Consider the following 137699-nt stretch of genomic DNA (forward strand, 5'->3'; position numbering starts at 1 on the left):
TATATTATCATGGAAAAATAGTTTTATAAGAAAATACTTCATATTTTTCAAGATTGATACAAACTAGAAAACTTGTAAAAACTTTAGTGTTTTCTTCTAGTTTGTGCTCAACTATTCAATGATGATTACTATCAAAAGATAGCCTTCACCAAGGTTTTTCAAAAGTATTTTTAAAATATTTTTCAAAACCAATATCCAACCATGTTCCTTGGGCTCAATGCACATGACTTGTACATTAGCTTTCCCAATGATTGGAAAACACATCACTATGTGTTTTGATGAACTTAAAACTCACAAGAATGCACTAAATCAACATCTTGAGTTTTGTTCATCATCCTAACATCTCACTTGTATTTGATGTGTACTAAACCACATACAAGTCACCTTATAGTTCTTAGTGAGATGTAAACTTTGGTTTTGCCCTAATCTAAGGGTCATGTATATCTATCTAGGCATTTTTGAGGTTATGAACATCCACCAATGATGTTATTTGTTAATAAATGTCATTTGTCCTTAAATTGCAAGGAATTAAAATAATGCATGATATGTTATGACATACATCAAAAAGAAATAATTTTCAAAAGAAAATTTCCTATAACTATATGATGTATGTATGACATGACATGGTATTTTTGTATTTTTCATAACAAGACATGAATGCAAAAAATAAATATGATGTCATGGCATATGATGGGCAAACAAAGCATGGCAAATTAGCATAAACGAAATACCTAGATTATCTATCTAAGTATCCTTAACCCTTAGCCAAATTAAAATTTAACCCTAGATTGCCCACTATTTCCCAAGAAAATGTCAAAATTCAATTTTGACATTTCTTTTGATTTTCCTAATTTTGTTCAAATTTAAATTAAACATATTCCTCAAATTTTGACACAAATTACTCTTTTAAAGAGTAACAAATAAGGCTTAGACTTGTCTTTATCTTCCCAATAAAATGCCAACATCCCAAATTGACATTTCTTTAGACTTGATTTCTTGTGCCAATTAAAATTATATCCAAAAACTCAAATTTTTGGCACATCTTACTCTTTTTAAGAGTAAGCTATTAATCCTTATCATTTTCAAAGGTTAACAATAACCTTGAAAATGCTCTTAGAGTGCCAACTTTATCATGATTGGGTTAACTACCCTTTCAATTAGAGTTGACACTCTCTAACCCATCTATGGGGTAGAGAAAATGCTCCTAGGAACCCAAAACCTATTGGTGCTCCTTAGATGCTCTAGGTATTCACTAGGGATAACTTCCCTAGATACCTTCCTAGTAACCTTGTTAGGCTTCTTAGAAGCCTTGGTCACCTTTTCTAGGTCAACCCTAGGGGTTTCTTCCCTTGTGACCTTTTTAGTGACTTTGTTAGACTTCTTAGAAGTCTTAGTCACATTAGTTGTAAAAATACTCTTAGGAATAACCTTCCTAGTATTTTTGGCTTGACCATTTGACCTAGGGTTGGTTCCATAACTGTATGGAACCCTATGGTAAGAAATTACATCCTTCTTAGCCTTAGGTTTGTATCTCAAACCTCTATGGTCATTGGATGACTTTTGTACTCCTAGACCTAGGCTATGCTCATTTTGCCCTTTTAGGATATTTTCCATCCTTTTTAGGGTCTTTTCTAATTTATCAAGTCTTGACCTCAAGACTTGATTTTCTATCATTAAGTCCTTAGTTTTTGATTTTTCATTAATTCCATGAGCATTTCTATTTCTAGGCTTATAACTAAAATCCTTAGAGTTATTGCCTAAATTCTTATCTACCTTCCTAAACCTAAGCGTGGTAGTTTTAGCATGTAGTGCCACATATTTTTCTTTAAAGCTCTCATGCTTTCTATTCTTATGGTAAATAGCATTAAAATGATAAAAATTAGAACTAGCATGCTTTTTACCATTATTCAAGGGAGTAGACTCAATAAATGATACCTTTCTTTTTACCTTGGAGGCTCCCCCTTGAGTTGTGCTTCCTCCATGAGCCTTGACCACTTTCTTCCCCTTAGGACATTGGCTCCTATAATGTCCCTTTTGATTGCAAGAGAAGCACACAATGTGCTCCTTGCTCTTCTTTGTTGTAAAGACAGTCTCCTTGAGCTTCTCCTTGCCCTTTGGTGCCACTTGGCTCTTTTTCTTGGCCAATTTAGTGCATTTGCTCTTATAATGCCCATGCTCCCTACACTCAAAATATATGATATGATTTTTATTTTTATTTGAAACATTTATACCTTCATGTGTAGGGATGACATCTTCTCCTTTTGATCCGGAGGTAGAGGCTTCCTCTTGATCCGATAATGATGCTCCTCCAATAGATTCGACTCGACTTGTGGAGGTGGAAGCTTCTTCATCCTCTTCTTCTCTTGATCCGGATGTGGAGACTTCTCCTTCTTCTTGATCCGGTGTCATCGAAAATTACTCCCCCTCAATCCTAGAGGTGGAGGCTTCTTCATCTTCGTCTTGTGTATGGAACAAGGAGTATGCCCTCTCCTTGCCCTCTTCATTGCATTCCTTTGAAGATGAAGCTTCTTGGACTTCTTCTTCAGAATATGAGCATCTCTCACCTTCGGAATTCTCCTCCTCTTGGTCTTGCTACAATGAGTCACCCTCTTTAGATTTTTCTTGGATTGGTACAATAGAGGGGGTCTCATGAATCTTAGCTAATTTGCTCCATAGCTCTTTGGCATCTTCAAAATCTCCAACTTGCTCCAAGATGTTGCTTGGCAATAAATTGACCAAAAGCTTGGTCACTTTGTCATTGACCTCACATCTTTGGATTTGGTCTTGGCTCCACTTGCTCCTCTTAAGAATTTTACCCTTGGAATTTGTTGAAGCTTCAAATCCTTCCATTAGAGAAAATCATTGCTCTATCTCCATCATCAAGAAATTCTCGATCCTTGATTTCCAAAGATCGAAGCTTGTTGAAATAAATGATGGAGGCACCCTTGTATCAAATCCAAGTCCGTCTTGGAATTCCATTGAAGTTGAGCTTGATAAAATCTTTGACTTGAAGAATTTTGCTCCAACTTCTTCACCCTCTAGTTCTTTTCCCTTTCCGGCGATGATTCCGGTGAAGAGCAACCTCACTCTGATACCACTTGTTGGTACCGATTATGTAGCTAGAGGGGGGTGAATAGTTCGGCGCGATCTCGTGCTTGTCGTTGCTTGTTTCTTGCGATGATGTGCAGCGGAAAATACAAAGAAACAAATACAACAATGCTAACTCAAGGATTTACTTGGTATCCACCTCACAAGAGGTGATTAGTCCAAGGATCCACACACTCACGCACCCTCCACTAATAAAACACTCCTTTTCGGTAACTACCGAAGGCAGAGAAGCCCTACAATACTCTCAATACAACAAGAAAGTGAGGGAAGACAAATACAATAAATATCTTACAAGATATGCAGTGAAAACCCTAAGCCTAGCTTCTTCCTCTTGTTGTAGTCACGCCTCTTGACTTGGAAGTCTCTCCAAGATCCTTCAAGAACTAGCGGTGAGAGTGGAACACGCTGTGGAGAAGCTACTGTGAAGATCTGGAGTGAACAGTGCAAATTCTGCCGAAGGAATCGCACGCCAATGGCTTTATCCAGCGACAACGGTCGGATCCCGATCGATTGGATTGCTCCCAATCGATCGGGGAGGCTTTGGATCGATCAGTTGATCGATCCAGATCACCTCTGTGCTCTTGGGAATCGCCTGGATCAATCGGTCAATCGATCCAGGTCCCATCACGCGAAAACACCCTCCCAATCAATCCACTGATCGATTGGAGGCTCTGGAACGATCGGTCGATCGATCCAGAGCTGTTTTGTTCACGCGATGCTTCTCCCCAATCGATCCACTGATCGATTGGGAAGAGGTTTGTCGCGAGGACTCACCCAATCGATCGGCCGATCGATTGGGCATGTGTCAATCGATCGGCTGATCGATCCAGCTCCTTATTTTTTCCCACAAACAAGTCCAAAGTCCCCTAAACCAACATCCGGTCAACCATGACTCATTGATCCATCATGTCTCGCATCCGGTCACCCTTGACCTGCTAGGACTCGATCACCAAGTGTCTGGTCAATCCCTTTGACCCACTTGAACTTTTCCTTCTCATGCTAAGTATCCAGTCAATCCCTTTAACCTACCTGGTCTTTCTAACTCGTGCCAAGTATCCGGTCAATTCCTTTGACCTACTTGGACTTTCCAACACCAGATGTCCGATCATCCTTGATCTATCTAGATTTTCTCGTGCCTGGCTTCACTCACCAGGGCTTTCCCAATTGCCTGGCTTCACTCACCAGGACTTTCACCTGGCTTCACTCACAGTCACTAGGATTTTTTTCTGCCTAGCTTAACTCACTAGGACTTTCACCTGGCTTCACTCACCAGGATTTCCTTCTGCCTAGCTTCACTCACTAGGACTTTCTTCTACCTAGCTTCAATCACTAGGACTTTCACCTGGCTTCACTCACCAGGATTTTCCAGTCAAGTATCCAGTCAACCTTGACCTACTTGACTCTCCTTCACAATCTCACCACATGAACAATTGCGCCTACAATCTTCATGTATTGTCTACATGTATTGTCAAACATCGAAAGTCAAACATCAAGACTCGAGCTTGACTCAATTCAAGCTCAGTCAACCAGGTCAATCTTGATCTAGGGATATTGCACCAACAAGACATTCATTGAATTTCGAAATTCAATGATACATTTAATTCAATTTTCGAATTTGAAATGAGGAGTTACAAGTGTGTGGTCCTTAATGGAGTGTAAATGCTCATTAAGACTGTTGGTGTGGGAAGCATCCGACGATCAAACCGTTGTTTTGATAATGGTAAAGGAATTCAAAGTTAAGGTTATGTTGTTATCTAACAAGGTTCATGGAGCTTGTAGGAAAGTCCTAAGTGATACTTAGGCAAAAGTCTTAGCTACGGTTAGGCAGGTGGAAAACCCTAGGGGGTGGTATCCCTAGGTCATAGGGGGCGGTAACCCTATGCGGAAAGTCTTGGCGGTTCGAGGGCTTCAGGCAAAAGTCCTAGGGGGTGGTAACCCTAGGTGGAAAGTTCTGGTGTCGCGAACCAAGTGGAAGACTGGACGAGCCGGGAAGCGGGAGTCCAGCAGAAAGTCCGAAATCATCGAGCGCTGAGCAAAAGTCCAGTCGATCTGGAGGATCGTACTAGCAACAGGTAAATCTCCTGAGTGGAGTAAGTGAGGACACGTTTCCCGCAGAGGGAACAGTAGGCGTCGGGTCGACCTAGGGTTTTCAGTTGGAAATCTGAAGTCAGACCCGGACAGTCCGAAGACTGTTAGAACATTTTATTAACATGCTTAATATCTGTGCTAACTTGGTTTTGCAGGATGTGTTTGTAGTTAGAGACTAACATGTTTTGTAGGGCCAAAAACTAGAGATTAGCCTCAGATGAACAGTGTCCGAGGCGCCTCCATGGGGCTTGGAGGGGCCTCGGGTGCAAGCCGAAGCCAACTATCCAGAGGAGCCGGAGGCGCCTCGGATGAAGCTGGAGGCGCCTTGGACCAAGGCTTGAAGGCGCCTTGAGGAGGCTTAGAGGCGCCTTAAGCCAGATAAGGTGTGACCAGGTTGTGCTAATCCACCCGTGTGACTCGGCGGCCTAGAGGCACCTTGAACAGGCTTGGAGGCGCCTCCAGCACAGTATAAAAGAAGGGTTTGAGGCAGCACTCTATACAACTCAATCCAAGCAATCCTTCTGCGACAAACTGCTAATGACACGATCCTGAAGTGCTGCGACAACCTCCCGACGACCCGGAACTTCTTTTTTCTTCATCTCTTGTTGTCGGTATACGTTTTAGTACATTTAATTGTAACAATTATTGTACTATTATCGATTCTATAGTTGTTGTCCACCGAAAGCGGTCAACGACCGCGGGCCTTGGAGTAGGAGTCGCTCAAGACTCCGAACCAAGTAAATCTTGGTGTGTTTTTCTCTTTATTTCATTTCTGTTGCTTAACTACTCGAACGATTTACGAAAGTTTTACGATTCCGAAACGCGAAATAGCCACGAGCGTTATTCACCCCCCCTCTAGCGCTTCTCGATCCAACAATTAGTATCAGAGCGGGGTCGTGTTGATCTGGTGCAACCACCAATCACGCAATTTTTCGTGGTATTTTTTGATTTTACGGAGTCAATTAGAATCTAGCTTAATAGCTACATTCTAATTCTTTTACGAATCGATTTTTGCTCGAAGTTGGTGCAACACCACTCGAGCTCGTAATCTTAACCTTATTTCCCATACTGCTAATCCAAGACCTAGTCTTGGGACATCTCTTCTTTTTCCTTTTGTTTTGCATACTGTCAATGGCCCAACAAGAGGGTTTCAGCACTGTTCATCCCCGCTCTTCATCGGAGAAGATTTCGGGTACTGGAAGGAACGAATGGAGAGCTTCCTCAAAATCCAGTTCGAGACGTGGATGATCGTCAAGACTGGATTGAAACTACCAACCGACGAAGATGGCAAGACTACACCCTGCGAAAATTGAGAACCATCCCTAATCAAGAAGGTGGAAGCCGATGCCAGAGTGACCTGCACCCTCCAATGTGGCATGACCAAAGAGGAGCTCAACAGAGTTGGTCCATTTTCAACCGCAAAGGAGCTGTGGGAGAAACTGATAGAACTGCACGAGGGCACCTCAGACACCAAAGTAAGTAAACGTGACTTATTGTTTAATAAACTATGTAATCTAAAGATGCAGGAAGGTGAGACAGCAAGTTCACTCCACGCACGTATACAAGACATTCTCAACTCCCTCCACGGAATCGGGCAAAAGGTCAAAAATAGGGATATCATCAAGTATGCTCTTAATTCTTTTCCAAGGAGTACATTATGGGCATCAATGGTAGATGCCTACAAAGTCTCCAAAGATTTATCTTGTATAAAATTAGACGAACTATTTTCTGAGTTTGAACTACACGAGCAGACTAATGCACAGCTAATCGAGAAAGGTGTAACTTTGCTTGCAGGTACCAGTAGAACTCGCGAACCAAACTCACGACGAAGAACTGAACCAGAGTCGGAAGAAGAACCCAACTCAGACGATGACGATGACGAACTGACAATCGAGCTCGTGAACCTCGTGAAGAAGCTCTACAAGAAGAAGAAGGGCTTCAACAAAAAAGACCTAAAGAAGGCAGTACAATCCAAGGAGATTCAACCCGGTTCAAGAGCGAAGTTCGAGGTGATCTACTACGGGTGCAACCAAAAGGGGCACATCAAGGCCAACTGCCCTAATCAGAAGGATGCAAAGAAGCGAAGGAAGAAGGCCCTCAAGGTGACATGGGACGAATCGTCCTCAGAAGATACCGATGACGAACTCGATCAGACGAGTCTCCTCGCGCTGATGGCCCGGGACCAGATAGATGTGTCCAAGAGCGAAAGCGAGTCGGAAGTAGAATCAGAAAGAAGCCACGGATCTATATCTGTTTCTAAAGGGTCAGACCCCGCTGTAAGTATTCCTCGACTAAATAACTTAGTTAACTATTTATTACGCAAATTAGCAAAATCGAATATTAGGGTCAAGTCACTTCTAAAGGAAGTAGCAGTCCTTAAAAAAGTGACTAACTCCAAGACCTTGCCTGACCCAGTTCAGACTGGAAGTTCGACTCAAGTCCAAAAACTTGAGGAAGAAAATTCTAGTCTGAAAACTCAGGTCAAGGATTTGGAGAAAACTTTAGAACGGTTTTCTTTGGGCTCCAAGAACCTTGACCTAATTCTTGGGACACAAAGAGCCGTTTACAACAAAACTGGGCTAGGATATAAAACCAAAAAGAAATATAGATCTTATCTATCCTTAGTAAACTGACCAAATAGTAAATCAGTCCAAGCATGGGTACCCAAGTCCAACCTGATCAATCAAGCTGGACTTGGTCAATATTGGATCCCCAAGGATCAAATACATTACCTCGATAGACCATATCGAGGCTATGATCTAGGGGGAGCTAGTAGAAAAACTATATTAATAAAAAGAATTTGATTAAATTTAAAATTAAAATTAAAATTCAATTTTAAATTCAAAATAAATCAAAAATCAAATTCAAATTAAATTCAAATTAAAAATTCAGATTAATTCAAAATTTAAATCAAATGTATAAATTAAAATCTTAAAAATCCAAGGGAAGGCTCCAGAATAGCTGGCACCTCCAAAACTTAATCCACCCGACAAGGGTAACTAAGAGTAGACTAGTCGGTAGGGTAATTAAGATTAGAATAAAAAGGGCTAAGTTTAACTTGACTCACGGTACTGGTGAAGTATTGGATGATAGTACGTTGGGGAAACTTAGTCATCGCATGTCTAGGAAGATATGACTTCGACCTGGTGCATTTGGCTAAGTGGAACTGGCCGAAGTTACCCTTTATGGATCCTAACTAGTTAGACCAAGGTTTTGTACTAAGTTCAATGGGTAGGACTATTTGAAAAACCTCGAAGGCATGGTTACTTTAATGATGTTCAGGTGACTCACCATAGCCCAGAAGTTTATCCAAATAATGTCTATTTGTTTAACCCAAAGCTAAACCTGAATCTAACACAAAGTTAAAATAAAACCCTAAAATTGAACCTAATTCATCTCACAATATTATAGGATTCCCTGATTGAAAATTTAGATCGGGTGAGATGACTAAGGATAAATTAAATTATTAAAACTAAATTAAAATTAAGTTAATACTAAATTGAATTAACATTTTGTTAAATTTAACTGGTTTTCAAAAAATTTAATTAATACTTTTTCAAAAAATTAATTTTATATTTTTCAAAATTTAATTAACTTAAACACTTTTCAAAAATTTAATTAATTTAATACTTTTTCAAAAATTTAATTAATGAAATATTTTTCAAAATTCAATTAATTTAATATTCTTTCAAAATTTAATTAACTTAAACACTTTTCAAAAATTTAATTAATTTAATACTTTTTCAAAAATTTAATTAATTTAATACTTTTTCAAAATTCAATTAACTTAAACTCTTTTCAAAACCTTAATTAACTTAATACTTTTTCAAAATTCAATTAATTTAACATTATTTTAAAATTTAATTAACTTAAACACTTTTCAAAAATTTAATTAATTTAATACTTTTTAAAAAATTTAATTAATACTTTTCAAAATTTAATTAACTTAAAAACTTTTCAAAACCTTAATTAATTTAATACTTTTTCAAAAATTTAATTAATACTTTTTCAAAATTTAATTAACCTAAACACTTTTCAAAACCTTAATTAACTTAATACTTTTCAAAATTCAATTAATTTAATATTCTTTCAAAATTTAATTAACTTAAACACTTTTTAAAAATTTAATTAATTTAATACTTTTTCAAAAATTTAATTAATACTTTTTCAAAATTTAATTAACTTAAACACTTTTCAAAACCTTAATTAACTTAATACTTTTTCAAAATTCAATTAATTTGATATTCTTTCAAAAATTAATAACTTTTCAAAACTTAATTAATCTTTTTTAAAATTTTAATTAACTTAAATAATTCCTTCAAAATTTAAAAGCATAAATCAAATTAATAATTTTTAACTTGATAAACCTGTTCACAATTAAATCAATCTAAAGATTTTTAACTTTTTCAACATAATAATTAAAAAAAAATAATACACGTGGCACCTCTCAGAGGCGCCTCCCACACAAGGGAGGCGCCCTAAACAGCGACGGGAAAAGTCCCGCCGACTTCACTCAAGGCGCCTCGGATCATCTCCGAGGCGCCTCCAACATCACTTATAAGGCGCCTTAACCAACATTTAAGGCACCTTCAACCCGCGATATTGCCACGAACAGAAAGCTTTCTGTTCGTTTTCTGTCGAAGCCTAACACGAGTTTCCCGTGCGATTTCTCACCACCCAAGAGGCCTTCAACCCAACTTCCTCCTCTACTCCTAGCAATGCCTCCTAGGTATACTTTAATCCACCTTACTCATCTACTACATGATTTTAGTACTAGTTTTTACTATTTTCTTGTATATTGTCAAATAGAGGAAACGTCGCATTGTTGATCCTACACCGGCTAGGGCCCCTTCTACGGATCCTAGATTCCCCTCAGAGCAGCATAGGGTAGACTTTTCTAGGTTTACATTTGAGTCTATTAAACCTAGGTATGTAGGAAGGACATTTTTTACTCAGTTCTGTCACCCCGCAGTCCAGATGATAGATTACTATCAATTAGGGAAACTTGTTTACTGCAACAATACAGTAAACCAGGATTTGTGTGCACAGTTCTATCACAACCTCGAAAAGGTTGATGATAGTACGTACTCCACCAGAGTTGGTGGAACAGACATCCAGTTCACTCCCTCCCTGATTCGCACTAGCTTAGAGCTTAGGGAGTCTTCATGTACATTCCTATGCTACCCGAGTAGGGATCTACCATTCGGTGATCCCTATTCCCATATCACCTTAGACACCATTTACATGCATTTTTTGGGGAGGAGAGACCATTTGGCCTAACTGAGTTTAGGTCGACTCTGTTGGTGCAACCTTAGGTCAAGGTTGACCTGGGTGACCCGACTCGAGTTGACCTGACTCGAGGTATATTTTGATGTTTGACAAGAATAGAGAAGTTATATTTTGATGTTTGACAAGAATAGGAACTTGGGGGATTGTGGGTGCAACCTTTGGTCAAGGTCGACCTGGTTGACCCGACTTGAGTTGACCTGATTTGGGAAAAGTCCAAGTATGGAGGCTTGGCACGGAAAAGTCCAAGCAAGGAGCTTGGCACGGGAAAAGTCCAAGTATAGAGACTTGGCACGGAAAAGTCCAAGCAGGGAGCTTGGCACGGGAAAAGTCCAAGTATGGAAGCTTGGCATGGGAGGTCAGAGAGGGCTCGGTAGCTCGTTCTCCGGATTAGGTCAGAGAGGGCTCGGTAGCTCGTTCTCTGGACCGGACGTGGAAGTCGGAGAGGGCTCGGTAGCTCGTTCTCCGGACTAGGTCAGAGAGGGCTTAGTAGCTCGTTCTCTAGACCGGGCGTGGAAGTCGGAGAGGGCTCGGTAGCTCGTTCTCCGGACTAGGTCAGAGAGGGCTCGGTAGCTCGTTCTCTGGACCGGACGTGGAAGTCGGAGAGGGCTCGGTAGCTCATTCTCTGGACTAGGTCAGAGATGGCTCGGTAGCTCGTTCTCTGGACCAGGAAGACGTTAGGGTTTAGGGCTGGGAAGCTCTAAAACCAACAGAGGCATTGGATCGGTCTGTTGACTGATCCAGTGATATTTTGGCTGTCTGAATCGGTCTGTCGACCGATCTAGTGATACCGATCAGTAACCACACAGTAGCTCTCTGTGGGTTATCTGATCGGTCTGGTGACCGATCAGTAAGAAGAGAACAATAGGGGATCAATAGGGGGATCGGTCTGTGGACCGATCCACCTATGGCCTGATCGGTCCACAGACCGATCAGGGCTCGGCAACCCCTCATTGTGAAGAGTTGGGATCGGTCTGGGAACCGATCAGACTAGGGCCTGATCGGTCCACAGACCGATCAGGGATTTCCTGGACCGATCAGGCTATGGCCTGATCGGTCCAGGCCTAGCCGTTGAGATACAACTGCTAGATTTCTGTCTTCTTCTTCGCAGGTTGAAGTTATATAACGAGGTGGAGGGCCTCTACAGAACTTCTTCTTCTTCCTCCTTGTGATCTGAGCTTTGTTGAGCTCTCTACTGCTGAAGCTTCGTGTGAGCTTCCCTCGGCTGGGTCTCCAATAACAGTTGCTGCTGTGGTTGGCATCCGTGAAGTTGCTGCTTCATCAACAGTCGACGAGAAGGCAAGCAAACAAGTGTTTTTACATTCATATTGTTCTTGGCTTCTTGCTGTATTTCTTGTACTATGATCTTGTTGTTGCAAGAGAGATTGTGGCGAGGTTTCTCCACCCAGAAGGAGTTTTTATTAGCCGGTTTTCCGGGGTCTCATCCACCGACGGATTGATAGGATTCGTCCACCTTACGGACACGCCGAGGGGTAGGAGTATCATCTCCGAACCTCGTTATATCGTCGCGTTTGAGGTTTGATATTCTTCGTTTCGTTTCTATTTTTGTTTCCGCTGCGCTAACTCAAATTGTAGGAAGAAACAAGAATTTGGGGTCGGCTATTCACACCCTCCTCTCTAGCCGCATCCGAAGGTCCTAACAAGTGGTATCAGAGCGAGGTCGCTCTTCATCGGATTAACACCCGGGGGAGCACGAGCTAGAAAATGGATCAACTTAGAGAAGACGTCACAATTCCACCCTTCTACGATCGCGACGACTTCGCGTATTGGAAGGTAAGAATGAAGTATTTTCTTATGACTAACCTAGTAAATTGGAATTGTGTACAAGTAGGTTTTATCCCTCCGATGGATAAAGAAGGAGAACCTCTCGAGAAGAAGAAGTGGACGAAGGAACAAATCCACCAATCCATAATCAACGACAAGGTAATGAAAATCTTTGAATTTTCATTACCTAATGATATCTTGTGTAAGATAGGTAGATACAACAATGACAAGGAGTTGTGGAACAACTTGACTAAGTTCCATGAGGAGAGCTCCAATTCAAGTCATGAAGAGGAGTCAAGTGAGTCAAGTAGCTCACATCATGGAGGTATGGAATTATAAGTTGAGGGCTACTCAACATCTAAGGAAGAAGAGGAGGAGAGTTCTTCTTCAAGACTGGAGCAAGAAGAAGGAGCCTCTACCTCCAGAAGGGATGAAGGAGAGAGCTTATATCCATCCTCTACCCTAGGTAACTCAAGCAACTTAATTTCAAGTAAATTACATATAATGTGCTTTGAGTGTAGGGAATATGGGCATTACAAAAGTAAATGTCCAAAGAGGATTAGGAAGACTCCACCGGCACCAAAAGTCAAGGAAGCCGGAGTCCCGATACGCAAGGGCAAGGAGCACGTGGTATGCTTCCAATGCAAGCAAAGGGGACATTATAGGAGTCAATGTCCAAGGGGGAGGCAACCTCACAAGGACAAGAGACCAAGCACATCTATAGGGGGAGCTAAGGCAAACCCTAAGGTATCCTTTAAGGTACATTCTTGCAATTCTAATAAGACACATACTAGTAGTTTTATTGCAATTGTCAATAGTGATAAGCATGATAACCATAGAAACCGATACATGTCCTTAGGTGCCAAACATTTTAGCCTAGATAAGGACAATGCTAGAAATGCCAACCCTAGAGTTAACTCATCTAAGGTTAAGGAAAACCTAGATAGGAATCCCAAAACAACTAGACATATGCCTAGGAATACCTCAAAGAAAAATGGAAAATTAAAGCTTGAGGTATTAAAGAAGGAAAATCAAGTCTTGAGGTCAAGACTTGACACTTTAGAAAAGGCTCTTAAGAATTTGGAGAAGTTAACTCTAGGGTCTAAGGGTCAAAAATCAAAGCCCAAGGGCATGAGAGGTTTGGGTCACAAACCTAAGTCTCAAGTGGTCAAGCCCGCTTATCATAATGTTCCATTCGATTATAGAACAAGACCTAGGGCTAAGAAGATCATCGCCAAGGTCACAAGGGGAGTCACCCCTAGAGTTGATCTTGATGAGTTCCAAATGACCAAGGCTTTAAAGCCTAGGAGGGTCATTAGGAGGGTTGCTAGGGAAGTCATCCCTAGTGAATATTTAGTGAACCCAATGAACTCAAATAGGTATTGGGTTCCTAGGAGCGTGATCCCTTCACGCTAGATGGTTTAGGGTGTGCCAACCTTAATTGGATAGGTAGTTAACCTACTCATGGCAAAATGTGGCATTTTAGGAATTTTCAAGGTGTAATCAAGTCTTGAAAATGAAATTAAAAATTATTCCTAAGGTGATTAGGATGTGCCAACCACATTTGAGGAGTTTCCTAGGATCAATCTAATTGGCACATAGTGATCTAAAAATCTTTAGTATATGATTTTAGGTCTATTACACTTAGGAATATAGAATTTATGGTAAAATGATCAAAATTATCAAAAATGGCAACTAAGGATAGAATTAGGTATTTTCTATACCTTTATATGTTATTTGCCATACATTGTTTGTCATATGCCATGTCATGACATCATATTTATTTTATTATCATTTGAAATGTCATGATAATGCTTAGGTTAGTTATATTTCATGCCTTATTTAAGTTTCATATTTTATGTCATACTTTATGTCATGACATTGGCACATATTTCCACTTATGATATTATTTTATGGCATGTCATCATCTCTTGCATTTATGATCAATTAATTTGATTTAAGGATAGAAACACAATTTGATATGGAGATCAAATTGTTGTTTAGAAAATGCATGAGAACTTAGCTTAAGATGACCTAAACCCATATCTCACATCAAAATTAACTTGGATGTGTTTGATACACCTTAGATGTGTGTGAGATATTAGGATTATGAGTTAGGATCAAGGTGCATAGTTCTTGTACCTAGATGAGCCTAATTCGAATTTGAGGATCATAGGGAAAACTTGTGTACAAGTCATGTACATTTAGCCCTAAGATTGTGGTCCTAAATTGAATGGTTTAAGATCATTTCAAAATTGATTTGAAAAACCTTGATGAAGCTTTTTTAGTGATAGCATTCATCATTGAGCAAGTTGATACAAAGATGGATTAACCTTGAGCTATTTCAAAGTATTTTAAACTTTGTATCAAGATTAAAAAATGGGAGTTATTTTCATAGAAAACTATTTTTCCATGATAATATATGTTATGAGGAATGTATCCTAAAAATTTTACAATTTTTGGAATTTTCTGTAATTTTTTAGGGGTTTTTGAATTTCGGGAGAAAAATCAGAAATCCTTATCAGAGAGTTGTGGACCGATCAGAGAAAATCCTGATCAGTTCAGGGAAGTCTGGATCGGTCACTGGACCGATCCAGGGCAGTGTGGATCGGTCTGGTGACCGATCCAGTGAAGTCCTGATCGGTCTGGTGACCGATCAGAGCGTGCCAAAATGCTGATTTTCGACTGTTGTCTGAAATTTCAGCTGTGGAAGTTGGTGTTTTAGATTTCTAAAGGGTTGAAACTCTCCAAGACATTGTTGGTGCAATGGTCAAGGAGGAGTTGACCTTTAGGGGGAGTTTTACCTATTGGTCAAGGGGGAGTTGACTTTTAGGGGGAGTTTTTACTCGTCAAGATTTCTGAGGATGAGTGATATGGGATTATCACTAAGTTGATTGTTGATTTTAGTATCAAGGGGGAAATTAAGGGTTTCAATGAAAGGTATGGGACTTTCATTAGGAAGAAACTCTTGACCTTGATTCACCCCTTTTGATGTGTGTCAAAAAGGGGGAGAATGTCTAGAGAATGTTCAAGGAAGAACATTGGAGTTTGGGGAGAATGTTCAGAGAATGTTCGAGGAAGAACATTGGAGAACTATTGGAAAACCTAAGTTAGGTTATCGGGTTAACCTAACTTGATTATAGTTTTTGTCAAACATCAAAAAGGGGGAGATTGTTGGTGCAACCTTAGGTCAAGGTTGACCTGGGTGACCCGACTCGAGTTGACCTGACTCGAGGTATATTTTGATGTTTGACAAGAATAGAGAAGTTATATTTTGATGTTTGACAAGAATAGGAACTTGGGGGATTGTGGGTGCAACCTTTGGTCAAGGTTGACCTGGTTGACCCGACTTGAGTTGACCTGATTCGGGAAAAGTCCAAGTATGGAGGCTTGGCACGGAAAAGTCCAAGCAGGGAGTTTGGCACGGGAAAAGTCCAAGTATGGAGACTTGGCACGGAAAAGTCCAAGCAGGGAGCTTGGCACGGGAAAAGTCCAAGTATGGAAGCTTGGCATGGGAGGTCAGAGAGGGCTCGGTAGCTCGTTCTCCGGATTAGGTCAGAGAGGGCTCGGTAGCTCGTTCTCTGGACCGGACGTGGAAGTCGGAGAGGGCTCGGTAGCTCGTTCTCTGGACTAGGTCAGAGAGGGCTCGGTAGCTCGTTCTCTGGACCGGACGTGGAAGTCGGAGAGGGCTCGGTAGCTCGTTCTCCGGACTAGGTCAGAGAGGGCTCGGTAGCTCGTTCTCTGGACCAGGAAGACGTTAGGGTTTAGGGCTTGGAAGCTCTAAAACCAGCGAGCATTGGATCGATGCTTGACCGTCGGTGATACTGGTATGGATCGGTGTCGGCCGATCCAGGATGTCTATAGTTATCGATCGGTCTCGTGACCGATCGGTAACTCCTGATAGCTCTCGTGGGTTATCGATCGATGCGGTGACCGATCGATGAAGAAGAATAATAGGGATCAATAGGGGATCGGTCTGTGGACCGATCACTTGAGTCCTGATCGGTCCACAGGGCTCGGCAACCCCTCACTGTGAAGAGTTGGGATCGGTCTGGGAACCGATCAGACTAGGGCCTGATCGGTCCACAGACTGATCAGGGATTTCCTGGACCGATCAGGCTATGGCCTGATCGGTCCAGGCCTAGCCGTTGAGATACAACTACTAGATTTCTGTCTTCTTCTTCGCAGGTTGAAGTTATATAACGAGGTGGAGGGCCTCTACAGAACTTCTTCTTCTTCCTCCTTGCGATCTGAGCTTTGTTGAGCTCTCTACTGCTGAAGCTTCGTGTGAGCTTCCCTCGGCTGGGTCTCCAACAACAGTTGCTGCTGTGGTTGGCATCCGTGAAGTTGCTGCTTCATCAACAGTCGACGAGAATGCAAGCAAACTAGTGTTTTTACATTCATATTGTTCTTGGCTTCTTGCTGTATTTCTTGTACTCTGATCTTGCTGTTGCAAGAGAGATTGTGGCGAGGTTTCTCCACCCAGAAGGAGTTTTTATTAGCCGGTTTTCCGGAGTCTCATCCACCGACGGATTGATAGGATTCGTCCACCTTACGGACACGCCGAGGAGTAGGAGTATCATCTCCGAACCTCGTTATATCGTCGCGTTTGAGGTTTGATATTCTTCGTTTCGTTTCTATCTTTTATTTCCGCTGCGCTAACTCAAATTGTAGGAAGAAACGAGAATTTGGGGTCGGCTATTCACACCCCCCCTCTCTAGCCACATCCGAAGGTCCTAACAGACTGTTCTTAGGATTCAGGACTACATTATGTACAGAGTTCTGACAGCATGCATTTTGCCGATCACATCTCGAGACGTCTCGAAGATGCAACCGTCCCACTCATTCTTTCTGTATGCCCTGAGTCAGCGCCTAGATATAAATATATTGCACTGCATATGTTCTATAACATTATACATGCATCTAGTACAGTCACATCTGGAGTAGTCCACATGCCCTACTGTCATATCTTGACTCAGATCTTCTCCACCTCTAGGATAGACACGGCCATAGGGACACTCATCCCACTTACACTATACGATGAGTTAGGGCAATGTAGTCTTTGATTATCCAATATAGAGGTCACCGCTGAGGGGATTCTGGCCTGGAAGGGTAGGCCACAGCCATCCGCTGCTCCTATTGCTCCAGAGGCCGAGGATGCACCGGGCGAGGGAGAGGAGTGGCCCGACTTCCTAGCCGAGGAGTTTTTCGCAGATCCGTTACCTTCCACCTCTGCCGGGCCTTCCACATCAGCAGGACCTTCGACTTCGGCATCACTTTCCGTCGAGGACAGACTCGCTCGGCTCGAGATCCAGTCCATTCAGACGCGACGGGCTGTGCTAGATAGCCATCGCTTCCTCCGATCTCTACGATCCGAGATAGCTGCAGGATTCGCTTCTCTCCGGGGTGAGATACGTCGCCAGGGACAGCCTGAGCATGCACCCGAGTAGCCCCTTGCACCACCTCCACCTGACGATCCTCCAGCTGATGATCCTGCTTTTTGACACTATCATGTATCTTAGATATTACATAGACATCTCCATTTTCTACTCTGGTTGTACTAGTGTTAGATAACTCTACTTATTGATGCTTACCAGTTTTATTTGTTTAACTCTGCACAAATAGGAATGTGTTGGGTAGTGATCCTGTCCGGACGCTGAATCAACGGACGCTGGGCACGTGGCGCTCTCCTCGTTGCTGACGTAGATCTCTGACTGATCACACGGAGCTCCGGCGAACCTGCAAGGAAGTCAGGCCGGGAAGGGGTTCCCGACGATGACCCTCTGACGCTCATGTTGAACAGGGTCGTATGGCCGAGCAAGTGGCCCGCTCGGCCGAAGGCATAAAATAGCAATACTGCGAACAGTCTCCACAGAGTACACTACCAGGAATCTCCTAAGTAGACCAACACATATGACCGACCGGATGCAAGGGGACTGCGACCGGCCGGACACTCGGCATGGAGTGAGAGGAGACAAAAGGACAAGGGAACATCTTCTGATAGCGGGTATGTTCGACGATTGGGCCATACGCAGGATCTTATGACAGAGGGTTCCCTTGTCACATCAGAGACGTGCTCGGACTGTAGCAGTATGGTGTCAGATAAGCTTGTCTGACAAGCACATACCGAGGTATGGGCTGAGGACACGTATTCACCTCGGTATGTGTGCGTGAGCTCCTTCACAGCTCTATATAAGGAGCTTTATACTTCGCCGGAGGTACGCATTCTACGATATTTAGAGCCACTTCTTTGTTGTCCACTTACCTGACTTGAGCGTCGGAGGGTCGTCGCCGGGAACCCCTTCCCGGCCCGACTTCCTTGCAGGTTCGCCGGAGCTCCGTGTGATCAGTCGGGGATCTATGTCAGCAACGAGGAGAGCGCCACGTGCCCAGCGTCCGTTGATTCAGCGTCCAGACAGGATCAATTTAGCGCCGTCTGTGGGAACGCTCCTGCATCCGATCGGAAGCAATGGACGAAGCTGGACGACCGCACTCGGTGATGCTCTCGACAGAAGAACTAGACGCTCTGATCGAAACACGAGCAGCTAAGCTTGTGGAACAAAGGCAGAAGTCGCAGGCCGAGCGGATTGAGCAGCAAACAACATCAGCATCAGGAGGCCGAGCGGATTGAGCAGCAAACAACATCAGCATCAGGAGGCCGAGCGGAAGCACCGCAGGCCACGGTTCCATTTCATCGGGCCCTATTTCGCTCTCCTCCTTAAGCCGCAGAAGTTAATCGTGATCGAGGATCTTCATCAGATGAAGTACCAAGACGAGACAGCAGAAAAGGCAAGGCTCCCCGAGCGGATGCCTCGCCCGAACGGATCAACAGTCAATTCTCAGAGGTCATCCTGCGGGACCCTCTGTCAAAGCACTATGTGCCTCCGGCGATCGGTGAATACAATGGAACCACCGACCCGGACGATCATTTGGGTAAGTTCGACAACACCGCTACCCTTCATCAGTACACAGATGGAGTGAAGTGTCGAGTTTTCCTTACCACCCTCTCGGGATCGGCTCAACGGTGGTTTCGGAGGCTTCTGGATGGATCCATCACAAGTTTTAAAGACTTCTGAACGACCTTCCTCCACCATTTTGCAAGCAGTCGGCGCTACCAGAAGACTAGCGTGAGCTTATTCACCATCAAGCAAGAGCCCAGAGAGTCGCTCAGAGCTTATATCCAGCGATTCAACCAGGTGGCCATGGACATTCCAACGGCCACCTCCGAGACAATGATGAACGCATTTACGCAAGGCCTCGTGGACGGGGACTTCTTCCGCTCGTTCATTCGGAAGCCGCCCCGAGACTACGACCATATGCTGCACCGGGCCAACGAATACATCAATGTGGAGGAAGCTCAAGCCGCCCGAAGGAAGGAAACTCCAACCGAGCGGGCTCCCATTGCCGAGCGGAAGCCGCACACGGCTCATCAGCCACCCAGAGGACCGCGAGCTGAAGCAGCTCGCCCCCTGCAACATGTAAGATCCCACGCCATTCAAGAAGTGTCTGCCGAGCGGCCCAAGCCTAAAAAGAAATGGACACCTATGTTCTGCTCATTCCATCGGACGGACACACACAATACAAGAGATCGCCGAAGCCTTCCCCTGATCGCTCACCCTGTTCCCAAGAGTGGTGGCCATCGATCGCCATCATCCGACAGGTGACAACGCCCTCGTGTAGCCGATCGGATGATATCTGATAGGCGACAAAGACAGACTCTCGAGCGGCACCATACTCTGGTGCGTTAGGACAATCACCGGAGGTCTAGGGAGCAGCCTAGGCCGTCGGCTCGGGAAGAAGAAAATAGAAACAACACCTCCCGAGGCGAAATCAACATTATTGCTTGCGGGCCGACCGGAGGCGACTCCAACAGGGCAAGGAAGGCGAGCGTCAGACAGCTGCAGATCCATGCGGTCTGCTACAGCCAGGAAAGGGCAAGCGGACCCGAAATCAGCTTCGGGCCCCGGGATTTGGAGGGAGTCGAAGTGCCACATGACGACGCTCTCCTCATCAAAGCGGTAATAGCCAACTACACTATTCACCGCGTTTTCATTGATACAGGAAGATCGGTCAACATCATATTCAAAAAGGCCTTCGACCAACTACAAATTGATCGAGCCGAGCTGCTGCCCATGACAACCCCCCTCTATGGGTTTACGGGCAACGAAGTTCTGCCGGTCGGACAAGTCCGATTGGCTATTTCGCTAGGAGAAGAGCCGCTCAGAAGAACACGGACAGCAAATTTCATCGTGGTCGACTCTCCCTCAGTATACAACGTCATTTTGGGGCGACCGGCGCTCAGCGAGTTCCGAGCAGCCGTCTCCACCTTCCACCAGAAAATCAAGTTCCCGGTGGAAGAGAAAGTTGGAGAAGTACGAGGAGACCAGCTAGCAGCTCGGCGATGCTACATCGAGATGGTCCGAGCTGAAGCCAATTCCGCTCGGAAAGCGCCCCGGATCGAGGTAAACGCCATAACTGAGAAATCACCCTCTTTGGTGTATGAAGAAAAAGAGGAAGTGCAGATTCACCCGACCCGGCCGGAGGCCACCACTTTCATTGCGGCCAATCTGGAGGCGAGCCAAAAAGAGGAAGTGATCAAATGCCTCCGGCGAAACTGTGATGTCTTCGTCTGGTCGACACATGAGCTGCCCGGAATTTCGCTGAGTATAGCGCAGCATGAGCTCCACGTCCGGCCGGACGCTCGGCCGGTGAAGCAAAGAAAAAGGGATTTCAGCGCTGAGCAGAATGCCATCATCCGAGCGGAGGTTGAGAAGCTCCTGGAAGCCGACCATATATGCGAGGTCCAGTTCCCAAGTTGGCTGGCGAACGTAGTATTAGTCTCCAAGCCGGGCAACAAGTGGAGAGTGTGCATAGATTTTCGGGATCTCAACAAAGCATGCCCGAAGGATTTTTATCCTCTGCCTCGGATCGATCAACTGGTGGACTCCACAGTCGGTTGCAAGTTGATATGCATGCTCGACGCTTATTAAGGATACCATCAAGTACCGCTCGCCCGAGAAGATCAAGAGAAAGTTAGCTTTATTACAGCCGATGGCACGTACTGCTACAATGTGATGTCGTTCGGACTGAAGAACGCGGGAGCAACTTACCAACGCTTGATGAACAAAGTGTTCAGGGAGCAGATCGGAAGAAATTTGGAAGTATACGTGGATGATATTCTCATCAAGTCCGTCCGAGCGGCCGATCTCTTTAAAGACATGGAGGAGACTTTCCGAACGCTGAGGAGGTATGGAGTTAAGCTCAACCCTCAGAAGTGTCTGTTCGGAGCAAAGGGCGGGCGTTTCTTGGGCTACATAGTGACCGAGCGGGGCATCGAGGCGAATCCCAGCAAGGTGAAAGCTCTACAAGATATGTCGCCCCCAAGAAATTTGAGAGAAGTTCAGCGCTTGACCGGTCGGATAACAGCATTGTCCAGATTCATCTCGAAGACGGCCGATCGGAGTCTCCCGTTTTGCAAAATTTTACGCAAGGCCACCAAGTTTCATTGGGGTGAAGAATGCGATCGGGCATTCGAAGAGCTGAAGGCATATCTGAACTCTCTACCTGTGCTAGCCAAGCCAGCTGTGGGTGAGCCGCTCTGTATTTACTTATCTTCGAATGAGCACGCAGTCGGCTCGGTATTAGTAAGGGCGAGCGGAGAAGAACCCGTGTATTTATTAAGTCATATTTTAAAGGACGCAGAATCTCGCTACACTGGGCTCGAGAAGCTGACTTTTGCTTTGGTCCTAGCCGCTCGGCGCCTCCGTCCCTATTTCTTGGCCCATACTATCATCGTCCGAACAAATAGCCCATTGGGGAGAGTGTTGTTGAATCCAGAAGCGTCCGGACGGCTCATTAAATGGACCACGGAGTTGAGCGAATTTGATATTCAGTACCAACTCCGCTCGGCGATTAAGGCGCAGTCCTTAGCAGATTTTGTCACCGAAGTACAAAGGTCAGAGCCCGAAGCCATGTGGAAAATATTTGTGGATGGATCCTCTACTCGGCTCGGAAGCGGAATTGGGGTATTATTACTCTCTCCACAAGAAGAACGAATGCATCTATCCGTTCGGCTGAATTATAAAGCCACAAACAACGAAGCGGAGTATGAGGCCCTTATAGCCGGCTTACATGCCGCCCGACATGTGGGGGCCGGACGGGTGACACTGCATTCAGATTCGCAGCTTGCCGCTCGAGCTCACCCAAGGTATGGGCCTGATCGGCCGTCTTCTCCTGCTCGGTCGCCAGCAAAGCTTGAGCCTTCTTCAGCTCCTTCTACAACTCGGCATACGAGGGGCCTTGAGAGCCGGACGGACCGCTTGCAGCCTTCAGTTGTCTCAATTCCTCGTCCACCATCGCCAGGCAGTTGGAGACAGCTATCTCCTCCACCCATCTCTGACGAAAAAGAAAGAAAATAGAAGTTGTTAGTGGCCGATCGGAAGGAATGCATACAAAACTTGGAAGAAAACGAACTTACCCCCGTGGCCTCTTGCATATGGCTGTTAGCCAAATTACGGACGGGGATCATCGCGACGCGCGCCCGAGCGTCGGCCCACATCTCGGCTAGGGGCCCCTTCAGGGTGATTGTGTGCTCGGGCGCGGTTGGGCGATCGACCTCGGGTAGCAATTCTTCAATCGGAAGGTGAAGTGTAACCCGGATAGTGCGGCCATGACCGGGGGTCGTCCGAGCGGATGATGGGAGAGGATCGGAGGCCGGCGCCGAAAACTGGGATAAAATGGTTGAACGTTGGACTTGACGGGGAGCAGGCGGAAGGACGCTGACTGGAACGACCTCAAGAGGGTCAGCCGGCGCGTCCAACTGAGAAGGGGTCCGGTCGGAGGAAATAGCCTCAACCTCTGGAGCCTTGCCGCGAGCGGTTGCAGTAACCCTCTCGGATGGATGGACCGCAGACGTGGTTGATCGGAGGGGAGTCTCCACTCGGCGCCGGAGGGGGATATTGTGGATTTTGAACAGGACAACGACGCCGCATAAAAGGCGAAAGGTATTGGGGACTAGGCTTCCGAGCGGAATGCCGAAAAAGTTGCAGACGTCAACGATGAAAGGATGAATGGGAAATCGCAGATCGGCTGTGAACTGGTCGCGGAAAACACAAAAGGCTCCGTGCGGCGGTTTATGAGGCCGAGCGGAGGGACCGGGTAAAATGACTTCGAAATCAGAAGGGATGTCAAAATTTTCTATCAAAAGATCGGCGTCGCGCCGATCGAAGCGCGACTCCATGGTAGTATACCATGGGCGAGGGCTTGGTCTTGTGGTTGGGAAGAGCTAGTCATGGTCCGAGCGGATGAAGTCAAAAAAGGCGAAGAAAGAAAGTGGATAAAAGGAAGAAGATGGCAATGAAACAGTAGCCCGAGGACGAAAACTTGGGAAAGAAATGCAAAGAAAACTACAGAACCAAAGCGAGAGAGAAGGAAAACCTTACAGAAGAGAAGAAGGATCGACGAAGAACGAAGGATCACCGGAAAGGGAGAGTTGAAGTCGCCGGAGCACTGAGAACACCGAAACTGTGGGGCACGCAAGAGCGAGAATGCGGCGAAGGAAAGAAAATGAAGCTTTTATAGTGTGGAGCCCGAGCGGCCTCCACCATCAGATCTAGGTCGCGAGAATCGGAGCGTGCATCGCGCCGTCCATTTCGAACCGCCTCGATCCCATCAGAACACCACGTCGCCGCCGTATAATGACGGCAGCACCGCCACGTGGCATCCAGCCACTGGAACGCATTTAATGAGCGCATGCTCGGCCTTAATGATGGAGATTGGCGGAAACTTCGAAGAGATGCTGAGTAATGGTGGCGTTGACTGGCGTTTTGGTTGCCCCTGGTTTCCGAGCGGATGGTAGTTGTGGTACGCCGCTCGGCCCAACTGATGGTCCAGTCAGTCGGACTAATCGCCTCCTTCGACTAGACTTGAAGGGGAGGCAAGTAATCCGGCGGTAAGAACAGGGACCCCCCTCTGGGGGAAGTCAAAGGGTCGAATGGCCGACCGGAGAAGGGGAGACCGGTCTACCGAACGGGGTCTCATCGGAGTCAAAGGCACCCGGCGAGAAGTCAGGGTTCCGACGCTCATGTTGAACAGGGTCGTATGGCCGAGCGGGTAGCCCGCTCGGCCGAAGGCATAAAATAGCAATACTGTGAACAGTCTCCACAGAGTAACTACCAGGAATCTCCTAAGTGGACCAACACATATGACCGGCCGGATGCAAGGGGACTGCGACCGGCCGGACACTCGGCATGGAGTGAGAGGAGACAAAAGGACAAGGGAACATCTTCTGATAGCGGGTATGTTCGACGATTGGGCCATACGCAGGATCTTATAACAGAGGATTCCCTTGTCACATCAGAGACGTGCTCGGACTGTAGCAGTATGGTGTCAGGTAAGTTTGTCTAACAAGCACATACCGAGGTATGGGTTGAGGACACGTATTCACCTCGGTATGTGTGTGTGAGCTCCTTCACAGCTCTATATAAGGAGCCTTATATTTCGCCGGACAGGATCAGGTAGAATAAATCTTATTTTCAAATTTCCTACAATCTAACTTTAAAATTTCTATTGATCTTCAAATTTGCTTAAGTTTAAAATTATATTTTGAAATTCTAGGAAAAATAATATTTTCAAAATCCCTGTTTTCTTAGCTCTTTTAAATGTGGACTTAGCCTAGGATCTTCCCCCTAGATATCATGTTCCCCTAGTTTCAGCCAGAGCTTCTCATAAGCACACTAGGCATAACTTGTTTGTGTTTGTAAAACTTAGAACGATGTGAGATGCATAGGGTTCAGCCTGGACTCCAGAATGCTTATTTCTGTGTATTATAGTGAGTATGGGCGTTAAAATATGTTATATACATGAATCAACTTAAGTCATCCAGCACTAGTTAAATCTAACTGGATCTATTGACTTGACTAACCAAGTGAAAGTTGTTGCCCTCTAGGCAATCAGCTAGTAGCTAGATGGTTAGACATGTGGCCAAGAACTTAAGTGCTTGATTTTAATTTTTTTTACTCATGCTTAGGCATTAGAGCTCTGATACCTTACTAAAAGAAATTAATTAATTTGCAATCTCTTTAACTCAGCCCATGCTTGGACATTAAGACTTTAAGCTGATTAATCCTCCTTTGCCTTTAAATATTTTGGACTTCTTTTTCGGTTAAATATTTTGTTAGCCTTTCTTAACTTTCAAATCTCTTCAAAATCTACTAAGTATCTTTTAATAGCTTTTGAAAATTTAGCTAAATATTTATTTTCTAACAAATTTTGAAAATTTAGCTAAGTATTTTTCTAACAGATTTTGAAAATTTAGCTAAATATTCTTCTCACAGATTTTCAAAATTTAACTAAGTATTTTTCTAAATAGATTGTTAAAATTTAGCTAAGACTTTCAAAGTATGTCAACTTACCTGAAAGATGCTTCAATATGGTTTTCAAATTTTACAAAGAATTCAACTAAGGTACAAAAATTAGCTAACATTATCTTTCAAAATCAACATTTTATTTAATTGAAAGAAAAACATCTCTTTATACCCTTATTTCTCTATTTTTCCAACTATAAATTCTGTTTGAAAAGTTAGAATTATTTTAACTTGCTTATTTTTGATAAATGGCAAAGGGGGAGAGTAGGGAAATTCAAAGTAGGAAAATTCAATTTAGAGCCTTTATTAAGGGGGAGCCTTACAAAAGTTTAAGTCAGTTTTAGAAATTCAATTTATAAAGAGAGCCTCTATTAAGGGGAAGTCTTACAAAGTTTAAGTTAGTTTTAGCTTAACTATGCTTGCATTTAAATTTTTAACTTGCTTAAACTTTGAAAAATATTTATGCATCTATTTTTTCTTAACCTTGAATTTCAGTTGTCATAATCAAAAAAAGAGAGATTGTTGGTGCGGGAAGCATCTGATGATCGAACTGTTGTTTTGATAATGACAAAGGAATTCAAAATTAAGGTTATGTTGTTATTTAACAAGGTTCATGGACCTTGCAGGAAAGTCCTAAGTGGTACTTAGGCAAAAGTCCTAGCTGCGGTTAGGCAGGTGGAAAACCCTAGGGGGTGGTAACCCTAGGTCATAGGGGGCGGTAACCCTATGTGGAAAGTCTTGGCGGGTCGAGGGCTTCAGGCAAAAGTCCTAGGGGGTGGTAACCCTAGGCGGAAAGTCCTGGTGTCGCTAACCAGGTAGAAGACTGGATGAGCTGGGAAGCAGGAGTCCAGCAGAAAGTCCGGAAGCATCGAGCGCTGAGCAAAAGTCCAGTCGATCTGGAGGATCGTACTAGCAATAGGTAAATCTCCTGAGTGGAGTAGGTGAGGACGCGTTCCCCGCAGAGAGAACAGTAGGCGTCGGGTCGACCTAGGGTTTCTGGTTGGAAATCCAAAGTCAGACCCGGATAGTCCGAAGACTGTTAGAACATTTTATTAACATGCTTAATATCTGTGCTAACTTGGTTTTGCAGGATGTGTTTGTAGTTAGAGACTAACATGTTTTGCAGGGCCAAAAACTAGAGATTAGCCTCGGATGAACAGTGTCCGAGGCGCCTCCATGGGGCTTGGAGGCACCTCGGATGCAAGCCGAAGCCAGCTGTCCAGAGGAGCTGGAGGCACCTCGGATGAAGTTGGAGGCGCCTTGGACCAAGGCTTGAAGGCGCCTTGATGAGGCTTGGAGGCGCCTTAAGCCAGATAAGGTGCGACCAGGTTGTGCTGATCCACTCATGCGATTCGGTGGCCTGGAGGCACCTTGGACAGGCTTGGAGGCGCCTCCAGCATAATATAAAAGAAGGGTTTGAGGCACCATTCTATACAACTCAATCCAAGCAATCCTTCTGCGACAAACTGATAACGACACGATCCCGAAGTGCTGCGACAACCTCCCGACGACCCGGAGCTTCTTTTTTCTTCATCTCTTGTTGTCGGTATACGCTTTAGTACATTTAATTGTAACAATTATTGTACTCTTATCGATTCTATACTTGTTGTCCACCGAAAGCGGTCAACGATCGCGGGCCTTGGAGTAGGAGTCGCTCAAGGCTCCGAACCAAGTAAATCTTGGTGTGTTTGTCTTTATTTCATTTCCGTTGCTTAACTACTCGAACGATTTACGAAAGTTTTACGATTCCGAAACGCGGAATAGCCACGAGCGCTATTCACCCCCCCCTAGCGCTTCTCGATCCAACAAAGGCTATTAATGCTAATTAAGTGTTTTCATTGGATGAAAATACTTAAGTGTTTTTTTCTTCATTTTGGCTTAATGCTCTTCATTCTCCTTGCTCTTCTCCTCTCTTGGCTGAAAATCCATTCTCAAGGTTGCTAGCACAACCTATCTCCATTTGTGAGTTTGTGAGACAAACGAACGTTTGTTCGTGTGGATACCGTAGAGGCACGAACGTGAGATCGTGTTGTGATTCGAGCTGTCGGGAGTCCGTGAGCACGCTACAAAGGTATACTCTCTCATGTTCCTATGTAAACTTAGTATATTTTTCTTCTCCCTTCGCATGGATCTTCTGGAGGAAATAGGTTTTTCTGCTGCGTGTTTGCGTGTTTAGCAACCTATTTCCTTACACTATAAAATTTGTATTTATGAAAAATTGACATGTAATAGAAGGGTATAGTGTAGTGAAGGTATTTATAATATCCAAGTCTGATTTTGACATCTCTACGATAAATTATGTGTATGTATGTATCAAATGCATACTTCTAGAAGTCATAATTTTTTATTCCAACATCAAAACAAGGTGTTCTTTGGTTTGAATCGAAGCTCATTTAGAGATCTACATTTATTATCGGGTGGAACTCAAAACAACCCGTTTAAAGCCAAAAATATCATTTAAAGCCTTTTTTGAGAGATCATGGGATTTTAGTTAAAATTCATAAATAAACCTAGACAGCTTCGATCAGACCTATTCCAATTCCTCTGGATTTTTGAAATGCCCTAGAGTTTATATGTACCAAAAAATATCAGTTTGAAGTAATTAATAGCGGTGATTAGAAGATTTTCAAAATTTATAATTTTAAGATAATTGACGCATACTCATAACATATTATAGGAACGTCAGAACCATATATGGATATCATAAATACCTTTACTGTATTACCCTCTTCCATTATATGCCAATTTTTCAAAAATTCAAATCCCCTAGATTCATCAATAAATTTAATTTTGGTCAAAATCTATTGATGAACATATACAACTCCAATTAAATCCATTCTAATTTTTATAGATTTCTAAAGTGTTGAGTTAAAATATGCCCTTATTTATTATTATTTTATAAAAAATGCACAGTTTAACACACTAACACCATCATGGTGTTGATCTTTAAAAACCGACACCATAGTAGTGTTGGTTTTTAGAAACCAATACCACAGTGGTGTTAGTGTAGGATTTAAGTTGTGGTGCTGGTTTTTTAAAATCAACACCATAGTAATTGTTGGCAGCATGCAAAGGAGCGTGAACACAAGTGTTGGTTTCATAATACCAGCACCATAGTGGTATTGGTATTCTAATATCATCACCAATGTTCATGTAACTTGGTACACAATCATAACATTTTTAGAAGACTTGGAATCATTATTTCATATCATTTTTACCTTCTCTACACTCAGAGCTTTCATTTTATTGTAATTTTTCAGAATTCTGATTTCTCTAGGTCCATTAATAAATTTTAGCCAAGATTCATTGATGAACCTATAAAGCTCTGATTGGATCCATTTCAAGTGTTAGAAGTTCCTGAGGTGCCCTAGAATTTATATGTGCCTAAAAATATCAACTTGAAGTAATTAATAGCAGTGATATGTAGGTTTTCAAAGTTTATGACTTTAAGGTAATCTGCACATACCCATAATTTATCGTAAGGATGTCAAAACTAGACATGAACATTATAAATACTTTTACTGTATTACCTTCTTCCATTATATGTCAATTTTAAAAAAATCTAAATCCTTTAGGTCCATTACTAAGTCTTCCATCAATAAATTTTAGTTAAAACTTATTGATAGATTTAGACAACTTAAAGTTAGATCCATTTTAATTTCTATAGATTTCTATCGTGCTCTTATTTATTATTAGTATTTTTTAAAAAAATACATAACTTAACACACCAACATTGCTACGGTGCTAACCTTTAAAAACTAATATCAATATAATATGAATTTCTAAAAACTATTATTAATATGGTGTTGGTATTTAGAAACCAATATTATTATGATGCTGATGTAAGGTTTAAGTCGTCCCCTCGGGGTGGTGCAATGGTTAAGGCATGGAGTGTTGCCATATGAGGTCTTGAGGTCGAAACTCGGTGTGATCGAGCATAATCTCCCCATGTCTTAGCCATTTGCATTAATGACTAGTAGCCACCCGTGATTTACCTCCTCCGTATTGACCTAGGGACGGGCGAATCACCTTTTGCCACATGATGTAAGGTTTAAGTCATGCTGAAATATTTTGCATGTATGAATAAAAATAAGAAATATTTAATATAATTTAAGTGGAAAGAGAAGCGGCAAGCATCAGGTGAAAAATAAAATTATACAAGGAAAAAAATGGAAAATTTGCATGTAGTCTCCATTGGTAAACATAACTTTGCATGCATTTCTCATTGAAAAAAATCTAAAAATGAGTATAAATCCTCTTAAATTCAGTACATTAAACTAGAATCTAGTATATTAGATTTTCTTTAAATGATACTCAATTAGATGTAAAATATACTAGATTTTCTTTAAATGATACTTAATTGGATGAAAAATATACTAGATTTTTTTCAAATGGTACTTAATTTAGGAGGAATTATATTAAATAGGAAAAAATTGTACTCAATTTAATAGAAAATATACTCGATTCTAATTTAAAATTCTGAATTTAATAGGAATTATACTCATTTTTAGACCATTTATACCTAAAAGATATGAAGGATAATTTTAATAGAAAATATATACTAGATTTTCTTTAAATGATACTCAATTGGATAGAAAATATACTAGATTTTCTTTAAATGATATTTAATTGGATAGAAAATATATTAAATTTTCTTTTACATGGTGCTGAATTTAGGAGGAATTATATTAAAACAGGGGAAAAATATGCTCAATTTAATAGAAAATATATTCGATTCTAATGTAAAGTGTTGAATTTAAGAAAAATTATACTTATTTTTGGATTTTTATACTTAAAAAAATCTGAGGGGCAATTATGTCACAATATTTGTATGAAAGAGTTGAAGCAAATAAAACTTTATATGAGAGAATGGAAATAAAATTTTTTACGAGAAATTACATGTAAAATTCAAGTTAATTAAAGATTTTTTTCTACTAATCAATTTTATCATATGGGTAAAATGATAAAAATGTGCACATTTTAGGCCATCACACTTGGATGGGCCTTTTAAACAAACTCAAATATTGGGTATTTTGGGAAATTGCCGAACTAATTACGATTCCAACTTTTCTAGAGAATGTCGAATTATTTTATTAAAATTCCGATGGGCGCTGAAATGCTGTGTGCCTCCGGTCTTCTCCTTCCTGCGGGCGCAGCCGCCTTCTCCGTGGACGAGATGGTAGGAAAAGGTTGGTGCAAGATGGAGCACGCAGCTCTTCTCTCCCCTCCTTCCCTCCTTCCCTCCTCGTGCACGCGCCTCTGCCCTAGTAACTGACGAAGCGACGAGCCCTAGCTGCACCATCGTTTTCGTCTAGTGTTTGCTCGCGAGATGGCGACCTTTGGCGAGGTGCCTCCTGGGAATGCAAGGGCGGGGGAGAAGATCTTCAAGGCCAAGTGCGCTCACTGCCATACCCTTGAGAAAGGAGCCGGCCATAAGCATGGTAGATCCTGTTCCTTATTAGATGAGTTTTTCTTTTACTAATCTGATTTCGCCCTAAATTTTTTGCCTTTATAGATTAATTGTCGAGCATGTGATTGGTTATTGGTAGTTGTAAGAAGAGATCAAATTGTTCTCCGTAGTGGACTAACTCTGACCTGACCTGTAGAATTGCCCCACTCCTTGAAGGCCTGCCACCTTTTGTGGGCCTAGATCTTGTTCTTTGCCACTTCGTTGCCTTGGTGCACAGAACCCCCTCTGAACACAAGCCATGGTTTCTTCAAGGTTTATGACTTAGTCTCCATCGACATGCCTACACTATTAATTTATTTCTTGTTTGTTTTCCTCCCTTGCGTTTATACAGACTTGTTTTTTGTTGTTATTGTTGTTGTTTAATGTGAGCCTAAGTCCACACTAGCTAGCCAAGACGCCTGGCTATGAAACCAATTAAACCTCTCCTTGATGGATGTTTGTTTGTGATTCCAATGGATAGCTTTGCATATCAAGCTATCTCCTCAGATAGCATCTAAGTCCAGCTCTTAACTCTTATTATGTTCGTTTTTTTCCTCATACTTTCATATGCTTTCTTATATGCCTATGTTTTATCCTTATTACTAATGCAAATTGGTAGGCTTCTTTCCTCCCCTTCAAAAAGGAAAAGAAAAAGGAAAGAAATTTACACTGAGCCAAGGTGTATCTAGAATGTTGTTGATCTCCAATAGTTGCATTCATTCAATAAGTTGCTATGTTCATTGTTGTTACCTGTATCAATTTTTGGTTGTAAAAAATAGATTTTTTTTTTTAAAGCCAAATGATTAGCAAGGAACCAACCAAAATTAACTTTTAATCTAGAAAGTTTTACAGAGAATATTAGGTTAGAAGGAATGGCATTATAGGAGGCCTTTTTATGAAATGTTTAAATAATGATTGATAGATGAACCACTTCTCATTGGGTTATTATAGAGAAACTGTTGTCCCCTTGGGGCGGGGCGGTGATTAAGACATGAGGTGTTTCCACATGTCCGAGTATGCCTTCCCCCATGCCTTGACCATCTGCACTAATGACTAGTAGTCATCCGTGATTTACCACCTCTGTGTTGATCTAGGGACGGGTTGGCAGGGGCATTGGGGGCTAGCGAATCACTTTTTTTTTTGCCACATTATAGAGAAACTGTTGATTAGAATTGGAATGTCTACCAACTTCTTTCAAATGATAACATGCTCTACTAGATTATCAGAATTCCTAAAACCTGATCATTTTTCTAATCGGATTACTTGATGTTTTATGGTAATAATGGTGATCCAATGCATGAAGCATTGGCAAGTAAATGGTTATTAATTAACTTAGAGTTCACTTGTAAACACATTTACATCTTGAAAAGCATTTAGCTTACCTTACTTTTCATTGTGGAGTATTAAAGATCATGCAACACAGAAAAATGGGCCATTAACTTGATTTGATGAGTTGAAAATGTAGTTTTTCATTGAAATTATGATATTTAAACAAGACTTTTTGCAGTCTAATTAAGATGACCACCTCAATTATAGGTCCAAATCTGCACGGCCTATTCGGAAAGCAATATGGTACCACCCCCGGCTTTTCGTATTCTGCTGCAAGCAAGAACAAAGATGTTGTCTGGGAAGAAAACACTTTATACGACTATTTGCTAAATCCAAAGGAGGTAAAGATTGCTATCTTGATTGAACCGATAAATTCATATCTACACAAAAATGTTTTAGTTCCAGTGACTTGCATAATTAAGGTACATCTTTTAGCTGCACTCAAACACAGGTGGGATTTGGTAATAGAAGAAATATGTTTCATGATCTAATGGTTTGTAGTTCTTGTTTAGGAAGGTTGAAGCTTAAAACAATCTTTCTCCAAAGCTGGGTCTGGACTGTAGGGCACCCTGTTCGATATCCAGTTTACCAACAGCAATAATATTCTATTCTATTCCTTGCTATCATATGATATTTCTTCTTTCTTGCTGCAGTACATTCCTCTAAAGGCGAAATTCCCCGGTATGAAGAATCCCCAGGAGCGTGCGGATCTGATTGCCTACCTCAAGGAAACCACATCCTGATCAACTGTATGCATTGGACTTGTTCAATTTCACCTCCTATCAGACAACTACTTGCAGCCTTCTTAATGCACTTATTCTTAGATAATCCACTAATGTCGGTCATAATACATGTCTCTGTAACACTAACTTGGACGATGCCAGTTAATACTAAGTTATGCTTTGGTTGACAGATTTCAGAAGGAAAAAAATTGAAGCAAAATGGTCCAAGGTATCACATTTTAGAAATTGAATCAAATAAAAAAAGTTATCATGATACCAAGTCAAAGGAGATTTCTTCTCTCATTTTTAAATGCTATCGTATATTTTTTGGATCGGTCACCATTATCCACTTTGCAATATCTAAATACCTAACGAGCTCATGAACTCAATCCAAAGTTCGGCACAAAATTCAAGCCTCAAAAGCTGCGCTAAGATCTGAAAACACTTCATACTTGTAAAGGAATTTATCAAAAACATGCAAATTAATCACAACATGCGATGATTCATCATAAACGATTATTCGAATCTGGGAGTAATAAGTACGTAAAGCAAAGTGTTCATTAAATGCTGGCTGATGTGATCTTGATATCGATCCATGGCGAGTATGGAAGCTCGAATCGAGCAAAGTAGTTAAGTGCCATTCCCGAAGGAGGGGGAATGGTGGTGCATTCATGTGAACGTCTCTCTTCAAATCTTCAGAAGATTTGAACTGTTTTTTTTTTTTTGTTTTTTAATAATGAGAAACGAAGTTAAGCAGCAGATCCCGATGCAGAATTCGCAGAGGACAATGCTTGCCTCTATTAATATTGCAATTCGCTGCAGCAACACGAACTTGGCCAGAAAAATGACGTCGATGAAGCTGCTGCTCTGCTTCTTCCTCTTCGCCGGCAGCTGCTTCTTGCGAGGGCTGCAAGTCCTTGGACACCCAGATTACGCCGACGCTTTGGCCAAATCCATCTTGTTTTTCCAGGGCCAACGGTCCGGTAGACTCCCCGTGGACCAAAGGATCACTTGGAGGTCGAACTCCGGCCTCTCCGATGGCTCGGCAGCTAATGTAATTGCGTTTTAGTTGGAATTTTTGAGCGTGGGTTGATAATCAATCGTCTGGTTTTTGAGGTTGCGAAATCAAAATTTGATTTTTTTTTTTGGGAAATTCTTTACTCATTGATGTATGCATAGGTCGATCTCACCGGTGGCTACTATGACGCCGGCGACAACGTCAAGTTCGGCTTCCCAATGGCTTTCACCACGACCATGCTCTCGTGGAGCGTGATCGAGTACGGCAAGCGCATAGGCCCGCAGCTCGGCAATGCTCGCGCTGCCATCCGCTGGGCTGCAGACTACCTCCTCAAGTGCGCCGCTCAGTCTCCCGGCCGACTCTACGTCGGAGTCGGAGACCCCAGCACCGACCACCACTGCTGGGAGCGGCCGGAGGACATGGACACACCCCGGACGGTGTACTGGGTGTCACAGAGCAGCCCGGGGTCGGACGTGGCGGGGGAGACGGCAGCGGCTCTGGCAGCCGCCTCAGTGGTCTTCCGCGTCGCCGACCGGAGCTACTCGAAGCAGCTGCTAGCGGCGGCTAGGATGGTAATGGCGTTCGCGATGCAACACCAAGGGCGCTACAGCGACTCGCTTGGCGGAGTGATGTGCCCATTCTACTGCTCCTACTCCGGATTCAAGGTACATAAATTGCAAACCTTCAATTCCTTGCTGATCTCTAAATTTCAATTTCTTTTGATCGCAGGACGAACTGCTGTGGGGTGCTGCATGGCTTTTCAGAGCAACAAACGATGCATTTTACCTAAACTACACAAGATCTTTAGCTGCAAATGACGACACTGATATCTTTAGCTGGGACAACAAGTTTGCTGGAGCAAGGGTGCTTCTTTCTAGGGTAAAATACCAGTTTTATTTGTTGTTTTTGTTGTTGTTTGATTCATGTTTCTTGTGCAGAGAGCATTCGTGGACAAAGACAGCTCTTTGGCACAGTTTGAGCACCAAGCTGAGGATTTCATGTGCAGAATACTCCCCGGTTCTTCTTCCTCCTCCACCCAATACACTACAGGGGGTTTGATGTACAAGCAGAGCTCTGCCAATCTCCAGTACGTCACCTCCATTTCTTTCTTGCTCTTCACTTACGCCAAGTATATTGCTCCCTCGAAACACACTTTCACATGTGGAAATCTCATGGTGAGATCGAGCACCCTCAAGTCCCTTGCGAAGAGGCAGGTCGACTACATTCTCGGGCAGAACCCTCTAAATCTGTCGTACATGGTCGGCTTTGGAGCAAGGTACCCCCGGAGGATCCACCACAGGGGCTCCTCGTTGCCTTCCATGGCTACTCACCCTAGCCGCATTGGTTGTCAAGCAGGGTTCCAGTACTATTCGTCGAGCAGCCCGAACCTTAACATCTTGACCGGTGGCATCGTCGGGGGACCAGACCAAAGTGATGCCTACTCCGATGACAGGGGCGACTACAGCCGGTCCGAGCCCGCCACCTATATCAATGCTCCTCTTGTTGGATCCCTTGCTTATTTGGCTGCCACTTATGGCAGTTGATGAGAGTTTAACACAAGGAAGAACACTGTAAAATCGCAGATCCTCTATTATTCGATAGAGGAGCTTAAGAAAACCACTTAAAACAGTGGTTGTAGATGAATAAGTTATACTGGCTCACAATTAACAATGTAAACCATCATAACCACCCTTGATGGTTTTATGAAGCTCACAAAGTTAAAAGAACAAGCTAAAATTCCTAACTACAATTTAGCATGAAAACTATACCTCAAAGGTTCAATCTTGATATGCGTCATTCACTTCTCCAATGTCCATTTCAGAATCATCCACTATGGAATCATCTTCATCTTCGCTAAGAGTTTCGTCGTCTTCAACTTCCACAAACGAAATTTCCTTCTCATGACTTGTATCGATCAAATCATCATCAAATTCAGACAACTCGTTAGAATTTTTGATTCTCTTCCTTCTCCCTCTATATCCAGAAAGTTTTTGAATCTTCTCCTTCCACAGCACTAAAGGGCATTTATCTATCAACTCCATACGATCATAAGCTTCTGTCAGGAAGACGCTAAACCGCTTACCCCTTTCTGAAACGTAAAATATGGCAAAATGCTTAAGCAAAAGTCGCATTAGTTTTTGAGGCATTACGAATTCACGCCTGAAGTGTGTGAGATGATCACAAAGAAGTCTCTTTTCTGTGGTGAAACTCAATAGCTCATGCATAATAGCCACTGCCCTTTTATCAAATTCCTGTGAGCCAGGCATTAATCCTCTTGCATCAGCGTAAGGGGACAAATAACTCCTCTTTTGAAAATGCTCCATCCGTCCACCATGTCTATAAACCTTATAGTCTCGTGGAAATTTCATCGGAAAAGGAAGGGAAAGAACTCCAGGCTCAGGTTGAAGCTCCGAGATAACTCCTGTCGCCAAAGCTTTCTTTTCTAACTCTGTAACTGCCCATGAAGGGTTCCATGACACCAGTTGCAAGTATTCATCATCTTCTCCTCTCACAACTTTGAAATGTTCAGGAAACATATGAATCCATCTTTGCCTAAAATCATCAGGAAGGCCCATATCTCTCCTAAAGTGTATTACCTTATCCACAGGAAGCCTTTTATCCACAGACATCATGAGAAGCCTCGTGACGTACTCGGCAGCCTTCTGCGAATGCTGTTCCAGAATTCTAGCCTCTTTCTCAAGGAGATACTCAGCTTTTTCTGTGAATCCGCACCAGACCACTCCTTTCTTGTCCTTGTAGAGCTCAAACAGCTTAGGAGACTTGCGGATGAAGTCCTCGAGCTTATGCTGCTTACTCAGATTGATTTGCTGCTTACTCAGATTGATTTGCTGTCGATACTTCTCCAAATGTCTTAGTGAAATTACTTGCTCTGGTTCTTTCTTCAGCGCGTCCATTACGGTTAAAATTTTTGAAACGCCCTTCCAGCGCTCTGTGGCGAACTCAAGGTCATGCATCTTCTTGAACCTGCTCCTATCCTGCACCCTTCGGTTCGTCGCCATCCAGCGCTTTTGAAAGACGGAGAAAACCCCATCGGGATATGATCCAACTTTATCAATGGATGCATTGGACAGAAACCTTCTTCGAATCATTGCATAACCACGTATGCCGAAAGCAAAGGGAATCAAGGTTGATCTTTATTGATATTTAGCTAGAAAAAAAGGATCTTTGTACTGATAACAATGGCACGAATGGATTTACAGCATAGTCTTTCTCCTGTTTTTTTAATTTACAAATGCAAAATAAATAAATAAATAAACTTGAATTCACTGCATGAACGCACACTAATAATTCGTACTCGAAAAGCTTCATACCGGATATTCAGATGAAGCGAGAAACCTCAAGTATCATCAGGATAATCGCCAAGGTTTGGATGATTGTGCTACAAAGCTTCTTCCATGAAGATATATAAAAACCACTCTTTGCCACGATCAAAAGTCGGTCAGATTGCTTCAACCAGGAATCTTACACGTCCGACGGTGCCAGAGATCAGAAAAGTTCGAAGTTAGGGTTCGTCGTTTCCAGGTAATTCCGGAAAGAGGAACCGCCAACCCTGAGAGGCGGAGAAGGGAGCACTGCCACGCCTTCCTGCTCTCTGCGGCGCCTCGTAGTCTCGCTCCTGCGAATAGACGAGCTAGGGTTTACGGCTCAAGGCGAGTGCCGATCAGTTCGAAATAGCCCCTCTTTGGTAGGAAAATTGTCCCCTTTTATTTAAAAAATAAAAATAAAAGGATTAATTGGCATGTAGAGTGTGGAATCGGACCGTACATTTTAGGATTAATTGGTTCGTAAAATTATGATACTCATATAAAAAATAAACAAAAATTAAAAATCGTGTCATGTTGGACTAGGCCGTGGGGCTCAGCTAGCGGGCAGCTCAAACACAACTCTATTCTAGATTACGGTGAGTTCGACTCGACTATTTAAAATAATAAAAAAATTATTTTAAAATTTAGAAAAATATATGAGTTTAAGAATATCAACGATTAAGCGGCGTTACTTCTGTTTATACCCGATGCGGTAACACAAATCCTGTTGCCGTTGTCGTACCTGCCTTTTGACTGGTGGTAGATGAAAAGATACGGGTGGACCCACACAGCCGTTCGTGCAATTTTCCCGTCTTTGATAATCCAAGACCAAGGTTACGGAAGGAAGGGTATTAAAGTTTTTTAACTGCTGTAGAGCTCCTTACCCTACGGCTTCTCCTTTGCGCTTCGTCGTCAGATCGGGATTCTTTGGCGGCCGGAGATGGCGCAACCGGAAGGGCGGCCGGTAGTGGCAGGGGAAGCGACGAGGCAGGGGCGGCCTGGCCAGCAGCAGCAGCAAGGGTTCGGCCAGACGTTGTCGGGGATCGTGCGGATGGCCGTGTTCTGGTACTTCGCCATGAAGTTTTTCGGCCCCAAGAAGCCCGCAGAGCCCTCTCAGCTCATGTCAAATATGCTCGCTAAGGGAGAACCCTTGGTCCGTGGCATCTTTCTCCCTCGAACCCTAGCGCTTTTAGAAGCTTTCCGTAGGATCTCTCGAACGGCAACGAGTTTTTTGCGGTGTTCGATCCACGCGAATAAAATATGTTTTCTTTGAAGAATCTATAGTTGCTTGAAAGCATGCGGATGGAGTAGCTATATCAATTTGTGATCTGGGGTTGGAATTTTAACCGGGGATGTTCCTCAAACCGATTTCATTTTCCTCCCTCCCTCATTTTTTTTTGAAAGATTGATTGTGCATTCAGGGTAGACTATCGGGTGATAATTTCATTAATCATCAAATTCAACATAAAAGTGATTTGCTGTTTCTTTATTTTTTTAGTTATGTTTTCCGATTTTACATTTTTTTTTTGGGTAGATTGATTGCCTCATATTGTTTTTGGGGTGATGGTTTACAGGTATACTTGAATTTGAACTATTTACCATATATTGTTTGAAAACTAGCTGAAACAATGAATTCTCTGGGCTACCGGTCTAAGTTCTATAGAATTTGGAGATGAGATAAACACGGATCCCTATTTTTGCTAAAGTTTGTTAGCTTAACCTGCTACTCCCATTGATTTCTTATTTCAAATTTTATTTCATCAAGCCAGCATGTTTGACTTATTTAAAATTTTACTCCGATTTATATTTGTCTAATTGTTTTCATCCGTAGATAAAAAATGCCTCTAAGAAGGACATGGCTTGATTTGTGAAAGATTTGCTCCACTACAAGTTTAACTTGAAATATTAGCCAACTTCATTTTCACAAACTTTATTCTTGATTGTTTACAATGTAATGGTGTTATGGACTCTACTATGTCAATGGAAACTCAGGACAATTCATGATTTGAGGTAAATGTCTTGTTCTGTTTTAAGGAACAATATTCCCTTTGGATCTACATCAGGGAACGAGTCCATAGGTTAAATATGCAAAATTTCTTATGCAGCCTTAGAAGTCGGTTGAATTAGTTATAGACAGATATTTGTAACTTTAATGAATATTGCAAATTCTTTGGTGGGCTCCACTCTCTTCACATGATATAGATAGAAATATAAACCTCCAGCATGGATTGTTCAGTTCTTTATCACTTACAATCTAGCTGATGTTCAATGTATTGCACCATTTTCATCCTATTTAGGAACTACGAGCAACAGCTGCACCTTTTTTTTTTTTTTTTCTAAATGCACAATAAAAGTTGTCTATGTTTGGATGCAATGCATAGTTGTTCTTTCTCATTTTTTTTTCCTTATCCAGGACATGTGGGTCTATCTCTCTGAGAATGAGAAGTTTAAGGACTTTGGCAAAGAGGATGCCTTAGTTTGGCATGAGGCAAATATACCTTACGCAGTTTGGGGACCAAGTAGTTTCAGATCCATTTCTTTGAAGTATTACCCATCAGAGGTGGTGCCACATGGTTTTTGAAGATATAAGCTTGAGTTTCTAGTTTGTGGTTAAATTTTGCTTCTATTGAATATGTAACTTTGACTTGTTTTCTTAGGTTGTAAAGAACAATGGTAGCCTGTATGCTCATGTTTTCTTTGCTCGTTCGGGTTACCCTCCAGATCCTAATGATCCTGAGTATGAACCACTATCTACCTTTGGAAGAACCCATTGTGAGTATTGTAGTTTTTACATTTTTTCAGGTTGCTTGTATAATATTGCTCTGAATTGTGCATTCTTTTTTTTATTAGCCATTGTTACCTTCTTGCCCAAGCCAAAATCTGGTAAAAAGAAGAGTTTGCTTGGAAGTTCCAAGGATTCCGAAGAGGAAGAATCTGCATTTCAGGTTCTACTAATCTATTTCATTGCTCCTCATGCCCTTTCCTATAAGTTATCACTATTGTTCTGCTACCAATTTGTCTTGTTAAATGCCTCGGTTCATTTTCTTCTGATCTTATTCCTTTTCTTGTCTTCCTGGCATATATTTTATTAGATTCCTTGCATGCCTGCTACTTTTCATTCTTCTTGCTTTTACCAGAACTTTCTTATTGTTATCCCAGGCAAAGGATGACAAGCAAGTTGATACAATTGATGAGAGTCATGTTGAATGGATTCCATATTGGAAACCAAATGTCACCATTGATCTTGTTGATGATTTCACTAGGTAACACTCCCTATCAAAAGGCAACTGATTGACAACTATGTACTTGCATCATATTGTGGACATATACTTTTTTTTTCAATTAAAAATATGCATTGAATCTTTTTCTCAAGCTGAGTGAACTAAAGTTAAATGAGTTTTCAGTGTTTGAATGCTGAATTTTATAAGTGATGGGATTTTTCTGAATATTATTATTATTTTTTTATTTACTCTTAGACTTTAACATACATTGTCTATTGACTTTCATACATTTCTCAAAAATTCAATTTTGTTATAGTAGGACGCATTGGGTGTATAAACTGGATAAGTTTTGCATCTCTCAGGTTTTTTTGGAGTGTTAATGATCTAAGATAAAAGTATGGATTATGATTCATAATAAACATTGCAATTTGTTTTGTCAGATCATGTCCTAGCACTGAAATTTATATATTAGATATTTTTTTTTCAATTTATTTACTCATAGTACAATATATATGGGAATATTAACTTATAGATTTCTCTCTTCCTATTGGATTACCGTTATTTAAATTTTATTTTAGATGATTCTCTTACAATTAAAATTGGATGTTGGATCAAGAATTAGTTTGCAGTTCTTTTCTGATGCATCTTTGCGGATACATTGGCTTTAGGCAAAATAAGTTATTTCTAATCTTTGTTTGTCAACACTTTTTACCACAAAGGATTGCTATTCATAAGTATTCACTTCTCTGATGACATCATCATGGATAACTTATCGAGCCAGAAGAATCAATCACATGAAGCATCTAGTTCAGGGCTTCAGGCTATTGTGCAAATAAGTTATTTTTTCACTGTTCTTTAGATGACATTTGCTAGAATCATTTTTCTGTAATTCTGATCCCAACAATCTTTGCTTTAAAATATTTAGGACACTGGTTTAAAAGGTTCTTTCAAACTTATGTATTGAAGATTATTTTTGTGATAAGACTTTACCATTTTGCAGTTATCGTACACTGTTCCTCAGAACTTAACAAAATAGTTTCAGACTATTAGTTGCTAGATATCTTCTGTGGAAAGTTATTAAACTTATTTTGGTTCCTCCATTATTTTATGGTTACCCATTCTGGTGTTCTAATTTCCGTGTCATTTTTGGTCAACTGTGCAGATACTCACATAACCAGATCCCACCACATATTGCTGGCCGTATCCAAACATTTTTATGATGTTTGATTTCCTAGATACAAGAGATGTTTCTTGCCAACTTTAAGTGATGCATTGTTGTATATTCTGAGTATTATATGAGGCACTGCAATTATTACCTTTGTTAGTAACTTGTGTTTGCAAAATCTTGATCTCCTTGTGAGTTTACATATGAACTGATTAGGCTCTGAGAATGTTTTTGCATTCCACTTACCTTTTACTTGGTTCTTAGAATATATCTATTCCGATTATCATAATATATGTTTTTGTTAGAAAACATTCAGAAGTAGTACTCATAGGGGTTCATAAGGTTTATGAATTGTTTTGTTCAGAGTTGTCCATAATCTAATATTATGATTTTTGCTTTTGCAGTTATGCATTCTTTTTATTTTAATTGAGAGGACATATAGTGTGGGCATAGAAGATGTATTGTTTTTCTCCTTATCTAGTCTATTCCAAAAGATAAAAACCTGACTGTGAACCTTGCTGGATATAGGTAGATAATTGGAGCATACAGAACACTTATTTATTCCAAAAGATACAAACCTGACTGTGAATCTTGCTGGATATAGGTAGATAATTGGAGCATACAGAACACTTATTAACCATTGGGCCAATGTTTGTATTTTCCAAGAAAATCACTTGTCGGGCCTTTATTTGCTATGCATTGAAATTCCTTTTATACTTGGTTCTCTTACTAATTATGATTCTTGACAAACCACTTACTGATAAGATCGGCATTCTAATTTTTGGGCATTATATGTTTTCTATATCTTCCCCTCACGTTGATTGTGAGACCACTTAATTCAATAATAGGTGACATACCTTTTGAAATCCAATCTTCTTAGCAGTGCAGGGTACCTACCCAATGGCATAATAGTGCAATTTTGCATAAGTAGCATGTATCAGGAACATGCCATGCTTCATATTTTTCCTAACATGTTATGAGTTAAATTAGTTCATGTGCATATCATAGAAATCACGTTGTTATTGAGCTGTATACTTGAAATGCTTACACTAATTGAATTTCCTTAACGTAACTGTCTTAAATAGCTGCTTTTCTATGCTTATCTCTCTGCATTCTTCATGCATCAACTCTTTGCATCCTTGATCTTGTCCTCACATCGCATGAAGTTGCTTGTTTTTAAGAGAATAGAACCTAAAATTTACTCCTTGACTGTGTGATTAGCCCCAAATGAGCTCTTTGTTACTAAATAACTTACAGCACTACCCCCTTGCCTTCAATTTGTGTGTTTGTTAATTCATAAATATGGACTGTATGCCCTGTAAAATAGGCTTATATTGTTCCTTGACTTTAATTCCAGATATAAATGTTGAGCCAACCACAGGGAATTACTATCCCACTATTTTCTTCAATGAATTTTGGCTATTGCGGGATAAACTGATACCACTAAATGACACCGTGATAGAACTGCCACTTAATTTGGAAGTGGGGCTCATCAGCTTGACTAAGTGGCAATTCTTTTTGCAAATTGAGCAAGCATTTCAGGTTCAGCGTAGTTATGGTAGCATGCTTGAAGGCGAGTCTGATGAAATTAAGGTACATTTACTGAATTATAACCATTCTGCCTTTCAACTTTTGGTTTTCTAAATGCTAGACAGGCAATTATAATTTACCATCCAGCGTGGTTTGTTCATTCTTTCTCCTTGTAAATGATTATCTATTCGGGTATATGTATTGAATTGCTCCTATATCTGTGGATTACATGAAATTAGTAAGGTTTGATATGTTTGAATATAAGTTTTCATATTAGCATGTTTGGTTCTTCCTGTTTCCTGATTTATTGAATCACCTTATCAATATTTGTAGGCTTTATAGGTCCGAGGCTAATCAAAGCCTTTATTAGGTTAGGGAACTATATGAATTGCACAAGTAGCAGAATACATAATTTTGAAAATTCTTTATCTGATATTACAGGTGGAATTGTAATAAGATTTCTATTGTTCCTATCATTTTTCACAAGAAACAACAAATATCAAATATATTACTGTCATGGTCACTGCGAATAAGCTATATGCTCATTGGTGAATTGGCATGCCTGATATTTTTCCAATTATGTAAAATTTATCTTGTGGAATGAAGAAATGAACTGCTGAGATATTATCCAAAATACCATCCAAAGGTTATACCAATTTCCTTACAGAAATTGAAAACCTGGCCATGAATTTTTATTATCTACAAACTAATGAACCTATCTTTCAAAGCAAATTGAGGATATCTGGAGAAACAGTAGGTACATTATTCAAATCATTTCAATCCAACACAGTCAAAATCACAAGGAGAATTGATCAGGAATCAAGTAGCAGCTGATTCATAAGATTCAACAGAATGAATATATGGCGTTGGGCAAATGCAGCCATCGATTGAGGAGGATTTTCAATATCTCGATTCCAGTTGGGTTACATGGCAACTTTAGTAAGCATTTGGAGCCTGCTTAATTGATCAAAACATGTGGGCTTATCTTCTTAGTCCTCACCTATTTTGCCTTTAGACAAAATCAATCTGCACTTCACACGGCAGTTTGTATTACTGATAGAGCATATTGGTATTTTCTTTCTTTCATCTTTCATGTGAAAATTTAGACCAGATATCACTTCTACTTTTGCAAAATTATATCTATAAGGTACGGGCATGAATGCTCTAGTTAGGTAATGTGAAACTATGACAAACACACATATTAAACGAGGAAGAGGAAGCCAAAAAAGACTTGGTTAGCAATTATTTTAATTTATTTAAGTATAGCTGATGATATAGTAGGAGATAGAACTCAATGGTATAAAAAGATTCATATAGCCGACCCCACCTTGTGGGATACGGCTTGGTTGTTATTGTTTGTATCTACAAGGAAAATGAGTTGAAACTCAGCATTGTTTCAAGTCATTGGTAAAACAACTATAGTGGTCAATGCACTTGATTAGTCACTATGGGCGAGGATGGGTAGGATAACCATCGATCATTGGTAGAAGAGAGAATCCATACGCTCCACCGGTTCATTGAGAAAACAAAGGCCAGATCTACTTGGAAGAGGACAAAGGAGAATCATTGTGTTTGGACTTTAGGATTGAACTTTCTTGCTTAGTTTTATAAAAACACTACACACTCACATATGGGTTATATTGATTATTATTCTTTAACACCTATAAACTTGGTTAGCTCTTATTAACTTGATCTACAAAGACTCCTTATTTGAGCCACTTCCTATAAAGTAAATCATTCCTAATCCTTAGTCTATAGTGGATCAACTCTCTTTTAATTAAAAAACTACAACTAAAATATTTTAATCTAGTTGATATTGCCATTGTTACTCAGTTAGATTACACTGTGAGAAACATATTTTAATCCTCATAGTGGTCTTAGGCAGTGTTTAAAATATTGTTCTGATGATGATCATAATGTTTTGTAACAAGACCTCTTGCATACTGAGTGGTGGTGGTGGTTTGAAACCTACACACATGTGGACGATGATGAGAAGAGGAGAGGGTGTTTTCAGCTTTTTTTTTTTTTTTGGTGGGGGAGTGTTGCATATCTAGGAGATGGAGGTTACACCACTTCATCCACACTGCCTCACACTAAAAAAATAGAGAAGAAGACAAGTCTTGGGCCTAGAAGAGATCGTCCTCTGCTATCACGTTGAGAGAAAACCATATCATACTTATTAAATGAAAAACATAAGATATCTAGCCCATTTGGAAGAAATATATAGTTAGGTACCTTTCTATATTCCTACATTAACTCTAGTTTTTTGGACTTTTGTATATCTGGTCGAGCAATGACCTGCTGATGGTGCTTAAATTTATGTTTCTTACAGCGAGTATTCTTGGAAGGGAACCCATATCTATTGGCATTGACAATGATGGTATCGGTTCTACATTCTTTGTTTGATATCTTGGCCTTCAAGAATGGTATGTCAAAATTACAACTCAGAGACATGTAAAATCATGCTTCCCATTTTTCTACTAGTGTGAAGATAAAAATTCATGAGTACTGCAAAATTATATATCTCTGTTTATCTTTCAGATATTCAGTTTTGGAATAAGAACAAGTCTATGGAAGGATTGTCTGCAAAATCAGTCATCTTGAATTTCATTTGCCAGCTTATTGTTTTCCTTTACCTCTTTGACAATGAAACTTCATGGATGATACTTTCTAGCTCTGGCATTGGGTGCTGCATTGAGTTTTGGAAAATCGGGAAAGCCATGCACATTGAGGTACACTCTGTTTTTCACTCTTGTTTCTTTTGGTAATTGTATATAGACAATCTAACATCACGTCAAAACTTGTGTAGTTTTGCAACAATCTTTGCTTAATATATCAAATTAACAACCTGCACAATCAATAGAAAAAATTGCATCTATCATTCAACATATTTGCATGTGGTTCCTTATGTAGCTGCATAATTGGCTTGTGCTATTACTTTATAGAGTAGTGATTCCCGTTCTTAGAAGTATTACTTATCCAATATCTCACAGTCAATTTTTTATTTAGTCATCAAAGTATTATTCTATCTTTGCTTATTGCCTGCTTTTAGCATGAACATATGTGAATTTGAAACAGTCTGTAGTAGATCAACAAAATCAGTGACTAATTATTTACCATATTGATGATCAAACAGGGCAATCAAAAATGGACAAATAGTTGAACTTTATCGTGTTATCATCTATCTCATCCAAAGCCAAACCATAAAATTTCATCCATCATTCAACATATTTGCATGTGGTATATAGCTGCATTTTTGGTTTGTGCTGTTTCTTTATATAGCAGAGGTTCCAACTTATCCAAGATCTCATGGTCAATTTTGTAATTTAGTTATCAATGCTTTTATTCGATCTTTGCTTATTACCTTCATTTAGCATGAGCATATGTGAATCTGAAACAGTTTAGTAGATCAACAAAAGTGGTGACTAACTATTTACCATATTGATGATCAAATAGGGCAATAAAAAATGATCAAATAGTTGAACTTTATCGTGTTAGCATCTAACTCATCCAATCGTCAAACCTTAAAATTGTTTCCATCACACTTTTTTTAATGAAATGAACAGATTGACAGAAGTGGCAGGATACCCATCTTGAAGTTTCGAGACCGTGAGTCATATGCTAAGAACAAAACAAAGGAGTATGATGATCTTGCCATGAAGTATCTCTCATATATTCTGTTCTTCCTTACAATTTGCTTCTCCATATATTCACTCATGTACGAGCAACATAAAAGCTGGTATTCTTGGATACTTTCTTCTCTCACTAGTTGTGTATACATGTTTGGTAAGTCCACTGCTCCATTTTCAGTTAGAAACTAAACATGATGCATTTTTCTCATGCTCGTATAGTATTTATCTAACGTTGCAATTACTTTCACTCTCATATAGCTAATTTTCCTCTTTGTTTCTTTTAATATAGTTAGCATCTTCACAATAATTTTGTACAGGTTCTATGACTTCCTTTGTACCCATGTGCACTTTGTAACACATGCCTTTGGATCTTTATCGATTGTTCCCACAGATTGAACACACATTGCTTCAGACTTCCACTTTCATGATGATGCATGTGTGTAGATTAGTTTCATTATTTGGAATAACTTTCTTCTCCATTCATGTGATGATACTGTCAGAAGACCATAAAGCGCACATATTAAATTTAATGACAATCCAAAGTGTCAACCTAGAGGTGTCAAAATGGTTCGACAAGCTTGTGTCAGATTGTCTTGTTAAAATGGGTTGACGTCTGTTTGATTTTTTTGAAAAATAAAATAATGAAAATATAAAAATATATAAAATAAGAATAGAACAAATAATAGAAATATTTTTATAAAATAAAAAATACTTTTATAGATATTTTCTATTTTATTTTTTTAATATATTTTAATTTTTTAAAATATATTTTAATTTTTTTAATATTATAAGTAATTAGGTCAGGTTCAGATTGCAGGTTGTGTCCAACCTTGCCTGTGGGCTAAGCCGCCTTCACTAGATCCAATTGTGGATCGGGTTGGGCTTGACATGATCCAAATTTTATCAGGCTATGCATGCTGCAAATCTGTCACGTTATCGGCTTGGCTACGCCCTGGGGGCTAGGCTATGCATGTCCCATGCCAGGCCATGTCATAGCCTAATTACTGCCTCTATGTCAAACTTATTAACAAAGATTATCCCTTAAACTTGTATAAATGAACTTAACCCAAACATAAACTTCTAATCATTAGAATACCCATGGTTTGAAATCTTGCATATCCCTTAAACTTGTATAAATGAACTTAACCCGAACATAAACTTCTAATCATTAGAATACTCATGGTTTGAAATCTTGTATCGTGCCAGCAACACAGTTGAAATGCTTCGTTCCGATAAATTACCGAAGTCAAAAATACGTGAACTTGGGTAAATATGATTCCTCACTAGTGTGACCAAGTAAATGCAAAAATTGTATAGCATTTGTTTTATAGAAAAGTGGTAATGTGGGGAATCCACATGAAATAAGTCTTGTGATTCAAAAAAACATTATTTCTATTGGTAGTCTACTGGTCACCAACTCCATCTTGACTGATAAATTGCCTGGCTTTTCTGCTTCATTATCATTTGTGACCATATCAGATGGCTTGATTTGTTAGATACGATGTTTTGTTGTTAAAATTTAGTCATATAGACAAAAAGAGAAAAAAAAATTAGTGAAAAACTGATGGAAAATTGTTGTCTTGGTAGAAAATGGAATATTGAAGAATGAGTCGGAGCACAAAAAGTCACAAGGTTGCAACATTTGTTCAGAATACGTCACACTTTCTCTGGATAGGATTGTCCTCTTGGAAATAAAGTTTTCTCTTTAGTTTCTAGGTTTTTTTATGGTGGATAACATTTTATGGGAAGGAGGGGGCACTATATTTTTTTACAGTACCTTTGAAGAGAGGCCTGAGTAGTGGTAAGTTGCTACTAGGAAATTGTTTTGAAGCAGGATCTGACCCCTTGGTGATGAGTTTATTCCTTGGGTAGTTTTTTTCTTTTAATCTTTGCATCACCTAGATTCTACAGAAGCACCAAGTCGTTGCCACTTGCCATATATGATCTGATACTATAAGGAACCTCTTAAGATGCATACCGTGGAATGCTCATCCCCAAGGTTTGATCTCAGAGACCAAAACTTTCAACCATTCAGATTACATTAGTTCAACCAATAGTAGGAATTAAATTAAAGCAGGAGTGACAATTTAATTTTTGCTCCATTCGACGGTATCAAATATAGCATTAGAAGGAATTTCTTGTCTGATTGTTAGTTCAGATATGTGATGGTCTTTTGTTCAGTCAGGGCTTGATCATTGTTTGTCACTTTTTATACAGTTTTTTTTTCCTGGCTCACATTAGATTGTTCTCTTGGGAACTTGTAGACTACATAACGATACTGTTGTTGTGATGATATAGTTGATTTATAGTTTTTTTATACCTTATTTTTTTAATTAAGATTTTTTTTTTTTGCTTTCAGGGTTTATTATGATGTGCCCACAGCTTTTTATTAACTATAAGCTCCAATCTGTGGCTCATCTCCCTTGGCGTCAAATGACGTACAAATTCCTCAATACTATCATTGATGATCTTTTTGCATTCGTCATCAAAATGCCAATGCTGCATCGTTTATCTGTTTTCCGAGATGGTGCATTCTCTTTGGAACTTTCCTATGATATTTGCCATTACTGTGATTTGGTTCAGCTACTGCTACCATTTTTTTTCATTGAACTCTTTTGTGGTGGCTTTGCAGATATTATTTTCCTCATTTACCTGTATCAGAGATGGATGTACCCTGTGGATAAGAAACGCCTTAATGAATTTGGGTTTGGTGGTGAAGACGAAACCCAGAGCTTAACTTCTAGTGGCACTGCGACTGCTCAGGATGATGAAGTGTCTGAAGGCAACAAAAAGACAAACTAAACGATGTTATCTTTTACCATTAAGATTCAATGCTGATACACCTGCTTTACAGGTTAAATGATACATCCGTCACTGGTTTATTACTAGCAACAGTTAGCGGTTTTTGTTTGTTGACTTTAAGAAATATTGCATCGATCCACTATTCAAGTTCTTAATTTATGGGGCTTATTGAGTTCTTTTCTTCATTAGTAGGCATCTTTGTGTTATGGGGTTGCAACTTAAGAGGTTGCAAGACTGTCTACGATTGTGGGCTCGACTCTCTTTCTTGGTTGGAAAGTGAAGTTCGTGCAGTACAAGATTGCTTCACACTTGCCCGTGCTTTGACATCTTGTCTATCCAAACGAGTTCTGTTCACAAATCTGGTACTTGAACGTGCATTACTACTGAGAAGGTTTTGGGTTAAGCTTCAGTTCATTTTTTCTGTGTATTCCTGCTCCATCATTAATTTCTTTCAAGTCTTTGTGTTCATTGTCTGACATTTGTTTTGATCGATTGAAAATCCATGTTTCTTGTTTTGTTTGCTGTCCCTGGGGCTATGATGTCGTGGTAGGACATCCAGGTTGTTACTAAGCATTCACGGTTTGATCTCTAGTTAAGACGTATTTTATAAATTTTTTTTTCAAATGGGATGTGTAATCTAAGGATGTTGGAAAAGAATACAATTATGGCAATTAAGGATTTAGATGAAAGAGGATCAATTTAATTGAGATGAGACTCCTCGTTTTTAAAATCGGTTTTTAACAAAAATAAATGGTTAGATTTTTTTTATTTATCAAAATAAGTACCTTAATTTTAAAACTATCAACTCTTTTCTGCCCCTTTCGCTAACCTCCTAAATTTTATCTCTTCAAACATCATTCTTCAATGCATCCGAGTCATAATTCAAGATATTTAAATCAAAAGTTATTTGTATGGTTAGGATGCACGTCACCTCATCATTGGTTCAGCTACTGCTACCATTTTTTTTTCATTGAACTCTTTTGTGGTGGCTTTGCAGATATTATTTTCCTCATTTACCTGTATCAGAGATGGATGTACCCTGTGGATAAGAAACGCCTTAATGAATTTGGGTTTGGTGGTGAAGACGAAACCCAGAGCTTAACTTCTAGTGGCGCTGCAACTGCTCAGGATGATGAAGTGTCTGAAGGCAACAAAAAGACAAACTAAACGATGTTATCTTTTACCATTAAGATTCAATGCTGATACACCTGCTTTACAGGTTAAATGATACATCCGTCACTGGTTTATTACTAGCAACAGTTAGCGGTTTTTGTTTGTTGACTTTAAGAAATATTGCATCGATCCACTATTCAAGTTCTTAATTTATGGGGCTTATTGAGTTCTTTTCTTCATTAGTAGGCATCTTTGTGTTATGGGGTTGCAACTTAAGAGGTTGCAAGATTGTCTACGATTGTGGGCTTGACTCTCTTTCTTGGTTGGAAAGTGAAGTTCGTGCAGTACGAGATTGCTTCACACTTGCCCGTGCTTTGACATCTTGTCTATCCAAACGAGTTCTGTTCACAAATCTGGTACTTGAACGTGCATTGCTATTGAGAAGGTTTTGGGTTAAGCTGCAGTTCATTTTTTCTGTGTATTCCTGCTCCATCATTAATTTCTTTCAATTCTTTGTGTTCATTGTCTGACATTTGTTTTGATCGATTGAAAATCCATCTATGTTTCTTGTTTTCGTTGCTGTCCATGGGGCTATGATGCTTAGTAGGACATCCAGGTTGTCACCTAAGCATCCACGGTTTGATCTCCATTTATGATGTATTTTGTAGAATTTTTTTTTTCAAATGAGACGCGTAACCAAATGATGTTGGATTTTTCAGTTGTCTGCCTGTGCATTTTTGGATTTATCTTGTGATTGGTGGAAAAATTTTGTGGGATTCTACTAGTCATCAGGGATAGTCAATGATATTAGTCATCAGGGATAGTCAATGAGACTAATTGAGTTTATTATTATTATTATTATTATTATTATTATTATTATTTATTTTGTTTGCTGTCAAAGTGTGGTTCATTAGGCCTCTTATTTATTAGATTTTTGGCTTGACCGATTGTTTCGATGGAAAAATAAACATGGCAAAACTAGTACGAAACGACCTTCGCACTCTTGTAAATTACTAATAGAATTACTTGTTATTACTCGATATATGAGCATAAATTAAGAGCAGACCTCGTTATTACTCATGGATTGTTTAGGAAAATTTAGACAGATGGCAGACTTAAAAATGCAAACCGGAGCAAATTGTATTTACATGGCTAGCTAGAGTACACACCACAGGAGTTCTTTACCATCACGGGATTTCAAGAAGGAAATATTTGGGAATTCCATCTTGAAAAACTTAAGATTGTAGATTATAGACCACCGATTGACACTTTGAGCAAAAGATTATTGTATGGTCAAAAAATTACACTTTCATATGCACGGAAGGCATAATTGATTAAATCGTTGAATGTTACTGAGATGTGTAAACCCATAGTTATGGACAACTAAACACGTAAACCCAAGAAGAAGGCATGAGATTTAAGGAGTTGAAAGCTTGGAATAATATTTTATTTGTAAAAGTATTGTGACAAATACAAGATAAGCAAGATGTACTCTGGGTTAATAGGTTCTCTACACATACCTACAAAACAGAGATATATGGGAATGAAAATCCAAGTATATTGATTCTCTACTCCTCCAACGACTAACACACGCAGATGCATGATCAGATAGTGACATTAGTGGGATTCGCAGAGATGACGTAACAGAAACTATCTGGTATTACACCCGACTTGAGTAGGGGACCAAGGGCAAAAAAAATGAAAATCTCTTTTCACCATCCATGGATGGAGCATCATCAGCATTGGATGGGGCCTCTTGAAGCCAACTTCTGGCATCTCATCAATTTTGGATAGAACAATCTTATGCAGCTTCATCTAGAGCCGCATCAGCTTTGGATGGAGGACTCTCCTAGAGCTTCTTCTAGAGCCGCATCAGTCCAGAATGGAACACTCTTTTGGAGCTTCTTTTGGAGCCACACCAGCTTTGGATGGTGCACTCTTCTGGAGCCACACCAGCTTTTGGAGCCGCATCAGCTTTGGATGGAGCCGCTTAGGAGCATCTCATCCGCTTGGATGGAGTTGGGGCACACGCAGCCTTGGATGGAGTATACTGAGTGCATACATTTTGCTAGTGAGTTTCTGAGGTGTGAGAGCATACATTTTTGTTTAGAGAGAGGGTTTACATTCAGAGTTTTGTGAGGCGAGAGCATACATTTTGTTAGGGAAGGTCTACACTTTGTTTTTGCGAGGAGTGAAAGAATTTATTTTTTGTTTTGTTTTGAGGGTGTATAGGTAAGGATGGTGAATAAATCTATCAAAAAGATTTATCTAGTCTACAATAAATAGTTCGTGGTAAAACACATCAAATCCGTTTAAGATTAAGGTTTTACCAAAAAGCTTAAAGCAAATGAATAGATTTATCAAAAAGATCTATCTAGTCCATAATAAATGACTAGTGATAAAGACAAATCAAATCGGTTAACAATTGATCAATTGCTAAAATTGAATGTGGATAGTAAACATTATGATAGATAGGCTGACCAAAGGCATGCAGATGTGATCAAAGGTGTTTGAGATGACCTCCAGAGGTAGAGGTGATCAAAGGCATATAGATATGATCAAAGGTGTCTAAGTTGACCTCCAGAGATGATGAGAGGCATGCATTGCTGGTTGATAGAGGGGAAAGGTAGGCGGTATGATAGTGGGTCGAGAGTTTGGAGGATAGGAGGAGGGCTACATTGAGGATACTATGCACCCTCTTCTACATGTCGATCGGTATGGAATGAGGATATGGATGCTAGCGGACCGCTGGGCAATGTCATGATACAATTAGCTGAGGATGAGTAGACCGGAGGACTGGAGCTAAGGCTTTTGATTGTCATGTGCACTATGTCACTAACAGAGCAGGTATTTTAGTTTGCGCACACCCTAATTTGTTCGCTACACATGGTAGGATGATTTTGACTACTCAAAATATATATATATATATATATATATATATATATATATATATATATAATTTCATATCTTAGACAACTCTCAAATCTAATATAGATCTAATATTTCATTGTAAACAAATAACTATCTTTCGACACATGTTTAGTTTAATTTTTTTTTATGATATATAATTTACTTTTCATTAAAAATAAATAAATTAATTAATAACTTAACCTTCATAACACTCACTAAATCTCCAGACTTAAACTTGAATTCGTCATAGAGATAATTATTCTTACGTGTTAATTCTCTCCTTTTTTATGAAAAAATAATTTTAATGCTTAAAAATATTTAATTTTAATTATATGAAAGTTATTTTGATATTTCTATTAGAAAATATTTTAAAATTTTAAATTATTATTATTAATTTATAAATAAAAGGACCATGCTGGACCAGAGCCCGATTCGGGCCGGACCTACCCGCAGGGCGGTCCGTTTTACACTGGCTAAATACGTAATTTAATAAAACTCCATATTTGCAGCGAACATATAAAACATCTGTCTTCCTAACGAGTAGTCGCTGGGGACCTTAATACCGTCATACCGATTCGTGTTCGATTCCTTTCGGCTTTCGTCGGATTGGAACCCGATTTTGGGGAAAAACCCTAGCCGGGATCCAAGGGCTTCCTGGCGTCCCAATCGATCCCTTGGGAGGATTACCGCAGCGGGAACAACGAGATCTTGGAGCGGGAGTGTCAATTTTCAGTCGAATTGGAGGGTTTTCTAGAATCGAGCACATGAAGGATCCTACGGACCGGACGAAGGTCGCGGTTCGGCGCTTGCCGCCGTCCATGTCTCAGACGACGCTGGTGGAGCAGATCGACAGCAGGTTCGCGGGTCGCTACGATTGGTTCTGCTTTCGCCCTGGGAAGAACAGGTAAGGGAACATTATCATGCCTTTTTGAAAATAAATTTAAAAAAATGTTTTTTTTTTTTGTGTTCCCATTGGACGAAGTTGGGTTGGTGTTTGCTGTTATGAAAGTCGTGAGTTCGATAGGGTTTTGTAGGGACCATTTAACGCCGAAATCCAGCGTGGGGATCGTGGTTAGGTTGCAGGCGGCATCGGGTTGGGCTGTGTGACAAAGGGATTCATTTAGGCTTAATTTCGTGGCCATTGTTCTGGCACTATGTTTCAGTTATATACGGATCTATATCTAGTTGCACTGGAACAAATTGGTTTTGATCTTCGTGTCGGTATCTTTTTTTCATAAGAAGTCAATTGCCTTCTAACTTTTGTCGTTTGAATTTTTAAATTTGAAGTATTTTGTTGCTTATATTTTATTCTTCTCTTTCCTTTTCATTCATACAGCTGAATTAATTTAGTTAATGCACTAGATTTTTTAAATTTCAGTAGGATAATGTTAATGTTTTTGAAATAAACCTGTTTCTGTATTTTTCACTTAATTTACCTATAAAACTCTTGTTTACAATTTTTTGGGTTCTAAATTTAGTGGCTGACCTGATTTAACTCATGATAAATGGTTAGGTAAAATTTATCAGTCATATAAAAAAAACAAAATATACAAAATATTGTTCATGCACATTGTGTTTTTTCAGTTAGTGCTAAATGACATACATCATGTTTCAAAATCTCATCACTAAGTACAATCGCTCTAGTCTCAAATTCTTATTATCATCCTAATATATCACTACCACCTATTCACACAATGTGATGAAATGGTTGAGGCCATCTTGAATAGGCTTCATCCATGTGGCTCATCCATCAAAGCCTGCTATACGTGCAATGCAATGATAATATTATCTGAAAATTGAAATTGAGGGAAATCTGAATGAATGAGGTAAAAAACCAAATTAAATCAGTTGAGTGGTTAGCATTTAATCCCAAGCCCTCCCCTGCATGGGCATGCTTCAAGCACTGCCAGTGGTGGGAATGCTCCAACTGGCAAGTTTGTATTCTTGTAAGGATATGATCTACATTTTTAATCTGAGCCATACAATGATGAAAAATTGGACAAAAGTAATAGTTTGAGAAGTTGAGAGTTGTTACTCATTTGACATTTCTTCACCCCAAGGGCAGAGCTGCTACAATTTTGATCATAATTTGCAAATTTAGTTTTTTTTTTTTTTTTTGAGAGAGAGAGAGAGAGAGTTTGCATTATAGTTTGTGAACTCAGCCAATCTAGGAAATATTTTCATGTTATTTAGTGTTTGGACAATAGTTTGTGAACCTAGCCAATCCACTGAAATGGGCTGTGTTGGATATGATCAACAACGCTGAGACGATCTTTCCTGACTTTGTGAGTATTGGTCCGTGACAAATATAATCTGTAAAACTATACCTACACAGGTGATAAATGGTTATGCTCGACTGAGAATGTTGAAAATCTTATCCAGCTTCATGAGGATGGATTTATCAGCTCTTATGTTCTCAGCTGGTTGTAATATTTTATATTATCCATGGTTGATAAACTTGAATGTGTATTTTGAATTTGCAATGGTGAAAGGAGAGTTGGAACTTAATCATCACTGTCTTTGTTGTTAAATGCCAATTCGTTAATCCTTTCGGAATACAACTTGTCTCCACTCCCAACCAATTTTTCCAAAAATGGGACTGGATGTCTTGATCAAGGTTTTAAAAGACATTCCAGGCAGTTGACTCACTGCATAGTGCATATGAGCTAGGCGAGGGAATACTTTGTGGGATTTATGTAGAATGTCTTTGTTGGTCATATTTTTATCTATTGAAATTGTGGCCAGTTCATAATTGCACATAGGAGCAAATATGCATAAAAAAACACATAATTTGGCAATGTAGAATGTCATATTTACCAGTAGCATACATATAATTTATATCTAAAATGTTTATCTTTTTTAAAACAAATGTTCAACAGTTACAAGGTCTTCTACCACATTAAAACTTAGTTTTGATTTTAACAATCACAAGAATTAGTCTTTTCTAACGGAAAGAAATCATCAGAAAAGTCATTGCTAAGTTTTGATCATCAAATAAACTTTAGTGTTTGTTTCTTTCCAGCACATAAAAGGCCCACCTGGCCTGCCAAGGCTTCTTTCTAGTCATTGAAATTGTAGCTGAGTGTTGGGACAAACATGGCTTGATGATGATTTTGAGATGGTGATGATTGGAAGGATTGTTCTTCCATGATTTTCAATTTATGACATCTTCATAAATGTAAATCTTAGACACATAAAAGCGATATACAACTATTTTACTTATGGAAATAATGAGATCTTTCATCTACCTATAGGAAAATCTTAGATACTTGAACACAATATACAAATGCATTAAAACTGAAGAAGGCTATTTTTTTAAAAATTATTGAAATGATCAAATAATTCATCCACCTATTGAAGTTATAAAAAAAATTTGTATAGTTGACATCCTTTAAAGCTTTAGGCAAATAATATTATGAAATGTTTAATTGTTATACAAATTAGCAAAATTATCACAACTAAGATTGTATGTAAAACATTTTTTAATCTTTATTTGCAATCCAAAATAAAATTAGCATAAGGCTAAAAATAAGCTTGTTTTACTTTTAGTAATATTGTGAAGTTTTTTTCTTTAAAAATATCTGATATTTTTATATTATGATTATATCCTTTTCCATTATTTCTTTAAGTCATTTTTTACCTTATTCCAAGCCTTTTGTGGGACTGTAATTTTTATGACATGTTCATGACTTTTCACCTATCATTTGGAGGAAAATTGTTTATATCTCAATAGATGAACAAGCCTGTACATCTCTTGTCAATGTTGATTGGTTGTGTCTGTGAATTCCTTATTCCTTAAATCTTTTCATATCTCCTCTCTTTCCCTCGTGTGGACTATTTTTATGCCAAAGTTGATTCATTTGTACTTTGTAGCACTTAGTTGAAGAATAGACTAATATGTATTTTTTAATATAAATTATGAAATTATCCTTTTATGGTCATGTTTTATTCTTGTGAATATTACCATGATAAATTAACTTACTGTCTCTTTTGTTTGATCTGCCGACCCCACCTAGTGGGAAAATGCTTGGTTGTTGTTGTTGTCGTCTCTTTTGTTTGATAAGTTCCTACTTTAAGTTTGTGGATTTAGATTTAATATCCAAATTTGCTGAATTTCTGCAGCCAAAAGGACCACATACATTCTCGAGCATATGTCAACTTTAGAAAACCAGAAGATGTGGTTGAATTTGCTGAGTATTTTGATGGGCACATATTCGTCAATGAGAAGGGTATTTAACATCATTTCATTCACTCTGCTTTTCTCTGTTTGACCTACTTTGTTGTTACAACTTCCCGAATGATTACCTTGTAAGATTTCCTCTGTATATTTAAGTTCATTTGGTTGCAACAAACCATTAAAACTCGATTACTTTCAAGGTGTGTTTTTATGATGTGCTCTTGAAATATTTCATGCCAGGTGCTCAATATAAGGCTCTTGTAGAGTATGCACCATCTCAACAAATTCCAAAGCTATGGTTAAAGAAAGATGGCCGTGAAGGGACTATATCTAAGGGTAATCTATTTTCAACTTTGGTGCATATTGTCAAACTTTATTAGATTTGTGCTCGTCACCTTTCCATTCTTACTAATTAGCTGTTTTTCCTGTGAACTTCCAGATCCTGAATACATTGAGTTTCTTGAACTTGTATCAAAGCCAGTAGAACATCTTCCCAGTGCAGAAATTCAGTTAGAGAGGAAAGAAGCTGAAAGAGCGGGTCAGTGGCTAAATGTAGCTGCAATCACTACCATCTTAATTAGATAGTGCTGAGAAAGTAGTTGTCCAAATCACATTGCTTAACTAAGAGATATATATATATATATATATATATATATATATATATATATATATATATATATATATATAATTTATTTTTTTTATATTCCATCCTTTTCTTTTACACAGGCACTACGAAGGACACACCCATAGTAACACCATTAATGGATTTTGTTCGACGAAAAAGAGCAGCTAAAAATGGTTCTCAGGTATCATATTATCTCCAATGTTGCTAATTTATGTTGTATCAAGTTTATGGTGTTTAATGTAGCTATCTGTCATTGTCATTTAGCTTTTAAACTCGCCAGGTAAACTTCAGAATTCTTGTCATGGTCGACCCTTTTAGATTCTGGGGCTGCCTATTTCCCTTGGCAAGATGAGTGGTCATTTGTATTGTGAGGCTGACTAGCCATTTAGACACTTCATGAGGGTGCTTTCTGAGTGGCATAAGCTTGACAGTTGGGTTCTCTATGTTAATGGGAATTATTATTTTATGAATGTGAATATAACAATGATTTCTATATTTATTATGCTTATTTTTTTAACAAAATGATCAAGAAATTATTTTGCCCACTTCAATAAATCCTGATGCTGCTTATCTATTCTATTACTTTTAAGACGCTTTTCAATAAATATTGAATTAGGTTTCATTTCATATACACTCTTATAGTTCTGTTATTTGGATACATATAATTGTTTGGATTTCAAACTCGCTACACTTTTTTCTTTTTGCTGCTTTTGGTATAATATTTTTACAAGTTCAAATATTTTTATTTCCGCAGAAATTATCTGGTAGTGGTAAAGGTAGTAAACGAACTTCGGGAGTTTCTGCTAGCACTTCAAATTCCTCTGCAAAAAGAGGTTCTGAGAGGCGTAGAATTGCGACTTCAACTGTATGCATTCTTTATTTCAGTTTGAACTGATTTTATGTCCTTCAAGTTCTTGGGCATGAATGTGAGGCATTTTGTTTCTGATTACTTTGCTTGTTCAGTACAGGAACCTTGTCCTTGATGTCATTAACATTACACTTGTACCCAAATGATCAATTCCCTTAGTATGGCTAGTGATGGCCGCTGCAGAGTTTGGTGAAATGACCAACATTTATAGAATCACCAATATGGAAAGTCATGATATATTATCTGAAAAAATTGCTATTTAAGAGAAAAAGTAGACCTGAGGTGCCTACTTGGCTTCCTAGGAAGTACCTACTTAGCTTCCTAGGCATGATCTGGGTCTTCAAGATTGGCTAGACCTGGTAACAGGCTGTGAAGATTGCCTGAATGGTTGGGTTGTGTGATTGTTTTTTTTTGTGTCATCTTGGAAGAGAGTGTGTTGAATGGAGGAGAAGGTCAATATTTTTCCCCGATACATTTGGATGTTTCTTCAAATACAAGTGTGGCGATAATTTATCTCATCATATTTGATGTGATCCTCGGTGATGAATAGGTACTCTAGTGGGTTATGCTGACTTGGTTAGCAACATTTCTTTCTCCTGCATCATTTGAAAGTCACTGTTAGAAAAACAAGACATGTCATAGTCTGGCTTGAACTTTTTTGTAAAGTAACCATATGTCATTCTGATACTTTTGATTATGCAACTTAAGAATTCTATCATACTTAACCATTCAGCACTTGATGGTAGAAAAGTCAACACTTATTTTTATACTTGCAAAAAATGCTTCTGAACATCCATCAATATCCGTAATCTAGCATTTCCTTCCATTCATCCTCCTGAAGCCTATGATCATTTTCTATTTAATCATTTCTCATGTCTTTTATACTCTTTGCAGTATGTGCTAAGGGATAGCATGAAAAAAGGAGGCCTTAAAGACAAACCAACATACATTTTGATGCCAAGGAAGAAAGACCACGTGTCTGCCATGGATAAATCTGTTTCTGCAAACTCTACAATTGAGAAGGAAGCAGTGGAAGATGAATTTGGTATGCTATGTTCAATTCTGATTACGCAAACATCTTTTTTGATGATTTTTGGTTGGCTGCTCTAAGTCCTCTGCTATTGATTATGAGGTCCAGAAATCCATCAGGCTGTTGTCCAACCATTAGCTTTAATAATTAAATAGTCTTGGGCATTACAATCTTTTGTGAATATTTTCCACACGTGCACACACAGTGTATGTTGTTTGAAATATAATTGCCTATTCTTTTTTTGTATTTTAGTTCCTGATGTATTTCCTTGTGGATGGATTACAATATAATTGATTGATTATTTTTAGCTTTTACATATTGTTGAACTTTGTATTTATAGATTGTATGTTCCACCATTGTTATAGATTGAATTTATAGATTGAAAGTTTGCTTGGGATAAGGTTCCTATTGTTGGGTTGATTGTCCTATATATTGTTGTTTTAATTGTGGCGGGGAGGTGGATAGCTTGAATCATCTGCTTTTTAGATGTAGTCATGAACAAGAAGTTTTGGGTTTTATTGAAAAGGATAAGGGGATGGAATTTTGGACTTCTGGATGTTTGATGGAAGGGACTATGGTTTGACAAAGAGGGATCTGTTTGGTAGTTTCTCTGTGCTTTTATTGATATTGGATTTTGGCATAATGTATTGAGGAATTCTATTTTTTTATAAGAATTTTACCTCCATCTATTTGGCTAGTCAAGTTTTCTTTGCTTATTATTCATATACTAAAGTTTAGTTCTTGCATAAAAAAATCAACGTTATGCCCCATCTTTTTTATGATAGCACTAGATGAACTAATCAACCATATTTAACATAAACTTTTATTTTTTTTTTGGTGTATTGTATTTATTGACGAAATTGTCTAAATGAGTGTAATTAGATTAAATTTAAAGATTGAATTAAGAAGAAAAATATTTTAGAAACTAAAGGCTTTAGATTAGAAAGTAAAATAAAAATTGAATATATATGATATGTAGGCTTAATAATAAGAAAAGAATCAAATGACATGAAATGTTTATCTTGTGTGCTTGTCGTGTGCCTCGACTAAAAGGAAATTTTAAAGACTTATAAAATTGCCATACTGTTGGATGGTTAGGAACATATATAAACGTTAAATATGTCATATGGTAAGTTACTGGAAAGGATAAGATAAAAATACTAATATGTGAGAACAATTAGGTATAACATCAATAAATGTATAATAAGGGAAAATATATTTAAATGATGTGATCATGTCCACAGACAACCAATAGAACATATGTGGAATTACTATGTTTTTATAGAGTAATGCAATTTTTACCTCTCAACTGCTAGAATAATGGAAAAACTTTTCCTCTCAACTGCTTCATATATCTGTACTTTTAATAGAACACTCCCGGTGTCAAAAACTCTTAACATTTGTAACATACACATATATTATATGCTATATGTAAAAGCGAAGTATGAGTTGGCTTTATTCTCTTAATCAGCAATTGAATTATTGGAGTTCCTGTATGCCCAGGAATTGAATCTGGAAAAAGCAGAATTGTGCTCCTGAAAGGGAAGGAGAGAGAATCTTCTGATGTAAGCAACTGATGGTGTGTAATTTCTGTATTCTTGATCATTGTTATATGATAAGTCATAACAATTGCTTGGTAGTTTGGCCAGGCTTCTAGAGTTTGGGCACAACACCAGATTGTAACATCTTCAGTCAAAGGTTCACCTATTTTAACATCTAGAAAGAACCAAGCGAGTGGAAGGATCATTAAAAGCATACTTACAAAGGAAGGTTGTACAGATGTGCCACATATAAATACGACCCATAATGAACAGCAAATGCAGGTGGTAAATGGAGAGGACAAGCATTCGTCTCGACCTCCCTGTGCAAGCTTGAATTCCAAAGATCACATGCCACGTATATCACCATTTGTATCTGCTTCTGATGACGATAAAAAATATGTAGCTGATAAGGCTGCTGTAAACAACAAACATGGTTCTGTATTAACCAGTGAAAAGCATGAAAGGCGAACTAGGAATAGAGACAGACCTGATTGTGGTGTTTGGGCTCCTCTTCGTCGTCCAGATAGATCTCAATCTAATGATGGAATGCTTACCGAAGCATCCCAAGAGTCAGCAAATTCTTTAGAAAGCTTATCCTTATCTCAACAGCCATTTGGGAAAGTTAGGGAGGATGAGATGGCTATTCAGACCCGCAATGGACGTGGCAATAACTTGCCTGCTGTCTATGAATCATCATTGGGTTATGGAGAAAGAAAACCAGATCTTTCTTATGCAAGTAGAAGTGAAGACATAAAGGTTCACAGAGGTGGACGAGTTGATTATTCTGGAGCTGAAAATGGTGAGGCCCTGTTATATTTGTATACAAACTGTATAGTGTTTTCTTCCTTTAGTTTGCATGATTGATGATTGTGAATAATTCAGGTTCTCATAGACATGTTCGCCATCGTGGATCATTACGTAGTCTGAAGGATGTAGATAACTCTTTAAATGCTTCAGAAGGAAAGAATTCTAAGAGAGGTCCTACCGTCTATAATTCTCATGAGGTGAAATATCATGAATTAATGAATATCAGCCAGTGAGATTTTACAATGTTATACTTAATCTTGGCAAATTATGTGCAGCGACAAGTATGGGTTCAGAAGTCTGGCTCAGCTTCATGAATTTTGTACTGAATGGTAAGTGTTTATATATTTTGTTTGATTCTGAGAGTCAACAATTCAGGGAAAACTTCACTATTAGAGAGCCATTGTTATAAATATGTAAATACTTGCATCCTTTGTTAGTAGGTTCATATATGTTTCAAGATTGCAATTCTAGTATCTTTCCTTAATACATAACACTAACAGAGCAGCAAATTCTTTGTCTGCAACCTTGATCTGCAACACCCCCACCCTTATTTTTCCATAACTGCTCATCTTTGCTTTCTTGTATTAGGCCTTCCTTTGTCTATGATCTACTTAACAGCAGGATATATGTGATGCTGCAGTTTATCCAATTGTTGCAAATGTTCTGTTTGGAGCTCATTGTTGCGAGTTTTTGATTATGTAAAGTGCACATTGGCAGCGTTTCTCTGGGCAGATGCTGCTTGAAGTTTGCTATTACCAAATTGGTCCACAAGTACAGCTATAACTTGTCAGTAACAAAAAGCATGAGTTAAACAGCCTGGAAGGTGAAATAAATTTGCTAATGGTCTGCAATTTGCTGTGAATATGATTTATTTGAAGCTTAAGTTTGCGAAAGGATGGTGTTGGCAGTTGTTGGCCTTGAATGCAAATGCTTTCTCCCGTTCCATTGTGCTTGCTAAGTATTTTTGGCAGACCTCCAGCAGAACTTCTCTAGTATTTTATGCATGACAGTGAGGGGATCATCCGGAGCAATTGTTCTTGGTGAAAAAAAAAATGTAAATAATGCTTGAGGGGGTATGTTGGTTTTGCTTTCTAGCCATTGTTTATAGGTTCGAGAAGCGTGCATGACCATTATGTTTCTGGGTACTCATTTTGGCGAATACTTTGTGTAATGGTAGGAACTATTTTCTTGACAAATATAAGTTTGTCATCAGTATTTTTACAGTGGGCAGTGGAGAAGTGCCTCCATTGACGTTTGTGGATGATATTGATGGTTTGTACTACATCCATTAAAGTTGCTAATGACTGGTTTATAGAGATGCACCTTTTATGCCTTCATGTTTTTGTTTCCCTTGCAAAAGATTGGTTGTCGGGCGTATATATGATATTACGATCCAAAAAACTTGATCCTTTTGAATCATCGCCAGCTGAAATTTCTTAGCTTGTGAATTTTTATCCCTAGTTGTAGGTAGAATTGGAGAGCAATCTTGAACCACTTAAGAGTTGTCTGAACAGCCGACTTGATTGAAGTAGTTCAGAAAAAGGGGTCAGGTTGTTGCATCATCCAACATAGGCTACAAGATCTATCAAAACACCCGGCTTTGACTGCAAACAGTGTGACTCCATCCTCATAAATGGATCAGGTTACTAGATCAGCTTATGCCGACATGTTTACAGGCGATGCTAATGGATCTGCTAATGCGTTAGTTCAAAGAACAAAAAGACAACATGCATGAATCAAAAGCTGTAGCTTTGTTGATGTAGAAGGAACCAGTACATTGTTGATGCAGTGCTCTTCTGATACATACAGACACGTGATGAAGAGAAAGCTAAGGAAAATCAAAGGAAGGCTGATGATGAGAAGGCCAAGGGACGACTCCTTCCCTTGGGCATGGCAGAGGAGCTGGTTGAGCAAGGTATGTTGGATATAGCTGCCCTGGCATCAGCACTGAGAAATCTACTGCAATGCTACTTGTTTCCTGCAACAACCTAAATCGGTTTAGTGATCTCCTTAACGAATCGAATGGGGTGAAATTTACTTGTTTCATGAAATGAATTGCTAAAAGCAAAGAAGCATTGATCTAGAAACCATTTCAGCGATTAATGTTAAACTCAACTTACACTGTGTGAATTCTTGTTCTTCTTTGCCTGAGTCTGATCCGCCTCTTGTCGCACTCTGATGGCATCGTCGAGGGGAGATGACGTGTGGGAGGCCCTTGATCTGAACAGGTGCTCAAAGATTGCCATGATGAGGAACATCGAAATCAAGATTGCAGTGGCAAGAAATCCAAAGGACAGAGAATTCATGGATGATCCATAGTTCCTGAATGGAGCAGCATTCTTGTCACTTGTTCCTGATCCAGTTGCAGAATTCTCAATCCAAATCTTGGGTTTTTGATCACCAAGTCCATTCATTTTCCTCCAAAAAATAAAACACTTTCTTCAACTCTGCGACTGCTTCAATCTGCTCAAATTCAATATATAAAGAAGCATGTTTTGACAAACAGAAAAAAAAAAAAAGGAAAATGAAATGATTGCTGACCTTGGATTTCAGTGAAGGTTAAGGATGAGAAGCATTGAAGCCTTCTCGAGGAGGATTTTGCAAAACAATTGCTCGCGATGTGTCTTCTTGTCGGCTTTGCAGTGGCTTAACAATCAAGGAAGGAATAATGGAAGGTCGAGCTCTCAAAGATTTGTGTAGATGAAGGTCAAGAAAAGAATGCCCAACAATTACGAATCTTGAAGGCTTTTGCTGCTTCAGTGAGCTTTATACTTTCTGAATAAGTTCACAAAGCTTTCATTAGCATCATAAGCCCAAAGGATGGCCATTCAGTTGAAACGAAACTGAATCAAACACAATATATATATACCGTTAACAACTAATATCTTCAGACTGGTTGTTTAGTTCTATTTAGATTTTTAATTTGAGTCCAATAATGGACACACCTAAGTTCGATTTCAATATTGACACTAGCACAATTGCTTACAGTCAGTATGAAGAAAAAAAATCTTCTAGAAAACATAAACTAAGGTCTCCTCATAATCTTGTATTGTTGGACGCCACTAAGTGAACAAGAAAAGCTGCTAAAGCAATGGTTTTGGTGTTTATTTAAAGAGAGCAAAAGGCTGCAAAGGAAGGCAAAGTGTAATGGCTAAACCGCATTTGAATGCTGTAAAGTAACAACTAAAGCTTAAGAAAGTAAATTAATCAAGTGGATGTATGAAAGGATTCATCTGTTTATCAATACATGAACCAAACATTGATGTCCAGTGGTGAAACCCAATGGTCTAGTTTTCTTTCTTCGATTTCGATTTCTTTTTGGGCACATGCAAGCAAAGAAAAGGAAAAGGAATTGCAACTTTGCTTGAAAGAAAAAACATATGATGCAAAGAGTGCTCTTGGTAAAAGAAGAGGTGACAAGGAGCAACATAGCTTTAGTAGCTAGGTTCTGATGAGCCTTATGGGTCCATGCTATGAGGATGTTCGCTTGAGGAAGCGACTAATTAAAGCCTAAACGACCTATAAATGTGCATTTGCAAAGTGAAGGAAAGGAAAGGGAGAATGTCATGGTTTAGACATAATGAAGACATTGTCAATGGGATAAACAATAAACGATTGACATGGAGAAGAACACTAAGATGATCCTAAATGATATGCAAATATTGGCATGTTAATTTAAGAACTGGGAATATAATTAAAGTTTTACATTAAAAATATATAAAAATATCATAAATTTAAAAGATGAAAGATATCTCCATTAGGATGAGACCTCTTAGGTAGAGTCCAAAAATAAATTTATGAGCTTTAGGCCTAAAATGAACAATATTATATCATTATAGAGATATATGATTTTTTTTCCTAACAAGTCGTATCAAAGTCAGATTGTTCTTCATCGAACTAACCACTGGAAGAAGCATGTATCAGAGTCATGGTCCATACCATGTGGCAAGCATCCCATCACATACCAACTCGGATGACCTGTGGGGTCAACATATCTTCCGAAAATAGAGCACATCACGACGAGAGTCATGGCCCATACCAGATATTATGTGAGGTGGTCTTGAACGAAGTTGAGGGGAGACCAAGAGCAGGTCAAGAGTAATCGGATGTTTACAGGGAAGTCCGAAATAGGTCAAGAGTGACCAGATTCTTGCGGAGAGACCCAGAGCATGTCAAGAATTATCATATGCTCAGGAGAAGCTCAGACTATGGGATTATTAGTGGTCTTTTGTTTGAAGGGAGGTTTGTTGGGAATATAATCAAAATCTCACATTAGAAAAAAATTGAAAAGATTATGAGTTTTAAAGATAAAAGATATTTTCATTGGAATAAGATTTAAATCCATAAAAACTTAGATATAAAGTGAATAATATTATATTATTATTATAGAAATATGTGAATTCTTTTATCCTTATATCATTTTCGTACTGCCTATAAAATTTGGTGAAGTAACTATCAATGAAGTTCAGATGAAAGTGTCATAGAAGATATCGTATTTGTCACTTAAAAATGCAACCTATAAATTCTATATTTTCGAGAGAGTAAGAAAATAAAATGTATAAATTCTATATTTTTGAGAGAAAGATAATAAAATGCTTCTAATGTGATCGGCGTAATAGCCCAAATGCCTAGGACACAATGTATTTTTTTGTTAGTGCACAAAACTCAAATGTTCTTACTCGACTATTCATATCCAATTTAATGGAAAAACAATTGAAAAAAACATATAAGAAGAATAACAAAAGACTTTCTTAGTGTGGGTCAAAAATCGCAAAGACTCAGTGTAGCCTTCCACATTTATGAGTCAAAAAGAGGACAATAAGTCTAAAGTTAGCATAGTCATAGTTTATTTGCGATAAACAGAAGCATCTTACTTTTGTCTTCTCCCTTTATTTTTACACATTGACTTCATTAGTTTTTCTCACAGCAACTTAAATGGTTCATTATTCAATAAATCATTCATCAGTTAATTCATCATAAAAAAAATAATGAACCACAAATGTGCCATAATAGGGTTGGAACCGTAGAAACCCTTCCGTTGTATCATAGTCCTCGACATGATCAATTAGTGCATCATAAATTTAATATGTGTTTGTTCAGCCATATATGTTCAATTGACTTTATTATGTTGGATCATATTGGCCGGTTAGAAAGGGAGTTGAATAATCCTATAAATTTTTTTTAAAAAAACTATCATTCTTGAACTCTCAGAATAACAACAACAACAACAACAACAACAACCAAGTCTTTTCCCACTAGGTGGGGTCGGCTCTATGAATCCTTTTACGCCATTGAGCTCTATCTCATATTATATCATCATCTATATTTAAATATATTTTATCTTGTTTTATTGTTGCTAACCAAGTCTTTTTTGGTCTTCCTCTTCCTCATTTGATATGCATATTTATCATAGTTTCACATCGCCTAACTGGAGCATTTATTGGTCGTCTAAGTACATGTCCGTACCATCTTAAACGTGTCTCTCGGAGTTTTCCCTCAATAGATGCAACTCCGACTTTCTCTTTAATGCTCTCATTTCTTATTTTGTCCATCTTTGTATGTCCACACATCCACCTTAACATCCTCATCTCTTCAACTCTCATCTTCTGCTCATGTGCTCGAGTCATAGCCCAACATTCAGCTCCATATAACATAGCAGGTGTAACTGCAGTTTTATATAACTTACCTTTAAATTTAAGAGGTACTTTACGGTCACATAAAACACTCGACGCTCCCCTCCATTTCACCCATCCTGCTTGTATTCTATGTAAGACATCTCTCTCAATCCCTCCATCATTTTGTAAAAATGATCTTAAATATTTAAATCGCTAACTCTCAGAATAACACTTGCAAAAAATAAATAAATAGAAAATAACAAAAAGAAGAGGCACCAGATTTGACTTGGTTACAATCGGAGAGGTTGTTAATCCAAGAAATGTGCCGCACTAGTATCTCCTTCAGGCGGAGAAGTCTCTTACAGCAATGACGCACAGAAAAATAGAAGCTAAACTCTAAAGAAAGTGTACAAGTGTTGAAAATGTTAATTGCTTGAGTTGATTGAGCTTTTTAGACCAAGGCTGTATTTATAGTTTTGGTCGGGGCGCCTGGAAGGGTTCCAGACATCTGGGAGGGGATAAAACTTTATCTCTTCTCGCATAGATCGCGTTTGACCACGATCAGGATAAACTCCAGGTCCGGGCGCCCGGACCACAATAGTCAATAAAGTTGACTTTTGGTCTGGTCCCTCTACTCCGGTGTTGCTCGCCTCGGTCCGGGTCTTCCGCTACAGCTCCGCTCACTTGGATGATTTCAGCCAACCGAAATAAGGCTCACCCGAACCCAATTTCGACTTTCTCAAGTAGGCTTCCGCTCCAACTTATCGTCCCTCGAAATTGTCGCGTGCTTCCTTCTCGTCCGCCAGCGTACTCATCCGCAGCTCTTCATCCCTCGGTCACACCCCGTGCCGACCTTCTCGCTAGTTGCGTCTCTTGCTCCCAAAGCAATCTTCTGTTCCGACTTCTCGTCCTTCAGAAACACCGCACGCTTCCTTCTCGTCTGCCGGTGTACTCTTCCGCAGCGCCTCGTCCCTCAGACACAGTCTCCCATGTCGTCCTTCTCACTAGCTCCGTCTTTCGCTCGACTCCCTGTGCTTCTAAGCTCCTGTACACTTAGACACAAGGTTAAAACACCACAGAACCTAACTTAACTTGTTGATTACATCAAATCAATTTTGGGGTTCCAACAATTTTCTCCTTTTTGATGTGAGCAACCCAAGTTAAGGTAGGATAAATAGACATAAAAGTAAAATAACTAATATTACAATAAATTGTAAAAAAAAAAGAAAAATTGTAGTCTACCTTCCCCTAAACTTATACGTTTTCTTCTCCCCCTTTGATCACATAAAAAATGAGGTTATAAAAAAAATCTAAGGGTAATAGTTTTGAAAAAAAAAACTTTGAAAAATTAAAAAATTTGCAATAATTTTCAAAGAAATTTCTAAGTAAAAATATTTTTTTAAAAAAAAAATCTAGAAATTTTTCTAAGTTTTGCAAGCAAAATTTTGTTGAGAATAAGTAAAAATTTTAAGCAAGAAAATTTTCTAAGTAAAAGAAAATTCTAACTTAGGCAATTTTTAGACAATTTTGAGAAATTTTTTCTAAAAAAATTGTTTAAAAACATTTTAAAGCATTATTTATTTTCAATACTTTATTAGTAAGTTAATTAAATATTTTATTTCAATATTTTGACTTCCAGGCAAGTGGCGAAGTATTAGACCTTCTTGGTTATTAGAGCAACAACTACTTTCTTAGACAAAGTCTCTTAAGGAAATTAGCTGTTTAATTTTCTTACTGAAAGCGCTAAGTCTAATCGTAATTTGGGTTAGTGATGTTTAAATTTCCATTTAAGTTTGTCATAATTTCTCAAATTTAAAGCAGGGAATTTTGAACATGTAGAAAATTATATTTGTTCCTTTAACATATCATTTTCTCTTGTTAGTTTGTCGAGATTCTTTAATCGACAATCTGTTACTAGAGTTTCTTTAAACTCACTATTCTTTGTTTTATTTTTGATTTCTAATTCGCAAAAATATTTCGATAATATAATTTTTAACTCGAAAAAATCTTTCGACATTATTTTAACCGAATTAAGCAATTGGTCAGGAGGTAGAGACCGTACCTGACTTACCTTGTCGACTTTTGATATTCCCCCTGTTGAGATGCTTTCTTCCAAAGACTCTTCCCCTTCATCGATGCTTATCTGGGATGAGTTTTTTGTGTCCTCGGGATGGAATTCGGCTGTTAGGGTTGTCCTGACAATTTCCCCTATCTTGGATTCTTTTGACGATGGTTCGGTGTCCATCGAGGAGTCGGCTTCAAATGGTTCTTCGTAGAGCTTCAAGAACTTTTCCCAAAGTTCTTTTGCGCTTCTGTATTTTCCGACTCTTTCGAGATCTTGGGTAGGTAATACACTCAGAAGGCGGGATTCAGCCTTACCGTTTGTCATGAATTCATCGCGCTGCTCGTCAGTCCATTGATGCTCCTCAAGTTCTTCTCCTTTTGTATCATTTGGAGCTTCATAACCATACGTCATTATTAATAACATATTAAAATCAATTTTAAAATAAACTTGCATTCGTCGCCTCTAAAAAGCGAACTCCCCCTCGAACGTTGGTGGGTAGATGTTCGTTCCGGCCATCTCGTTGCTTCAGTCGGTGGTTAGTCCTCCTGAGGCGTCTTTGTTCTGATACCACTTGTTGGATCGCGTTGGCCGGCTAGAAGGGTGGTTGAATAGCATTGCAAAAGTAAAAGAAAACTACCCTTCTCGAACTCTCAGAATAACACTTGCATAAAATAAATAAACAGAAAATAACAAAAAGAAGAGGCATCGGATTTGACTTGATTACAACCGAGGAGGTTGTTAATCCAAGGAATGTGTCACACTAATATTTCCTTCAGGCGGAGAAGCCTTTTACAGCAATGACGCACAGAAAAATAGAAGCTAAACTCTAAAGAAAGCGTACAAGTGTTGGAAATGCTAATTGCTTGAGTTGATTGAGCTTCTTGGACCAAGGCTATATTTATAGCTTTGGTCGGGGCGCCTGGAAGGGTTCCAGGCGCCTGGGAGGGAATAAAACTTTATCCCTTCTCGCATAGATCGCGTTTGACTGTGATCAGGATAAACTCTAGGTTCGGGTGCCCGGACCACAATAGTCAACAAAGTTGACTTTTGGTTCGGTCCCTCTACTTCGGTGCTGCTCATCTCGGTCCGAATCTTCCGCTTTGGCTTTGCTCGCTTGGGTGATTTCAGCCAATCGAAATAAGGCTCACCCGAACCCAATTTCGACCTTCTCGAGCAGGCTTCTGCTCTAGCTTCTCGTCCCTCGGAATCATCGCGTGCTTCCTTCTCGTCTACCAGCGTACTCATTCGCAGCTCTTCGTCCCTCGGTCGCACCCCGTGCCGACCTTCTTGCTAGTTACGTCTCTTGCTCCCCGAGCAATCTTCCGCTTTGGCTTCTCATCCCTCAGAAACACCACACGCTTCCTTCTTGTCCGCCGGTGTACTCTTCGGCAGTGCCTCGTCCCTTAGATGCACTCTCCCGTGCTGTCCTTCTCGCTAGTTGCATCTTCCGCTCGACTCCCTGTGTTCCTAAGCTCCTCTACACTTAGACACAAGTTAATACACTACAGGACCTAACTTAACTTGTTGATCATATCAAAATAACCTTGGGGTTTCAACAAATTGTGCTAGGGAATATACTTACAAAGAAGATTTCTTAGGCTCTTAGGGGATGGTTTAGTGGTAATAGTTTAAGATATAGCTATAGTAGTCGGGGGTCAAAACTCAGTAGAGGATTTCACTGGCTCTATAGACCCCTTGCCTAGACACTTATCACTTGGACTTTTCTGCTTTATCTCCCTCAATAATAATGGATGGCTGAAATGGTTATGTGGTGGTTTCACATTTTTAGTAAATTATTTGTTAGAAAGAATTGTTTCTTCACATATTAAAATAGATGATACAACGACTGTTAAAAGGTGCCATGGGTATAAAAGGGGTCAAAATAGCATGTTGAATTGGGTCAAAGTCAAGAGATGCTAATAACTATCTCTCCTAGACTAGGGTTGACTCGCCAAGGCTGACCCGACCGATCACTCGACCACTCTTCTAAAACCAACAAGCATACCTAGCAGAGCAGAGTCAAGCCAACTAGGCTGCCTAGTAGAACATTCGACAGGTCAGTTTTCTTGGTCGACCAGAACATCCGACAAGTCAGTCTTCTTGGCTAAGCAGAAGATCCGACGGGCTAGTCTTCTTGATTGAGCAGAGCATCCGACCTGCCAATCTTCCTGGCTAGACAAATCATCCGACTGACTAGTGTTCCTGGCCAAGCAGAACATCCAACGAGCCAGTCTTCCTGTTAGAGCAAAGCATCCGACTAGCCAGTTTTCCTGGCCAAGCAGAGCATCCGACCATCCAATCTTCCTTGACAAGTAGAGCATCCGATCGACCAGTCTTCCCGGCTGAGCAGAGCATCTGACCAACCAATCTTCCTGACTAAGCAGAGTAATCGACCGACCACCCGGTCACTCCCCCAAAGCCAACCAGTCTTCCTAGTCGAATAGAGCATCCGACCGACTAGTCTTCCTGGCCGAGCAGAGCATCCAATCGGCCAGTCTTTCCGATTGAACAGATCATTCGACTAGACATTCTTCCTAACTAAGCAGAGCAACCGACCAACCACCCGGTCACTCTTCTAAAACCAATTAGTCTTCCTTGTCAGTAGAGTATTCGACCGGTCAACCTTCTTGGTTGAGCAAATCATCCAACCGACTAGTCTTCCTAGCCGAGCAGAGCATCCGGCCAACCAGTCTTCCTGGTAGAGGAGAGCAAGAACCAAGTCAATCCATTAAAAACTCGTTAGACTGCTATGCCCATCATCCCTTTTTGTCTCATCTACTGACATCTAGACAAGGAAAATATGACCCTCTAACATATATACAAGTGTATCATGATCCTCTGACACCTAGATAAACGTATCACATCTTTTATCTTAACATAACCCTCCTACAAAAATTCCCGCCCCCAAAGGCCAAACAAGGAGGAGGGAGGTAAAAGAAACTCCCTACTACATATATTGATTCTTCATTATTCTTCTATACTATTAATCTTCTTCATTCTTGGCATCGCTGGAAACTGATTTGAGTATCGGAGGGGATAACCGGGATAGCTCGGTCTCCATTCTAACTCCTCTTTCATTCTTTTACACTCTGTAGGCTCTTTCGACGATGAAGACATCTCACCCCCTCCACCGAGTCTCTAGCTCAAAGCCTTCCTCAGTCCGCCTCCAAGCTAACTCACCGCTAGCCCATCACCACCCCTTCTTAAAAGGAGCAACTTATATTTTTTAATTTGGTCTACTAGGAAGTGAGCGAGATTTAGAAAGCATTTGACTAAGTAAATTTATTATTATTATTATTTGATGCGGATATATATTTGGACTCAGAAGGAATTAGGAGAAAAGAGAGGGGCATTTTGGTCATTTCACATTTTAAGGGTTTTGGTATTAAAGGGGGCATTGTTCATCAGAGAGAAGGGGAGGGAAAGGGGGCTGGATTAGATCTCACCGCCAGAGGGATGAAGCACGTTGCACCGTCCCTGGAGGCTCTCGCCGTCACCTCGCCATAGATCTCATACGTCTCTCCCTCTCTCTTGCTGCTTTAGGTTTTTTCCAGTGCCGCGACGAGGTTTTTTGTTGGATTCCCTTCTTCGCATCAGTCCACCGCCACCGAAGGAGAAGAGGAGGAGGCCTGCCTTAGTGATCTAAAGCCGCCGCTACCCACTGGAGGAAGTGTACGCATGTTGCCGGCGCCGACTACCCCGACTACGCCGATGCCTTCACGCGAGGGTTCTTCCGCCGGTCACTGACACCCCCTTTCCTCTCTTGAGTGTGAGTCCTCGGCACTTCGAGCAGTCACGGGCAGATCTCATCACTGCCTCAGGCCTTTGGGTCGTTGCCGCCATGTATTCCCTGTGGTGCTTTGCGCCATCTTCGCCCCTTCAGGTCGTTGTTTCCAATAGTAGCCGTTGGCCGACATACGACTTTCGTCGGCCTCGCAGCATCACCGTCATTGCCGTTCTTCTCATCACCACTGTACGCCTTCTCTGACACCTCTACAGTGACCTTCAGTGCCGCTATAGCCGACTTCGGCACCTCTACCGTTACTGTCGCCGCTTCTGGCGCCGATCTGACCACAGCTGTGTTTCACCCTTTGTGCTACTATTATTATGGGGATCTGTTAGTATTATCCGACCTGTGAGCCATTAGTGTGATCAGGCCTTTGAGCCTCTAGGGTATTCCGACCTGCGTGCCATCGTCATATGTCGACCGTGCCGATGTTGTATTTCGATTGTGTGTCGCCTTTTGGATCCATGCTTATTCGGCTCTGTGTCGTCACCTCCGGATTCAGCTCCTCTTCGATCGGCTCAGATTCATCTACTCTTCTGAGTCACGACGACTTGATCAGCTACACGGTTAGCTCATCGATCCATCCCAGGGCGCCCCCCAGGGCCAGGGTACATCCCTACACTCATCTTGTGTTTATTTTGTTGTTCTATTATTATTTGGCCACTTATATATTATTGGGACCTGCCTTGAGCATCGGGGTGTCAGCGATCGGGCAACCCGATCGCTGTCTACAGGTAGCGTTGACCAAAGGACTTGTGATGACTAGGTTAACACAGAAGACAACTCACCATTTGGGTCATGACAACTCGGTCAGTATTCAAGCCACATCACCGGCAGTTCTGTCTTCTCAAATTCCTGACAGGATCATATTGGCGTCGTCTGTGGGAACTTCGCCTGATCTGGAACGTGAAGATGGACGACGTCAAAAAATTCTGCCATACTCATGACCTTGGTGGGTTTCGATGAACATATCGTATTCTCCTCACTCCACGGATGTTCGGGAGTCGAGGAATTGAGTCAGATCCTCTGCTGGTAGGCATGTCAGTTTTCCATTATATTTTTTTCTTTTGGTCATAGGATCTGCCATAGTTCCCTGATCAAAGATTCTCGTGCCGATCGGTCAGGTTTATATTATATTAGAGTCACGGGCTCAATGTCGAAGACTCCCGTGCCGATCAGCAGGGTTTATATTATATTAGAGCCACGGACTCAATGTTGAAAACCCCCATGCCGATCAACCGAGTTTATATTATATTAGAGTCACGGGCTCAATGTCGAAGACTTCCGTGTCAATCGGCCGAGTTTGAGTTATATTAGAGTCACGAACCCTAGAAGTCGAGCGGCGACTATAAACCCTAGAAGTCAAGCGGCGATTATAAACCTTAGAAGTCGAGTGGCGACTATAAACCCTAGAAGTTGAGCGGCGACTATAAACCCTTGAGTCAGAGACTCCCGTACCGATTGGGTGGGTTTGAGCTATATTAGAGCCACAGGCTCTAAAAGTTGAGCGACGACTATAAACCCTAGAAGTTGAATGACGACTATAAACCCTAAAAGTCGAGTGGCGACTATAAACCCTTAAGTCAGAGACTACCGTGCTGATAGGTCGAGTTTGAGTTATATTAGAGTCATGGGCTCTAGAAGTCGAGCAGCGATTATAAACCCTAGAAGTCGAGTGGCAACTATAAACCCTAGAAGTCGAGCGACCACTATAAACCCTTGAGTCAGAGACTCCCTTGCTGATCGGCCGGGTTTGAGTTGTATTTGACCCACGGGCTCAGCGTTAGAGACTCTTGTGTTGACTGGTCGGGGTCGAACAGTACCAGTCACAGACCAGCATATCGGATCTCTTATCTCTCCCGTTCGGGATCGAGCGGTCTTCACTGGTCACAGACCAGCTTATCGGATCTTTTATCTCCCCCGTTCGGGGTTGAGCGATTTTTACTGATTTCGGACCTGCATATTGAATCTCCTATCAACCCCGTTTGGGGTCGAGGGGTCTTCACTGGTCTCAGACTAGCTTATCAGAGCATCTGTCTCCCCCGTTTGGGGTCGAGCGGTCTTCACTGGTCACAGACCAGCTTATCAGAGCATCCATCTCTCCCAGTCGGGGCCGAGCTATCTCTAATGGCCGCGGACAAGAGTATGCCTACTGGTTTTAGATCAGAGTATCTTGTGGGCGATGCACCCGCTTGGCTAATGACTTTTACTTTCGTGCGCCTTTGATTCCTGGGCTACACTTCCATTCAGCTCACGGGCGATGTACTCGCTCGGCTAAGAACTTTCGTTTCTGTGCGCATTCGATTCCCGGGCTACAGTTCCATTCAGCTCACGGGCGATGCACTCACTCGGCTAACGACTTCCGCTCCTGGGCACATTTGATTTCACGACCTATGCTCCCGCTCGATTTTCAAGCTCCACTCTTGCCTGACACTTCGTAGCTCGTGTGGTATGTGCCCGGGCGCTCACTTGGCGTCTACCCGATCGCCTTCTTGGCATCCACTTGGCACTATTTTTCGCCGCTCGGTCGACACTTGCCTCGCTCGTTGCTTCGTCGATATGGGCTTGATATTTTACCACGAACCCAACAATTTGACTCTGTACCAAAGGAGTGATTCAGTCTTCTGCTATAAGCTGTTCAGTCAGTCGGACTCGCACCTCCTTCGACTAGACTTGAAGGGAAGGTTTGTGATGCAGATATATCTTTGGGCTTAGAAGGAATTAGGAGAAAAGAGAGGGGCATTTTGGTTATTTCTGTAATGCCCGAAAATTCTCAAAATAATTATTAGAAATATCCTAGTATTTTTCTGGAATTTTAGGATATTTTTACAGACTTTTTAGAGTAGCAAAGATAATAAAAATAAATAGAATCGTAAAATAGCCTACGCGGGAATTGAACCCGAGACCTATTGGGTCCTATGACTTATGGTGAACTCTAGTAACCAAGTGAACCCAGCAGGGCCGTGCTGAAAGAAGAGGGAATCAATTATATTTATACTTAAGTTGGGCGAATTGACCACTTAATATAAATAGGGAATTTAAGTGAGGAATTGTTATTTTCTTAAACGAGAAAACTTTTCCCTCAAACCTCACCCGCCGACCCTCTCTTTTTCTCCCTCATCTCTCGGCGCCAACCTCAAGGAGACCTAGGGTTCCATCCCTAGGGCCATAGGAGTATCTTCCGGCAACATCAAAGGCACGAGGACGCTCCTCTCCGCGAGAGGAACACGTAGACATAAGGAGATCACCGAAGGGATCTTCTCCACCGGAAACCTAGCGTTTAGATTGTAAGAAACTTCGAGCAGGAGGTAAGAAACCCCTCACCTGCAGTATAAGTAGTTTTTTCGAGGTTTTAGGCATCAATTTAGTTGTATGCAGAATTTTAGTATATAGGGTGTGAACTAGTGCACACCATATGTTCGATAAAATGTGTAAATCAGTTAAATGCCACCGTGGGCATTTTAATACCTCAGTAAATGCAATAGAAGCATTTTTACAGCATGTTCAGTTTTATTACAGCTTTTATGGGACTACGGTCCAATAGGTGGGCTCCCACAGTCGCATCTAGGTTCAGACAACCTAGCTCTAGGTTCAGATAACCTAGAGATAACAAGATAAGAAAATTCAGTTATATCCAGTATTTTATTTTCAGCAGTGGCACTGTACTGGACTAGATGTCCATTGGGTTGGGCTCCCATAGTTGTCCCTAGGTTTAGATAACCTAGTAACCCTACTAGATTCGGGACTAGCTACCTCGGGTTTAGTTAGGGATGCGCGCATAGCAAGTATAGTTGTCGAGCCCATCAGCAGCATGTTTAGTATTTTGATCTATATTTATAAATAGTTTTTCAAAATCTCACAATCAGTTATGTGAACATGATTTAAATTCAGTATTAGTTTAGTTCAGTTCATCTCAGTGTTGTATCAGTTTAGCTTCTTTCTATTAATACCTGCGTTAGTTCATGCTTAGCTCTTGATATTCCATGCTTAGTTTTGATGCTACGTTTTAGTATACGTGATCAGTAACTTCAGTATTTAAATTTCAGCATGTCAACATGTATTTCAAGTAGCATATTTTAAAAGCATGATTTCATCGTATGCATGTTTTTGTGAGGTAGATGGTTTCTTACTAAGCGAAAGCTTATAAATATTTCTTTCCCTTATACTGCAGATAAAGGTAAAGGAAAAATGGACTAGCGGAGGCTGGAGGTCAATGCAGTGAAGGTGTGTGTGGCAGGACTTGGAATAAAGATTCTTGGAGATTAGCAAGTGTTAAAGAATTGAGTTTCTTATAGTTTCTATTTCTTCATATCTTTAGAATGTTTTAATATTATGAGTTATGAAAGTAGGCACTGGGTTATGGTTAATCCACTAGTTATCCCGATGTTTGACAGTAAATCGTATGTATTGGTAGGTCTAGTAGCTTGGTTTTTGTTTATAGAGTTAATGTATGTGATTTGGCACGAAACAGTGCTGAAATCAGAGTTCAGCAGCGAAATCAGAAACTCCAATCGATTGACCGATCGATTGGAGGGACCTCAATCGATCGGTTGATCGATTGAGAGTTGATTTCATGAACAGTGAGTGAGCCCCGGAATCGATTCCTGGATTGATCGGGGAATTAGCCTCGCGAACAGAGAGCTCTGAAATCGATCACTGGATCGATGAGTCATAGCTGGATCGATCAGCCGATCGATTCATAAATTCTTCATGCACAGTAGCGTGCTGGATCGATCACTAGATCGATTAACAAGGCTGGATCGATCAACCGATCGATCCAAACAAAGCTTTGGTATACGGTAGCCACCTGAATCGATCAGTGAATCGATCCGAACATCCCAATCGATCAGCTGATCGATTGAAATGCCTGTTTCAGCTGGGAACCCTTAAGTTCAGTCCTTAATTATATGTGAAGGCTAGATCTTCTCTTTTGAGTAAAGGTACAACCTTTAAAAGGGTACTTTAAAGCATAAGTTCAGATTTAGTAGCAATTGACATGAGTTTAGTAAATTTTAAATTAGTTCACGTTTCCGCACCTTAAAGTATAGCTTAGCACAGCATATTGTGACGGTCCGACCTCGCAGCCTAGCTAGTAGGAGGCGGGTCGTTACAATTTCACATTTAAGGGTTTTGGTATTAAAGGGGGCATTGTTTATTAGAGAGAAGGGGAGGAAAAGGGGGGTGGATTGGATCTCGCCGCCAAAGGGACGAAGCATGCTGTGCCGTCACCGGAGGCTCTCACCGTCACCTTGTCGGAGATCTCATACGCCTCTCCCTCTCTCTCGCCGCTTCAGGTTTTTTCCAGCATCGCCGCGAGGTTTTTGGTTGGATTCCCTTCTCAACATCAGTCCGCCTCCACTGAAGGAGAAGAGGAGGAGGCCTGCCTTAGTGATCTGAAGTCGTCGCTACCCACTGGAGGAAGCATACGCATGCTGCCGGCGCCGACTACCCCGATTACGTCGACGCCTTCGCGCGAGGGTTCTTCCGCCGGTCACTGACACCCCCTTTCCTCTCCCGTGTGTGAGTCCTTGGCACTTCGAGCAGTCACTGGCAGATCTCGTCGCTGCCTCAGGTCTCCGGGCCGCTGCCGCCATGTATACCCTGTGGTGCTTTGCACCGTCTTCGCCTCTTCAAGTCACTGTTTCCAACAGCAGCCATCAGCTGACATATGACTTCCGACGACCTCGCAGCATCACCGTCGCTGCCCTTCTTCTCGTCACCGTTGTCCGCCTTCTCGGACACCTCTACAGTGACCTTCAGTGCTGCTACAGCCGACTCTGGCACCTCTACCGTCACTGTCGCCGCTTCCGGCGCCGATCTGACCACCGCTATGTTTCGCCCTTTGCGCTACTATTATTATGGGGAACTGTTAGTATTATCCAGCCTGGGAGCCATTAGTGTGATCAGGCCTTTGAGCCGCTAGGGTATTCCAGCCTACATGCCATCGTCATATGCTGGTCGTGCCGCTGTTGTATTCTGATTGTGTGCCACCTTTTGGATCCATGCCGTATTCGGCTCACCTCTGGATTCAGCTCCTCTTCAGTCAGCTCAGATTCATCTACTCTTCCGAGTCACGACGACTCGATCAGCTCCATGGTCAGCTCGCCGATCCATCCGAAGGCGCCCCCGGGACTAGGATGTCACCGCACTCATCCTATGTTTTTTTCATTGTTTTTTTATTATTCGACCACTTATATATTATTGGGACCTGCCTCGAGCATCGGGGTGTCAGCGATCAGGCAACCCGATCACTGTCTATAGATAGCGTTGATCAGAAGATCTGTGATGACTAGGTCAATATAAAAGATAGCTCACCTTTCAGATTATGATAATTTAGTCAATATTTTAGTCACGTTACCGATAATTCTATCTTCTTATATTACCGACAAAATCATTATTATTATATTTTCAGTTAAAAAAAATCCATTGAACACGGTTCAGCTTTCCAACATGAGCATGCAAAATATAAAAGCCAAAAAAACAAGTGAGAATTATTGTGTCACATAAAGTTCAAATAAACGACACAAATTAGGGAGCAAAACAACATCATTAGCCTTGTCTCCAAATGATGGCATGCCTCCTTAAATTATAGAAAACTAGAGGAGCCAATTGCATCCCCTCTCTAAGCAAAGTTATAAAAAAGGACAGAAAATTTAAAGGAAAGAATAATACAATACATCATCGTCCATTAATTAAAACAACCTCAACATAATTACCTATTTTACAGAGAGGCCCTTATGCACCCCGGCAATTTAGTTATTCGGTCCTAGCAAGTATCAGAATTACAACTAGGTCAAAAGATCCGGAACTAGCTGGGGCGGCGACTGGTGGCTGCAGCTCTCCGGCAGCCGGTGGGGGAACTCCGACAGCATCTGCACTACCTCCCTCATCGTCGGCCGCTCCACGCTGTTCTCCTGCACGCACAGCATCGCCACGAAGAAGACGTGCGCGACCTCGTCGGCCGGCGGCGCCCCCGCCCCGAGTCGAGGGTCGACGATCGCCGCCACGCCGTCCCGGCTGCCGCCCGTCGCGAACTTCGCCCACTGCACGATGTCGACGCCGTCGCCGAAGTCGCCCACCGGCCGCCGACCGGTGACGAGCTCGAGCAGCACCACGCCAAAGCTGTACACGTCGGATTTCTCGTCGACTTTGAGGGTGTACGCGTACTCTGCTCAGAAGAAAGAATCAAGTAAAAATAAGACAACGAGTATATTATTCGGCATCAAATCTAATCAAAGAAACAGAGGACTGAGGGTACATCATGGGAAGAATCTTTGTTTTGCCATCCAAAAAGTCAACAGGATCTGGTCCGGTAACAATTCCCAGGAATTAATTAATGAATAAGTAAATGAAAAACCCATCCCAGTTCACTAGGATCGAGAAATCTATCACAGCAATTGTTTGACTGAGAACAGAGCAGCGAGTGATCGTCACTTTGGGAACGGCGCAGTTACACAGGCCGATGCTGCGGACTGAATAACTTGACCGAGACTCCTCCCACGCCACGGCATGCATGCATGCATGCATGCAGTCGACGCAGTGTCACGTCCCTGTTCGTGTTCCTCCTCGTTGGGATTCATAAGCTGGACGGGAATTAAATTCCATTGATGGGGTTCGCAGAACAAGGAGATTTGGTGTTGGATTTCTGTCATTTGTGTGGACGAGGGGGAATAGTTGTGTAGTAAAATTGGACCACGGATGATTGAACTTTTTCAATCAATTCTTCGTCAGATCAATGAATTCGATTGTTCCATCAATTCAATTAGGGTTAGTGGGAAAGCTGAATCCAGCGAAGAGCTAAAATTTGGAAGTAGAGTTGGCAAAATAAAACAAGAAATTGCAGAGCCAAAAAGAACGAAGAAAGAATCAAACAAGAAATCGAGAAACAAGGAATTAACCATTGATTGTAATTAAATAAGGAATTGTAATGGATAGAGAGTGGTATTTGTTGCACCTGGAGCGATGTAGCCGTAGGATCCGGCGATGGCGGACATGCTCTCGGAGGCGGCGCCGTCGTGGTGGAGGAACTTGGCGAGGCCGAAGTCGGCGATGTGGGCCTCGAAGCTCGCGTCGAGAAGGATGTTGTTGGATTTCACGTCGCGGTGCACGATCCGCGGGCTGCAGTCGTGGTGCAGGTAGCAGAGCCCCCGCGCCGCCTCCATTGCTATCCGGTAGCGTCTTCCCCAGCCGAGGGATGCACCGCCTCCCTTGCCGTGCAGCGCCGCCCCCAGGCTGCCTTTCCCCATGTACTCGTACACCAGCACGTTCGTCTCCCCGTCGCTGCAGAACGCCAGCAGACGTACGATGTTGCGGTGGCGGATGCTCCCCAGAGTGCGCACCTCCGCCCGGAAGCCGTGGTCATGCCCGCCGCCCCGCAGCCGCTTCACCGCGATCTCGCTGCCCCCCGCGCGACCGAGGTACACGGTCCCTCCGCCGCCGCGCCCGATAACGTTCCCTTCCTTCATACTTTCCAGCACCTCCGCCAGGCCGAACCCCACCTTTTGGAATGCCGTCAGCTGCCACTCCCCCGCCGCCCTGCCCCCTCCGGGACGGTACGTTCGGGCCCGAGCCACCGCCGCTGCGGCGAACACCAGCGAGCAGAGCAGCAGCCCTAGCGCGACGATCAGCTTGAAATCGCCCCCTGCGCGGCCCCTGCCGGCGGGAGGCCGCGAAATCGCCGCCGCCGGGTGAACATTGCACAACTGACCCGTCGCTGCCCCGCACAGAGCGGCGTTGCCCGCGAATGCCGAAGCGTTCAAGTAGGCCAGCTGGCCGACGGCAGGCACCTCACCGGAGAGATCGTTATAGGAAAAGTCCGCCGCGGTGAGGCTTCGCAATTCCGAGATGGATCGCGGAATCGAGTCGCACAGATGGTTGCGAGAGAGATTGAGATAGTTGAGTACCGAGATCCTGGCGATCTCGCCCGGGATCGGCCCGGAGAGGTTGTTCTGGCTGAGATCCAAGTATATGAGTTGGGTGCAGGCCCCGAGCTCGGACGGGATCGCGCCGGAGAGGGCATTGCGGCTAAAGTCAAGCTTGGCCGCGTGCCGGAGTTCTCCGACGTCACCGGGGATCTCGCCGGAGAGTTGATTGTTGCCCAACAGCAAGGTCTGGATCGAGGAGAGATTGAAGATTGACGGAGGAATTGAACCAGAAAGCAAATTGTTGGATAAGTTAATCTGCGCCAATTGGGAGCTGCTCTGTCCGGAATCATCATTGGGTGGTATTGAACCAGAGAGGTAGTTGCTCTGCATCTCTAACAAGTTCAGACTGGGCAAGTAGAGAATCCCCGAGGGAATGCTGCCATTGAGATAATTCTGCCCAAGCCTCGCTCTCGTGAGGCTCCAACACTTTCCCAAGCTCTCAGGGATCGGTCCAAACAAGAAATTGTTCAACAAGATCAAAACTTTGAGCTGGTTAAGCGGGCAGAGATCGCCAGGAATGGTGCCCGTCAGCTTGTTCGACGAAAGGTCCAGCACGCGGAGCCGGCCGCCGGACCCCAGCTTCTCCGGGATCACGCCGGTGAAGTTGTTCATGAACAGCTGCAGCGTGTCTAGCTTTGGCAGCCTGGCGACGAAGTCAGGGATCGAGCCGTGGAGCCGATTGATGAAGAGGTTGAGCAGGGTGAGCTCGGCGAGAGCCGCGAGCTCGAGGGGTACCTCCCCGGTGAGCGCGTTGTTGGAGAGGTCGAGCAGGGTGAGCAGAGTGAGGTTGCCGAGCGCCGCCGGGATCGGCCCCGACAAGCGGTTGGAATGGAGGAAGAGCGTGTCGAGGTTGGCGAGGTCGGCAAGCTCGCCCGGGATGCCCCCTTCGAGGCCGCAGCTGGAGAGGTCGAGATGCACTAGGGTGGCGGCGAGCCTCCCGAGCTCCGCTGGGATGCCGCCGTCGAACACGTTGTAGTAGCCCAAGTAGAGCTGCTTGAGTCTCGTCAAGTTGCCAATCTCACCGGGAATTCTGCCGCGGAGATCGTTCCCATTCAACGACAAGTACTCCAACGCAGCCAAACTCCCGTAGCTCGCCGGAATCCTCCCAGTGAAGTAGTTTCCGCCGAGGTCCAAGTACCGTAGTCGACTCAAATTCGCGACGCCGGACGGCAACTCGGCGGTGAAGTTGTTGTCGTAGGCGTCGAGCACCTCCAGGCTCCGCAAGCTCTCGAAGTTCCACTCGAGCCCGCTGTCGAGCAAGTTGCCCGAAATGTTCACGAACCGAAGACCCGGTAAGTTGGCGAGCTTAATCTCGCCCTCGAGCTGGTTCCCGGCGAGAGAGAGGTTCACCAGCGCGTCGAGGCCTGAGACGTCGACCGGGATACTGCCGGAAATGTTCAAGTTAGAGAGGTCGACGCCGGCCACGCGGCCGAGGTCGCACCGGACGCCAAACCACGAGCAGACTGAGGTCAGATTGGCTTCACTCCAGCTTTCCAGCTCCGGGATGGAAGACTGGAACCCTGCTTTCATGGATGCCAGCACTGAGGCATCATCATGAAGCGTAGCACCAGCAGCAGGGTTTACAACGGCGGCCAACGCCGCTAGAAGAAGAAGAAAAATAACCATTTCTGTGGAAGAGTCGGCCATGACATGAAATATAGCTTTAGATTTCAGGAAGGCGGCATGCATCTGTTGTAGAAGACAAGACTTCTCAGTGAAGATCCTTGAAGATAAGTGATTACTTGGCAAGTTCCTCAGCCTCAATAACAGATCTTTTGTACTTGATTGGATTTAGGAGCTGAGGGTGTGCTCGAGGGGATACTAATAAGTATGAAGTGGAAGAGGGAAAAGGAAGAGGGTGTATTTGAATAATATTGGCAGGAAAACCATGACAGCCGACAGAAGTTTCAGAGTTTTTTCATTAAAGTTTTAGATTTTGGAGAAACAAAAAACAAACAAACAAACAAGAAAAGATTTAAGAGGTTAAAGTGTTATTAAGAATCATCCCTTACTTCACTTGCAGTAAATTTTGGCATCAAAATAGAATTTGCATTTGCAGAGAAGCTGGACCTGAAACTGGAACCTGCAACTGATTCCTCCCTCGTTCAGCCACATCTCAGAGCCTGCACCTACCATTAAAGTGAAGCTCGGAAATTCGGAGTAATTTTGCCAGAAACATTAATTTCAGTTTGTTATCAAAGAAAAGATATAGACATTGGCAGAGAGAAGATGTGAAGTGTTCCACTGTTGCAGCGTTTGACAGTTCATGTCCTCCTACCTTAGTCAGTAAAGCAAAGTGTGATTATAACTGAATCATTATGTCCTAGTAAGTGAGGCCATGCATGTTTTTTAAAACCTAGAGGGAAATGATGAAAGATTAGTATAGAAATATTTGCAAGTGAATGGATTTGTGGATAGGAAAGGAATCATTAAGCTTTTGTTGGGCTTTGTTTCATGTCCCTCCCAAAGGTGGATGGTTCCTCAGAGGAGGGCTCCCAAAGATCCCCTCCACTTCAAAAGACTTGATAAAGATGAAATTGGCTGGCCCCCTTCACATGGGAAAGAGTGCTCTTGTAGCATATGGATTGATTGAACAAGAGGCTGAGTCACTCTCTTTTCTTCCTCTTCTTTGCCAAAGTAGCCTTCTTTGCTTCCTGGTGCTTCTACTTGACTCCCTTTTTGCTTTAAGTCTTTGTATGATTTGTAATCTATGCATGGTTCCCACAAGATAATCTACAAGCCTTAATAGGAGGGAGGTCGCTTTGTTTGAAGTCATCCATGGCATCTGAAACCTCCCTTGGTGATAAGTCTACTCATCAAAGGAGCCTTTATCTTATGGTTCCAGTGAATAAGATGGAAGAGGATCACACAGTAGGCATTATTGTTATGAATGCTAGTTCATGATTTGGGTAGTGATTATTGGATTCACATATATATAGACTTAGAAGACCATTTGCACTCAAGATTTACTCTAGTACTTGTAAACATATTTATTTAATCAATTTTCAAACTTGATGTATATGCGAAATAGAATGATCATGGAGCTATGTGGATTGGAAAGTTCATTTGTAGAGATAAGATTGAGAGTTTGGCTGAAATTTTAGCATTCAAAGAGTTTGGTCGCAAGATTTGAGAATCCTTCCATTCATTTATAATGCAATAAAAGAGATCTTTTGATTCTTTCAAGATTTCCAAGATCCTTCCCCAATTGCCAGTGGTCCTTGACCATTCTTTCTTGGATGCAGGTTTTTTTATAATTTTTATCTGTAAAATTTGTGTTCTACAGATTAAAACCTTCCTTTTTGGTTCATCAAGAAGGAATCTCAGTTTATCTATTTGCGCATTGTTTCCCACCTGAAAGCAGATGTTCTTCAGTATTATTCAAAAGCTACAAGCCATGAACACTAGAGCCTCTTTAACTTTAATGAGCACAGGAACACCTCAAACATTTCCATTCTTAAAGACAGCAAGATGATGAGACAAAAAGAGAAAGTTGAAAATTAAAGCAAGAACAAAAACAAAGCAGAAAATGAGCTTTTTTTCTTTTTCTTTTTTTTTTTTTAAAAATACTTCTTTCTATAAAATAATTTCCATTTCTTGAAGGCTTCAAGCACAAGGGAGTATCTTTGGAAGCTGCCATGTCTCATTTCCAATGAAATGATATGAGGAAGAAATTAAAGCTTCAATGGCTGCACTGTTCCCTAGCAAGATGGTGGTTTCTTTTGGGTTTTGTAATGCCCTTGCATTGTCTCTGAGCAGGCATCAGTTCAGATCAGACAAGATTAATTCAGCTTTGCTTGTATGAATGCTTGTAAAAGACATTAAAGCTCGATTCTTATTAGGTGATCATTATTTTTTTTTTAAAAAAAAAAGGAAAAAGAAAAAGAAAAAGAAAAAAATTGGCTTTGAGTTAGTGGAAGAATCCTTGGATTCTCTCCTTCTTTCCAGACCTTTGGAACTGCATTATTGCAACGGCTACAAGATGTTTGTTTAAATTCCATCAAAGAGACACGTTCGACCAGAGCATCCATTTAAACATCTGACAAGGACCAAACGAACATGATTAAGTCTGTGAGACAATTACTTCTCCAGGACAGATATTTACATCGCTGGATTGCCCTTCGTCTTGTAGACATAAAATTGTGCAGAGCAAAGGAAGATGAGCAGCTCTACGGCACTGAGGCCTGCAAGGAGCAGGTAGAAGTAATCAAGATGTGCCCTGTTGAGGTTATCAGGGAACCAGCTCCCTCCCTGGCTGCTGGTAATGAGGTTGATTGCTGACACAATGAAGCCGCTTATGAAGTTTCCAACGCCAAAGATGCTGAGGCAGAACGCGAGGCCCAGGCTTCTGAATGCCTCGGGCACCTGGTCATAGAAGAACTCCTGAAGGCCGACGACGGTGAAGACATTGGCAATTCCGCACAACACGTTCTGCGGCATCAGCCACCACATGCTCATGGGGATCACCTCGTCCGGCAAGTCCACCAGCCCCATCTCTCTGCAGGTCCTCAGCCTCTTCATCTCGACGAATGCAGCGACGAGCATGACGACGACGGAGAGCGCGACTCCCGTGCCGATGCGCTGCAGCATGGTGATCCCGCTCGGTTCGCCGGTGAATCTTCGAGCGAGCGGCACGAGGAGGCGGTCGTAGACCGGGATGAAGGCGATGGCAGAGATGCCGATGAAGCACTGCAGCGATGCCGACGGGACTTGGAATTTGCTTCCCAGTCTCCTGTCCATGGTGCTGCCTTGTTTGGTGAAGAAGGTTGATGCCTGAGAAAGGACGACGGCGTAGATTAAGCAGGACGCCCATATGGGAAACAACCGAAACAGTCCCTTGGCCTCTTCACCATCGACATTGTTGGCCGTGCTGTCTGCTTCACTGGCAAGCACAATTGGGGAATCATCAGAGACAAGCTTGATTTTTAATAACTGATCATGAAACAGGATCAAAATGAGCTGTTCTTACTTGGCTAGATCAGGTGCCTTGCTAAGTAAAGCCTGTCTTGATTCTTCTTGCTCTGAACCAACCTGCCATTTTTTGAACAGAGTGAACAATGCTTTAGATGCTCCAGAGACGGGGTTCTTGCCGTGCCCAACGTTATAAAACCTATACGTGCCGGTGCCCAGCAAGAAGATGAGAAGACCAAGTGCCATGAACACCCATGATACCCCAAATCCTACGACCCAGCTGACATTATCTTGGACATAATTGAGGCAGATGGTGGCGATGGTGGAGCCGGCAATCAAGCAGAAAGTCCACCAGTTGAAGAAGGAGCTCTTGAGATTGCACTCCTCGGGGTCGTTATCGTCGAACTGGTCGGCGCCGAATGCCTGGAGGCAGGGCTTCTGGCCGGCCTGTGCGACTGCCACAAGGTACAGGGAGAAGTAGAACAGAGCGAGCTGTAGCTTGCTGGGGGAGCAGAGCGTAGAGTCTATGTTGCATTCCAGTGGGTGGAAGGTTGGAAGAACAGAAGACAGTGTCAACAAGCCTAATCCCTGAGAAATGTGTTCTAGATAGTCATCATCCTTCAGATGAAATCGTAAAGAATGAACAATAAAAATAATAAAGAATCATTGTTTTACCCAAAACATGCATATGTTCAAGGTATATATATATTTTTAAGTAGAATGATAAATCTAAAAATGTTCATGATTCTAGATGAAGAATCTATCAGTATATGTTAAATTATTATTATATAAGTTATTATTTTTGTCGTCTATTGATATCTAATTTTCCTTTGTAAATCATGAGTTTTTTAATACAATTATCTAGCCTTAGTTGGTTTTTTTTTTCTCTCATCTATTTCTCCTTCTCTTTTCATCGTTTTTTGCATTTTATTTGCATGGTTCATATGGTATTAGAGCATGGTTCTATCGAGCCGAAAAGTTTCGATTTGTAAGGACTTCAATGTTATTGTCAAGATTTGTGATTTTAAGATGTCTGAAGGTCGATCATTATGAGACTTTTTCAATGATTTCTATGTTGTGGTTGGTTTGCTAGAAAAATTGACTCACTGTAGCGATAGAAAAATTATATTCTCTTGAGTTTTAACTATTAGATCGTCTTGAAACTTTGAGTGAACATTCCTCACATTGAGGGCTACATTTTGAATAGTGGAGATCGGATTTTGAGTTCTTTAAGTTCACTTGATGACTAAAAAAATGTGACTGTTGATTCTGTTTTCTCCTTGAAAATCCAGTAGTCAACCACAACAACAATTCCTTAAACCCGGAGCACCCAACATGACAGCAGTAGTTCCTCCTATATACTCTGGAGTGACTCAATCATCTAATGCTACAATCTCTACTTTTAATAAACAGTTTCAGAAGTTCCTTGCATCTCAACCACATGTAATGTCTGTCTCTTCTCATATAGGTTTGCCCTCAGTGGTACCTCAGTTATACCTTCCCTTATCTAGATCCTTGAATCGGGAGCTTCGCATCATATATCACCTAATATAAATTCTTTTGTTTCTATAAATTCATCTTCTTATATATCGATCATGACCACTGATGGTTCTTCCATACCATTAGCTGGTGTTAGCTCTATTTATACATTTAATTTGTCTTTGTTTAATGTATATTATATTCTTAATCTTATTTTGAATCTTGTCTCATCGGTCAATTATGTGATTCTTGTTTCTCAGTTTCTTTTACTTTATATTCTTATTATGTGCAAGATTTGCGATCCTAGAAGTAGATTGGATAGGCCATAGGCAGAGGGGACTATATGCATTAGAATACATCAAAGTTCTAGATGTTGCAACTTCTAATATTAATTTATCATCCTTTCAGTTAACCTATATTTTCTTCTGATTTTTATTTTAGGATTCTCATCTTGGATATGTTTTTTCCTTCTTTTCGAAATACTTAGCTTCTAAAAGAAATTTAGAAAAATTGTAAACTCATGATATTTTAGATTGGTATGGTTGCAAATTGGAAAAATTATCTGCTTTACCTTTCTATAGAAGTATCTATGCTTTTTGTGCACCGTTTGAGTTGGTTCATTCTGATGTATGAGGTCTATCTCCTATTCGTAGACCTGGTGGATCTCATTATTACGTTTACTTTGTTGATGATTGTACTCATTACATTTGGATTTATTTTATGAAACATCATTCTGGTTTCCTTGGTATCTATCATATGTTTCGTGTCATGGTAAAAACTCACAACACATTATTGTTATTAAATGCTTTCGATGTAATTTGGTTGATGAATATATGTCCAATATTTTTACTGAACTACTTACCTTAGATGATACACTTCATCAAAGTTCTTGTACTGACACTTCTAAACAAAATGATGTTGCTGAAAGGAAACATAAACATATTGTTGAAATTATACATTCTCTCTTGTTATATGAATATGTTCCTAGAGAATTCTGGGGGGAAACTATTCTTATTGTAGTCCATTCTATCAATAGAATTCTATCTTCTATTATATCTGGTTTGTCTACTTTTGAAAAACTATATGGTTTTATTCCTCATTATTCTGTCTTAAGAGTTTTTAGATCCACATGTTTTGTCCTCCGTCCTCATGTTGAATGTAGTAAGCTTATTTCTTGGTCCACTTTTTGTGTTTTTCTTGGTTACAATAAATGTCAAAAGGGATATAGATGATATGATCCAGTTAATAAAAAAATTTATATCTCGCGTCATGTTTTTTTCTTGAACACATCCCATTCTAGTCCATTTCAGACTCCTAATCTTCAAAAATCTAATCTCACTCGTATGGATCATTTTTGCAATGACTCTGATGATATGTTATCTCATGTTTCCTCATAATTAGACTACTCTAGCACCTCTTCTTCTAATGATGCTACTTACAGGATTGACACTGATACAAATTCTGGTCATCATCTTTCCAATGATCCCTCTTCTCCTACTACTTCCCATGATGTTCTTGTAATGGTGGATCCTCCTCCTCGTTACCATTAACTATTTCATAACTCCAATTAATTACCTTATTTTGCATATTCTATTTATTCTGGTTCATTTTCTTCTTTTTTGGCTTCTATTCACCAATTGTCTGAGCCTTTATAGAGAGGTTGTTCTTGATCCTCTTTTGCAGTAGACTATTACAAAAGAAGTTTCTACTTTGTATCAAATAGGTATTTGGGATCTTATAAGATCCCTCTTCATTTGGAAAAGTGTGTGATTGGTTCTCAATGGGTGTATAAGATCAAAACTAAATCAGATGTGTCAGTTTAACGGTATAAAGCTCATTTGGTTGCTAAAGGATTTTTCCAACAGTTTGATATGAATTATAAGGAAACCTTTGCTCTAGTTTCCAAGCTTGTTACTATCCGTACTCTCATTATAATTACATCAGTTCGTGAGTGGTCCATTTTTCAGATAGTTGTTAAAAATATTTTTTAAATGGAAATCTTCTAGAAGGAGTTTACATTGTGCCTTTACCAGGTATCAATCACAATCTTAGTGAAGTTTACAGACTAAAGAAGGCTCTTTACGGCCTTAAACAAAATCCTTGAGCTTGGTTTGACAAGTTTTCCATTGTGATTAGATCTCTTGACTTTCTTCCTAGTCAATATGACTTCACTCTTTTTGTTCATTGTACTTTGTTAGGTTGTACGTTACTCTCTCTTTATGTTGATGACATGATTATTAAAGGGGATGACATAAGTGGAATAGAAGAGTTAAAATTGCATTTGACTCGTGAGTTTAATATGAAAGATTTAGGTCTTCTACATTAGTTTTTGGGACTTGAAGTAGCTTATTCTCCTCATGGATATCTTCTCTCATAATCCAAATATATTGGTGACATTCTAGAGCAAGCTCATCTATCTGACACTCACACTGTTGATATTCTGTTTGAGGTTAATGTTCGGTACTCTTCTACTGGTGGTGTTCCCTTACTAGATCCTTCTTTATATCACACTCTAGTTGGCAGTCTAGTGTATTTCATTATCACTAGACTTGACATTGCTTATGTTGTACACATTGTCAGTCAATTTATAACTTCTTCTACTTCAGTACATTGGGGGGAGGTATGCTTTGCATCCTTCATTATTTTTGAGGTGCTTAGTTTCGTAGTCTTCTTTATCCTTCCACTTCTACCTTAGAGTTACGCGCATATTCAGATGTAGATTGGTGTAGTGATTCTACATATCATAAGTCCACCATAGGATTTTGTATTTTATTAGAAGATTCCCTTATCTCTTGGAAGAGTAAAAAAGTAAAATGTTGTTTCTCATTCTTCTACTGAATTAGAATATCATGCTATGACCTCTACTACCGTTAAAATTGTTTGATTTTGTTGGTTACTTACTAATGCGAGTATTTTTCTCTTGAACCCTATCTCTATGTATTGTGAAAACTCAGTGCAATTCAAATTACTCGCAATTCTGACTTTCATAAGCGCACCAAACATTTCAAGATTGATTGTCATCTTGTCATCACTATCAAAATGACAATCACTTTGTCATTTGTCTCATCTTCCTAGCAAATTATAGACTTGCTCACCAATGCACATTTCACTACACATTTTCAATTTTTGTTTAACAAACTCTTGATATTTTGAGTTTGAGAGGGAAGTAAATATATGTTAAATTATTATTATTATATAAGAGTAGATTAGTCTTTTGTTATTACTTTTGTTGTCTATTTATATCTCCTTTCTCTTTGTAAACCCTAATTTTTTTTTAATACAATTATCTAGCTTCTGTTGATTCTCTTTTTTCTCTCATCTCTTTTTATTGGTGCAATTATCCTTGGGTTAAACTTGACTAGTTTGGCTCAAGCTTGAGTTTTGATATTTGACAATATATGAAGATTACAGATGTAATTGTTCATTAGGAAAAATGTTAGTACAAATCTTCTCTAATTAAATGTTACCAGTTTGAAGTTAAAGAGTAGTCAAGTAGGTTAAGGTTGACTGAATACTTGATTGACAAAGTCCTAATTCAAAGTTAGACAAGGGCAAGACCAACAACATAGTTGGTAGAAGAAGAAAAAAAATCAAATGGGTCAATGTTGACTGGACACTTGATATGAAAAGTACCAATGAGTGAAGACAGGTAGTGAGAAAAGTCTTGGTGAGTGAAGTCAGGCAGATAGAAAGTTCTGATGAGTGAAGCCAGGAAAATGGAAAGTCCGATGAGTGAAGCCAGGTAAATGAAACTCTTGGTGAGTGAAATCAGGTAGATGGAAAGTCTTGATGAGTGAAGTCAGGTAGATGAAAAGTCCTGGTAAGTGAAGCTAGGCAGTTGAAAAGTTTCAGTGAGTGAAGCTGGGCAATAAGAAAAGTCCTGGTGAGTGAAGCCAAATAGATGGAATGTCTTGATGAGTGAAACCAAGCAGTTGGAAAATCCTGGTGAGTGAAGTCAAGCAGTGAAGAAGTCTTGGTGAGTGAAGTCAGACAGTTGGAAAGTTCTGGTGAGTGAAGTCGGGGAGTGAGAAAATCCTAGTGAGTGAATCTAGGTAGTGAAAAGTCTTAGTAAGTGAAGCCTGGCAATGAGAAAATCCTAGTGAGTAAAGCTAGGTAGTGAAAAGTCTTGATAAATGAAGCCAAACATTAAAAAATCCAGATATGTTAAAGGTTGACTGGATAGCTGGTATTTGGAAGTCCAAGCATGGAGGACTATGTAGGTGATCGGTGGCCGGTTTAAAGGGGGTTGGATAGACGACACCCCCAAATCGATCGCTTCCTACGTATTCATTAGTGTACAACGGAAAACAAAAAATACAACCACGAATACAAGTATGAAAGCTAAATACAAAGGAAGAGATGCAAACCGCTAACACGTTCGTTTACGTGGTTTGGATATAACTTGCTCCTACTCCACGACGTGTCCGTAAGATGGACGATCCCTTAATCCGTCGGTGGATTATTCCCCGACAAACTCCGGCTAGCTCAACCTCCTTGTGGGTGGAGAAACCTCACCACAACTCCAACCAAGACCTCTTGGCACACAAAGATCTCTTGAGCACAAAAGACTACTAATTAGACTTTAACCAAGCCCAATTTTGTCAACCATGGCCGGCCATCTCAAGCCCTATTATATAGAGCTTGAGAAATCAACAAGGTTGACTTTACCGTTACCAATCGACTGGTCCTTGCACCAGTCGATTGGTGACTGGTGCCAGCCCAATGGTACTCCAACAGCTCTCTACCAGTCGACTGGTGCCTAGCCGTTAAGGCACAGAAGCTCTTTGTGTTCACCACCAGTCGACTGGTCCCAGTACCAGTCGACTGGTACAACCCTAAACCTAGGGTTTCCCATCCTGATGTTGGTTGCTACTCGGAAAGCCTAGAGGTTCCACTGTACAAAAATTTTGTACAAAGGTCTGAACCTTTTCCTAGCTACCATGTGTTCTTTTAAATTAAATTTTGGATCGCCTGCGGAACTTAACACGTTTGATCCAAAACATAATCTATTTGTTCTTTTAGGTTTTGACTTGGATCTCCTGCGAAACTTAACACGTTCGACCCAAGTCACCTTAAGTTATTAATTCCATTAAATATTAATTTCCATAATCGGTTCCCAGTACTGACGTGGCGAGGCACATGGCCTTCTTGGATATGGGAGCAACCACCACCGACTAGACAAAACCTTTTATAGAAAGCTAATATTTAATTTCCTAAAATAACTTTAGGTTAACCGAAAAGAACAATCAAATCACAAGGAAAAGAAAAACAAAAGAACACTATATCGAAAACAAATTCGAAACTCTAGAATCGTATGCCTCTTGTATTTAGTATTATTTCCAAAAATAACTAGTATGATGCGGAAAGAAAAATTACTAGTTATACCTTTTAGAAAAACCTCTTGATCTTCTACCGTATTCCTCTTCTAACCTCGGACGTTGTGTGGGCAACGATCTTCCGAGATGAGAAACCACCAAAGCACCTTCTTCTCCTTTCTTCATTTTTCGGCCAAGCACTATGCTTCCAAGAGATGAAGATCTTTTTCCATCAATCAAGCTCCAAGGGATGTAAGCTTTCTCTCCTTCTTCTCCAATCTAAAATCCGGCCACCACTTGATCTTCAAGAGAGAAGAGAGGTCCGGCCACAAGGATGGAGAGAAGAGAAAGGAAGGAGGCCGGCCACACCAAGGAAGAAAAGAGGAAGAAAATAATAGAGGTTGTTCACCCTTGAAGGCTCCTCTACCTCCTCTTTTATAATCCTTGGTCTTGGCAAATAAGGAAATTTTAATAAAAACTTCCTTAATTCTTTTGCCATGAAAAGGAAAATTTTATTTTAATTAAAATAATTTTTCTTCTCACTAAAACATGGCCGACCACTTATTTCCTCAAATCAAGGAGAGTTTTAATTAAACAATAATTAAAACTTCCTAATTTGTTTCCGAAATTTATAAAATTTCTCCAATAATTTTATCCCTTCATGATTGGTTTATAAAAGGAAATTTAATAAATTAAAATCTTTCTTTTAAACATGTGGATAAAAGGTTATCTCTAAAATTAAAATCTCTTTCAATCTACAAATAAGGAAAGATATCAAATCTTTTCTTAATCTTTTGTAGAAACTTATAAAAGAGAATATTTAATTTTTAAACTCTCTTTAAATCATGAACATGTTTAAAAGGAAAGTTTTCTTAAAATTTAAAATCCTCCTTTAATCAACAAATAAGGAAAGATTTCAAATTTTAAACTCTCTTTAATCATGTAGATGATTTACAAATAAGGAAAGTTTTACCAAAATTAAAACCATCCTTTTAAACTACAAATAAGGAAAGAGATTAATCTCTTCTCTTAATCTTTTGTAGAAAGTTATAAAAGGAAATTTTAATTTTTAACTCTCTTTAAAAACATGATATCCACATAAGAAATAATTTTAATAAAAATCCTTTTAATATTCTAGTGGTCGGCCACCCAAGCTTGGGACCCAAGCTTTGGCGGCCACCTTCATGGCTCATCCACTTGGTCTTGGCCGGCCCTAGCTTGGGTTCCAAGCTAGCTTGGCCCCCCATTGGATGGGTAAGAAGGTGGGTATGCGGTGGGTATAAATCTCTATATACTAGAGGCTACGATAGGGACCGAGAGGAGGAATTGGTTTTGGTCTCCGATAAAATTAAGCATCCCGTGTTCGCCCTAACACACAACTTAATTTTATCAATAATAATTCATTCCACTAGAGAATTATTATTGAACTACGCACCAATCCCAAATTACATTTTGGGCTCCTTCTTATTATGAGTGTGTTAGTCTCCCTGTGTTTAAGATAACAATGTCCACTAATTAAGTAAGTTACCGACAACTCACTTAATTAATATCTTAGTCCAAGAGTAGTACCACTCAACCTTATCATCATGTCGGACTAGGTCCACCTGCGGGGTTTAACATGACAATACTTATTAGCTCCTCTTGAGGACATTATCAACCTAGTCTCTCTAGGACACCTTCTCCTTCTATAATCAACAACACACACTATAAGTGATACCATTTCCCAACTTATCGGGCTTATTGATTCATCGAACTAAATCTCACCCATTGATAAATTAAAGAAATAAATATCAAATATATGTGCTTGTTATTATATTAAGATTAAGAGCACACACTTCCATAATAACCGAGGTCTTTGTTTCTTTATAAAATCAGTATAAAAGAAACGACCTCAAATGGTCCTACTCAATACACTCTAAGTGTACTAGTGTAATTATACAGTCAAGATAAACTGATACCTAATTACACTACGACCTTCTAATGGTTTGTTCCTTTCCATTTTGGTCGTGAGCTACTGTTTATAATTTATAAGGTACTGATAACATGATCCTCTGTGTGTGACACCACACACCATGTTATCTACAATATAAATTAATTGAACAACTACATTTATCACAAATGTAGACATTTGACCAATGTGATTCTTATTTCTAGATAAATGTTTATACCGAAAGCTAGGCTTTTAGTATACACTCTAACACCTGAGTACATTTCTCTCGCACTCGGATCCTCACGACTCACTTGATTCTTCTTCGCAGATTTGACCTCTTGTCTTCAAGCCTACTTCCTTTGGCTCTCATCACTCGGATGCATCCAAGCCCGCGGCTCGTCCCCAATGTCATCCTTCGTGTATGCCTCGAAGTTGCTTCCTTCGGCCCTTGTCCTTGCCGCCTTGTCCACGACCCCTCAAATGTTCCATCCTTCACCGAACCCGAAACCATCAATCTGAGTCACATGTGTATCCTGCAGTCCTGCACAACTCAAGTACACATATCAAATACAAGGATGAACCTAACTTAAACCCTTTGCCCAAACACCAAAACACATGGTCCCACGGACCATTGGGATTGCTCCAACAATCTCCCTCTTTTTGGTGTTTGACAATACATTTAAGTTAGAGAAAACAAATAGCAAAATAATATGCTAAAAACAATGGACTTACATTGCCAAGGCTACACACTTGGACTTACACCGCCGAATGGACTTACGTTGCCAAAGCTACACACTTGGACTTACACCGCCGAAACAAAATGCAACATGCATTGGAACCTATCACAAGGCTCTCCCTACACCTAAGCTCCCCATTGAGCTAGGAATTTTTTACAGGGATATTTAGGAACCTATCATAAGGCTCCCCTACGCAAAGACACTTAAGGTTTTCCCAACTAAACCTTACTTCTCCCCCTTTGCCTAACATCCAAAAAGTTCTCCAACAATATCCCAATTGTTGAAAATTTATCATCCAAACTGACTCTAAACTCATGTATTTATCCCCCATGAATCTCATACATCTAAACGAGTTGACATGGTCAAGAACAGCACTGAAAAACACTTTCAGGCTGGTATCAGTTGATTGCCCCTGAGTACTAGTCGACCGCCCCCTTCGACACAACCTTACAGAAGCATTCCGTGGTCGAAAAATACTGTTACCAGTCGACTGGTATCTACGCCAGTCAACTAATACCCTATTTCTGTAAAAATCAATCTTTTCAAGCCAACTTCAGAAATGTACCAGAAATTTCATAGACTTCCAAAAATCTCTAAATTTTATGGAGAGGTCTATTATACCCTTATATACTTGGGAAAAATACATTACAAAATGTATCTATCACCAATCCCAAGATTGATACAAAATCCAAAACTAGCTAAATGGTTCAATTGAACCTTGACCTAAAGTCCTAGTTTTGGCTTCCTCTTGATGTATTTGCCCATACCAACCCATAATGCATCCTTAGCATTGGTTTATATGACATCTATACATCCAAAACTAATTATCATGCTATATGACTCCAAATGTCATATTTCTTGCATGAAACACAAACCATGTGTGCTAAATCCCTAGGTTTGAGACTCAAGTCCGTCTCCAACCCATTTGGCACACTCCATGACTCCTCTAAACTCCCAAGTAGTACCCACCTGAGATCCATTTACCATGGGTCCCAAATTGACTCTTTGAACTCCCCCTAAAACTCTTAGCCTTAGCCACCTCCCTAGGTGATTCATCCACAATCGCTAGGTCACATCGGTGCACCTTCGGTGACACTTGGCCTACAAATTTAACATTCTTAACCTTGGACACCTTGTCCTTGGTTAACTTAACCTTACCTTTAAATGACTTTCCCTTGCCATTTATTGGTTTCTCCTTGCTATAGTCATATACGACCCTAGCATATGACTTTCCCTTAGCCTTGGAGACATTAGATCGGTATCCCAAACTCGATCTATTGTTGTTGGGTCTTTGGCTACCCAACACCATACCTAAACCCTTAGATCCAACATTGAATCTTTCTAGGGTTTTCTCCAACTTATCAAGCTTTACCTTCAAAGCTTGATTTTCCCTTTCTAGGTTTCTAAACTTAGAGTCAACATGTCCACCTTGGACATTCCTAGACCTACCCTTCTTAGGCATATGTCTCCCCTTCTTGGGATTAATGTCTTAGTTCTCCTTAGGTCTACCATTTCTAGGTTTATCATGCATGAGTTTCCTAGGGTTTTGATCTACATTAACCTTATTCCTATCATGATATCTAAAACCAAAATTTTACATGGGTAAATAATAAGAATTATTCCTAGCATGCATGGGAGCATAAGAATTTGAATTACATTTCAAGTTGAGGTATACCTCCCTTACCCTTGAAGCTCCCCCTTGATTTGAGCTCCTCTTCTTCTTCTCTTATTTCTTTAGATGCACAAGCTTCTTGATTTCCCTCTTCTTGGGGCATTTTGTGTGGTAGTGTCCCTTCTCCCCACATGTGAAGCATATAATGCACATTCTCCTTCTTTGACATTCTTCATTCCTACAACCCTTGTTAGTGTTTAAATTAACTTGAATGAGTTTAAGAGTTACCTTCTTAATCATAGGACATCTACTCTTGTAGTGTCCCTTCTCATTGCTCTGATACCAATTGTAGGATCGAAAAGAATTTAGATATCTCTATAATGGTATGATATTGTCTACTTTAGGCCTAAGCCCTCATGGTTTTACTCTTGGGCTCTACCCAAAAGGCCTCATACCAATGGAGATATCTTTCTCTTATAAACCCATGATCTTTTCCATGTATTTTCAGTGTGGGACTATGTTTGCAACATTGCAATCCCAACAATCCCCCTCTCAAACAAAGGACCACAGACTTTCCACGTCCGATTATCGACCCACCAGGTCTTCCTGCCCCTCGGTCCACCTGACCTACTAGGACTTCCTTGCCTAGCCGCAACTAGGACTTCCTGCATGGTGTCTGGTCCTATTGATCCGAACATAGGAACCCCCACTTTCTTTGTTTGAGGTCAATATTATACCCACATGGCTCAATCAGACCATAGCTCTTGTGCACAGTCGGCGGTTAAACCTTCTGGCAGTCCAGGCTCTGATACCACTTGAAGGTGATCGGTGGCCGGCTTGAAGGGGGGTTGGATAGACGACACCTTCAAATCGATCGCTTCTTACGTATTCGTTAGTGCACAGCGGAAAACAAAGAATACAACCACGAATACAAGTATGAAAGCTAAATATAAAGGAAGAGATGCAAACCGCTAACACGTTCGTTTACGTGGTTCAGAGATAACTTGCTCCTACTCCATGGCGTGTCCGTAAGGTGGATGATCTCTTAATCCGTCGGTGGATTAGTCCCCGTCAAACTCCGGCTAACTCAACCTCCTTGTGGGTGGAGAAACCTCACCACAACTCCAACCAAGACCTCTTGGCACACAAAGATCTCTTGAGCACAAAAGACTACTGATTAGACTTTAACCAAGTCCAATTTTGTCAACCATGGCCGGCCATCCTAAGCTCTATTATATAGAGGTTGAGAAATCAACAAGGCTAATTTTACCGTTACCAGTCGACTGGTCCTTACACCCGTCGACTGGTGCCAGCCCAATGATACTCCAACGGCTCTCTACCAGTCAACTGGTCCTTGCACCAATCGACTGGTGCCTAGCTGTTCAGGCACAGAAACTCTCTATGCTCACCATTAGTCGACTGGTACAATCCTAAACCTAGGGTTTCCCATCTCGAGTACATTTCTCTCGCACTCGGACCCTCACGACTCACTTGACTCTTCTTCGTAGCTTTGATCTCTTGCCTTCAAGTCTACTTTCTTTGGCTCTCGTCCCTCGGATGCATCCAAGCTCGCGGATCTTCCCCAATGTCATCCTTTGCGTATACCTTAAAGTCGCTTCCCTCGGCCCTTGTCCTTACTGCCTTATCCACGGTCCCTCGGATGCTTCATCCTTCACCGGACCCGAAGTCATCAACCTGAGTTACATGTGTATCCTGCAGTTATGCACAACTCAAGTACACATATCAAATACAAGGGTGAACCTAACTTAAACCCTTTGCCCAAACACCAAAATACATGGTCCCACGGACCATTGGGATTGCTCCAACATACTAGACATTTGACATGAAGAGAAAAGTCCAAATGAGTCAAAGTATTAACCAAACAATTGGTGGAGAAGTCCCAGCAAGTCAAGGGTGACCAGATGCTAAGCAATGAGGAGTTCCAACAGATTAAGATTGACTAAATATTAGGAAAGAAACCCTAGGACTCAAGGTTAAAATCTAGGATTACCAAATCGATTAAGACAATCGATTTAGCAAAGCCTAAGCAATTAAGACTATGCTTAATCGCTTAAGATCTTAGAGTCGCGATCGAATAGTGAGGTGTTGAATTGCTTACCCTAAGCGATTCAATAGGCCTTAAGCGATCAGGATGATTGCTTAAGATCCTTTTCGTGGAAAGATGAAAAGGGTGCTAAAGTGATTACCTTAATCACTTCAGTTGTGGTAAGAGATTAAGCAAGGAAGCTTAATCATTTATGGTTTTTCTCACGATCGAGTAGAAGGGAGCAGCGATCAGGCTAATCGATTTTGACCCTCTTAAGCGATTGGGGTAATTACTTAGGTTTAAAATATAGTTGTTCTGAGCAGGTTACTGATGTGATAATCGCTATTAAGGTGCCCGAAGTAACCCTAGAAAAGGGTTTTTCGTGACCGTTCTTGATAGAACACTCAATGCTAGTTCTTGGGAGTTTTTGGAGCTTAGTGTTGTTGCGTTTCCTTCTACCAAGAGGCAGATTCAAGCAACAAGAAGAGAGCATGCTAAGATTTCATTATTGTAATCTCGTGTAAGATTTCATTGTATTTGTTCTTGCTCTTCTTGGTGTATTTCGTGTTGTGAGCGTGTACAAAGTTATTTTGCCTCCGAATTATTTCCAAGAAGGATTGTTTTCATAGTGTAGATGTGTACACTATGTGGATCCTTACATTAATCATCTTAAGGAGGTGGATACCAAGTAAATTCTCGTATTAGCATTACTTTTAAATTTCTACTACACAATCAAGAAGATCAAGAAATTGAAGCGAGCTATTCACCTCCTCTCTAACTCCCCTTGATGCTAACAAGTGGTATCAGAGCGAGGTCACTCTTCACCGTATTTATCGTCGGAAAGCGCAATGAGCTAGAGGAAGAAGAAGAAGTCGAAGCCCTAAGTTAACAAGCCAAAGATTATCATCAAGAGATCAACTTCAAGATGGATTCCCTAGATGGACTCAGATATGATACTAGAACGCCTCCATCATTTATATTGACAAGTTTCAGTCTTTGGAAATCAAGGATAAAATTTTTCTTAATGATGGAGATAGAGCAATGATTTTCTCTAATGGAGGGGTTTCAAGCTCTAACTAATAGCAAAGGAAAAATCCTAAAAAAGAGAAAATAGAGCGAGGAACAAATCAAGAGATGTGAGGTCAATGACAAAGTGACCAATTTATTGGTCAATTTATTGTCAAGCAATATTTTGAGCCAAATTGGAGATTATGAAGATGCCAAGGAGCTATGGAACAAATTAGTGAAACTCCATGAAGATCCATCCTCAATTGAGAGCAACGACAAAGGCAAAGAGAGAAACTCTTTATTTCATCTACATGAGGATTCAAAGGTTGAGAGATGCTTAATATCTAAGGATGAAGATGAAGAGACATCCACCTCAAGGATTGAGGGAGAGTGTAGATCATCAATGTCGGATCAACAAGAAGCCTGTACATCCAGATTAAATGAAGATTGTGTCACCTCGACATATCAAGAAAGATCAAATGGAGGATCTTGTGTAATCCTTATATGTGAAGGTATAAAAATTTCAAATTGTAATAATAAAGATCACATTATATGTTTTGAGTATAGAGAAAAAGAGCACTACAAAGTAAGTGTCCTAATTTGGTCAAGAAAAATGTTCAAGTGGCTTCCAAGGAAAAAGAAAAATTGAAGGAAGCTTAACCTTAGTACACAAATTAGGCAAGGAGCATATTATATGCTTCGTATGCAATAAAAAGAGGCACTACCAGAATCAATTCCCAAGAAGAAAGATTTCAATCAAAAACTAAGGAGGAAGCTCAATTCAAGGGGAAACTCTTAAGAACAAATCCAAAGTATCATTTATTGATGTAATTCCTTTAAAAATTGATAAAAAAAAAAGTATGCTAGAAATAATTTATATCATTTTAATACTATTTATAATAAAAATAGGAAGCATGATAGGATTAAGAAAAAATATATAGCATATCATGTTAGAACTATCTTACTTAAGAATAGGAAGGTAGAAATGAGTTAGGCAAGAAATCTAAGAAATATATATATATATATATATATATATATATATATATATATATATATATATATATATATATATATGCCTAAAAGCAAAAATTCTCAAAAGATAAATGAAAAAACTAAGTTTGAAAATTTATGGAAAGAAAATCAAGTCTTGAGTTCAAAACTTAAAAAAATAGAGAGGGCACTTAGAGAAATGACAAATGAAGAAAAATAGTCCAAGAACAAAAATCTAGGTCCAAATAAACAAGATTCATCCAATTGATGTAGGGGTTTGAGATACAAACCTAAAGCAAGAAGGATATGTCTTCATACCATAGAGTTCCAAATAGTTATGAAACTAGCCCTAGGTCTAGAAGTGAAGTCAAAGTTATAAGAGAAGCAATCCCTAGAGTTGACTTTGAGGAGACTAGTGGGACTAAGGCTTCAAAGGAACCTAGAAAAATCATTAGGAAGGTACTAAGGGAAGTTATCTCTAATGAATACCTAGAACATCCAAATAGCACCAATAGATTTTGAATTCGTAAGAGTTTATTCTCTATACCCTAGATGGGTTTAGAAAGTGTTAACTTAAATTGAAAGGGTAATTAGTCCAACCTTGATAAAGTTGACATTTTGGAGCATTTTTAAGGTATTGTTACACCTTGAAAATGACAAAGATTAATTGTTTACTATTTGAAAGAGTAATGTGCGAAAATTTGAAGGTTTGGACCTAATTAAATTGGCACAATTAGGATAGAGGTTAAATAAATATCAAGTTGGGATTTTAGTAATTTCTTAAGGAGATAAGGGCAACTTAGACTTTATTTCTAAATTTAACGATTAGTTAGAGACACTTAGATAGATAATCTATATATTTTTTTTATGATAATTTACCATGTTTTGTATATTTTATCACATGCCATGTTATCATGACATCAAATTTGATATTCATATTTCATTATGAAAAATGTCATGATATTTTTGATATATCTCATACATGCATAATTTAATTTATGATATATTTAGATTGCATTTTTGGAAAGTATGCATGTGAAGTATATCATGATTATTTTCATGCATTATTTTAATTCCTTGTAATTAAGGACAATGACATTGATTATCAAATCACATCTTAGGTAGATGATAAAAATTTAAAATGTCTAGTTAGAAATATATGATCCCTTAGATTAGAGAAATCCAATATCTACATCTCATAAGGACTATAAGTTGGGTTGTATATATTTTGATGCATATAAATACAAGTGAGATGTTAAGAGGATGAACAAAACTCAAGATATTGATTTAGTGCATCTATTTGAGTTTTAGTTTCATCAAAACACATAGATTATGTATTATCCAATCATGAGAAAAGCAAGTATACAAGTTTTGTGCATTTACCCCAAAGATCATGGTTAAAAATTAGTTTTGAAAATGATTTCAAAAAGGTTTTGGAAAACCTTGGTGAAGACTATTTGTTGATAGCAATTACCATTGAATAGTTAAATACAAACTTGAGAGAAACATTGAAGATTTCAATAGTTTCCAATTACGTGTCAATTTTTGAAAATAGATTGTATTTTATTAGAAAAATATTTTTCCATGTCAGAAACAATGTCTACATGAATTTTCATGATTTTGAAATTTTATAGAATTATTTAGGGATTTTGAAATTCAGACAAAATTAAATTTTAGAAATTAGAAACGATAATCACTTAAGGAAAGATCTTAAGCGATTACGGAGTGGCTGAATTGATTAAGCCCTAGCGGTAAGTGATTACTGTGTGTTCTAAGAGATTAACATGGTGTGTTAAACGCTTATGACCTGTTTTATGCGATTAAGAACTGCAAGTAATCGCTTAAGGACTAATTTCTACTGAAATAAGATTGTTTTAGTTACTTAAGTCATGTTTAGTCTAGTGTAATTATTCCTAACCCTCTAAAGTACTTGGATAAGCATCCAAGGGTATTTTTCTGATGAAAATAAGGAATGAATCATTAATGAAGATTAATTTGGAATTTAGTATGAGGTTTGGTTTCAAGATTGAGATTTTAATCTCATAATTTTAAATTTTGGATTTTCTAAATGATTAGAAACTCTAAATCATTGTTGGTGCAATGATAGAAGTTTGAAGCATACTTTAAGGGGGAGAATTTCCTTAAAAGCATGATTTAAGTATGTAAAGGAAGAATGCTCTAGGTCGAACATTAAATGATGGAAGAATGTTTTAGGATGAGCATTGGAAAATATATTCTCAAGGGTGAGCATAAAGAAAATAAAGGGTATGAGACCTTCATTGTGATATTGTGAATAACGAGTGAGGTTGTGAACAACAAGTAGGGGATAAATCTTAGGAGAAGATTTTTGATGTGTGCCAAAGGGGGAGAATGTAGGGTTTAAGTTAGGAAATTCTTCATAGTTAAAGGGGGAGAATGTGAAACCCTCATGTTAAGGGGGAGAATGTAGAAACCCCTCATTCATGCTTTGGCATGAAAAAGAAGATGGGACTATTGGATGAGCGTAACTTAAATGTATTGTCAAACATCAAAAATGAGGAGATTGTTAGTGCAATTATCCCTGGATCAAAGTTGATTGGTTTGATTCAAGCTTGAGTTTTGATCTTTGATAATATATGAAAATTGCAGGTGCAATTGTCCATTAGGGGGAATATTGGTGCAAGTCTCCTTTGGTCAAAGGTTGACTAGTTTGAAGTAAGAGAGCAGTCAAGTAGGTTAATGTTGACCGAATACTTGACTAGGAAAGTTCTAACTGGAGGTTAGGTAAGGACAAGATCAATGGGATGGTTAGCAAAAAAGAAAAACCAAGTGAGTTAATATTGACCATACACTTGGTCTGAAAGTTCCGGTAAATAAAGCTAGACAGTGAGGAAAGTCCTGGTGAGTGAAGTCAGATAGATAAAACGTTCTAGTAAGTGAACCCAAATAATTAGAAAGTCCCGGTGAACGAAGCTGAATAGTGAGGAAGTCCTAGTGAGTGAAGTCATATAATTTGAAAGTCCCGGTGAGAGAAGCCAGACAGTGGAAAAATTCTAGTGAGTGAAGCTAGGTGGTGAAAAATCTCGGTGTCGGACAGTGAAAAATCTTAATGAGTGAAGCTATGTGGTAAAAAGTCCTAGTTAGTGAAGTCAGACGTTGGAAAATTCAGGTGGGTCAAAGGTTGATCAGATACTTAGTGTTTGGAAGTTCAAGTAGGTCGTGGAGGACCGGACACTTAACACGAGGAGAAAAGTCTAAATGAGTCAAATGATTGATAAGACACTTGGTGGAGAAATCCCATCAGGTCAAGGGTGATCGGATGCTAGGCAATGAGGAGTCCCAACAAATCACGATTGCTCAAATGTTGGGCAAGGAATCCTAGGACTCGAGTTTAGAAGCTAGGGTTGTCAAATCAATTAAGACAATCGATTTGGCAGAGCGATTAAGACTATGCTTAGGGATGTAAATGAGCCGAACCGAGCCGAACAGTATTAGGCTCGAGCTCGGCTCGTTTAAGTTATATTCGGGCTCGAGCTCGACTCGAGCTCGAATCAAGCTTTTATCACAAGGCTCGAGCTCAGTTCGTTTTAGAATTATCAAGCTCGCGAACAGTTCGAGCTCGGCTCGTTATTAGCTCGATTATTAAAGTTAACGAGCCTAACTCGTTAAGCGAGCTCGGACTCGTTTTCGGGCTCGTTTAGAGCTCGTTTTAGAGCTCATTTTTTTTGCTCATTTTAAGGCTCGTTTTAGAGCTCTTTTTTTTTGCTCGTTTTAGAGCTCATTTTTTGGCTCGTTTTAGAGTTCATTTTTTGGCTCGGTTTAAGGCTCGTTTTTTTGGCTCGCGAGCCTATAAACTAACATGTTCACGAGCTCACGAGCTGAATATCCTTAAGCTCCAGCTCGGCTCAATAAAACTATCGAGCTCGAAATCGAGCTCGAGCTCGGCTCGATAAGATAAACAAACGAACTCGAACGAGCTTTTTACCGAATCGAGTTCCGAATAGCTCACGAACCGTTTGGTTCATTTACATCCCTAACTATGCTTAATCGCTTAAGAGTTTAAAGTTGCGATCGAATAGTGACGTGCTGAATCGCTTAAGGTAAAAGAAAGGTGCTGAAGGGATTACCTCAATCGCTTCAGCTGGGTAAGTGATTAAACAAGGAAGCTTAATTAATCGCTTACGACTTTTCTCACGATCGAGCAAAAGGGAGCGAAATCGATTCGGCTAATCGATTTTGACCCTCTTAAGCAATTGGGGTAATCACTTAGGTTCAAAATATAGTCGTTCTGAGCAGGTTGCTGACATGGTAATCGCTTAGGAGATTCTTAAGCGATTAAGGTGTCCGAGGTAACTCTAGTAAAGGGTTTTCCGTTGATAGAACACTCAATGCTAGTTCTTGGGAGTTCTTGGAGCTTAGTGTTGTTGCATTTCCTTTTACCAAGAGGCAAATTCGAGCAACAAGAAGAGAGCAAGTTAAGCTTTCATTATTTTCATCTCTGGTAAGATTTCATTGTATTTGTTCTTATATTCTTCTTGTTGTATTTCGTGTTGTACGCGTGTACGAGGTTTCTCCGCCTCCAGATTCTTTTTAAGAATGAGTGTTTTTATATTTTAGATGTGTGTATTATGTAGATCCCTGGATTAGTCACTTCAAGGAGGTGGATACCAAGTAAATCCTGATATTAATATTTCTTTTAAATTTCTGTTGCGTAATCAAGAAGATCAAGAAATCAAAACTAGTTGTTAACTCCCCCTCTAGTTTCCCTTGGTCCTAACACTTTATTCTTCATTTTACATCATCTTTTACATTATATTTGCATTGTTTACATAATCACAAGTATTTTTTAATTTATTTTGATGACTAATGTAAAAAAATTTTTATGATCAAATCGATCACCACCGGCATAATCAAATTGAAGAGTTTATATATATATATATATATATATAAAACCTCAGTTTAGGCCAAAGCTAGGTCACGGGTCACGGGTCACGGGTCACGAGGCAGGTGAAGGTAGCATGTAAGCGGTGTGAGCACTTTACCCTGGTCTGAGAAAGAGGGAATATTCATTAATTTAACATTTAATATGTGTTATGTTATTTGGAAGGTAAAAAAGGAAACTGAAAATTAAATATATAAAGTTAAAAAAAATAATATTTAAATTAGACATTGATTTGATTTTTTTTACAACAGAATACTATTGGGAAAAGGTTATTTTGGATTCTTTTTACCTTCCTTATGCGTCAAATTGTTGTGTGGGAAAATCTTTCTTTTTGGTAATGAAGAGTAAAACTTACAAATCCCTATCTTTTCTTTCCTTCAGCTGACTTCTTTCCAAACAAATTTAAAGTTTCCTTTCCCCTTATCTTCCCTTGTCTTCCCTTCCCTTCCCTGCTATGGTCTCCTCCCAAACAAACCCTAAACCCTAAATTGCAGAGGAGGAAGGAGCAATTTATATAATAAAAATAATTTTATTACATAATAGTTAAATAAAATAACTGTATTATGTTATATCTACTGTTTGCACTGTCTCAGCGGTCGCCGCGGACATGCACTTATCGTGCATGCCACAAAGTGCGAGTTGCGTGCCATTTGGCACACTATTCTGCCAAAATAAACTGCAACTTCTGAAGAACTGATCAACAGCATGCAAACCAATTGAATAATAAGCAAATAATAATAATAATAATCAAAACCCAATAATTAATTAAGATCGATCGATGTCAAGAATTAACTTAAAATTGATACCAGGACGTAGAGGATGGAGGCGACGACGATGGTCCAGTACCGGCCCAGATAAGCGTCAGCAAGGAAGGCTGCCACCACCGGCAGCGCCGACGTCACCCCCGCCCAAGTGTTCACGGCGGCCGCCGCCACGGCCGTCTTCTCCCGGAGCGGCCCCGACAGGTAGTTAATCAGATTAGAGGAGACGCCGTAATAGGCCGACCGCTCCGCCGTCTCCATTCCTAATCCCATATCCGCATCGATTTAAATATCAAAAATATTTACGCCAAATAGATGAACGCGCGTGGCGTTAGCATAAAGACCTATGATGAAGAAGGCGGACGTCCACTGGCCGGAGGACCTCCGCGCGACGGGGCGTCCACGGTGGTCGACGGCGCCGTAGACAGGACTACTGCCGCTGCGGTGTCGGGGATCAGGTGGCGCTGCAGATTCGCTGTCGTTCATGTTTCGAAGATATGATCTGTTTTACGAATTACGGCACCAAGAGTAGCTGAGTAGGCTGGGTAATATAGTCTGGAGGATTCAGAGTGGCGTCAGTTGGTGGGAAGTTCAGTCAGTGACAGTACAATGTTTCCATTGTCGGACGTGATGTCATTGGAGGACGAGGCGTGGTGCTTGAATTCTCTCTTGCTTTTTGTCAGAGAACGTGATGTCTTTTGTGGGCACACGTGGAAGGGGGTGTTTTCTTGTATGCTAATGGGGGCGTCGGCGTCCGGCTTCGGGCGTTTCATGCCAGAAACGTTTGTATTTTGTCAATGAGGTGGGACCCTTAAAATTGAATTCGACGAAAAATAGTCAATTAACATGACGGTTAAAATTAAAGAAGGGATTGATTAAAATTAAAAAGAGATTAATTTTCGGGTCGAATTGATATCATACTGAGGTAAATAAAGTATTACCATTAAGTGCTTTGGTTGATCGGATCAAAAAGTTGATCAGACATGTTAGGTATATCATTCGATTGAATCAAACTCTATATTCAATTATAACAATTGAGTGTAAAATGAACCTCCGACATAGAGTTTGATCGGACATATTGTTCGAGCAGATTCCGAATCTCCAGCATAAATCTCGTCGACTCAAGACCGAGCGAACCTTAGGGGCTCAACTCCCCATTTCTCTAAATACAAGGCCCTCAGCTTACATCTGCCTGACCCCAGCACCAGTCATACATTTGGGGCTCAATTTTCCACATGAGCATGCTCCTAGTTTATAGTTGGTCGGCTCAGAGCCCGTCAAACTCTCTCAAGGAGATAACATTATCAGTAGAGATGTAAATGAGTCGAATCGAGCCGAACAGTATCAGGCTCGAGCTCAACTCGTTTAAGTTATATTCGGGCTCGAGCTCGGCTCGAGCTCGAATCGAGCTTTTATCACAAGGCTCGAGCTCGGCTCGTTTTAGAATTATCAAGCTCGCGAACAGTTCGAGCTCGACTCGTTATTAGCTCGATTATCAAAGTTAACGAGCTTAACTCGTTAAGCGAGCTCGAGCTCGTTTTTGGGCTCGTTTATGGCTCATTTTTGGCTCGGTTTAATGCTCGTTTTTTTGGCTCGTTTTAGAGCTCATTTTTTGGCTCGATTTAAGGCTCGTTTTAAGCCTCGTTTTTTTGGCTCACGAGCCTATAAACGAACATGTTCGCGAGCTCACGAGCCGAATATCCTTAAGCTCGAGCTCGGCTCGATAAAACTGTCGAGCTCGAAATCGAGCTCGAGCTCGGCTCGATAAGATAAACGAACGAACTCGAACGAGCTTTTTATCGAATCGAGCTCCGAATAGCTCGCGAACCGTTTGGTTCATTTACATCCCTAATTATCAGGAAATCGTAATAATTTATCAGGGAATATGTCATTACTCTGACATATGCATGCAATGGAACCTTCCTCCGCCTATAAAAAGACTGTCATACATATTCCATCACTCGACACACTCTGACACCAAACATTCTCTGTCACCTCATTAATGCGGATGTTATGAGAGGCAATATAAAAAGAAGTCCTCTCCATTGGCCAGGTGTGTGCATGAATGCATACACATTCGTACACTCGCACATTTTACGCTATTATTCTATTGTTCATTCTCTTCTCCATTTCATTCAGTTACTATTCTGACTTGAATATCGGAGTACTTGTATTAAGGACCTCTTCCCTAATTCTCATTTTAATATTTCCGTTGACTTTGTTTGTAGTGTGTATGCCCACAGCTCTTAACTATCGTTTAATGTCAACTTCTTCCAATTTAGAATTTTTTTCCCAATCAATATACAAGCTATCTGGACGTCACCTCTAGTTAGTCCGTCACCTTCTCTACTCTCAGACACGATGATATATATATTATTTCAGATTTTCTCATTTCCCATATTTAATATATTTCAGAGTCTATCAGATCGTTTTAGAGGAATAGCTAAGATAAACGCTTTACTTATTACCACTAATGAAACACTTGTATTTGGCTCACGACTTACTGATAAAAGAAAGCTGAGTTGATAACTTTAGTATGGGAGAAGTAAAGGTCGACGTTAAGCTAACAGTTAGTGTCGTCTTGAGGCTCTTGTTTCAATTTTTTTTTTTCTTAACTCTGCTAGCGACAATTGTTGGAGCTAATAATGATGGTGGAATATTTGTACTTTGAATTCAATGAAATGATTTTATCAGTAGGGGATCTTTGTTGGTATTTTGTGAGGTCCTCGGAGCTACGTGTTATGGTAAGATATTTAAATTATTATCTAGATAGTTATAGTTTGATTTTTAATTATAGTATATTTATAGAAATTTTTTCTTCAAATAGAACGCACAATCAAAAGATGTTGGGCTACCCGCAACGTGCGTTTTCTGATTTACCTTAATGGTAAATGGAAAAATTTCATGGAATCGAATTGATCATCTAGATCAGGTTCCATTTAAAGGATCATATTGACCCTTCACTTGGATGAATCCAATTTATCCATTAACCCAGCTTCACTTTGAATGAATCTAATTCATTCACATTATATATTTTTTAAATTCAAATATCTGATTCTTATCATCCGATTAATCTTTGAGATGATTGATCTTGTCCTACAAAAATTTTCTATCAATTATTATGATAAATTATGAAGTGTAGTGGGTTTTGATGGATGATCCAACGTCACAAATAATTCGAACTCCTAGAGTGTATTGTGTCCCGAGTGAGATTCAAACCCTCATTGTATAAAGAATTCGTCCCACCACTTACTATTACATCCATTCACATGATGCACCTTGTCATATGTGCGGTGCTTGGATGATATCACCCCGAGGTAGGGTTGAGTTGGCTACTGCTGGGCAGAACTTGCTACAATGGATAGGGGTTGATTCTCGGGAAAGCCGAACAAACAACCCTCCCCCACAGTCGTTAACTATAATTTCTTGATTTACCTCCTCATAGATGGTTGGGGGACCGATCGTGTGACATCGCTACGATGCCACAACAGTGCTTGGACGATATCACATCACTACAATATTAGTGATCCTGTCTGGAAGCTGAGAAAACGAACCTGCCGGGGTGTGACGTGTCTGGAAGGTTGACCGCATCCCCATGACCCGGTCGATGATCTGTCCGCTACGTTGACCGGATCGTCAGAGGTCCTCCTCCGGTCAACTGTACCTGTATCCAGCGACCGGGTCGCCCCGGCCTCTGGTACCTCGGTGCTTGATAATTAACTAAATGCAGAAAAGGTACGAGAACGTACCCTGGCCCAGGGGGGCGCCCTCGGATGGATGAGTGAGCTGGTCGTGAAACTGACCGAGTCGTCGTGACCCGGAAGGGTGGATGCCTCTGAACCGACCGAAGAGGAGCTGGGTCCGAAGGTGACAACGCGGAGCCGAATGTGGCATGGATCGGAGGAGGGAGCCTCCGGCGAGGGAGCTATGATGAGTCTGAGCTGGTAGGAATGTGACAACTGTGCAAAGTCGGCACGCGAGGCTGTGAAGGCGAGGGAGGGCTGCTGCGTGGCGGCGTCGCTGGCGAGTGAGGAGGCTGTCTGCTGCTGAGGGCTGGGCGCTGAGGGCCGAGGGAGGCTGAGGCCAGCTGCTTGTCGGCTTGTGCGCGCGGAGGCTGCCGGCGAGGGAGGAGAGGAGGAGAAGAAGGGAGCGCCGGCGGCTTCGTCGGCGCCGGCGGAGAGCTGGAGAAGGAGAGAGAGTCTCCTTGATGGCTGGCGGCGGCAAAAATCACGAACCCCCCTCCCCCGTTTCTCTCTGGCGGCGCCCCCCTTACAAACGCGAGCCCCTCTGCCTTTTTCACGAACCGGCTCCCAAATGCCCCTCTAACCCTCCACCTCCTAAATGACGCATATGCCCCCTCTTTTCTCCCTAATCCCCTCTATGCCCTCTCCTGTGATCCGGATCACAAGCCTCCCCCTCAAGTCCAGTCGAAGGAGGCGTGAGTCCGACTGACTGGACAGTCAATCGCAAAGAGCTGAACCGCTCTCGATGTCAAAGCCAAATCGCTGAATATAATATCCCTTGAGCGATCGCTATAATAATGGTGTCATAGGAGATGGTAACGATACAGAGCGGACCAAGTCTGTAATCGCACTGATGTTGAGTGCGCAGCCGCGAAGATACTGACCGGACGATCAAAGTGATGACGATCGGGTGGATAGACGATCAAGCGTGTGGCCGAACGGACGATCAGAAAGATGTCGATCGAGTGAGTAGATGGCGAGCGGATAATACCGAACGGGCGACAGAGAAAATGACGATCAGTAGCTCATGAAATGCTGGCCTGACATGCTGAATGAGCAGCATCGAGAATGGTCAACGAGCGAACATAAAATGCTGGACCGGCAGTCGAGTAGCGAGGAGTTGGCCATGCTGAACGAGCGATCGGAATGATGCCGATCGGATGGATAGATGTCGGACGAATGCTGTCGTGCGAACGATCGTAATGCTGCCGATCGGATGTATAGATGCCAGACGGACGATGCCATGCGTGGTGACGTCGATCGGTCAGATAGATGCCGGGCGGACGATGCCGCGCGTGCAACCGTGGTGACGTCGATCGGTCAGATAGATGCCGGGCGGACGATGCCGCGCGTGCGACCGTGGTGACGCCGATCGGTTAGATAGATGTCGGGCGGACGATGCCGTGCGTGCGACCGTGGTGACGTCGATTGGTCAGATAGATGCCGGGCGGACAATGCCGCGCGTGCGACCGTGGTGACGTCGATCGGTCAGATAGATGTCGGGCGGACGATGCCGCGCGTGCGACCGTGGTGACGTCGATCGGTCAGATAGATGCCGGGCCGCGAGGACTGCTCGACCCCGAACGGGGGAGATAGATGCTCGCGACGGCTACTCGACCCCAAACGGGGGAGATAGATGTATGATATACTGGTCCGACATACTGGTCCTCCCGGCCGAACGGCTCGGGGGCCTTCGGCTTCGAGCGCTTGGCTCGGATAATAACCTTTCGGCCGAACGGCTCGGGGGCCTTCGGTCCTCGAGCCTGTGACTCGGATATAAACCTCCCGGCCGATCAGCTCGGGGGCCTTCGGTGATAACTCGACCCCGAACGGGGGAGATAGAATATATGATATGCTGGTCCGTGCAGAGGTCTTCAGCCCGGGAGGTTTATAGTCGCCGGCCCGACTGCGTCCCGACTCTTGGTCGGTCGCCCGGGAGGTTTATAGTCACCGGCCCGACTCTCGATTTTTAACGACGGTGCTCGTCGGTCTCCAAGTGAGACTACATACCCGGCCGAACGGCTCGGGCCTTCGTCGTCGAGCGCTTGGCTCAGAAAACCATATACCCGGCCGACCGGCTCGGGCCTTCACATCGAGCGCTTGGCTCGTATATAATTCTCCCCGAGGTAGTCTCGGCTAAAATGTACCTGGCCGAGCGGCTCAGGCCTCCGGCCGAGCGGCTCGGGGCCTTCGCTCCCAGGTAGTACTCTAAAATGTACGAGCGGCTCAGCCTTCGCTCCACAGTACTCGGCTAAAATGTACTGGCTGGGGCCTTCGCTCCCGAGGTAGTACTCAGCTCCCTGAGGTAGTACTCAGCTAAAATGTACCTGGCCGAGCGGCTCAGGCCTTCGCTCCCTAGCGACCAGCGGAGATCTGCATTAGCACCCTACTCTCGAACACCCATGGAGTTAGGAGAACATAAGACACTCTTCAGAATACAAGGCAATAACCTCCCTCTATCATCTTGAGCAGCGCAGGGTTTTGGTTTCCCATCCCGCATGCCTCCGGCTGAGCAGCTCGGGGTCTTTGTTCGAGGCTCGAGATATAAACCTCCCAGCGCAGGGGTCGCCGTCTTGAGCACGTGGCTCGGATATAAACCTCCGGCCGATCGGCTCGGTCGCCTTCGAGCCCATGGCTCGGATATAAACCTCCCGGCTAAAACGGGGCCTTCGCCTCGAGCACGTGGCTCGGATATAAACCTCCGGCGAACGGCTCGGGGCCCTTCGAGCATGGCTGGATATAAACCTCGGCCGAGCTCGTGGCTGATATAAACCTCGATCGGCTCGGGGCTTCTCTTCGAGCCTGTGGCTCGGATATAAACCTCTTCGAGCCTGTGGCTCGGATATAAACCTCCCGGCCGATCGGCACGGGGGCCTTCGTCTTCGAGCCTGTGGCTCGGATATAAACCTCCCGGCCGATCGGCTCAGGGGCCTTCGTCATCGAGCCCGTGGCTCGGATATAAACCTCTTCGAGCCTGTGGCTCGGATATAAACCTCCCGGCCGATCGGCACGGGGGCCTTCGTCTTCGAGCCTGTGGCTCGGATATAAACCTCTTCGAGCCTGTGGCTCGGATATAAACCTCTTCGAGCCTGTGGCTCGGATATAAACCTCCCGGCCGATCGGCTCAGGGGCCTTCGTCATCGAGCCCGTGGCTCGGCTCAAGCCCGTGGCTCGGATATAAACCTCGGCCGATCGGCTCGGGGGCCGTCGTCTTCGCTCGGATATAAACCTCTTCGAGCCTGTGGCTTGGATATAAACCTCCGGCCGATCGGCACGGGGCCTTCGACGGCCCGTGGCTCGGATATAAACCTCTTGGCTGCTCGGCACGGGGGCCTTCGTCTTCGAGCCTGTGGCCCTCGAGCCCGTGGCTTGGATATAAACCTCTCGGCCGATCGGCTCGGGGACCTTCGTTCTCGAGCTCCCAGCTTTCGCTCTTCGAGCGCGTGGCTTGGATATAAACCTCTCCTCGGGCGAGCTGGATATAAACCTCTTGAGCACATGACTGGGATATAAACCTCGGCACGGGGGCCGTCTTCGAGCACGTGGCTCGATATAAACCTCGTACCGATCGCCTCGGGGCCTTCGCCATCGAGCCCGTGGCTCGATATAAACCTCTTCGAGCCCATATACCTCCGGCCGAGCGGCTCGGGGCCTTCGAGCTGCGTGGCTCGGATATAAACCTCCTACCGATCGGCTCAGGGCCTTCATCTTCGAGCACGTGGCTCGGATATAAACCTCGGCTATAAACCTCCTGGCCTGGCTCGTCTATAACCTCCCGGCCGATCGGCTCCGGGGGACTAATGCGATCATATAACCGACAGGATAAATACCGGAAAAACCGACCGTGATCATGAGGATGGCGGAACTATCCGGCGTCGTTCATCTTCACGTTCGGATCAAGCGCGTTCCCATTTTGATCCTGTCTCGAAGCCGAGAAAACGAACCTGCCGGTGTGACGTGTCCGGAAGGTTGACCGCATCCCCATGACCGGCCGATGATCTGTCCGCTACGTTGACCGGATCGCCGAGGTCCTCCTCGGTCCCTGTATCCCCCGACCTCTGGTACCTCGGTGCTCGGCGAATCCTGAGATATATAAGTAACCGCATAATAGTATAGCGATAAAATTAAAAGATACGAGAACGACCCAGGGGGGCGCCCTCGGATGGATGAGTGAGCTGGTCGTGAAGGGTGGATGCCTCGAACCGACCAAGAGGAGCCGGGTCCGGAGGTGACAACGCGGAGCCGAATGTGGCATGGATCTGAAGGTGACACACAATCGGAATACAACGGCGACACGACCGGCGTCGACATCGGCTCGCAGGCCGGAATGTGACAACGCGCGTAGGCCGGAACACTAGGCAAAGTCGGCACCAGGACTGCCGGTAAGTGCTGGAGGAGGGAGCTGCTGTGCGCGCGGAGGCTGCCGGCGAGGGAGCTGCTGTGCGCGCGGGGGCTGCCGGCGAGGGAGCTGCTGTGCGCGCGGAGGCTGACGGCGAGGGAGGAGAGGAGGAGAAGAAGGGAGCGCCGGCGGCTTCGTCGGCGCCGGCGGAGAGCTGGAGAAGGAGAGAGAGTCTCCTTGATGGCTGGCGGCGGCAAAAATCACGAACCCCCCTCCCCCGTTTCTCTCTGGCGGCGCCCCCCTTACAAACGCGAGCCCCTCTGCCTTTTTCACGAACCGGCTCCCAAATGCCCCTCTAACCCTCCACCTCCTAAATGACGCATATGCCCCCTCTTTTCTCCCTAATCCCCTCTATGCCCTCTCCTGTGATCCGGATCAATTAGTATTAGCTCTAAGAGTCAATTATGAGATGATTGACACATCCGAATTATACTCATTGAGTTAGACTCAAGTGAATTCAACCATATGGATTCAATTTAATTCTAATTAGACTTGAGTTAGATTCCAGTGAATTCATTCGCTAAAGATGATTAATGGAGATTAATGAAATATTAAAAGAGTTAATTTCAAAATTGATTATTTATTCAATTTTGAAAATTGAATTCAATGAAGAATTCAAAAAATGATCTTAATGGAGTGTTAATGCTCATTAAGTATCATTAAGTATTTTCATTAGATGAAGTACAAAAGTATTTTTTTACTCATTTTGAATGGAGATTCATTCTTCTTCTTCTCTCCTCTTTCTGTGGTCGAAACTTACTAGAGGGTTGCTAGCACAACCTTAACTGTTGGTCTTCTCCATTTTCTTATGTTCGTGTGGATACCAGAAAAGGCACAGACACGTGATCGTGCTGAGATCCTTACTATTGGGAGATCGTGTTCACGCTTTAAAGGTAGAACTCTTTCTCCTAAAACTTAGTATATGTTATTATTTCTCCTTCGTATGGATCTCCTGAAAGGATCTAGTAAGTTTTTTTGCTGCGCTTTCTGTGTGTTTAGCATGCTAGATCCTAACAGTAGTATCAGAGAAGCTTACGAAGACATATACTAAGTTGTTGTACATTTTATATGTGATATAGAAATGCATGAGATGTTACTATGATTTGTATGATTATGAGTTTTTGTTTTTATTGGGAACGAATTATTGTGTTGAACAAACTAAAGGATATAACATCTTCATACATGTTATGAACATGTGCTATAACTGATTTTGTTTGATAAAAATATGTACTTCCAAGGTCTCATCCAAAAATCTATTGTGAACAACAAGGTCTCAGCTAAACCGTTAAGAACAGCAGGACCGTTGTGGCGTTATGACTCATAATTATTTGTAGAAATTTTATGTCATAAAGATATTGCAAATATTATATGGCATGGTGCATGATTATAACTCTTAACCCCAATATAATTGAATGTGTGTGTTGTAATTCATAATATGACTTGTGTGTCGTGCCTCTCCTTTTCATTCTTGTTGTAAATTTAGACTATCCTCGAATGTAACTCGAGGTGTCTTTAGATTTTATAATGCACAAATTAGAAAAGAACTAGTCTACTGGACGATGGTGAAAAAGGAGGAAAAACAACAAGACACGATGACCAAAGGAAGCACTTAGAGAAGCTGCTTTGACCTAAGTTGATTTTTCGCTCTTCTCATTGGCTTGAGAAGATCATAGTTAATGGGGTCATAACCATGTCATATTTAATTTAGCATTTATGTTGATGTGTGCTATGATTGTATGCGATGCATGTGTAGTTTAATCATAATTAGGTCTCTTTTAAATATGCCTAACAAAGTTTGGTCCTCACTTTTACTTGAATCAATTGTAGACATGTTTGCCAAAGTAAAATGACTCAATTTATCATGGTAGAGTGCGACAAGATAATTATGATATCTGACTATTAAACTTTGGGCGTGACTTAACTAGGTTGCCTCAATTAGATTGAGAACTTAGAGGCATATCCCATACGATAAAATTCAAATTATACTAGTCTTGAACGTTTAGCCAAAGCTAATTCAAGATGGGTTATAATGTGAGTTTCATAAGATGGGCAAATGAACAAATAGTCTTGTTCACCCAATAATACAAGAGTTGTATATGATGTAATTAGTAAACGTTGTCTACCTATGTTATATTAAGTCTTGGGCGACTAGCTAAAGCTAACTCAAGATGAGGTATAATATGGATCTTATCCCACATGAATGTCATTGTGATTGGATTTGGAGCTAGTAGTGTGGGTAAAACCACATCCATGACTTGCTCCTATCAAGCTTTACAATTAAGTGAGAGAATCATTTAATTAAAGACCTAATTAAATAATCTAAATATAATACTTATTTCTGCATTTATTTGTTGTAGATCACCATGTTATTTGATACATCGAATATTCTCTCTCTGCGATTTGTCCTTGATAAGGAAAATCTCAATGGAGCTAACTTCCTGGACTGGTACAGAATCTTGAGAATAGTTCTCAAGCAAAAAAGAAAATTATACGTTCTTGAGCAGCTCATTCTTGAGACACCCCCACCACTGCCACTAGAGCTGATAATGATGCTTATAAGAAGTATTAAGATGATGCATTAGATGTATCATGTCTTATGTTTGCCACCATAAACTCTGAGCTTCAAAAGCAACATGAGAATATGGATGCTTATGATATGGTTGAACATCTTAGACAACTATGTCAAGGACAGACAAGACATGAGATATTTGAGATCTCTAAGGCTCTTTTTAAATGCAAGATGCAAGAAGGAAGTCTCATAGGACCATAAGTACTCAAAATGATTGAGTATGTAGAGAATCTATAAAGATTGGGATTTTCATTGAGCCAAGAATTGACCATTGATCTTTTTCTACAATCGTTGCTAGAAGGCTATAGTCAGTTTGTTATGAATTATAACATGAATGAAATTGACAAGTCATTGCCTGAGATTTTAAGCATGTTGAGAACTACTGGACTCAACCTTAAGAAGGTAAAAATTAGTAATGTACTGATGGTGTAAAAGGGCAAAGGTAAACAACAACTCAAAGGTAAGGGTAAGACCCAAACCAAAAGGAAGCCCAAAACACATGCATTGAAACCTAAAGGCAAGATGGTTAAGGAAGGAACCTGCTTCCACTGTAGTGAGACCGGACATTGGAAAAGGAACTGCAAGTTATACTTAGAGGAACTGAAAAGGAAGAGAAGTGAGACTTCTGTCTCATGTATATATGTTATAGAAGTCAATTTATTTGTCTCGTCTTATTGGGTATTAGATACAGGTTATGCATCTCATATTTGTACCAATGTGCAGGGCTTTTGAAAGACTAGATCATTGATGAAGGGCGAAGTGGATCTACGAGTGGACAATGGTACAAGAGTTGTTGTTGTCGCTGTAGGAACATATTTCTTATCTTTGTCCACTGGGCTTGTTTTAGAACTAGAAGAGTGTTGTTATATGCCTACTTTAACCAAGAATATTATTTCTATTTCTTGTTTAGACTATTAGAGTGTATACTAAAAGTCTAGCTTTTTGTATAAATATTTATTTTGAAATAAGAATCACATTGGTCAAATGTCTACATTTATGCTAAGTGTAGTTGTCCGTTTAATTTATATTGTAGATAACATGGTGTGAGGAGACACACAAAAGTTCATGTTATCAGTTCCTTATAAATTATAAACAGTTGCTCACAACCAAGATGGAATGAGATAAACCATTGGAGTGGTTGCAGTGCAATTAGGTATTAGTTTATCTTGACTAATAAATTGCACTAGTACACTATGAGTGTATTAAGCAGGACTATTTGAGGTAGTTTCTTTTTATACTGACTTTTTAAAAAGAATAAGACCTTTGTTATTATGGAAGTGTGTGCTCTTAATCCTGATATAATAACAAGTGCATATATTTAGTATTTATTTCTTTAATTTATTAGTGGGTGTGATTTATTTCGATAAATCAAGAGGCCCGATAAGTTAAGAAATAATATTATTTATAGTGTGTGTTGTTGATTATAGAAGGAAACTGTGTCCTAGCAATCTAGGTTGATGATGCCCCCAAGAGGAGCTCATAAGGATTGTCATGTAAACCCTGCAGGTGGACTTAGTCTGACATGAAAATAAGGTTGAGTGGTACTACTCTTGGAGTTAGATATTAATTAAGTGAGTTGTCAGTAACTCATTTAATTAGTGGACATTTGATATCTTAAACACAGGGAGATTAACACACTCATGATAAGAAGGAGCTCATATAGTAATATGAGATTGGTGCGGTAGTTCAATAATAACTCTTTAGTGATATGAGTTATTATTGATGAACTAGAGTTGGGTGTTCGGGGTGAACACGGGAAGCTCAAGTTCATCGGGAGATCAAAACCAATTCCTCCTCTCGGTCCCTGTCGTAGCCTCTTATTTATAAAGTCTTATACTCACTTAAACCCAACTTCTTACCCACCTTAAGGTGGTCGACCAAGCCTAACTTGGAGCCCAAGCTAGGGCCGGCCAAACCAAGGCTAGATGGGTGCAAGTGGTGGTCGGCCCTAGCATAGAGCCCAAGTAGGGTGGCTGACCACATTAGATTAAAAGGAGTTTTAATTTTTTAAAATATTTTCATATGTGGAAGCCATGGTTTTAAAAGAAAGTTTAAAATTTAAATCTTTCCTTTTATAGCTTTCTACAAAAGATTAAAAGAAAGATTTGATATCTTTCCTTATTTGTAGTTGAAAAGGAAGATTTTGATTTTGGAGAAAATTTTTCTTTTTTGTAACCATCCACATGTTTTAAAAAAGAGATTTTAATTTATAAAAGTTTCCTTTTATAACCAACCATGAAGGGAATTTCAAAAGAGAAAATTTTATTTTAAAAATTTTCGGAAACACATTAGGAAGTTTTTATTTTATGTTTAAAACTTTCCTTATTTGGAGGACATATAGTGGCCGACCATTGAAAGATTAAAAGGAAGTTTTAATTAAATTTTCCTTTTTAGTCATTGACAAGGAAAATAAGGAAATTTTAATTATGTTTAAAACTTTTCTTATATGTCATGACCAAGGATTATAAAAGAGAGGGAGGGGTTGCCCCATGAGAGAACACATCTATTATTCCTCTCCTCTCTTCCTTGGTGGTGGCCAGCCCTCTTCTTTCCCTATTCTTCTTCCTTGGTGGCCGGCAACATCTCATCTCTAGGAGTTGTTGGTGGCCGAATCTTGTTAGAGGAAGAAGGAGAGATAGGAGGCATTGTTTCTTAACATCCCTTGGAGCTTGGTTGGTGGCCGAAGTTCTTCATCTCTAGGAGATTGTTGGTGGCCGAAACTTGCAAGGAGAAGAAGGAGGCTTGGGTGGATTCTCATCTTGGTAGATCGTCACCCACACGACGTCCGAGATAAGAAGAGGAATACGACAGAAAATCTAGAGGTCTATAAGCTACAAAAGGTATAACTAGTTATTAGTTTCTACATCATAACTAGTTCATTCTTTTGTTTAGATCATGAAATACCAAACACAAGAGGCTAACGATTCTAGGTTTCAGATTTATGATTTGATTTTGTGTTTCTTTTATTTTTCGATCTTGTGATTCGATTGTTCTTAATGGTTAAACCTAGGGTTACTGTAAGGAGATTAAATATTGAATTTCATTGAAAGACTTTGTCTAAGAAGTGGTGAATGATCTCATACCAAAGAAGGCCAAGTGTCTCGCCATATTTAACCTGGAAGTCGATCTCTGAAATAAATATTTAATCAAATTTGTAATATGGGTGGATTTGGATTAATAATGTTAAGCATCGTTTGCAATCCAAGTCTAAACCTCTAAGAACAGATAAGTTGAATTTGGAATCAATAATGTTAAGTTCTATTTGTGATTCCAAATTTAATTTTTAAAGAACACAAAAGGTTGTTAGGAATGGTTCGGGACTTGTACAAAATTTTTATACAGGGGAACCAGTACGATATTTCGAGTAGCAACCAACATACACAAGATAAGTTTTTCATTGTAATAAAGGACAAATATTGTTTCATTTATTTAAATAACATATTTTATTATAGTGCACCTCTTATGAATAGACTTTATGTTCTAGATTTTAAAACCCCAATCTATAACATAAATATCAAACGGTTCAAGTCTAATGATTTGAAACAAACATATATCTGGTATTGTCGCTTGGGTCACATAAATGAGAGTCGCATATCTCAACTCCATAAGGATGGACTATTGGACTCATTTGATTTTGAATCATATGAGGTATGCGAATCTTATCTTCAAGGAAAAATGACTAAGACTCCTTTTAGTGGACATAGTGAAATAGCTAATGATTTGTTAGGACTCATACATACTGATGTATGTGACCCTTTCAGAGTAACCGCTAGAGGAGGCTATCATTACTTCATTACTTTTACTGATAATATCAGTAGATACGACTACTTGTATCTGATGAGACACAAGTTAGAATCTTTTAAAAAGTTCAAAGAATTCAAGAATGAAGTACAAAACCAACTTAATTGGTAAGCGTATTAAGGTGCTTCGATCAGATCGAGGTGGGGAATACCTTAGCCAAGAGTTTTTTGACCATCTCGTAGAGTGTGGGATTATATCTCAACTCACTCCACCTAGAACACCACAATGGAATGGTGTATCAGAAAGGAGAAATCGTACTTTATTAGATATGATATGATCGATAATGAGTCAAATAGATCTTCCTAATTCTTTCTGGGGACATACTCTAGAGACAATTGCTTTCACACTTAACTATGTTCCATCTAAGGCCGTCATAAAGACATCATATATGATATGGACTGAGAAGAGTCCCAAGATATCTTTTATGAATATTTAGGGTTGTGAGGCTTACGTTCGACGACAAGTCTCAGATAAACTAGGATCCAAATTGGACAAGTGCTATTTTGTAGTATATCCCAAGGAACTAAAGGGGTATTATTTTTACAATCTCACATAAGGCAAAGTATTTGTTGCCAGAAATGGTGTTTTTCTAGAAAGGAAATTTATTTCTAGAAAAACTAGTGGGAGTAAAGTCAATCTTGAAGAAATTCAAGATACATAATCTAGCACCAAAGCCTTGATGGAAATTGAATAGGTACCACAAGATATTGTGAATCATGATTTTGTTACACCGCAACAAGTTGTAGAGTAACAACTTGTTCAAGTAGTACAAGCTCTACGCAGATATGATAGGATCCATCGTCAATATGAGAGATTCTTTTCTCTTGTCTGACCACGGTAATGTAGTGCTTGTTAGTTTCAATGAGCCTACATCTTATCAGGAAGTTGTACAGAGCCTAGATTCTAAGAAATGATTAGATGTCATGAGGTCCGAAATGGAATCCATGTACACTAACCAAGTATAGACTTTGGTTGATCCACCTGAAGGGGTCGAATCCATTGGGTGTAAGTGGGTCTTTAAAAGAAAGACTGACCTAGATAGTCATCTGCATACCTATAAAGGATGATTAGTAGCTCAAGGATTCAAGTAGATTCATGGTATAAACTATGATGAAATATTTTCACCAGTTGCGATATTTAAGTCTATTCAGATTTTACTTACTATTACAGCTTACTATGATTATGAGATTACGCAGATGGATGTCAAAACTATATTTTTTTAATAGAAATTTACTCGAGAATGTGTGCATGACACTGTAGGGATATGCCTGATGTAGGTGTGTGTTAGAATACATTTTGTAAACATGCACAGTGGAAAAAAAATAATAATTCCTAATTATTACATCACACACATCTCATGCATATAAGGATACAACATGTCAAAAATGATCGCATAATTGAAATTTTACGAGAAGTAAATTTACGTTAGGTATACACAGATGACCTGTAACAAGAAGGACATCAATTGTAGTGACGTTGTCGAACCTCGCCTCTATTCGTATCTGATCCTGTCTGAAATCTATGAAGACGTGCGCTAGCTCCGATGAACGATGCTCCTCGCTGAAGATAACTGATAACCATGATTTAGGCTTTATTATCTTGATTCATAATGCACATTTTTAATGGTCTTTTTATAGCTTAATCTCACATTTACATCATATTTCATAATTGCATTTGAATTTGGACTTAATTGCAAATTGGCTTATAATTATGGTATTTGATTCTTATTTTGTAGGCATCAAAAGGGTCATGGACCCGATCAAATCAGACCACATTTGGGCTCAAATCAAGGGCTAAACGAGGCGATCAAAGCTTGGAACATTATGGACCGTTCGTTGAAGATCAGAGAGATCTGAGCCATCCGTTGAGAATTTGGTCCATCCGACCAAATAAGGAGCAGATCTCGTCCATTGATGAATATCCAGAAGTTTTGATCCAGATCTGAACTCATCCAGCCGTTGATCAAGCCCCGAATTGTTCTGGACCGTCCGATCAAGTTTGAGGAGATTTAAAAGGGATGAGAAACTACAGTGTTCCCTGGGCTCGGTCGCGATTTTTGTCTACAGTATCTTTGTCTTCTTCACGCGATCCGCAGCTCCTATTCTTCATTCCCGATCCAGAAGTTAGCATTCTTTACCGGCGACGATCTATGAGCTGATGGCGATCATCATCCGAGGGCACAGAAGCGGCAGGGGCGTTCTCCAGTCCGCGAAGTTGTGTTTCTGTCCATTTCCGCCATCCGGATGCAGGGGCATTCTCCGATCCACGATTTCCATCATCACCGGAGCTGGATGGGCGTTCTCTGAGGCTCCGATCATCCTTCCGTTTCCCCATATCATCAGCGACTCCGACATTGATCTAATCAATCAATTGGTGTCCGCAAGTTCCAGATTCCAGCTTTGTTTCTTCGTGCGATGTGGATTCCACTCGGGTGTGAGCTGTATGGGCGTTCTCTGAGGCTGTGATCATCCAGTGGATTAGTTGATAGCTCAAGGTTGAACGCCAATTACCAGAAGGGCGTTCTCTGCGATGGTTCTGTAGTGACAGCAGGGTGAAGAAGGTTTGCGCAAGGATTTGGGTTTGTGGAATGATTAGGGTTTAGATTTTTTTGTTTTGTTTTTGAATTGCTATTGAACTTGCTCAGATCCTCATATCTGATTTATTTTTCTTGCTATTTCGTTTTGTTGAATTTATTTCTCAAATCCAATTCTGAATTCCGTTTACAGCTTTGTTATTGTTGAGTCTGCAATCTAAAATCTATTTAATTGTTTGTAGTTTAGTTAATTGCTAACCTTTTTCTTTCAGTTTTGTTTAGTTAATTGTTTGTAGTTTTGTTCTGTTTACAAATTCTAGCTCAATACAATTGATCTTATGACTATGATCTAGCATGAATGTTTGATGTTAAACTTGAGCCCTAGAATGTAATTTCTGTTCAATATTGATGTGTTGAGCTTGTGAGATTACCTGTTGCTGTGATGAAGATGAATTCGTTAATGCTTAACTGGAGAATTTTGTTTGTGTTCTTTTGTTGGAGGTTGCTGTGATTAAGCATTTGAGTTTAGTTTTTGAATTTGATTATAGATGTGAATGGAATGCTAATTTGGGTTCTATGAGTTTGATTGTTGATTGTATTTGTGTTTCTAAATTGTGGATGAATAAGAATCCAAATTTAATTGACACGAAGTTGTTGAGATGAGTGTATCATGTGAAGATGAGAATGAACCTTGTTTGATTTAATTCTTGATTATAGAAGAATTTAGTTTGAGTTGTGAATCGAATGGAAGTGCTAGCTTGACCTTGTGGATGTGATAACTCATTTCGAATCAATTTTAGAATTTTCACACACTCACTAGTTATCCTTGGAGAAAAATACGACTTGGGACTCCTTACAACGACACGTGTCTTGATTTTAGTGAGTTTCCAATTTTTATTAATTTGATGCGCCTCGTGACATGTAATATGGTCAACACCAATAACCTCATGAAGATCTGTAAGAATCCCTCCGTAACCCTACGCACAGCGAGATAAACCAACAAAGCGTTAGTGACCTAAGACCGGGGTGGGGATCCCTGGTTAGGCCCTTCGACGCTCAAGTCAGTTTCTTCTCAAAAGTGGAAGAAAGGAAGAATAAGAAGAACAGTAACTAAAGTGAAACCGAGTTTAGATGCTAGAACTTGCGTACCTTGCCAACGAAGAGGATCCCCCATTTTATACTACCTCACGTGACCTCCGTAGTCGTGAAGTGATCCCCGGTTCATTAGGGTTTGTTAGGAGATGAAGTCATCTTCTATACTTCGTGCAATAATCCTTTAAGGAATCTTTTTTGTATCCCAGATGTACCTCTTTTGTCGTTTGTAACTTATATTTGTGATGGGGGACACGCCATTATAATTAAAAAAGCTTCTAGAAGATATTTCCCGCCAAATATTATGTTGGGCCTGTCTCGATCGGTCGTTCAAGCTGTTCGTATATTGAGAATACCTTCTATTGAACATGTCTTTATACTCGGGCGGGCTTTGCCTGGTCGAGTGTATATGAGCATAGGGATGCTCGCTTGGCCTGCAATCGGCCAGTAATATGCTGAGAATTATATATAGGGCTAAGTACCTTTATGCTTGGGCGGGCTTTGTCCGACCGAGCATATATGAGCACGTTGATGCTTACTCAGGCTGCGGTCGACCGGTAATATGCTGAAAATTATATATAAGGCTAAATGTCTTTATGCTCGGGCGGACTTTGCCCAGCCGAGCATATATAAGCACGTGGGTGCTCGCTCGGCCTGCAGTCAGCCGGTAATATGCTGAGAATTATATATAGGGCTAAATACCTTTATGCTCGAGCGGGCTTTGCCTGGCCGAGCATATATGAGCACGTGGATGCTCGCTTGGCCTACGGTCGACCGGTAATATGCTGAAAATCATATATAGCGCTAAATACCTTTATGCTCGGGCGGGCTTCACCCGACCAAACATATATAAGCACGTGGGTACTTGCTCGTCCTGCGGTATGACGGTAATATGTTGAAAATCATATATAAGGCTAAATGCTTTTATGCTCGAGCGGGCTTTGCCCGCTCGAGCATATATGAGCATGTGGGTGCTTGCTCGACCTACGATCGGCCGATAATATGCTGAAAATCATACATAAAGCTAAATGTCTTTATGCTCAGACGGGTTTTGCCCGACCGAGCATATATGAGCACGTGGGTATTCACTCAACCTTTGCTCGATCAGTAATATGCTGAAAAGCATATATAAGGCTAAATGCCTTTATGCTTGAGTGGGCTTTGCCCGGACGAGCATATATGAGCACATGGGTGCTCGCTCGACCTACGGTCGGCCGATAACATGTTAAACATCATATATAAGGTTAAATGCTTTTATGCTCGGACGAACTTTGCTCGACCAAGCATATATGAGCACGTGGGTGTTCACTTAGCCTGCGGTCGGCTGGTAATTTGCTGAAAAACATATATAAGGCTAAATATCTTTATGCTCGGGCGGGCTTTGCCCGGCCGAGCATATATGAGCACGTGGGTGGTCGCTCGGTTTTCGCTTGACCGACCACATATTACTCCTATCTTTCTTGACCTAAACCCCTCTTTCACTCGCCAGGTTGACCTATCATAACTCATATCAGTATACATGCCGAGCTTCTCAAGACAACTGCTTGAGTACAAGTCTCTCCTTCTAAAGTTACTAGTCATGAGCGAAGAAAAGAGATCAAGAGGAAGAAGAAGAGAAGCACACAAAGGAGAGTTTTTCTCCCTTGTGGTGGTCACGACAACAAGAGGGAGAACCCTCTTGTTGGCAGTGGGAGATAGAGGAGAGGAAGAGGAGGATTGGGTTTCCAAAAGCAATCAACCAAATAATGAAACTTCTATCTAATTCTCTCTCAACTACATCTATATATAATCCTCTTTAATGAGTTGGATTAGAAAGTCCAAATCTAATCCATTATCCCTTAATCAAAAAATTAGTCCATTAACCCCTTGGTTTGATTCACAACTAAACCAAGTTGGTTCATGACTAATTCATGATTAAACCAAATATAGCTCAACTCTACCATAGAGATGTACCTCATCCGTGCTTCCATTATGACAAATATTTTCATATTTATCTTATGTATGGTCCAACCAAATATTTATCTCTTAATCTAAGAATCTTATTCTTTAACTTATTTTACGTATTTTAGAAACTTGTTAGTGCATGTGACCCAATAGGTTCCCGGTTTATCTTGGTCATCTATAATTAACTACTTAATTATAGAATGATCATGAGTGACACCTTGATGTAGAGCTCGAGTGTCGTATTACGGGAGCTTATCAAATTACAATTAAAGTTACCAAACCCCTCTACACTAAAGTAATATAGAGATGACTCGGGTCGTCTCCCAAAGAATGTAACGATAGGAATCAAACTTCAGGATTGATTATTGCTTTAGGTTTTTGATATGAAACTGGGGATTTTGGTTTTGGATTCTAAGACTACGATATGAAATAGCAAAACAAGTATGAAACTAAACCTAACCAACAAAAGAGTATTGCAAGTATGAAAATCTAATCTAACTTAAACTACGATTGCAATGAAATTAAAGCAACATAAAGTAAGCATTGAATTAAATCTAGAGCATTAAAAAAATCTAATATAACCTAATTGCATCCAAATAAAGAACAGAACTTAGAGCAATTGAAAGAGACAAGATAAGCAGAAATTAAGTAGAATAAAATGCATGAATTTAAACCTAACTATTGGAAGAAACATTTTGTCAAACACCTTAAGAGCATGAGTCAAAATAACATGAGTACGTGCACTAAAACATGGGAGAAAAGCTTAGTACTAGCATTCATCAACCAACTAAAAGAAACATCAACAATCAATTCGAATCAAGTGAAGAGATGCAACAATCAAAAGCTGTCCAAAATCTGATGAAGAAGAACTGCCGATGAACACGCTGGAATGAAGTCGCCTGCCCTAGTTGCCTCCTCTAACTCTCCCTGCTTCACACGAAACGCTAGCTCCAGAACCCCCGGAACTCTGCTGGTGTTGCTTGCTTTAACAACGATGGGATGAACGCAAACTTCCAACGAAGAACCCCTTCGCTGGACATTTGCCAGAGATGAAGACGAACTGCTATGAAATGGAAGAACTGTCGCTCCTCTGAAATCTATCGCCTGAACCCCAGTCGGAAGACACTGTCGGAAGGTGGATGTCTTGCCGGAGAAACCCTCTCCGGCGAGGTGAAGATCGTTGTTGTCGCGTGCCGCTCCCTACCAGATTGCTGTTGTCGCACGCCGCTAGAATCAAGGAGAAGAGGAAGTGGTGGGTTGTGGATTGTGTTGGTTGCTACTCGGAAAGCCTAGAGGTTCCACTGTACAAAAATTTTGTACAAAGGTCTGAACCTTTTCCTAGCTACCATGTGTTCTTTTAAATTAAATTTTGGATCGCCTGCGGAACTTAACACGTTTGATCCAAAACTTAATCTATTCGTTCTTTTAGGTTTTGACTTGGGTCTCCTGCGGAACTTAACACGTTCGACCCAAATCACCTTAAGTTATTAATTCCATTAAATATTAATTTCCATAATTGGTTCCCAGTACTGACGTGGCGAGGCACATGGCCTTCTTGGATATGGGAGCAACCACCTCCGACTAGACAAAACCTTTTATGGAAAGCTAATATTTAATTTCCTAAAATAACTTTAGGTTAACCGAAAAGAACAATCAAATCACAAGGAAAAAGAAAACAAAAGAACACAACATCGAAAAACATATTCGAAATACTAGAATCGCATGCCCCTTGTATTTGGTATTATTTCTAAAAATAACTAGTATGATGCGGAAAGAAAAATTACTAGTTATACCTTTTAGAAAGACCTCTTGATCTTCTACCGTATTCCTCTTCTAACCTCGGACGTTGTGTGGGCAACGATCTTCCGAGATGAGAAACCACCAAAGCACCTTCTTCTCCTTTCTTCAAGTTTCGGCCAAGCACTATGCTTCCAAGAGATGAAGATCTTTTCCACCAATCAAGCTCCAAGGGATGTAAGCTTTCTCCTTCTTCTCCAAGCTAAAACCGCCACCACTTGATCTTCAAAGAGGAAGAGAGGTCCGGCCACAAGATGGAGAGAAGAGAAAGGAAGGAGGCCGGCCACACCAAGGAAGAAAAGAGGGAGAAAATAATAGAGGTTGTTCACCCATGAAGGCTCCTCTACCTCCTCTTTTATAATCCTTGGTCTTGGCAAATAAAGAAATTTTAATAAAAACTTCCTTAATTCTTTTGCCATGAAAAGGAAAAATTTATTTTAATTAAAATAATTTTTCTTCTCACTAAAACATGGCCGGCCACTTATTTCCTCAAATCAAGGAGAGTTTTAATTAAATAAGAATTAAAACTTCCTAATTTGTTTCCGGAAATTTATAAAAAATTCTTCAATAATTTTATCCCTTCATGATTGGTTTATAAAAAGGAAATTTAATAAATTAAAATCTTTCTTTTAAACATGTGGATAAAAAGAAAGTTATCTCTAAAAATTAAAATCTCTTTCAATCCACAAATAAGGAAAGATATCAAATCTTTTCTTAATCTTTTGTAGAAACTTATAAAAGAGAATATTTAATTTTTAAACTCTCTTTTAAATCATGAACATGTTTAAAAAGGAAAGTTTTCTTAAAATTTAAAATCCTCCTTTAATCAACAAATAAGGAAAGATTTCAAATTTTAAACTCTCTTTTAATCATGTAGATGATTTTCAAATAAGGAAAGTTTTTACCAAAAATTAAAACCATCCTTTTAAACTACAAATAAGGAAAGAGATTAATCTCTTCTCTTAATCTTTTGTAGAAAGTTATAAAAGGAAATTTTAATTTTTTTAACTCTCTTTTAAAATCATGATATCCACATAAGAAATAATTTTAATAAAAATCCTTTTTAATATTCTAGTGGTCGCCACCTCAGCCTGGGACCCAAGCTTTGGCCGGCCACCTACATGGCTCATCCACTTGGTCTTGGCCGGCCCTAGCTTGGGTTCCAAGCTAGCTTGGCCGGCCCCATTGGATGGGTAAGAAGGTGGTATGCGGTGAGTATAAATCTCTATATACTAGAGGCTACGATAGGGACCGAGAGGAGGAATTGTTTTGGTCTCCGATAAAATTAATCCGTGTTCGCCCCGAACACACAACTTAATTTTATCAATAATTCATTCCACTAGAGAACTATTATTGAACTATCGCACCAATCCCAAATTACATTTGGGCTCCTTCTTATTATGAGTGTGTCAGTCTCCCGTGTTTAAGATAACAATGTCCACTAATTAAGTAAGTTAACGACAACTCACTTAATTAATATCTAGCCCAAGAGTAGTACCACTCAACTTCATCGTCATGCGGACTAAGTCCACCGCAGGGTTTAACATGACAATCCTTATGAGCTCCTCTTGGGACATTCTCAACCTAGATCACTAGGACACGCCTTCTATAATCAACAACACACACTATAAGTGATATCATTTCCCAACTTATCGGGCTTATTGATTCATCGAACTAAATCTCACCCATTGATAAATTAAAGAAATAAATATCAAATATATGTGCTTGTTATTATATTAGGATTAAGAGCACACACTTCCATAATAACTGAGGTCTTTGTTTCTTTATAAAGTCAGTATAAAAGAAACGACCTCTAATGGTCCTACTCAATACACTCTAAGTGTACTAGTGTAATTATATAGTTAAGATAAACTAATACCTAATTACACTACGACCTTCCAATGGTTTGTTCCTTTCCATTATGGTCGTGAGCTACTGTTTATAATTTATAAGGTACTGATAACATGATCCTCTGTGTGTGACACCACACACCATGTTATCTACAATATAAATTAATTGAACAACTACATTTATCATAAATGTAGATATTTGACCAATGTGATTCTTATTTCTAGATAAATATTTATACCAAAAGCTAGGCTTTTAGTATACACTCTAACAATCTCCCACTTATACTAAAAGACTAAGCTGCCATATCTGCTGCCATTCATCTGATTCCCAACCCTTCAACATGTCCATCAAAAGCTCTCGCCTTAAGGACCTTAGTGAAAAGATCTATAGGTCATCATCTGATGCATTCTAGGCAGCAACAACTTCTTCTCGTTTATACGATTTCAGATTGGGTGGTACTAGCTATTGTGTTTACTTGCCTTTATAGACTTATGATTTCTTCGTGTTATCGCACCAATATTATTACAATAAATTGTAATAATCTTCGACAAACCGTAAATCATATCTAAGTCTATCTTGAGGTTATTGAGTCATTCACCTTTTATGGCTACCTGGAGGTTTGCCATATACTAAACTTCTATGGTGGAGTCCAAAAACACCTATGCTTATCACTCTTCCATAGTTATGACTTTCCTCCTAAAGTAAACACAAAACCCCGAGGTTAACTTATTATTGTTCCTATTCGATCGAAGTCAAAATCCATGCAACCCACAAGGACCAAATTAATCGCTTGTAAGCTAGCATATATTCTCTAGTGCCTCTAAGGTACTTCAATATATGCTTTATCGCAATCCACCTTGTTCAGGTTATTTTGATATCCGCTAACTATGCCCTTGGCAAACAGATTTCTCCTGCATAGCATACATTAGGCTTCCAACAATCAAGCATAAATCGCTTTATTTCCTTTATCTCCTTTGATGTCTACAGAGACATATCTTTAGATAAAGTTACTCCATCCTGAAAAGTTAAGAAACCTTTCTTGGAGTTTTGCATGCTTAAAACGAGCAAGGATTTTTCTGATATATGAAGCTTGGGATAAGTAAAATATTCTTTTCTTGCGATCACTTATTACTTTGATCTCAAGAATATATACATTCTCCCAAGTCCTTTATATCGAATTATTTGGACAACCATACCCTTACTTCTGACAACATTTTGATATTGTTTCCAACTACCAAAAATGTTATCTACGTATAGTACAAGAAATACCACCACGCTTCCATCACACCTTTTGTATACACAAGACTTATCCGGTTACTAAATCCATAGATCTGGATTACTTTGATAAACCGTATGTTCCAAGACCTTGAAGCTTTTCAGTCCATAGATCGATTGAGCTTACACAAGATGCTCTTAGCCCTTTGCAATGAACCCTTCCGTTGCTTTATATGGATGCTTTCTTCAAGACTTCCATTAAGGAATGTCATCTTGACATCCTCTTGCCAAATAGATAAAAGAATCGGATAGATTTAAGCATGACTACCAATGAAAAGGTTTCCTTTTCTTCAAGCCTTGCTTTGAAGGTTTTTACCTTCCCATTCCCTCTTTTTCTATTATAGACCTTTACACCCAAAGGCTTTTACACCACTTGGTGGTTCTACAAGCTTCGATTTTATTAGAATACATATATTCTAATTCTATTATTCATTACTCTTGCCAAGATGCTTCATATTTATCTTGGAGTGCTTCATTATATGTCCGGAGATCGGTTCATGTCCTTCAGGATCGAGTTCAAAACTCTCCCAAAACATGAATCTTTTAAGGTTGCTTAACAACCCTCCCACTACGACAAGGCATTTTCTGCAATTGTGTATCATTTGTGATACGTGTTGCAGTTTTCTTGTGGTATCTCATCTTGTACAGTTGGTACTAGATTAGACATGTCTTTTATTAAGAACAAATTTACTTATGAGCACGTGGTTCATTATATAGTCCTTTTCTAAAAATCAGTCATTGATGTTATCAATGACCTTCTGATTTTTAAGACTATAAACCTACTTTTGTTTATCTTAGGATAACTTACAAACAAGTGAACTCCTATCCAACTTATCATTATCTCTCTTTAACATATATGCTGGATTACCTGAATCCGAATATGCTTCAAAATAGGCTTACGCCTATTCAGCAATTCTATATGAGTAGAGAGTTATGACTTGGAAGGCACTATGTTCACTTTCATTTTCAGAGTTTATCCTTAAAACAAATTTGGTAATTTTCTTAATAACTCATCATCTATCTAATTATTCCATAAGAGTTCTTTTCCTTCTTTCTACTACACCATTCTGTTGGGGTGTACCAGATGCAGTTAGTTAGGATTGAAATCCAACTTCTGATAAGTGACTCCTAAAATCTCTCAAGAGGTACTTGCCACTACGATCTTCCATAGTGACTTTGTACTTTATTCCTCCGCATCAACCTTGTACTCTTTGAACTAATCAAAGTACTTAGTCTTGCGGTACATTAAGTAAATTTATTTGTATATTGAATAGTTGTCTATAAATTAGACAAAATATTCAATATTACCTCTTGTCTGGATAGTCATAGGATCACACAAATCAGAATGAACCGATTTCAACATATCTTTGACTCCATACTCCTTGGACTTAAAAGCTTCTTGGTTATTTTTCTTCCAAGTAAGACTCGCAGGTTGGAAAGATTTCCACTACCAATGAACCCAAAAGTTCATCAGCTACCAATGAATCCTACTCAAGTATAACCTAGCTTTAGATGCCAAAGATATAATTGGTTCATTTCCGAAGGTTGCTTTCTCTTAAAATTAGAAGATGTGTTACTAATTTCCATTTGTTGCATCGTGGGAGCTATTGGATTATAAATTGTCAACCATCATACCAGAATAGATAACTTTCCTATTTTCTTTGATAACAACTTTATTATCAAAATAGACATAATATCTATAATAGTTTAGAAACTGAAATCAGGTTCTTTCTAAACTTGGTACGTAAAGATAATTACTTAAAATCCATATTTTATTCTTATCAAAGGATAAACATCTCCCACTGCAACAGTTACCACTTTTACAGTAGTGCCCATGTGGACGGTGATTTACCTTTCATTTAGTTGTCGGGTTTCCTGGAACCCTGCAATGAATTGCAGACATGATTAATGGCATCTTGTATCTACACTCCAGGTTCTGGTAGATAACACCACTAGACATGTTTCAACTAATGAATTAAATACACCTAAATTGTTCTTAGTTCTAAGAAGACAGTCTACCTTAATGTCCAAGTCCTATTTCCAATCATTACAATTGGGACTACTAAGTCTTTTCTATAGTATGACTACTAGGGATTGACAAACATCCTAAGAATCACAAAAATATTTGGTCAAGATCAACTCCTTAAAATCTCCATGAATTTTGTGTATACAAAATCGAAGAGGAGATTTTATTCATTAATTTTATTATCTCATCAACTTTACTTTATGACGAATAAAATTAATAGTTGATCTGTCTTTGATCAAATATTTGGTCAAAACTCTTTGAATTTAAAATAACATTGATTCCTCAAACAATATTATTTAAATTTACCAACACCTCAAACACCGTGAATTTTGCATGCCACGTTAGTGTGGACGTATACAAATTCAACATTTGTAAAAGGAGGGTTTTACCCATTAACTATCTTGTCAACGTATCTTTATGACAAATAAAATTATCTCAAACACCGTTAATTTTGTATGCCACGTTAGTGTGGACGTATACAAAATCAATCATTTGTAAGAGGGGTTTTAACCCTTTAATTTTATTATCTTGTCAACCTAGTTTTATGACAAATTAATAGTTGGTTTCATTTGGTCACACAAATAATAGCAGTCCGATGGGGAGGATACTATTAGATGTGTCTAAGTGTATACCATTACTTGACACTAAGTCCATTAATAAGATTATGCCCCTTCCGTTGGGGAAGATCACACGCTCTTAATTAACTTCCTATAGTCATCTCAAAATGAAAGTCCGTTCTAGTGATCCACAAACAAGCTCATCCGCTATGGAGGAAGGCACTCAGAGCCAACGCGCCAGCTTGTTTGCATCACTTACAAACCAGTAATGGAGACCATGGATTTATTTAAAAATCCCTCTCCCACTTAGTTATTTATAAACGAGGAATTTTAACTATGCTAGCCTACTAGTCATGTATACTAACATGCACAACACAATATATAAAAGCAATAAATAGAAAATCTAATTTTCAACTATTATGGCTTTTATCTCTAGTTGTCCTCCGTGTGTTGTCATCCCAAGCTGCTGCCATATTTGGCCACCGCCACCGGGTCTAGCTGTCGCATCCATCTTGCTCCTAGTTCCGCTGCGCCTCTGGTCCTTAGAAGGTTCCACGCTTTGCAAGATTCGATCCGCGACATAAATAGAATTTTACATTTTGATCCTATATTCCATAAAAGGAATGTACATGTATCTAGATCAAAATAAAATCCTAATAAAACTAAATACAGCTCCTGCTGTATTTTAATACAATCATGCACACACAGATAAATGCCCTTGACATGTCCAAGGGTCCAATCACACACATAATAACTATAAGCCATAATAGTTGGATCCTGCATCCACAAAGTTAGCACATCCTACTATTAACCTGCCTAAATTATGTATGACATGTGCATAATTAAACAAATACCAAATACACAGAGGCAAAACCCTAGCTCTACCAATTGTTGGTTGCTACTCGGAAAGCCTAGAGGTTCCACTGTATAAAAATTTTGTACAAAGGTCTGAACCTTTCCTAGCTACCATGTGTTCTTTTAAATTAAATTTGGATCGCCTGGAACTTAACACGTTTGATCCAAAACTTAATCTATTTGTTCTTTAGGTTTTGACTTGGGTCTCCTGCGAACTTAACACGCTCGACCTAAATCACCTTAAGTTATTAATTCCATT

The 137699-nt window shown here is 40.4% G+C and overlaps 8 protein-coding genes and 1 long non-coding RNA gene across 19 annotated transcripts; 5 read left to right on the plus strand and 4 right to left on the minus strand.

Annotated features, from left to right (window-relative positions):
- The first annotated feature begins 30724 nt into the window (after nt 1-30724).
- LOC122002344 (cytochrome c-like) lies at nt 30725-33319 on the plus strand. 4 transcript variants are annotated; one of them, XM_042557481.1, is made up of 4 exons: nt 30727-31072; nt 32617-32750; nt 32922-32968; nt 33063-33319. In XM_042557481.1, the coding sequence occupies exons 1-3, from the start codon at nt 30961-30963 to the stop codon at nt 32928-32930; spliced, it is 255 nt and encodes an 84-aa protein (XP_042413415.1). In that variant the 5' UTR covers nt 30727-30960; the 3' UTR covers nt 32931-32968; nt 33063-33319. The 4 variants fall into 4 exon arrangements, with proteins under 4 accessions (XP_042413411.1, XP_042413415.1, XP_042413414.1 ...); XM_042557480.1 differs by having other exon boundaries at nt 32926-32968; XM_042557479.1 differs by lacking the exon at nt 32922-32968 and having other exon boundaries at nt 30728-31072.
- Nucleotides 33320-34310: 991 nt separating this feature from the next.
- Nucleotides 34311-35693, plus strand: LOC122002343 (endoglucanase 9-like). The gene is made up of 3 exons (XM_042557476.1): nt 34311-34814; nt 34879-35028; nt 35088-35693. Exons 1-3 carry the CDS (start codon nt 34368-34370, stop codon nt 35691-35693), a joined length of 1203 nt encoding a protein of 400 aa, XP_042413410.1. The 5' UTR covers nt 34311-34367.
- On the minus strand, nt 34897-37853 carry LOC122002341 (protein WHAT'S THIS FACTOR 1 homolog, chloroplastic-like). 2 transcript variants are annotated; one of them, XM_042557475.1, is made up of 3 exons: nt 37482-37853; nt 35919-37383; nt 34897-35718 (listed from the first exon to the last, which is right to left on the minus strand). In XM_042557475.1, the coding sequence occupies exon 2, from the start codon at nt 37257-37259 to the stop codon at nt 35928-35930; it is 1332 nt and encodes a 443-aa protein (XP_042413409.1). In that variant the 5' UTR covers nt 37260-37383; nt 37482-37853; the 3' UTR covers nt 34897-35718; nt 35919-35927. The 2 variants fall into 2 exon arrangements, with proteins under 2 accessions (XP_042413409.1, XP_042413408.1); XM_042557474.1 differs by lacking the exon at nt 34897-35718 and having other exon boundaries at nt 35722-37383.
- A 469-nt stretch (nt 37854-38322) lies between these two features.
- LOC122002345 (cleft lip and palate transmembrane protein 1 homolog) lies at nt 38323-51147 on the plus strand. 4 transcript variants are annotated; one of them, XR_006117633.1, is made up of 13 exons: nt 38325-38628; nt 39889-40035; nt 40133-40247; nt 40326-40420; nt 40635-40738; nt 41859-41896; nt 43219-43454; nt 45724-45817; nt 45933-46123; nt 46958-47177; nt 49383-49550; nt 49656-49877; nt 50015-50340. XR_006117633.1 is itself a non-coding variant. In XM_042557483.1 (12 exons), the coding sequence occupies exons 1-12, from the start codon at nt 38416-38418 to the stop codon at nt 50990-50992; spliced, it is 1791 nt and encodes a 596-aa protein (XP_042413417.1). In that variant the 5' UTR covers nt 38323-38415; the 3' UTR covers nt 50993-51147. The 4 variants fall into 4 exon arrangements, 2 of the variants coding, with proteins under 2 accessions (XP_042413417.1, XP_042413416.1); XR_006117634.1 differs by having other exon boundaries at nt 50018-50340; XM_042557483.1 differs by lacking the exons at nt 49656-49877; nt 50015-50340 and adding an exon at nt 50823-51147 and having other exon boundaries at nt 38323-38628.
- Nucleotides 51148-54376: 3229 nt separating this feature from the next.
- LOC122002346 (regulator of nonsense transcripts UPF3-like) lies at nt 54377-64218 on the plus strand. Of its 4 annotated transcripts, none has more exons than XM_042557486.1 (12): nt 54377-54752; nt 57971-58077; nt 58266-58361; nt 58465-58563; nt 58752-58831; nt 59405-59515; nt 60413-60563; nt 62052-62113; nt 62189-62888; nt 62972-63093; nt 63172-63225; nt 63485-64218. In XM_042557486.1, exons 1-11 carry the CDS (start codon nt 54613-54615, stop codon nt 63208-63210), a joined length of 1707 nt encoding a protein of 568 aa, XP_042413420.1. In that variant the 5' UTR covers nt 54377-54612; the 3' UTR covers nt 63211-63225; nt 63485-64218. The 4 variants fall into 4 exon arrangements, with proteins under 4 accessions (XP_042413420.1, XP_042413418.1, XP_042413419.1 ...); XM_042557484.1 differs by having other exon boundaries at nt 63537-64218; XM_042557485.1 differs by having other exon boundaries at nt 63614-64218.
- Nucleotides 64219-64628: 410 nt separating this feature from the next.
- Nucleotides 64629-66081, minus strand: LOC122002348. Its single transcript, XM_042557488.1, has 3 exons — nt 65438-66081; nt 65017-65359; nt 64629-64874 (listed from the first exon to the last, which is right to left on the minus strand). The coding sequence occupies exons 2-3, from the start codon at nt 65308-65310 to the stop codon at nt 64725-64727; spliced, it is 444 nt and encodes a 147-aa protein (XP_042413422.1). The 5' UTR covers nt 65311-65359; nt 65438-66081; the 3' UTR covers nt 64629-64724.
- Nucleotides 66082-80918: 14837 nt separating this feature from the next.
- On the minus strand, nt 80919-85546 carry LOC122002349 (leucine-rich repeat receptor-like serine/threonine-protein kinase BAM3). The gene is made up of 3 exons (XM_042557489.1): nt 85358-85546; nt 82318-84976; nt 80919-81531 (listed from the first exon to the last, which is right to left on the minus strand). Exons 1-3 carry the CDS (start codon nt 85421-85423, stop codon nt 81152-81154), a joined length of 3105 nt encoding a protein of 1034 aa, XP_042413423.1. The 5' UTR covers nt 85424-85546; the 3' UTR covers nt 80919-81151.
- Nucleotides 85547-87234: 1688 nt separating this feature from the next.
- On the minus strand, nt 87235-109519 carry LOC122002350 (protein NRT1/ PTR FAMILY 5.10-like). The gene is made up of 4 exons (XM_042557490.1): nt 109343-109519; nt 109044-109261; nt 88257-88786; nt 87235-88169 (listed from the first exon to the last, which is right to left on the minus strand). Exons 1-4 carry the CDS (start codon nt 109482-109484, stop codon nt 87389-87391), a joined length of 1671 nt encoding a protein of 556 aa, XP_042413424.1. The 5' UTR covers nt 109485-109519; the 3' UTR covers nt 87235-87388.
- On the plus strand, nt 88132-88879 carry LOC122002351. The gene is made up of 2 exons (XR_006117635.1): nt 88132-88269; nt 88337-88879. It is a non-coding gene; the product is annotated as an uncharacterized LOC122002351 (long non-coding RNA).
- Nucleotides 109520-137699: the final 28180 nt, after the last annotated feature.

This window comes from Zingiber officinale, chromosome 7A (genome assembly GCF_018446385.1).
Source record: "Zingiber officinale cultivar Zhangliang chromosome 7A, Zo_v1.1, whole genome shotgun sequence".
NCBI classification, from domain to species: domain Eukaryota; kingdom Viridiplantae; phylum Streptophyta; class Magnoliopsida; order Zingiberales; family Zingiberaceae; genus Zingiber; species Zingiber officinale.

What these genes read in the sequence shown, in the direction of transcription:
- LOC122002345 (XM_042557483.1), top strand. Translation starts at nt 38,416, where the DNA reads ATGGCGCAACCGGAAGGGCGGCCGGTAGTGGCAGGGGAAGCGACGAGG. An exon ending in TGAAGTATTACCCATCAGAG is followed by an intron (nt 40,036 to 40,132) that starts GTGGTGCCACAT and finishes TTGTTTTCTTAG; the next exon opens with GTTGTAAAGAACAATGGTAG. An exon ending in TATCTTGGCCTTCAAGAATG is followed by an intron (nt 45,818 to 45,932) that starts GTATGTCAAAAT and finishes TTTATCTTTCAG; the next exon opens with ATATTCAGTTTTGGAATAAG.
- LOC122002348 (XM_042557488.1), bottom strand. Translation starts at nt 65,310, where the DNA reads ATGAATGGACTTGGTGATCAAAAACCCAAGATTTGGATTGAGAATTCT. An exon ending in AGAACAAGAATTCACACAGT is followed by an intron (nt 64,875 to 65,016) that starts GTAAGTTGAGTT and finishes AGGTTGTTGCAG; the next exon opens with GAAACAAGTAGCATTGCAGT.
- LOC122002344 (XM_042557477.1), top strand. Translation starts at nt 30,961, where the DNA reads ATGGCGACCTTTGGCGAGGTGCCTCCTGGGAATGCAAGGGCGGGGGAG. An exon ending in AGGAGCCGGCCATAAGCATG is followed by an intron (nt 31,073 to 32,616) that starts GTAGATCCTGTT and finishes CCTCAATTATAG; the next exon opens with GTCCAAATCTGCACGGCCTA.
- LOC122002349 (XM_042557489.1), bottom strand. Translation starts at nt 85,423, where the DNA reads ATGGTAGGTGCAGGCTCTGAGATGTGGCTGAACGAGGGAGGAATCAGT. An exon ending in GTTGCAGGTTCCAGTTTCAG is followed by an intron (nt 84,977 to 85,357) that starts GTCCAGCTTCTC and finishes CTTCTACAACAG; the next exon opens with ATGCATGCCGCCTTCCTGAA. An exon ending in CTACGGCTACATCGCTCCAG is followed by an intron (nt 81,532 to 82,317) that starts GTGCAACAAATA and finishes TCTTCTGAGCAG; the next exon opens with AGTACGCGTACACCCTCAAA.
- LOC122002341 (XM_042557475.1), bottom strand. Translation starts at nt 37,259, where the DNA reads ATGATTCGAAGAAGGTTTCTGTCCAATGCATCCATTGATAAAGTTGGA.
- LOC122002350 (XM_042557490.1), bottom strand. Translation starts at nt 109,484, where the DNA reads ATGAACGACAGCGAATCTGCAGCGCCACCTGATCCCCGACACCGCAGC. An exon ending in GTCCGCCTTCTTCATCATAG is followed by an intron (nt 109,262 to 109,342) that starts GTCTTTATGCTA and finishes ATATGGGATTAG; the next exon opens with GAATGGAGACGGCGGAGCGG. An exon ending in CCTCCATCCTCTACGTCCTG is followed by an intron (nt 88,787 to 109,043) that starts GTATCAATTTTA and finishes CACATTTCTCAG; the next exon opens with GGATTAGGCTTGTTGACACT.
- LOC122002346 (XM_042557486.1), top strand. Translation starts at nt 54,613, where the DNA reads ATGAAGGATCCTACGGACCGGACGAAGGTCGCGGTTCGGCGCTTGCCG. An exon ending in AGCAGTGGAAGATGAATTTG is followed by an intron (nt 60,564 to 62,051) that starts GTATGCTATGTT and finishes CTGTATGCCCAG; the next exon opens with GAATTGAATCTGGAAAAAGC. An exon ending in AGGAGAGAGAATCTTCTGAT is followed by an intron (nt 62,114 to 62,188) that starts GTAAGCAACTGA and finishes ATTGCTTGGTAG; the next exon opens with TTTGGCCAGGCTTCTAGAGT.
- LOC122002343 (XM_042557476.1), top strand. Translation starts at nt 34,368, where the DNA reads ATGGCTTTCACCACGACCATGCTCTCGTGGAGCGTGATCGAGTACGGC. An exon ending in GCTCCTACTCCGGATTCAAG is followed by an intron (nt 34,815 to 34,878) that starts GTACATAAATTG and finishes TTTTGATCGCAG; the next exon opens with GACGAACTGCTGTGGGGTGC. An exon ending in CAAGGGTGCTTCTTTCTAGG is followed by an intron (nt 35,029 to 35,087) that starts GTAAAATACCAG and finishes TTTCTTGTGCAG; the next exon opens with AGAGCATTCGTGGACAAAGA.